Here is a 144,179-nt window from a genome sequence, read left to right on the forward strand (position 1 = left end):
ATGGCCCGACACTACATTTAGCATGGTTGTATAGGTTATCTTGCCTCTGTAATTGATACACGGGTTAGGGAGAAAACACCAGTTTCAGATGTGCTAGTTATCAAGGAGTTTGCTGATGTGTTTTCGAAGGAGTTACTCGGTGTGCCTCCCAAGAGTTAGGTTGAGTTCAGGATTGACCTAGTGCCAGGTGCAGCTCCTATTGCCAAGGTGCCATACTATTTGGCATCGCCTGAGATGCAGGAGATGTCCTCTTAGCTTCAGGAGCTATCGGGCAAGCAGTTTATCCAACCGAGCAGTTCTTTGTCAAGAGCACTGATATTGTTCGTTAAGAAGAAGAATGTTTCACACTGGATGTGCATTTATTACCGTAAGTTGAACAAGTTGACGGTGAAGAACCATTATTAACTTTTGTGGATTGATGCCTCTTTGATCATTTGTAGGGCGTATCTTGGTTCTCTAACCTCTATCTAAGGTTGAAGTATCATCAGGTGAGGGTGAGAGAGGAAGACATGGAGAACACTGTGTTTTAAACTTGTTATGGTCATTATGAGTTCGTGGTGATGCCATTTGGGATCACCAATACGCCTGTAGTGTTTATGGATTTGATGATTCGGGTATGTAGGTCGATGCTCGATTGATTAGTTATTGTTTTTATTAATGATATCTTTGTATATTCCAAGACTAGAGAGCAGGACGAGAAGCGCCTTCGAGAGCTTTTGGGCGTGTTGAGATGGGAACATCTGTATAACAAGTTCTCGAAGTGTGAGTTTCGGTTACAAGAGGTCTTGTTCCTAGGACATCTTGTTAACCAAAACGAGGTTTTGGTCGACGCGATCAAGATTGAGGCCACGATATAGTGGTGTTAGTTAGCTTATGTTCAGATCATATGATGGTATTAGGCTCCTGTCTTGCACTTCTTCCACTATACATAGGCTCCTCTCTTGAACTTCTTCCACAATAGATTCTTTCCCTTTGAGTTTTCATGTTAAGAATGATTACGTGATTATAATTATATATAACACATAAAATTAATTGAAATAAAAAAAAGTGATAATTACTTGCAATCACATGTGATTATATGTTTAAGAAATATCTGGTTACAGTTAAACATATGTGATCATAAGTTTAAAAAACATGAAATATTACATGTGGTGGTCCCATGTCGCTTATGATCGGATTATATGATGGCATTAGGCTCCCCTCTTTGTTTTCTTTATAATCATCCATTATTTTTTCATAAATAGAGTTGACCTCATAATCATAAATAGAGTTGACCTCATCAACATTCTTGACCTCTTCTTTGTTTATTTTTTCTGAAAAAATAACACAAATGAAAAACTACTATATTTTTCTAAAATATATACGGTGTTCATATGTGATTTTATTTAAATCGAATCGTTAATTATATTATCATTTTATCTTAAATGCATGCAATATGGTCATATATAAATATTGATATGTTTTTGAATAATCGTATATGATTATGGAAAAACAAGTCAACATTTATAGACAATATCAAATAAAGAGTTTCATATAATTTAATCATATGTGATTATCTACTAAATCAAAATACTTTAAATTGTACAACTTACATACAACATAATTTAAAATAATTAATACATAAAAAGAAAAATTGTCTTTTAATATAACATTTTTATCAGATAAGTTGTCCTTCAATACAACATTTATCTCAGATAAAAGTATTCAATAATTCTTCTTCACCAACATTTTTAACCATAAATTCTATATATAAGTAAAATCTGTTAATAATCATATATGAATTTACAAATATTATATATATATATATATATATATATATATACACACACACACACACTCACACACACACACATACTCATATTTACCTCCTCCAACACTCTTTGGTTTTTCACCAGTTTTTCCTTATCTAACATTCTTCACTTCCAGATTCTTCCCCTCCACGCCTGAATATAATTAAAAAAAATTATAATCATATTTGATTATAACATAAGTAATCATATCTACTTTAAAAATAATCATATCTAATTTCGATATATATACTCGTATTTACTTCCTCCAACATTATGTGGTTATTGACTAGTTTCTCCTTCTCCAATATTCTTCCCCTCCACACCTGAATATGATTAAAAAAATTACAATCATGTTTGATTATAACATATGTAATCATATCTACTTTATAAATATATATTGTTCTTTACCTGTTCTTCTTCATTATGACAAATGTTTTCATTATTCCCAGCAACTTGATCATTATCACCACTTTCATCTTTCATCTTCCGTATGAACTTCATGTTTCTCACCACCTTCATATAACTAAAATATATAGTTAACTACATATAATTGTCCAAATATATTTAAAATAATCGTATATTATTGATAAAAATGTATATATGTGATTATAAAAAGATATTTGTAATATTCAAATTTTATTTACTAATACAAACTGGTTTTACCTGTTTTTTGAACATTTTGTTTTCCCCTTTTTCCCTTATCATCAACACTTTTTTTACCAAGTCCATGTATATTTCCATCCAAACCTGTATATAAATAAAATCTATAGTTAATCACTTGTGACTCTATAAAGATATTTTATAATAATTATATATCATTCATAAAAATATTATATTCCTGAATTCCTCCTTTAGCATTCTCACCGCCTTCAACATTTTCGTCCTCATTATCATGATGATGATGATGATCATCGTCATCATCATTATCATTATCATCATCTTCTTCATCTCCATCTTCATTATCTTTATCATCATCGCCATCATCATTTTGCTTTTCATCTTCATCATCTTCTTCCACATCACCAAAAAATTGGATCATCATAATTTTCAAATGATTTAATCTTATATTTGTTGGGAAAGCATTGATTCCATTTTCAATCAACAAACTAAACTTCCTACACTTTATCATAATCATTTCTTCATAATTTTAAATCAGAAATAGTTTAATGTTTATATTAGCATATATGATTAAACATTAAGACTATTAGAGAAATAATTAAATATTAAGACTATTAAACAATTGGATTTTTTTTGTATAACTACTATATTTAATTTTATATCCTCATTGATATCTTCTTCTATAAACTCTTTATTTAAATTTCCTGTACCAAATTCCTTCAATATTTCCTTTTTGTATATTTCTCTGAGCTGCATATGCTTTGACGTCCAGTGATAGATAATTGGCCGTGTTCTTTCAACATTCATTACCAGCCAATCGACTCTATCATCATAAAGAAATTGCAATAGAAAAAATAACTATTATTACAATCATATGTTATTAAATTAACTTTCTTTTATATCACATGTGATTTTAATTATTTTAAAACTTAACAGATTCACATGTGATTAAAGTATTTTGTCTTTGTAATCATATGTGATTTAAAGCGTGATTAAATAAAAGTGAAGTTATTAAACATACCAGTAAAAAAGCATATGGTCTAAAATAACTTCTTGTTGAATTTAATGTATAAAAGATCATTTGGTTTTCACCAAACAGTCAAGTAAGTAGGAGCAATCAATGTTGCTTATGTTTTTTCTTTGTTATGTATTTCATGGGATATGTGTTTGTTTTTCCGACTGAGCTTGAATCTATAAGAGAGTTCTTTTTTGAAAGAGAGATTCTATAAGAGAGTTGATTAACAAAGAAATGGAGTTCATTTGGAAGTTCATATTCGCATTGTCGGAGGTCGCAATGTTCATGTTTATATGATGAAGTCTTTTAACTTTTAGTTGTCAAATTCTTCTCTCCATTCTTCATAAGTTTTACCATCTTCTTTTTTAAATGGAAGTTTTGAAAACTTTTTCTTTCCCAACAAAATCCAAGTATTTGATTGAACGATTCTCTTATCACATCAATCACAACCCCATTTTAAAGAACAATTTTCATTGTTATCGGATTAAGCTTCTCCAGAACAAAACAACTTAATGCGCCTGGGATTCAGTTATCTTCATCTTTAATAAAGCCCAAAAACACATATTCCTCACACAATCTTTTTGTGTTTTGTTGAAACCTTGGATAACTGATAGCAAAGCTCCATGTTTACAACTATTATCAAATACATAAATTAAAATAATTAAATCATATTTGATATAAAACAGAATTTAGTGATTGATTTCAAAGAGTTTGTAACAATCGAATTTCAGGTAATTTTTAACATTACAATTGATCTTAGAAAAAATTTCATTTTTGACCCTAAGTATGTTGTCAAATTCCTCTCTCCATAAACCCTAATTTTTAGTGTATGACCCCTATTTAAATGCCATTATGCACCTTAACATTGCCCCATCTCAGCCCCCTTCCCTCTAAGGATGCCCCACAAAACCATAGCCTTTCCTTGTGTGTTCTTGAGCTTTAGAAGAAACTGTTTGTGGTTTTTATGCATTGTGAAGAAGTAGAGCTTGGTTTGAGGGATTCGGGCATACTCTTGAGTGTGTCTGAACTCAAATTGAGGGTTTGGTAGATTATTACCAAAAGAAATATTTTATTAAAGGAATTTTTAATAAAAGAAAGAGGTATGGTACATGCAATCAACCAAGCTCAAGTAATTTTTCCCAAAATACCCATATATGTTCTATGTGATATGTTATGAATTAAGAATTTATGAATCGCATGCTAGATTAGGGATAAGGATCTGCTCAGGATTGCATGACAAAATTCTACGAGAGATGCCTTTATATGCCTATTGGATATGCTTGTAGACTGGCATCCTAGCATTCGATCAGTCGCTTTATAGGATGGTCTGTTTTGGTTATGATTTGATTCGAATCAGTCAATGATCAAATGCAGCTTGCTTTGTTCTTTTAGGAGTTTTCATTAATATCAACTAACTAGTAATAGATTGGTTTAAGTTACGTATTATTGGGATTATATAAATTTAGAAGGATAGGCTTAATCCTATTGTGTAGCTCTTGTTTGAGTCCAACTGTTGTAATGTGAGACATATCAGTAAAATAATTATCTGGTATCAATAATATGTAATTGCATTCATGACCAAGTTAGATGGTGTTGGAGGGAGTTCCTTATGTAGTTGATGGAAGAGAGTGGTAGGATGGTACTCCTAGGAGAACCTAGCAGGTGATTTGGTGTAGTGAGCCTTGCTTTGCTAGAGATTGTTTGGATTGATAGGGTAGTGACTTGGACGATTCGGGGCTATCTTTAAGGAAAGTATGTATTGATATGGAAGGTATTATTAGGCCCGTACTACTGGAAGAAGAGGATCTGTACTTTAGTCAAGGAAAGTCACGATGAAACTAGGGAGCTTGTAGAGTGTGGAGGTTCCTTGGGTGTGTTCATATGATTTGCAAGTTTTTTTCAGCATGTTGATCACTCTAGGAGGTTCTGGTAGTGGTACAGGTGTTGGTGATGGTTCTGGTGCTAGCAGTGGCCAAGGTTCTAGCTTTGGAGCCAAACACATGGACAATCAGATGCAAGAATTCATTTTGCCAGATATTACCTGCATTATTCTTGAACAGATTCATGTGATATTTGGTACGATCAAGAAGGGTATGATGGACGTTCTAGATGAGTACTTAGGCACCATTCATTCTGAGATTCTGGTGATGGTGGGAGCTCGTGCTTTGACTTTCCAAGATTTTTGGTCATGTGGGGTCCGGAGCTCTTCGGGAAGAAGGTCCCTATTGCGAGCAGGCGTTGGTTAGCGGATATCACGAATGCCTTTAATAATAGCTTCTACCCCGAGGGGTCGATGGTCAGATTTGCATAATGTTTGCCGAAAGACAGAGCTCGTGACTCTTAGGAGGAGGTTGAGCATGCCCTAGGAGGTGAGGCTATTGAGAAAATGACTTGGGAGAATTTTCTGACGAGGCTTCGAGCTAACTTCACACCTATGATTGAGGTCCAGCACTTGGCGAGGGAGTTTCAGGACCTTCAGTATACTACTAAGATGGTGGTGGAGATCACCTCCATGTTCTACGAGAGGGCTTTGTTGGTATCGCAATATGTGGAGGACGAGAAGATGAAGAAGGGGATATAACGACCGCAGATTCGGGCTAGTCAGTTTACAGATAATAATTGTTAGAAATGACTTTTTCATAGAATATTATTTATGATAAATAATCTTAACAAAAGTTATAGTATATGTCAAAGGGATTTCATACATGTAAAGAACGCTAAAATCCGACTTATAACGAAGAAGTTATTACCCGTCAAAGTTTTGCGATTAAATAGGCAAGACTATATGTAACGTAAAAAGTGATTTTTTTAATAAATTAATTTGTATCCTTATTATTCTAAAATAAAGGCATAGTATACATTAAACCAAGAGTGTGCATATAGAGAACATCTAAATCTGACTTCGTAATAGGAAATTATGATTTTTCGAAGTTTCAGTGTAGAAGTATACAACTCAAAATCGAATTTTAGATTGGTAAATTTCTAGCCAAAATGGTCTAAATGAGAATTTAAGATCTCACTAATAGGAGTTTAACGAAAAAATACAGTCGAAAACAGAGTCTGTGTGTAGATGTTATGAATTTTACACGGTCATTAAGAGTGTAATCTTCTCAGACTATTAAATTTAAAATCGGTCAAGAACTAGCCAATGGGGTTAAAAGGAAAGTTGTACAACTTGTAATACCTACGCATGGATGAAAAGAACATCAAAAATGGAGATGGTATGCAAAAGTTATGAATTTTTTAAAATTGATTTTTTTTACTTGCGTGCTGCGCCACGTGTCAGCACAGACCAAGACGTGGTGTCTACGCAAGCTCACGATGTGAGAGGCATGTCTCATGATGTGATACGTCCCTGGACAACCTATATATAGAGCCTAATTTCACTCATTTCATCACACATTTCGATTCTATTCTCTCCCAAATAACCCCAAACCCTCTTCCCATTTCCCCAGTACTTCTAAAGTGCTAGATGTGAGTCCCATAGCGCCAAAAGGCCCCACGAAGAAGAGCTTTCGGCTAAGAAGTTCTGCCTGCCTAGAGCCCGGTTCCTCACTAAACCCCCTTGTAAGTGAGTTGTGCTTATCGTAGTTTAAGTATAACTTATGTTTAAGTTCATTATCGTTATTATGAACCTATAAACAAGATTTATTAATGATTCAAAGTCATTATACTAACTAATCTACTTAAGGGAGAGGTGTCTAGAATGGCTACATTGGCTTGGTTGTTGGATTTTAGAAAAATTATATGTTGAAATGGTCATGCCTCCCAACTATACTGCCTGGCTGATCCTTACTTGATAGATATTGAAGTAGACTTTGAGTTAATGATGAATCTTGAATATTAATAAATTTTCATAATAAAAATTTATACCATCATCAACTTTTTAGTTATCATCATACAAATAATGAGAAGGAAAACGGGCAATAAGTTGCGCCGCTAAGCTCTTTTGTATGGTAAAGCCAATTCTTTTGAAGACTACATCCATAGATCTATGGGATATAACATTGCTATGCATGATCTGTTTTAGTCTACTACGAAGCTCCACCATATCTGGCGCAAGGAAACCGAACGTATCAAATGCAAATGGTATGAACGCATGTTGATTTTCCATGCACGGTTTCTCATGTTTGGTGACCTTGCATGTAGCAACTTTTAATGCAGCATGTCCCGCCGTGAAACCCCAGGAAAGAAAATCTAGTGATAACGATACTAGGTTTCATCGAAAGAAAAGAAAATTGTTAGAAGCGAAGCGCTGCCAAAATTTTGAGTCGTCACTTTAGCAAGTGAGTGCATAGTCCCTTTCATGAACATGATTTTAATACAAGTATTAATAAAGGTATTAAATATATGTTGAAAGTTTATATGTGATTTATATGCTTATTATCTAGGAATATGTGTTATATGTATACTTGATGATATACGCTATGCGAACCAGACATGGTTTGTATATGTGTTGAGGTGTATTTACATGATAATAATAATAATAATAGAGGTATTATAAATGAGAAGATAAATATATGTTAGCACTTAATACTTTATATAAAGCATTACGATATTGCCAAAACAGAGTTAGTATTGAAAGTCGATTATAAGCATTGTAGACTTGCTTAGTGATGAAATAAGACTTAAAAGAGATGCTTAGTTCAAATTAAGTTTGGATATTGGGTAGTATCTTATTAAGGGTACGTGTGTGATCGGAATAGAGAGTACAATCTCTGTTCGAGGAGATTGATGATCGGTAGAGTATGTCCTACATATAAAAGTACTCTCTAAGTACCAAGTCTTTTTCAAAGCTCTGTGTCTTATGTGCTGCTTGTGACGGGGTATTATTACTTTCTAGGGTATGACTCCTACTCATACCAGTGTACTATAATGTGCCAGAAGCATTGGCTTGTATAAAGTCCTTCTTTTTGACACTATTGCGTGTTGGGGTACTATAATGTTCCATCGAACTTCCTCTTTTCACCAACTTCTATCCTTTCCAGACCCTTTTCCTTCTGCTGGGCATCCACATTCTTAGCTGCACGAACAACTATTTTCAGAGTAGTTGCCATCTTGACTGTCGGACCAAAGTCAGCAGGCAGTCCATTAGCAAACCTCTCAATCTTGGAGAGTTCTGTTGGCACTAGGTACGGAAATAACTTCATTTTCTCAGTGAATGCAGTAGCATAGTCATCTATGCTCATCCTCCCCTTCTTCAAGTTTTGGAACTCATTGTTCAAATCAATCAGATCTATCTCTGAACAATACTACACCCTTAGTTGTTCCAAGAACTCCTCCCATGACATTTTCAGGGCTTCCCCTCGTAGCATAGTATCTGTCAACAACTTCCACCAACTTAATACTCTAGTCTTCAGTTGTCTAACTGCAAAGACAGTCTTCTGTTTGTTGCTACAGTCGCAAGTTTCAAATACCATCTCCATTTCGGAGATCCAATCCATTATCTCAACAGGCTTTGGGCTCCCAGAAAGACTTGGCGGCTTGGCACCCAAGAAGTTCTTGTACATTCGCCCATCCTTGTTGTTTCTCCTTTTCGGATCGTTCCTTCGTTCTCCTTGAGTCCCAACTTGACTCATAATGCGACTATTGTTCCCTTCCTCCGATTGCTCGGGAATCAATTCAGGTTCCTCAATAGGTATGATAGGTTCATCCCTATTATTATGCAACATCTGTTGCATCTCATCCCTTTGTTCGGCTAACATAGCCCGAATCATGGCTTGCACCCCAGCCATTGTTATTGATTCTCGTGCTGCTGTTACAACATGTATTTGCTCAATCACTGGCGGTTGATTCCTATTTTCATCCGCATTTCCAACGCCACTCCTTGTTCTCACCATTTTTTATCTACACACTGAATAAGGTAAAATTTAGATCTTCATTCACGATAGATTTCAAATCATCCTTATCACTCCGAAACGATTACATGCTAGTTCTAATATCGTATACATACGCTTAGAATCCTAAACACATAAACCTTCAAATCCGGTTGGCAACAAACCGTAGATCCGAACAAATAATATCATATATGGCAACATATAACATTTAGCACATAAAAGCATTTTAGGCAACTTTCCTAAAAATAAACTAGTGCTCGTGTCTAAAATCCAATAGACACACATCTCAAAATTCCACTTAGCATTCTAAGTTTAAGTCTAGAAATCGTACAATTTCCTAGTTCGCTTAAACTAATGCTCTCATACCAACTGTGACATCCGCAAAATCACGGCCAGAAAAGACCGATTTCATTTATGTTTTTTAAAATAATTTCAAAGTAAATCCTTTTTGATTTAAAAGTGTTGCGGAATTTGTTCCCAAAACAAAACATGATAAAATAATATTTATCCAAGCATTTCATATATAATTATGCGTTAGAAGAAAGTAACTACACACTCACTTGATCACAAGATGATCGGACAACACTACGGCTTGCAGAAGTAGTAATCCTCAGCAGATCTAGAAGATCTCCACAAAAATCGAACTTCTTGCGGACAGAGCTTCTGCTCGGGAATCGCACTTCTCGGGATCTTCGGGGCTTCGAAACTTGCTTCGAGGCTCGGGAATATTATCGGGGCTTTGGGGTACTTCTGGTACGCAAATTGAGGTAAAATGGGAGAGAGAAGAGAGAAAAAGAGAAAATGAGTCGGCTGCCCTCGAATCCAATTTATAGGAGGCTGAGCCTCGCACGTACGTTGGGCGTACGCCTATACACGTGGTGTACATGTCCGAATCGTCATGGCATGCGTCATCCGAAGAACTCGAGTGCGAGGGACGTCACGCTTCGTTGTACGCTGGGCGTACAGCAGTACGCTGGGCATACTTCGGATATGCTCGGTGACTCCCCTTCGGATAATGTCGGATTTGATAATTAAATTTAAATATTAATTATTTAATAAACTTTGAAAATTCATATCTTCTTCATACGAACTCCGTTTTAGACGTTCTTTAGATCCACACGTAGGTGAGACTACGCCCTACAACTTTCGTTTAGACTCCGTCGGCTAATTTTGAGTTTATTTTTATTAATTATTTTTAATAGGCCCGGATATAAAATTTTTGTTATAAATTCATAACTTCTTCGTTTGACGTCCGTTCTCGCCTAACTTTTCATCACTTCGATACCAACAACGAGATCTTCGATTCTCGTTTAGATTCGGCTAAAAACCGCTCGATCTCAAATCGAGTATTTTGGGCTGCATACCGGTAAGTCGAAACTTCAATAAATCATAACTTCCTCATACGAAGTCAGATTTGGGGTTCTATATATATATTCAGAAACCTCGTTTCAACTACTACAACATTATCCAAAGATAACAAGTTTATTTTACACTTAATTTTTGACGCTTATTTTTATTCTTAATTAATCAAACCACATAATTAAGCAATTAAGCACAAAACACATAATACTCAAATAATACACTTCTATTATTTCAAAACGGTTTACAAAGGTTAACTTAGACTATTATATCACCATTAATGACATGCCCAGAAACACAGGCGTTACAGAAACCCTTATCGTGTTTGAGCGTTTGTGAGAGAGAAAAAGCCAATATTGGACCTTTGTGGGATTTTTTTGCAAGAAGAAGTTGATTCCAGCTTGGAGGAGGCCAAGGAGGTTGCATATATATGGATTTCAAGCAGAGGGCATCATCTTTGAGGTAGAAAATCGACCCCCTTTCTGTTTTGTTAAAGCATCCATGGATCTAGGGTTTTCTATACCCTTTATTGGGTTGATTTGTTGAGAATAAGATCCCTTATCATATTTAGACTTCAGATTTGGACCCATTGTGGTCCAGAGAAGGTTATCCATCTTGCTTTATATAGGGTTATGGTAGAAATGAACTTAGAGTGTTGTATTTGGGACCAAATCATCAAGTAGTGCCTTTTGGACGTTGCATGTGTATCAAGTTCGAACCTTTACGTGTTTATTGAGCTTGGGGAGGTTAGATCTATGGATTAGAGGAGCATATATGACCTCTGACGATCATTTGAGTTTGAGCATGGCTTGAACTCGCCGTGTCCAAGAACAGACTCGGCGAGTAGGATGAGTTTCCCCCATAAATCACGCAGATAGTAACTCACTGACTTGGGGAAGTGACTTAGTGAGTCATTCGGGGTTTTGAGGACGTGAGTTCATGACTGAACTTGCCGAGCCACAATTGTGCACTCGGCGAGTTTGGTCAAAGGGTTGATTGTTGACTTTTGTTGAGTTTTTAGGGTTTGGTCAACTTTAGAGTATTTGAGCCTTGAGAGGGGTAAAATGGTCTTTTACCCTCCTAAGAGTGCTAAGAGAGGGAATGGTCTAGTCTTGGAAATTGTGTTGATGCCGAGTGTTTAGTTTCATATGATTAGGCGGAGGCTAGATCCTATTTCACATAGACTGAGATTTCCGAGTTACCGAGTTACACGAGGTGAGTCTTCTCACTATACATTACCTAGAGTGGTATTATGAGTTGACCGGAAGGTCTTATGTGCTATGTATGAGATTGTGTGCCATGTATGAGATTATGTGCTATGTGATATATCCATGATATATAATTGTATAGATCGGACCGGAGGGTCCAACGATTCAGACCGGGCCAGAGGGCCCAACGAGCTATGACCGGACCAGAGGGTCCAACGAGCTACGAGACTAGAGGGTTCCACTGAGACACATCGACCGGAGAGTCGTACAGTAGCCTCGAGTGGCGTAGGTGTTGTATGTAGTATTTTGGGGAACTTATTAAGCATTTATGCTTGCAGTTGTTGTGTTATGTGTTTCAGGTACTAGTGAGGACCGTGGGAAGGTGCCGAGATGAACGATACACACCGAGACGAGATTTGATTTATGATCTTGGGGACATGTTTGATTAATAACTATTGTGAAATACTTTTTGAGAATGTTTTATATTTAAAATATGGTTGTTGAAAAATGAAAATTTTGTTTTGAAAATCTTGTCATTACAAGTTGGTATCAGAGCCTTGGTTTGAGGGATTCGGATGCACCTTCGGGCGTATTTGAACTCAAACTGAGGATTTGAGAGATTTTTTTCAAATAAAACAAGTTTTCTAAAGAGTAAAAGGTTTAAAAAGAGAAGAGAAGAGCAGTGTGTACGGTCAACCAGCGCCCGAACGGTGAATCCCCAAAATACCCTTACATTATGTGTTATATGATATATTATGTTATGCCTGCTAGAGTGGGCCAGGTATTCATATTAGGACTAGAGTGGCCTAATTTGTGATGCCTTAGCCTAGTAGATTACTACTGCTATGAGATGCCTTGAGAGTGAGTAGGTAGCGGTTAGGATCTCATGAGAGGTCTATCGGAGGGTAACCATTGCATAGCGAGAGTAGAGTACTTGCGATACGGGATCCAAATAGGAGGACTTGGGGGAATGCTGATGCGGTGTGGTCAGTAGTATAGGGCTCGTAATACTGAACACTCCGGATTAATGAGCAGTGCAAGTGAGAATCCTTTGGATACTGGAGGACGAGTAGGGTTGCGTAATTGAGTGCGAGTATGCTCGATCGAGTCGCTGATATTTTTATGTTGTATTTCAGAGACATCATGGTTGGGACATGACACACACCTGGGCGCAATGGTGTCAGCGATGAGGAGATCCATCGATTGATTCATGAGGAGGTCGCTGCTGCCATCCGGGCTGAGATTACAGAGATGTTCGGGGACATCAACACCACATTGATTGAGACCTTTGACGAGTGGCATGCAGCTGTGACTGAGGCTGCGGCTGCTGCAGCTACTGCAGCTGTTGCTACTGCCAGATCTCATGGAGGTGACTCGCTGTTGTTTCGGGAATTCAGCAACACGAAGCCACCAGAGTTCGATGGGATGTAGGACCCAATTGCTGCGATGAGATGGATTTCTGACATCGAAGGGTGTTTCTATACGTATTCTTGTCTAAAGCACTTAAGGGTACGGTTCGCTCTGAACTAGCTTCACTTGGGAGAGAAGGATTGGTGGAAGTTCGTGACGGCGAGCTTCACTCTGGCAGAGATTTTTGAGGTGACCTGGGAGAGGTTCATCGTCATGTTCAGAGACGAGTATGTTCCCCCAGTGGAGAGGGAACGGTTGATTTAGAAGTTCTTGACCCTCAAGCAGGGTACTAATTCTATCCCAGTTGTTACCAGGAAGTTTCATGACAGGGTGATGTTTTTCCCTGAGCAGGTGTCTACCGCGCAGGCTCGTATGAGCCAGTATCTAAGTGTTCTGAGGAGAGATATTCAGGAGTTCGTGGCAAACTCGACTTACCGGACATCTGCTGAGCTCCAGGAAAATTCCCAAAAGAGGGAGATTGAGTTGGAGACTCAGGCCAGGAAGGAGGCCAAGTCACAGAGGATGGATCGGCGGCCAGCTCAGTCGCAGCCAACAGCCAAGTAGGCTAAGCCCGCTGATTCGAGATTTGGGAGCGGGAAGGGCCGCACTTGTAGGAAGTGCGGCAAGAGTCACGAGGGGTCGTGTAGGGCAGTGGTATGCTACAAGTGCGGGGAGGAGGGGCATATCACGAGGGATTACCCCAAGGGATTCTCTGTTTGCTTCCGTTACAACCAGACCGGCCATCGGAAGGCCGAGTACCCTCAGATACAGCAAGGATCTGCGCCTACAACTAGGGCTACTGAGGTTTGGATAGTGAAGGCCGAGGTGCCAAAGCCACATGGGAGGTCCTTCCAGTTCACTAGGGAGCAAGTCGATCTTTTGTGTCGTTAGATTTTAGTCGTCATATCAGTATTTGTTGAGAGGTTTTGAGTCGACCTCTGCGAGTTTCTATAGCTAACGAGCGAGCAGTGTATGCCACGGAAGTGATACGAGGATGTAGACTTGAGATCTTCGGTGTGGGGTTACCGATCGATCTAGTCCCGATTGCGATGGGGGACGTGTGTGTCATATTGGGTATGGATTAGTTGAGCCAATTTGGAGCTATTATAGAGTGTGAGCGTTAGCTGCTGACGATTCGAGTCCCTATTGGGGGAGTACTTACGGTGTACGGTGAGGGTACCCATCTTGAGTCAGCATTTTGTTCGGCTGCTAGGGCGAGGCAAAGTTTGCAGCAGGGCTGTAGGGGATTTGTGGCTTATGTGATGGACATGCGACTAGCCGCTTGGAGGCCAAGTTCGATTGATGAGGTCCCGATTGTACAGGAGTTCCCTGATGTTTTCCTCGACGAGTTGTCGGGTGTGCCTCCTGAGATGCAGGTGGAGTTTCGTATCGACTTGGTGTCAGGGTCGGCACCTATTGCCAAAGCACCCTATCACCTTGCGCCGTCGGAGATGCTGGAGTTATCCTCACAGCTTTAGGAGCTGGTGGGAAAGGGGTTCATCAGACCGAGTAGCTCATCTTGGGGAGCACCGATCCTTTTTGTCAAGAAGAAGGATGGTTCACACCGGATGTGTATTGATTACCGGGAGTTGAACAAGTTGACGGTCAAGAACTGTTATCTGTTACCGAGGATCGACGATCTGTTCGATCAATTGCAGGGAGCGTCTTGGTTCTCTAAGATAGACTTGAGGTCGGGATATTATCAGTTGAGGGTTCGGGATGAAGATATCCATAAGACAGCTTTCAGGACTCATTATGGGCATTACGAGTTCGTGGTCATGCCCTTCGGGCTCACCAATGCACCAGCAGCGTTCATGGATCTCATGAACAGGGTGTGCAAGCCGATGTTGGATCGTTTGGTGATCGTATTCATCGATGATATCTTGGTGTATTCGAGATCCAGAGAGCAGCATGAGGAGCATTTAAGGGATATCCTTGGAGTTCTGAGATCAGATAGGCTTTACGCCAAATTCTCCAAGTGTGATTTTTCATTATGGGAGGTCCAGTTCCTAGGGCACCTCATTAACCAGAAGGGGATATTGGTCGATCCGGTAAAGATCGAGGCGGTGATAAGTTGGGTGGTGCCGAGGTCACCTACCGAGATCAGGAGTTTCCTTGGGTTGGCTGGTTATTATCGGAGATATATTAGGGATTTCTCTAAGATCGTCGTGCCACTCACCAAGTTGACCCGAAAGGGTGTTGCTTTTTCATGGGGTCCATGAGCAACAGACCTCATTTGAGACACTTCGCCAGAGATTTTGTGAAGCTCCGATGCTTGCACTCCCAGAAGGGATGGAGGATTTTGTGTTGTACTGTGATGCATCGATATCAGGGTTGGGAGCGGTGCTTATGCAGAGGGGGCATGTGATAGCATATGCATCGAGGCAGCTGAAACCTCATGAGTCGAGGTATCCCACCCACAATCTGGAATTGAGGGTAGTGGTGTTCGCCCTCAAGATCTGGTGTCACTATCTGTACGGGGTTCGGTGTACTATATACACTGACCACAAGAGTTTGAAGTACTTGATGGATCAGCCCAACCTGAATATGCGCCAGAGGAGATGGCTGGATGTGGTGAAGGATTACGATTACAATATCCTGTACCACCCGGGCAAGGCTAATGTTGTAGCCGATGCCCTAAGCTGTAGGGCGGAGGGCGCCCCGATACAAGATGTTTGCATGAGATTGATAGTGATGACTCCGGTGTGGGACACCATTAGAGGGGACTAGGCAGAGGACGTGAGACCGGAGAACCGCAAGAGGGAGCGAGTGATCAGGCAGGTATCGGAGTTTGTTATTGATAGTCGAGGACTTATTACCGTCTTGATGGAGGAGGTGCATAGCTCGAAGTTCTTGATCCACCCCGGGGATACTAAGATGTATTTGGACCTAAAGAATGAGTATCGGTGGCACCGTATGAAGAGGGATGTTGCTTGGTTCCTAGAAAGGTGCTTGACCTATCGCAAGGTTAAGGCTGAGCACCAGCATCCGCATGGTAAGTTGCAGCCGTTAGAGATTCCTGAGTGGAGATCACCATGGATTTTATCACCAAATTGCCGAGGACTGCCAGGATGTCTATGCAATTTGGGTGATTGTGGACAGGTTGACGAAGAGCGCTCACTTCCTTGCCATCAGTGAGAGCTCTTCCGCGGAGAGGCTAGCAAATTTGTACGTTAGGGAGGTGGTATCACGGCATGGAGTACCGACCTCTATCGTCTCAGATCAAGATGTGCGATTCACTTCCAGATTCTGGAAGAAATTTCATGAGGAATTGGGTACGACGATGCATTTTAATACCGCATACCACCCACAGACTGATGGACAGAGTGAGCGGACTATTCAGACGCTCGAGGGAATGCTTCGGGCATGTGTGCTAGATTTCGGCGGGAGTTAGGACACATATTTTCCCTTGACCGAGTTTTCTTATAACAACAGCCATCATTCGAGCATTGGTATGCCACCCTTTGAGCTGTTTAATGGAAGGAGGTGTCGGACCCCCATTTGTTGGGGTGAGGTAGGGCAACTTGTGAAGGGTAGTACAGAGATAGTGCTTCAGACGACAAAGCAGATACAACAGGTCTGACAGAGTTTATTGACCGCTCAAAGTCGCCAGAAGAGTTACACGGATAGGCGTCGGTCGGAGCTCGAGTTTCAGGTCAGGGATTTTGTGCTCCTGAAGGTATCTCCTTGGAAAGGAGTGACCCGTTTCAGGAAGAGGGGCAAGCTGGGACCCCGGTATATTGGGCTGTTTAGGGTGATCGCGAGGGTGGGTAGAGTAGCATATCGTTTGGAGTTACCTGCGGAATTGGAACAAATTCATGATACCTTCCACGTATCGCAGCTGAGGAAGTGTCTAGCCGACGAGTTGGCAGTGGTACCATTAGAGGATATCCATATGGATGCGAGTCTAAATTATGCGGAAAAGCCGATCGCAATCTTGGGTCGGAAGATCAAGGTTCTGAGGAACAAAGAAGTGGCCCTGGTGCAAGTCCAGTGGCAACATCGGAGGGGGTCCGTGCTGACTTGGGAACCGGAGCGCGAGATGCGTGAGCAGCATCCCAAGTTGTTTGCAGAATGAGACTTCGAGGACAAAGTCTAATTCTAGTGGGGGATAATTGTAACATCCGGACTCCCAGGTATCTTATTTATGCTTTAATACTGAGTTTTTGGAGAGAGACTCGACGAGTAGGCGCTCACAGTTGTCGAGTAGTAGTGCGGATGGGTCAGACTGATTTAATGGTGGAGTCGGCGAGTCCATTCATGGACTAGGCGAGTCCACGCTGTTTAATGAAACCTTAATCCCCAGGGTTTGAGACCTATTTAAAGGGGCTTATAGCCACCAGTTGCGGCTACCAGACCCTTGAGACAAACCCTTATTGTGTTTAAGCGTTTGTGAGAGAGAATAAGCCATTATTAGACCTTTGTGGGATTGTTTTGCAAGAAGAAGTTGATTCCAGCTTTGAGGAGGCCAACGAGGTTGCATATTTGTGGGTTTCAAGCAGAGGGAATCACCTTTGAGGTAGCAAATCGACCCCCTTTCTGTTTTGTTAAAGCATCCATGGATCTAGGGTTTTGTATGCCCTTTATTGGGTTGATTTGTTGACAATAAGATCCCTTATCATATTTAGACTTCAGATCTAGACCCATAGTGGTCCAGAGAAGGTTATCCATCTTGCTTTATATTGGGTTATGGTAGAAATGAACTTAGAGTGTTGTATTTGGCACCAAATCATCAAGTAGTGCCTTTTGGATGTTGCATGTGTATCAAGTTCGAACCTTTATGTGTTTATTGAGCTTGGGGAGGTTAGATCTATGGATTAGAGGAGCATAAATGACCTCTGAAGGTCATTTGAGTTTGAGCATGGCTTGAACTCGCCGCATCCAAGAACAGACTTGGCGAGTAGGATGAGTTTCCCCCATAAATCATGCAGATGGTAACTAATGAGTTAGGGAAGTGACTCAGTGAGTCATTCGGGGTTTTGACGACGTGAGTTCATGACTGAACTCGCCGAGTTACAATTATGCACTCGGCGAGTTTGGTCAAAGGGTTGACCGTTGACTTTTGTTGACTGTTTAGGGTTTGGTCAACTTTAGAGTATTTGAGCCTTGAGAGGGGTAAAATGGTCTTTTACCCTCCTAAGAGTGCTAAGAGAGGGAATGGTCTAGTCTTGGAAATTATGTTGATGCTGAGTGTTTAGTTTCGTATGACTAGGCGGAGGCTAGATCCTATTTCACGGAGACCGAGATTTTCGAGTTACCGAGTTACACGAGGTGAGTCTTCTCACTATACATTACCTAGAGTGGTATTATGAGTTGACCGGAAGGTCTTATGTGTTATGTATGAGATTGTGTGTCGTGTATGAGATTATGTGCAATGTGATGTATGCATGATATATAATTGTACAGACCGGACCGGATGGTCCAACGATTCAGACCGGGCTGAAGGGCTCAACGAGCTATGACTGGACCAGAGGGTCCAACGAGCTACGGGACTGGAGGGTTCCACTGAGACACATCGACCGGAGGGTCGTACAGTAGCCTCGAGTGGCGTAGGTGTTGTATGTAGTATTTTGGGAAACTCACTAAGCATTTATGCTTTACAGTGGTTGTGTTATGTGTTTCAGGTACTAGCGAGAACCGTGGGAAGGCGCCGGCATGAACCGTACACACCGAGAGGAGATTTGATTTATGATCTTGGGGACATGTTTGATTAATAACTATTATGAAACACTTTTTTAGAATATTTTATATTTAAAATATGGTTGTTGAAAAATGAAAATTTTGGTTTGAAAATCTCATCGTTACACCTTGTCTCTAGGAGAGTTCACTACAGGATTGTATCGTTGTGGAGGTTTCGCGAGCCGTACGCGAGGAGTTAACCGACATTATAGACCATGTTATTGGTAGGCTAACCGCTAGATTTCAGGGGCAGTCAGTGATTGTGCAGGCTGTTAATGGGCTAGACGGAGTAATTCGGGAGCAAGAGTTTGGTTTGGATGTGCAGTTAGGGAAAAGGAAGGTGGAGGTTCCGACTCGATTGAATTGAGCATTAGAAGTCATGGAGATCTTCATGTTTGTGGCAAATGTGGGGGAACCCAAGGGTTTGCTTGTCACAAGTTTAGGTGTTTCAAATGTGGAGAAACAGGGCATGTACATCGGGATTGCAAGAAGGATCATATATGTTTTCATTGTCACCAGCTAGGTCATTTCAAGTATCATTGTCCTATTTTGGAGGTGGATAGAGTTCAAGTTCCAACGCCCATGGTTCCGCAGGTAGTTAAGATCGAGTCGCAATAGATCGCTTGTATGGATTTCAATTCAGCTTCTATTTATGATTTTATTGTTATGGTACTGCATCGATGTTAGTAAGTGTATTTCATAATCTTATGTTTCCTGCTTATGATTAAGTTAGATGCCATCTGCATACCTTGGATGTTAGAGTAGTAGTTTGAAGATGTTTCCCTTTTGAGCACGTTCTCAAGAAGCAGTCACTATAGCAAGTGTGAGAGGGACTCGGGAGGTATTCTGTTAGTCCTTCAGAGTGGTTTAGATTCAATATTGGTTAGTTTTGGAGCACTAGCAATAGTAAGTATTGGTTTTCAGTAGATCGACCATTAGATTGAGAAAAGGATTGAGAATCCTTTTCAAGCTGTAAGCTGTAAGGAGATGGTGGAATCAAAAGTGGGGAGAACCACCCAAGTGGTCAGAAGCAGAAGTAAGTGCGAGACTGGATTGGTTTCGCATCATTGTTGAGGAGGAAAATAACCCTAGTGGTTGTTTGGATGGATGAGCACATGAGCGGGGAGTGGGGAAAACTTCCCAAAGTTGAGTTCGTGTATAAACGATTAGCTGATGACTGGTTGGGAAGCCAAGCTAGAGATTTTTCCATCGGAACGGGAGACGGTCGAGTGGTCGTCTTGATTGAGGATTGGATGAGATGGGAGTTCAAAAAATGTTCCAACATTTGTTTTACGCTTTTCCTTGGCTATGGAAGCAGGTTTCAGGACCTAGGTTAGACCCCCAGTTAAGACTCAAGAGCAGTTGAGTGTTAGGTCAAGTGTGTGTTCGACACAGTGTTGAAGTGTTGTAAGTTTGTGGGTATAGTCATAGCATTCACTAGCAGCAAGATAGTGCTAGAGTGTTGTGAGTCTGCGGGTGTAACCGTAGCATTCACTAGCAACCAGATAGTGTTAGAGTGTTGTAAGTTTGGGGGTGTAGTCGTAGCTTTCACTAGTAGCCAGTTAGTGTGGAAGTGTTGTAAGTCTGCGGGTGTAGCCGTAGCATTCAGTACCAGCCATATAGTGTTAGAAGTGTTGTAAGTCTACGAGTGTAGCCGTAGCATTCACTAGCAGCAATTTAGTGTTAGAATGTTGTAAGTCTACGGTTGCAGCCGTAGCATTCACCAAGTTTTCAGATAGCATTAGAGTGTTGTAAACCTACGATGGTTGGCATGGATTTCACTATGTTGGCAGGTAGTATGGGAGTGATGGTAGATCACAAGGAGAACAGTAGTACCCACCAGTTCGGGTGCAACAGTGAGGGCGTGGCAAATCCACAGATTGGTTACAGATTCTCTAGATGAATTAGACTTGTTTGAGCCAGTGATGAGACCGTGGTATCGCCACTTCAGTTATGAGATTAAGGAAGCAATGTGTCATTTGAGGTCGTTTGAGATATAAAGCTACCATTGTTCACGTAGCAGTCACTTTTAGCTTTGGAATTTTTTAATGTTAGGACTCAACATTTGGACTCAATCAGTAGATCATCAGGTCGTTAAACCCACCGTGGAAAGAGAACTTGTGGCAATTGTTGATAAAAAGGATTACGCTTGGAAGTCGTGTGGGCGACTGTGAGATTACTCTTGACTCAACAATCGGACGGGGTGTCCACATTCCAGATAGGCTGGAACCAGGGAGGTCCCGGTGGACCTTGGGGAAGTAGCCATGTAGCAACATATTGTTCAGGTAGTTCAGTGTTTCATATAGTTCAGTGTTTCAGGTAATTCTGTGTTGCAGGTAGTTTCAGAGTATTGGACAGTATTGGTATCTTAGGATTTCCGGTACAGGCGATGCAACTGAATGATTTGTAAGTGACTTGTCACCTGTGATGGGATTAAATAATCTCAGAGTAGTTGATTTGAACCTATTGCGCAACTTTCGTATGAGTCTAACCTTTACAGTGATGAATCTTCTACTCGAAGGATTATCTGAGCCTTCTATCAAGTACAAGTACTCTATATCTAGTTATGAATATGGATTTTGTTTCGGATGATAGCATTGAGATAATCAGCAATGGAGAATATGCATTGGTCAGTTACTCGATGAGGTTTTGGCATGGTAGTTAGGGAATAGGCGGTGTGTCAGGAAGATATACCATTATGGAACTCAGACCTTGGGAAGGCTATGGTATTTTCGGATTTTGTGGTTGTATTGTTCAGGAAGTCTGGTATATCAGAGATGGTAATGAATGATTTCGAGGACGTAATCTAATTTAAGTGGGGGAGAGTTGTAATGCCCTGTTCTAAATTAACTTCTAGCATGAGGCTGTGGCCCGAATTCCAGTCATCATGAGGATTATGGCCTTTGAAAATTGTAATATCTAGGCCATTTTGGATGCCAACGATGTATTAGAAGCGATCCGGATGTTCGATTTGTGTTTTGAAGCATAGGGGTATTTCAGTAAAGTTTCAGTTTGGGCTTTTGTGGAATATGGACTTTTGTTCAGAAGCTCTTAAGGAAGATATGAGTTGATAGAAGTTTAGGGCTTCTCGTTACCTTTTCGTGGATATAAGGATCGTCGAAAACATATTTATAATGAAGAAGTTATGGCCTTCGGAAGTTTAGTGGGTTTAGGATTAGCTGAGTACGCTGGGCGTACACAAAGAGTACGTTGGGCATACTTTTGAGTACGCTGGACGTACTGACCAGGATGGCCGCGAATGTTCTTCGGAGTACGCTGGGCGTACCATATGTACATTGGGCATACGCCAATCAGACCTGAACCCTATTCTAGGGTCTTGGACCCTATTCAAGTTCATTATCTCATAACATAACCCTAATATCTCCAGCTTCCACCCTCTAAACCCTAGAAATTGACCCTTAGCACTCATTTGAATGATTTTGGAGCTTGGATAGCCATTAGAGGAGTGTTTTCGTGTTTTTGTAGAAGAAGTTGTTTAGAAAAGAAGCAAGAGATTGAAGAGAGCTTGTACGTCCATAGGTTTTACATCATATCCAGCCTATTGAAGGTATAAAGTTCTCATCTTGGTGTTTCTACATCATAGATCTAGGTTCTCATGGATATTGTCCCTTTTTGGTTTCAAGTATGGATTTTTATGCTGCAAATCCATTTCTAGACGTAGGGTTGGCACCCATGAAGATATTTGAGTCCCTTGAGCAGTATAGTTTCAATCTTTAAGGCCAATTTGCATCCATGCAAGAGATCTAGCCATTTCCATGAAGATAGTTGTTATTTTTACAAGTTTGATCTCATTTGGTGAGGTGCAAGCCACCAAGTGATCAACTTTATGGGTTAAGAAGGGTTATGGGGCTTAGATCTGTAGTTTGGACATAGTGTATTAAGGGTTTAAGAGGTTTGAAGAAAATGGCTTAACAGGAGAGTACGTTGGGCGTACACGCCATTATGCGCAGCGTACAAGCAATGCAACTTGTACGCGCAGCATACAGAAGAGTAAGCTCAGCATACAGTCAGATTCTGGACTTTACGTTATTGGGCCTCGGTTTGGGCCAATCTCTGGGCTTAGCAGATGTTGGGCCATGATGGGCCACCAGGAAACAGTTAAGGGACAAGGACTAGTTTGGGCTTTGGTGGAAAGCCCATTTGAAGAGTTGGGCCCAATTTAGAAAATTTGGCTATTGGAGGACTTTAATGGGCATTAGAGAGTCTGGAAAGACTAGAAAGGATTGGGCCTCGGTTGTAGTCTAATTTAGATCAAAGTGGTAAAATAGTGATTTTACCCTTAGATGGATTCTCAGTTTTTGACTAAGTGTTTATTTTAGTCATAATAGTCGGGGAGTCGTTGGAGCAGCTAATAGAGATACCCTCGCCCGAGTTTTCAGCATCAGGTTTGAGAGGTGAGTTTTCCTCCAGTAGGAACGGGTCTATGGCACCAATGTCAGCGTGTTTAAGTAGTTACAGTATGTCGGGGTAAGCCCGATGTCGGGGTTAGCCCGATGCAGTTTATATGTTTAGTTTATTCTAGACTTCGGTCCGATGCCGGGGTGGTCCCAAGAAGTAGTTTTTTATGCTCTATGTCTTTGTGATTCATGCATGTTTATGTTATGTGTTATGTGTTATGGACTCCGGTCTGAAGTTGGGAAAGCCCGATGCAGTTTACGTGAGTATGCTATATGTTTGAGTTATGTTATGATTTAGTTTATTCCGGACATCGGTCCGATGTCGGGAGGGGAACGATGCAGTAGGAAAGGCCCAAGTTATTCCAGACTTCAGTCCAATGCTGGGCGGCGCGCGATACAGTGGGCGCGGCCCAAGTTATTCTGGCCTTTGGTCCAATACCGAGTAGGGCCCGATGCAGTGGGCGGAGCCCAAGTTATTCTGGACTTCGGTCCGATGCCCGGTGGGGCCTGATGCAATGGGCAGGGCCCAATATTTATTATGTGTGCTTTGTATAGTATGTGGTAGTATGGGGGAGCTTACTAAGCTTCATGATTACCGTTTCAGTTTTGGTTTCAGGTACTTCTGGTAGCTGAGGGAAGAGCTTGAGATGACTGTATGACACACACCAAGAAGTTTTAGCCTAGGATGTTTACTTTGATAAAAGGAACATGTTTGAGATGATACTCTGAATTGATATAATGAGTTATGTTTATGATTAAGAATTATGGTTTTACTAATGAGTAAAAATGAAATAGTTGGCTTGTATTTTTGGGATGTTTCACTAGCATTCAATTAGGGAACGCTCTGCATTCGGCCTTTAGACGACCAATTAATAGAAGGCATAAATCAGTCCATTCTTCACACCCATTCTCTGACAAACACCCCCCAACCCTTTAGGCTTTTCCCTAACACCTCCAAGGTGTTTGAAGCGGGTCCCAGAGCACCAGAAATCACCAAGAAGAAGATCTTTTGACTTAGAAGTTCTGCCAACATAGAGCTCGGTTCCTCACTAAACCCCCTTGTAAGTGAGTTATGCTTACCCTACTTTAAGTTCAATATCGCTATTATGAACTTATAAACAATATATATATATATATATATATATATATATATATATATATATATATATATATATATATATATATATATATATATATATTATAAAATACAATATACATAGTGTTATTATAATATTTTTAACTACTTACGGTACGGGGAATTTGGTTTGAAGGGCCGTATAGGGTTGTTGGATTTCAGAAGTACTATAATGCCAAAATGGTCCTACACTCATGCGTTTCATCAGTTGGCCCCTTTCTGTACATAGTATTGAAAAGTATTGTTTAACACTTATAAAACAATAATTACTCGTACATATATACCATAAATATTGGACTAAAATCTAGCGGTAATGAAACTAGGTTTCGTCAAAGGAAAAATAGAATTGTTAGAAGCAAAGCGTTGGTCGAGTTTCGAATCATCACTTTAACAAGTGGGTGCATAGTTACTTTTATCTTACACATAGATATGAAGTATTTAGTATAAGTTATATGCTATGTGTGTATATTGTCTGTCCTTGATATTTATGATGGATGAACAAAAGTATACATGTTTTATTTGATTTAAAATGTATATGTATTTTATACCTATAATTATGATGGTTAAACATAGGTAGATGATATATATGATGAAATAAATGATTGGAAGCCTCGATGTTTATGATGATCCATTAATCTAGCGGAGTATAGATGACGATCGTGAACTATTTTAGACATTTTAGTGGAACGCTAGCAGGCTCACAACCTGTAGGTGTTTTTGAACTAATTGTTCAGCAGGCATACTCTATCCCCTTCATGGTTTCCCTATTTGAGATATATTGTTGAGGAATCCCCTAAGTAGTGTTGTCATCCCGATGAAAATTCTTAGGCTAGGTCCCTTAATTTAGATGCTTTAGGGACAGAAAGTGAGGATAACGGGAACATGTAATCGGGTTGATCCAATTTATGAGATTAATAAACTTAATTTTTGTGTGTCGAAAACCCTATGTGCTCACCAGGCTCCCAAGACTGACCCACTCAGTTTCTTGTATACAAGTAGTGGCAAGGTAGCACATGAGTGATGATCTGATGAGAGATTGATGGATTATAGACCACCAGAATAAATAGATGTTGTAAGGCCTATGTTGTTTCCATTTATGCTTTTGATCTGTATTGAAAATAACATCCTGAGGTTTTTAATATAATGAAAATGCATTTCTTCGGAAATTCTTTGATAAATTATTTATCATATTTTTGGATCAAATTCTGCAACATATTTATTCAAAAAGATACTCTAATTTTTAAATAAAGCATAAACAAATCGGTCTTTTCTGGTTGTGAAAATAGGGATGTCACAGCTGGTATTAGAGCATTAGTTTAAGTAAACTAGGAATTTTTAGGATTTCTATACTTAAAGTTAGAATGCTAAGCGATGATTGTTAGATGAATGTCTACTAAATTTTAGACATGAGCACTAGCTTATTTTAGGAAAGATGCCTAAAATGCTTTTATGTGCTAAATGATTTATGATATAGCTATAAAGATGCCTTATATGCTATTATTTGATCGAATCTATGGTTTGTTGTTGAACGTATAAATATGGTATTAGAACTAGCATGTAACTTTCCGCAGTGACAAAGAGGATTAAACTTCTATCGTAAATAAATATCTAAATTCACCTATTTTGGTGTACAGATCAACATGGAGGGAACCCGAAGAGGACTCAGAAATGCTACTGGAAATGCTAATCAATGGCTTGTGATTAAGCGTGCCCCGGAATTAGCAGTTGCACACGAGCCAATCACAATAGCAGGAGTCCAAGCAATGATTAGGGCTATAATGGCCGAACAAAGAAAGGAGATGAGACAAATGTTGCATGATAAGGATGAACGTACCATGCCTATTGAACTACCTGAACTGAACCTTGAACAATCAAATGAAGGAAACTATAGTCAGAATATCAATCAAGCAGAGCCACGAGTGGGTAGAAAAAACTACCCCAATGGAGGAAATGATGGACGTGGTTGCAAATATAAGGATTTCATGGTATCCACACCAACGAGTCTTTCTGGAAACCCAACGTTGGTGGAAGTCATGGATTGGATCTCCGATATGGAGATGATGTTTGAAAGTTGTGACTGCAGCAAAAAGTAGAGGACCGCTCTATCGGTTACAAAATTAAAGTCAAGAGTATTGGGCTAGTGGAAGCTACTAGTTGATACCATGCCCAAGGAAGATGCTAGCAAGATGTATTGGGAAGACTTTTTTGGTGCAACTGAAAATGTAGTACTGCTCTGAGAAGGATCTGCTGTGGATCAACAACAAATTTTAGAACCTAAAGAAGGGGAGAATGAGCATCACCGAGTATGCTACAAGTTTTATGGAGAAGATGAAGCTTGTTCCTTACCTAGTTCCAACTGAACTCTTCAAGGTCAACAAGTTTGATAATGGATTGCAAGCGGACTGTCATCCGATGATCAAGCAAGCAACCACTTTGAAAGCCGCCATCTGGGCAGCTAAGAATGTTGAGACCTAGATAAGAGAAAAAGGTCTGGAGAGAGATGAGGTTAGCGAGAAAATGAAGTTTGATGGATCTTCAAGGTCCAACAATAAAATAAAAATCACAAAGTCCAGTTCCAAGATGTTGGGAAGAGGAGGAGGAGTTGAAACAAGGTGGTGTAAGAAATACAAAAAGAAGTACTTTGGAAAATGTGATGGGGAAGTGACTTGTTACAATTGTAGGAAGACTAGGCATTACGCCAATGACTGCACATCCAGGAAGAGGGTGTGTTATGGGTGTAACGAAGAAGGGAATATTGCAAAGGACTTCCAGAAGAAGAAAGAGGCAGAAAGGCCTAACATTCCACCGAGGGAAAAGGCGAGAGCATTCTAGATGACCTTAGAAGAAGCAAGGGATGAAGCAGATGTCGCTTCAGTAAATGGATTGCCCGCCAAGATCTTGTTTGACTCTAGAGAAAATTACTACTTTATATCACTTAAATTTGGTGGAAGACTAGCATTTCCTATAGATAAAATTGATAATGCTCTAGTTATAGAAGTTGTTAGTGGAAAATTCATACCTGTTAGCGATTGCATTAAAAACATCATCATCGACTTGAATGGGAATAAATTCCACAAGGAATTGTTGCCCATTGAGTTAAATGGTTTCGACATCGTACTTGGAATGGATTGACTTAGTGCAAACGATGTCAAGATACTATGCAAGAAGAAAATGGTGAATGTAAACCCACCCAAAAGGGAGTCATTTATGGTGTACCGAGACAAACGTAGAGTGAATTCTAGAATCATTTCCTGATGAAAGCCATAAAATGTTTGTCTAAAGGATGCACATCATAATTGGCATTTGTTATTGATGCAAAGAAAGTGAAGAAGGGGATACAAAGAATACCAGTGGTGTATGACTATCCAGAAGTCTTTCCCACAGATCTGTTGGGTTTTAGCCATAAGAACTTTCCTATGTGCGCATGCAAAACCCTATTGCTCGGATCTAGGCTTTCTAATTAAACATGCTTTGAATCCAAGACTTCTAATGGCTAATTAGGTTAAATAACAACATTGAAACAGATCTAGAATCATACCTTTGAGTTCCTTGTTGATCTTGTTGTCTTGGAGCTTCTAGAGTCACAAATGTCACTCCTCTAATGGCTTACAAACACCAATAGCAAGCAAGATGATTTAGGAGAGAGGAGAGGGGAGGAATTCGGCCAGAGTATCTCTACCTTAGATGGTATGTTGTGATTACTCGAATTCCTTCACCCCTAGGGTCTATTTATACTTGTCGACTCCTTAAGGATTACAACTTTAACCCTAATTGGATAACTTAGACTTTAAGTTGATCCATATCCTATCCTTGATAACCCTATGGACGATTTTGGCTTATCCAAGCCCTAGAAATCGTCCATCCTATCTAGGATAAGGATTTATAGTCTAAAGTGTAACTATCAAACAATTGACAGTTTATACCCTCTTATTTAATTAATCTCTTTAAGTTGCTATGGTGAAGGCAACCCAAAAGGACCATGCACAACCGGATCAAATACTTGCCTAATATAGTTGCAGCCTTAGACACTATTCCAACAGTCTCCCACTTGGATAAGTCTAGTAACTATACAAGTACAATTCGGTTTGCAATCGTAGCTCTCAAAGACGTTATCAAACTCTGATCTAATCAATCTTGTCCTTTAGATAAGGGATCGTACAGTCCTTTGTTAGATATCATGCTGACTATCCTATGGAATGGTTAGTCAAGCATTTAGATTTCTCAATCTCTGATTTATTTGACATAGAACTTAATCAAACACATCAATTCAGTTCTGACCGGGCTCGACACATAAGTCAAATCAAATCATCGAGTGGCCAAGATATCTCTTCTACCCTCTTAGGATAAAATTTACAGATAAACTTCGACTTATATGCATTTACTTATTCATTAACCAACTATACACAACAATACGTTTTATAACACCAAGTTACTGATGCGTTTTCGCATTATCAATGTACAATCAATTAACAAATAATAAACCATATATCTAGGTTTTAAGACTATATGATATTATCGTCTTGCGATCACCTTTTATATCGTATTCCATAAAGTGATTCCAGCAAGCGCAGGTTTATTCCAATGCTCAAAACCAGTTCATAAGCACTCATGAACGTTGCAGCAACCCTTGCTATGTCTAACACCATTTAGACAATCTACACACCAATTCATGACAATCTTCATTCATATCTACTTCCAACATATGAACGATTGTGGACCATTTGAACAATTTCTATTAGTCTTAATAACCTTAATTATTCTGGAAGTCAAAACATGCAAAGTGATACAATAGTTAAACAATTAACATATGACAGTAACTTTACTTATAAATAAAACTCCTTTATTTAATCATCAAATGTTAATTACATTTATCTATTATACGTTTCTAATACTATCTAATCTATACTAATATCATCCTTCAGCCCAATACTCCTAGCATGCTGCAAGTGCTTAACCCTACTCAGTCCCTTTGTAAGCGGATCTATTGGGTTATCTTCTGATGATATCCTCTTCACTACGAGTTGTCCTTCTTCTACACGATGTCTAATGAAGTGATATTTTCTGTCGATATGTCGAGATCTACCATGATCCCTCGGTTCCTTGGTCAAGGCAACCGCACCTTCGTTATCACATAAAATCTCCACAGGCTCCTTTATGGCAGGAAAAACTCCAAGATCACCAATGAAGTTCTTCAGCCATATTTCCTCCTTCGACGCTTCGCTCGCTGCAATGTACTCTGATTCGCACGTTGAATCAGCTATGGTCTCCTGCTTGGAACTCTTCCATGTCACTGCTCCTCTATTTAGGGTAAAGACCCAGCCCGACTGCGAACGGTAGTTGTCCCTGTCGGTCTGAAAGCTGGCGTCACTATACCCTTGCACCTTCAAGTCATCACTCCATCCGAGGACTAAGAACCATTCCTTCGTCCTCCGAAGGTACTTAAGGATGTTTTTCACCGCAATCCAATGTGCTTTGCCAGGGTTCCCTTGATATCTGCTAACCATGCTCAAAGCGAAGGCTACATCAGGGCGAGTACAAGTCATAGCGTACATGATTGAGCCAACTGCGGAAGCGTATGGTACTCGGCTCATTTCTGCTATCTCAGCTTCGGTACTCGGACTTTGAGTCTTACTCAACTTGTCATTTCCTTGTATCGGTAGTTCTCCCTTCTTTGAGTTTTCCATACTAAAACGTTTTAGTACCTTCTCTAAGTAAGTATTCTGACTAAGTCCAATTAGTCTCTTACTTCTTTCTCTTACTATCCTTATTCCCAAAATGTAAGAAGCCTCTCCGAGGTCCTTCATAGCGAAACACTTCCCGAGCCAGGACTTAACCTCCTGCAGAGTCGGGATGTCGTTTCCTATGAGTAATATGTCATCGACATATAGAACGAGAAAGCTTACTATACTCCCATTGGCTTTGACATATACACAAGATTTGTGTTCGCTTCGTACAAATCCAAACTCTTTGACTTTCTCATCGAAGCAAAGATTCCATCTGCGAGACGCTTGCTTAAGTCCATAAATGGACTTCTCAAGCTTACACACTCTATTCGGATGCTTCGGATCCACAAACCCCTCTGGCTGAGCCATGTAAACATCCTCAACCAACTTTCCGTTAAGGAAAGCAGTCTTGACATCCATTTGCCAAATCTCATAATCATGAAATGCAGGAATTGCTAGCATTACTCTAATAGATTTAATCTTCGCAACTGGTGAGAAGGTCTCATCATAGTCAATTCCTGGAGTTTGAGTAAAGCCCTTCGCAACCAATCGCGCTTTATACGTGTGTACGTTTCCATCCACGTCGGTCTTCTTCTTGAAGATCCACTTGCACCCAACGGTCTTACGTCCGGGCACATAATCAACCAAATTCCAAACTTGGTTATCGTACATGGATTGGATCTCGCTATCCATTGCCTCTTTCCACTTTGCAGACTCCGGGCCTGCCATGGCTTCCTTATAGTTATTAGGTTCATCAAGGTTTACTAGTGTACCATCACTAATATACGTGTCCCCTTCAGTAGTAATATGAAAACCATAAAACTAGGGATGAACTCTAACTCTATCGGAACGTCTAAGAGGTAAGGACTCGTCAATCGGTTCAACCGGAGTTTCCTCCTCGGGTTGAATGCCAGCGGTAGAGGTTCCTTCATCTATCGACTCTTGAATCTCTTCAAGTTCGATTTGCCTCCCACTGTCTCCTTGGCTTATGAGTTCTCGCTCTCGAAAAACTCCTCTCCTCGCAACAAAGACAACATTGTCTTTCGGTCTATAGAAGAGATATCCAAAGGATGTCTGCGGGTAGCCGATGAAAATACATCGCTCACTTCGAGGTTCAAGCTTTTCGTGAGTATCTCATCTTACGAAAGCCTCGCAACCCCAAACCTTGATATGTGCCAACGAGGGAGTTTTCCCCATCCACATCTCGTGAGGTGTTTTGGCAACCTTCTTAGTAGGGACTCGGTTAAGGATATGGGCGGCAGTCTCTAAGGCATACCCCCAAAAGAAGATAGGTAGTGAAGCACGACTCATCATAGAGTGAACCATATCCAATAAGGTTCGATTACGCCTTTCTGCCACACCATTCAACTGCGGTGTCCTAGGAGGTGTTAATTGCGAAACTATTCCACACTCCTTGAGATAATCGTGGAATTCAAGACTTAGGTACTCTCCTCCTCGATCGGATCGAAGCATCTTGATTTTCCTGCCCAATTGATTCTTCACTTCATTCTTGAACTCTTTGAACTTTTCAAAGGTTTCTGACTTTTGCTCGATTAAATAGATATACCCATATCTACTATAATCATCGGTAAAAGTCACATAGAAGCGGTTCCCATCCTTCGTGGTTGATCTAAAGGGTCCACATACATCGGTATGTATTAGGTCCAATAGCCCCTCACCCCTTTCACAAGTATTCGTGAAGGGTGACTTAGTCATCTTTCCAAGTAAACAAGACTCGCATGTGTCATCTTCCCTAAGGTCGAATGAATCCAACACTCCATCCTTTTGGAGTTGAGCTATGCGTTTCTTGTTGACATGTCCAAGACGGCAATGCCACAAGGATGCTTTATCCAAGCTAGTGGAAGAATCAATATTCAAAACATCATTTCCTAAGTTATCAACAATCATAACAGTTTCATATATTCCATTACATGGTATAGCTTCAAAGTAAAAGACACCATTTAGATAAGCCAAAATAGAACCGTTCTCATTATTAAAAGAAAATCTAAATCCTTGTCTATATAAACCATGAAATGAAATGATGTTTCTAGCCATTTCTGGCGAATAGAAACAATTGTTCAAATCTAAAACCAAACTATTCCTAAGCACTAAAGAATACACTTCAATCTTGGTCACAGGCGACGATCTTATGTTCCCCATGATTAGATTGATCCTTCCTTGCTCTACATCCCTACTTCTTCTTAGTCCCTGCACATTAGAACAAATGTGATAACCACAACCGGTATCAAGAACCCAAGAAATAGCATGATTAGAATCGTTAGATTTGATTGTGTATATACCTGCGAAAGATGGCTTGATCTTTCCTTCTTTGATCGCTTGCAGGTAATCCGGGCAGCTTCTCTTCCAATGTCCTATCTTGTGGCAGTGGTGGCACTCTGCCTCCTTTGGGTTAGAGCAGGGCTTAGCGGGATCAACTTTGGTCCCACTAGAAGAGGCACCATCTCGGGCTTTCACCTTACGATAGTTATTCGATGAAGCTTTCCTCTTCTTTCCCTTCCCTTGACCAATAGCCAAGACAGGAGCAGCGGACGGATTGGGAGTAGGTGCAACAGACTTGTCTTTGAAGTTGCTCTCAGCGACTCTCAAAAGACCTTGGAGTTTGCTTAGGGTGACCTCCTCTTTGTTCATGTGGTAGGTCATCCTAAATTGGTTGTACATTGGAGGCAAAGAGTGAAACACCATGTCGATCGCCAAGTCTTCACCGAAGTCAACATTTAACTTGCGAAGGCGGTCGACATACCTTTGCATCTTTTGCAGGTGCACGGTAAGAGATTCTCCATGACCCATCTTAGCGGAAATCATGTTAGTGAAAATCTCGTAACGCTCTTGTCTCGCGTTTTGGTGGTATCTCTCCAACAAGTCTTGATGCATCTCGTATGGATACATGTCCTCGTAGGACTTTTGGAATTCGGAGTTCATGGTGGCGATCATGATGCAATGTACCTTCGTTGCATCTCGCTCATGAGTTTCAAAGGCAGTGATTTCGGCGGGAGTAGCAACTTCGGGGTTGATTTTCTCGAGCTTCTCATCGAGGACATACTCCTTATCCTCATAGCGAGCAATGGTGCAAATGTATCTTATCCATTCGCTAAAGTTCGTTCCATCGAAGGTGACCTTTTGGCAAAGGCTCATCAACATGAAAGAACTAGCAGCAGCGTTGTTTGCGTTTGACATCTATAGAAAGGAAAAAGATAGATTAGAATAAGAATCCCTAATTATCACCCAATAAGAAAAATTAGGGTTAGGATCCAACAATAACATTTACATATTAGAAAAGGGATGCTGTAATCTAACATGCAAATAAATTGAAGGTAAGTAAATGACGATTCACTAATTTTCCATTACAAAGCTTAAACTATTAGTCCTAAGTGTATTGAGAATTCCTAGGTTCGGATGAGATTCATTGAACTATTCAATGGCATGTTTAAATCTCGATATGCCCCTCTCGTTTGTGACTAGGATGCCGAGGATCACAAAGCGGGTGTGAATTACCATGCAAATTCACATGGTGCCTTCATTGTAACGATCACCTATTCGATGTGCCGGTAAACCACACACGCTCCATCAAACTATGATAAACAATGAATCACCCTTTGCCACCTTTGCTTAGAACCAATTAGTGTGCCGGTAAACCACACACGCTCCACTAACTTCTTAGCAAGGGTGCAAAGTGTAATTTCATGAGATTGCATCAATTCACTTTTCCTAAAGTAACTAAGATTGGGAAATTTTTAAAACATGTAGTTACTTTGTATTTCTTATTATACTTTTAATGAGAGGATGAGGTTGCCCTATCCTACCCGTTCGGCTAACGACCTCCACCAATCAAGCAAGCGGTGGGTGTGAGTGTACACCCATTAAGCGCCATTTTATAGGCCGCAACCTTATACCCACCTTATAGATTGGCTTCGTGAATGAGGCCTACTAACGGTAAGACTAGCATTTAGTTATACATATATATATATATATATTATTCTAGTAATATCATATTAGTATAAGGTTGTATTTTAAACCTTTTAAAACGTAGGGTTTGAAATTTAAGTTGTCTAAATTAAAACTTTTTAATCACAAATATAAATTTCAAAACTTGAGGGAAAGTTTTAAACATTAAACATGGAGGATCAAATAACAAATAATTTCAATTAACAATTAATATCCTAATTATCTATATTTGATTTATCCAAGATTTCTTTTAAGATAATTATCAAAATAATTAATCAATTATCATATAAGGAAATTAAATATTTTATTAGATGATAAATATCTTTAATTAGATCAAGATTATAGTCATATATATCAAAAAAACGGATTAGGGTTGATCTAATATGATTAAGGTAAGTTTCCACAAGATAAACATGAAAAAAAAATCCCGGATTTGCCTAATCCTGACGCCCGGACAAGCCGAGTACACAAAGGGACTCGCCGAGTCAGGCCTACTCGCCGAGTCCACTTTGGAACTCGCCGAGTCCATGACTCCCAAACCCAAAATTCGAATTTTGCAGGTTTGTTTCAGTTAATAAGCAACAATTTAAAGAAAACCAAGCTAGGCTCTGATACCACTGTTGGGTTTTAGCCATAAGAACTTTCCTATGTGCGCATGCAAAACCCTATTGCTCGGATCTAGGCTTTCTAATTAAACATGCTTTGAATCTAAGACTTCTAATGGCTAATTAGGTTAAATAACAACATTGAAACAGATCTAGAGTCATACCTTTGAGTTCCTTGTTGATCTTGTTGTCTTGGAGCTTCTAGAGTCACAAATATCACTCCTCTAATGGCTTACAAACACCAATAGCAAGCAAGATGATTTAGGAGAGAGGAGAGGGGAGGAATTCGGCCAGAGTATCTCTACCTTAGATGGTATGTTGTGATTACTCGAATTCCTTCACCCCTAGGGTCTATTTATACTTGTAGACTCCTTAAGGATTACAACTTTAACCCTAATTGGATAACTTAGACTTTAAGTTGATCCATATCCTATCCTTGATAACCCTATGGACAATTTTGGTTTATCCAAGCCCTAGAAATCGTCCATCCTATCTAGGATAAGGATTTATAGTCTAAAGTGTAACTATCAAACAATTGACAGTTTATACCCTCTTATTTAATTAATCTCTTTAAGTTGCTATGGTGAAGGCAACCCAAAAGGACCATGCACAACCAGATCAAATACTTGCCTAATATAGTTGCAACCTTAGACACTATTCCAACAAGATCTTCTTGGATTGCCCCCTGATTGACAAGTTGAGTTTCAAATAGACTTGTTGCCAGGATCAACACCAATAGCGAAAGCACCATGCCGATTAGCACCAAAGGAGATTAAGGAGCTTATGATGCAACTTTAGGAGTTGTTGGACAATGATTTCATTAGACCAAGTTCATCACCCTGGGGAGATCCAGTGTTATTCGTGAAGAAAAATGATGGAAGCATGAGGATGTGCATAGACTATAGAGAACTGAATAGGTAAACAGTGAAAAACAAGTACCCATTTCCAAGGATTGATGAACTGTTCGATCAACTGCAAGGTTCGAGCTATTTCTCAAAGATCGATCTCAAGTCAGGATATCATCAGTTAAAATTAAGAGAGTGAGATATTGAGAAGACCACATTCAGAACGAGATACAGACACTATGACTTATTGGTTATGTCATTTGGACTAACCAATGCTCTAGCAACACTTATGGATTTGATGAACATGGTTTGTAAACCATTCCTCAATAAATCTGTGATAGTATACATAGATGACATTCTGATTTACTCAAAGAGCCAACAGGAGCATGGCAAGCACCTACGAGAAGTATTAGAAGTTCTGAAGAAGGAGAAGTTGTATGCAAAGTTCGCCAAATGTGGTTTTTGGATTTGAGAAGTCCAATTCTTAGGTCATGTGGTTAACCAAGAAGAAATAATGGTTGACCAAGCAAAGATTGAAGTTGTGATGAAATGGGAATGACCAAAAAGTCTCACGGAGATTCGAAGCTTTTTCGGATTAGCTAGATATTTCCAAAGATTTATCCAAGGTTTTTCTTCGATAGTTGTTCCATTTACAGTTTTGACCCATAAATGAGCTACAAATACATGGAGTGAGAAACATTAAGAAGCATTCAATAAAAAGAAGAAGTTGTATGAAGCACCGATTCTTTCTTTACCTAACGGAGTTGAAGACTTCACAGTCTATAGTGATGCATCTGGAGTTGGGTTAAGTTGTGTTCGACCGAAAGAGATAAGGTGATAGCATATGCATCTCGACAATTGAAAGAACACGAAAAGAACTACCCCACTCATGATTTGGAGTTGGCAGCGGTAATATTAGCATTAAAAATATGGAAGCATTATTTTTATAGCACAAAGTGCAAGCTTTTCGTTGATGATAAAAGTGTCAAGTATCTCTTTGATCAAAAAGAATTGAATATGATGCAACGACCCTGGTTAGAATTGCTCAAGTATTATGATTGTGAGATATTTCACCACACTGGTAAAGCAAATGTCGTAGTTGATACTCTAAATCGAAAAGTAAACATGGAAAGAAAGAGGTCAAAAGCATTAAGAATAGAAGTTGTCTAAAAAATTATTGAATCCTGAAAACCGGCTCTGGTTGCACTTGGTGAAGTGGCGCATTTGGCATGCTATAAACTTTCAAGACTTAATACAACAATTTACGACTGGTGTTGCCTTTTAGATTCATTTTGTTGTACTCCATCAATTTGTTTTACGACAAAGAACGTAGGTGATTGACCCGTCGAAGTATATATTGGACCAAACCTTATTTATTGTATTGTCAAAAAGTGGAACCGTTCGATAAGTACAAGATTTAATATATACTATAAACCATGATGATAAATGGGGGCTTTATGTGCGTTTAGGCTCTATTTAAAATATTTAAACATTACATTTTTCAACAATATGAAGAACAGTATATATTAATTAATAAATATTTTGCAAGCACATGAGGCATCATATTACTAGTATTAAATGTAACACTTTATATTACTAGATACAAGCAAAGAAATTACGTTAACCAGATGTACTAGCACATTTGGTTAATATGTCTTATTTAAGCCGATTCTGCAAATCCAATTCTGAGATTACCATGATCAAATATAGTGTGGTAACGACGCATAAATGCATCACCCAGTATCCTGCATCACATGAATCAAGAAAAGACAGTCAAACGCGATTTTGAATATCTATTATCAGAATTAAAGTACTTTAGTCGGATGATCTTCATTACGAGATACACGTACCAAAGTGGGCCAACCTCAGGAGGATTATCCAGAGGAATGAAGGTACTTATACACTGAGCACTAGCACCCTCGCCAATCTTAGTTATGTACTACAAAACAATTACAAAAAAACATACATAATTATTATATATATTTAAAATGCTTGACTAATAGTGAAAAAATGTCATAAACCAATACCTCATTAGGAGAAAGTTCAAATTCTTTGCCCCCAATGGTAAATGAAATAGTAGGCATAAATGGAAGTCTTGCACAGTCTACAGTTGACACTCCCGCTAAACCTGTCACAGCACATAGCTGCAATGGAGGAGGAGTCATACAAAAATAAACAACAATCTACTACCTATGTATCACTTTTATGTTTTAGTAAAATTATAAGAGATAATTATAATAAAATCGTATGTCAAAAATGTAAAAAAAAAAAAAAAAAAAAAAAAAAAAAGAATAAAGAGAACTCACTTGGCTGCCTAATGTTATGACCGCACCTCGTGACATGTTGTTTGTGAGCACTTTATGCCAGAAGTCTACTACAATCTCACATGCTTTACATATTGGGATTTGTGGAGGTCCAGTTAAACCATCACTAATATCGACCACACTCCTAATGTCACTACTGCGCATCATTCAAATTTTACCACGATATGACATTAACTCGGTGCAAAATTAAGGATCAAATTGTCACTGGACAAAAGAAATTAATGATTCCATATTTGTAGATAAATGCTCACAAAGAAGTAAGGAAAGAGCAAATTATTGAAAGAGAGTCATCATGTAAAATATATAGGCAACCAAAAAAGGGAAGTTCGCTATTAGAATACTGACCCGTCGGTAGCTTTATCACCAGGAATACAGATTGTGATGTGGGAACATAACTTCCCAGGTTCTTTAAACTGTTGAATAAAAGAAAATGATATAGGAACCCAAAACATGCATTTAAGTTCCAACGTAATATATAAAACGAACTGTTTATAATATATTACCATTGCGGCAAACATATCAAAGACTAGGTTTCCCACATTCCCAATAGCTTTCTTACATTGGTCATTAATAATTCCCATAGTCCCGATGGCAAGATTTATCTCTGTGATGGCATTCTGAAAGCCACAAACCACAAAATAAGAAGATCAAACCTACTTACAAGATTTTGAAATTAAAAGGGCTTTAGGAATTGGAATAGTGCCACTCAACCAAAAGGTTGACGGTAGTTTAGAGTAGAATAAAGCATTTTAGAAGACAAAAAAAAAAAAAAACTTACAAGCACTTAAAATACAAAATTATGAGCTTATAAAAAAACACTGCAGTAAAAAAATAAAAGGAAAAGAGGAGCTCATCAACACAACTAGATATCAAGGTGGAGAATGATACAGACCATTGGACCTGCTATCACTGAAATTCCTGAATCTACAATTGCGGAACATCCATCTTTACAAAAGCCTGTAACAAACAAATTAAGAACATCATGGCCAATCCAAGATCCAACATCCGACATAAATATAATAATAATCTTCCTCAACTACATACCAGTAGGTTTCCCACCAATAAGTACATCACCCATTTCGAACTATAAAAAAATAAGTGAAAAAAATTAGAATATATATATATATATATATATATATATATATATATATATATATATATATATATATATATATATATATATATATATATATATATATATATATATATATATATATATATATATATATATATATATAGTCGTATACTTATGGACACACCTGCCAATAACCCTTTTGCGTCACTGGAACGTAAGTATGTGTACCCTTATAGTGCTTCGGATCAACGCCACCAAAAACGATTTCACCCCCTTCACCATCCTCGGATTGTTGGTTCAACCAAAATGAAAATAGATTTTCCTTAACTAGGTGTTGATCGACCATGTTGTCCCTATAAACGACATATTCGAAATAGTATTAGATTAGGCATGATACTATAGCTATGGTCTTGGCAATGAAACCCAAAGAGATTTTGATGTCACAAGGACGCCCTAAAATTGTTTTGTCACTATACCCCACTTAAATACATAATTACATGATTGGTGTCCCTTTTACAAATTTAATAATTCACTTTCTTGCTCTCCTAACTATTATACTTTGAAGTTTACATAAATTTGCTAATAATGCTAACGACATACATTAGATCAGGTGTTTTTGTTATTTAAGAGATTAAGCTTCCAGCAAGGTTATGATATGCATGGATCCGTAAATACTTATGATATATCTTTCAATTACTTTGATCCAAACTCCATAAGAGTTTAAGTTGGATGGGAATAAAGCACATCAAATTTTATTAGTATATCCTTGACATAATTACGTTTAGTAATAGAAATCATACCTTCACTTGGCTTGTTTGAATTTGATTCCCAAAGAGGAATGTAAAAACTACTTGTGAAAAATAAATATTCCACATAAATACATAAAATGAAGATGTGTCTTGTGATTGAATGTAAAGTGTGTGCTTACAAGTTCATTTTTTGAAACAATTGGAAGGAGATATGTGTCTATCCTAATATATATATACTATGCACAAAGTTCTTATTTTATTTGATATAAAGCTTTCTTTAATCTATAAATTTTGTGTTCCTGTCCACTCATTACTTATTTAAGTGATTGATTCGCATACACTTCATCTTTAATAAAATTGTTTACAAATGCTGATTTCACGTACATTTTGGTGGACTTGCCACTCATGTTGTGCAACAAGAGCTATGACTAACCTGATCATTTAAATTAATTTCATTGGAGAAAATATCTTAATATAGTCAACTCTAATTTTTTTCTTCTATCCTTTAGCGACTAAAAGCCTTTTATTTGGCTACAGTTCCCTTTTCATCTAACATAGTTTTATATACCAACTTAACAACAATAAACTAATGGTTTTTTGGTAAATTGACTAAGTCATGTGTAGTTTTTTACTATGGATACAATTTCGTCATATTTACTTTCTTGAATAGCCTTTTCATAATTGATTTAGTCAGTGTCATCAAAGGGAAAAGCCAGCCATAGTATCAAATTCCAATATGTTCCTATTTGTAACATTACTACACATGCTACGAAACTTCGTTGGTGCTGAACTTCGTGATACTGATGAGGACTTTGTTGTGCTTTTGTGAAGATGAAAAAGAGTTTGAATCTGATTCCTTATAATTCTTTATACAAGTGTGTACTTGATTATAATATGGAACAGTATTGTTTGAGTTGTTATGATCAACACACCTTCTTCTCTTTCTAATTCGTCTTTGTCAATGTTATGTTTAGAGTTATTTTTGTTACTTATAGCATCACTCCATCTTTTGTTCTCATAAAAAATGACATCCCTACTAATTATCACATTCTTAATGAGAGGATTATACAATTTATAGGCTTTTGAAGGTTCATTGTAACCGAAAAAAAAAAATTAGTTTTCTCATAATTATCATCAAATTTTGATCTCTTGTGGTTTGAGCAAGGTTATAAAAATCTCAATTAGGTTCCGATTAATCTCCGATTAATCCCTAGGAGCTAATCGACCGATTAAAGAGCGTCTAGCGATTAATCCATTCATACGCAATGACTGAAACAGTAGAACTTGATGAAATTTTAACACTTTGAAAAAATTATATCTTAATAAAAGCTATTTAAGGTATGATTAATATTGTATTTATCATATTAACCTATTTTGTTATGATGTTAGTGGCATTTACGAACTTTTATATGATATTAGTCATATTTAAATTTTTTTTAAATTTAACAAAATAGCAATTAATGATTCCCCATTAATCTTCGTCTAACCAATTAATCTCTTAACTTAAGTCCACCGACTAATTAAAATCGAGCGATTTTTACAACATTGGGTTTGAGATATGAGAGTAAATCACAAACCCAAAAGTCCTAAGGTGTGCTACTCCTGGTTTAAAACCACCCTGAAATTGTTGGGGAGTTTTATATGGTAAACTCTTTTTTAATCATCTTGCAATCCCTTTTCCTTTAAAATGTTTCTAGTCATCTCGAAAATAGTCACGTTTTTGTCAAAGTAGTTTGCATTGGGTTATCTTAATTATCTATTCTTCAAGTTTTCTAGTCATCTCGAAAATAGTCACGTTTTTGTCAAAGTAGTTTGCATTGGGTTATCTTAATTATCTATTCTTGAAGTTTTGGTCTTATAATTCCTTTGATTTTCATCAGACTTCTTGGATGTTTTGAATGACTTGAAGGCTTCTAAAGTTTCTTTTGAGAAATAAAAATCTAAGTTTTACAATTAAATGCATATACAAAGGTGATTATGGTTGTATTTGGTGCATCAAAACTAGTTTATTTTTCGAGTTTTTTTTAAGTTGTTATATTTGGTAAACCAAAAAGTAGTTTAAAAGCTAGCTTTTTAACAACCTACTTAGACTACCTTTAGGAGCTTTTTTTTAAAATTTCAAATATACTCCATAATTAATTATAAAAACCATTCTTTTAAATGTCCTTTTATGTCGTTTTATATATTTTGGTTAACTTTTTATCTAGTTTTACCAAATGTTATTTTTTATCAGCTAGTTTTTCAACTACTAGCTATCTTTTTATTTAACAGCTACTGTTTCAACTAACAAGTAGTTTTTCAGTTAGTACGCCCAAGGTTCTAAATGATATAAGGCGTGATGTGGTGACAAATCCGAGCCATAAGGTTAACAAGCCATGGCGAGACATTGCGTTTTTTAAGGTATGACGTAATGCGACAATTTTGTATTAATTTATAATTATATTACCATATAAATATAAATTTATAATAAGTATAACTATTTTTTAGAAGTGTTACATTAATAACTAATAAGAAAAAGTTAACAAAAACATAACACTTGTACCCATAATTAGAAAATGCATAACAAATAGCAAAAAAAAAACGTGTCTCAAATAAAAAACACACGTCATAACACACCATATTGTCCTATAGCACGCCATATCACACCTTACCACACACCATGCCTAACAGCAACGTTATGAAACTTTTTGAAATGGTAAAGCCACGTCTCATGCAATGACATGCCTTGGCACACACCATGGTGCACCTTTTAGAACATTGAGTACACCAAACATAACCTATATATTTATTTCCTTCAATTGATCTATGTCTGAATGTATAAGATTTGATTGTTGAAAGAATCTCCAAGTTTTATTTATTAGGAAAGCATCTCTTAAATGTTTACCAAGAATGAAACTATCACATATTTCATCTATCTATCTAATTTATGATAATTACACAACAAATTGTTCTTTTTCTCATATAAGTCATGGTACCAAAGTCACATGACCAAATCGATGATGCCATATGTGAGTATAACCTTAACACTAAAAACACTAAAAACGTAGGAAATTTGATAGAAATTATTTCATATGCAATTTTATAACAATTTACCAAACCCATCAAAAAAACTTTTGGTTTTAGTTTTTTAAGTTTGGTTCAGGTATTTTTGTATCCTTATGTGCACATATGGTAATATGTATATAGATATGTATATTTACATATAAACTTTATATACATACATAACAAGAAATGCAAAATAAAATTATTTCTTTTAAATATGTGTATTTATGCAACAGTTCATATACATATCTAACATACTTATTCAAAAACCACAAAAAAAAAAAAAAAAAAAAAAAAAAAAAAAAAAAAAAACTCTCTTTTAAATATGTATATGCACATACGAATTGCATGATTTTGTTGAGCGTTTTTCTTAAGCATTGAGTTCTTATTTGTGTGGTGTGTGTCTATATATATATATATATATATATATATATATATATATATATATATATATATATATATATATATATATATATATATATATATATATATATATATATATATATATATATATATATATATATATATATATCCTAAGGACACATATAAGAAACTTTAGCTAATCATAAATATTACCCTAATCAAACACGAAATGCATTAATAATCTCCATAATAAATGAATTTTGCATTTAATTATGGTAATATTTTTTCATAATTTATATTTCTTTTATATGCCCTGAGGGCACATACTAGAAAATCCTATATATATATATATATATATATATATATATATATATATATATATATATATAACATCTCAATTCCATGTATTTTACATTTTGACCATTGGTACGAGTATTCTTTGCAAATTTGATCTTGCATGGCATATTTGTAGTTTTTGTCACTTGCTTGCGTACGTTGGGTGTATCTAAGCATACGTAGGGTGTACGTGGCTTAGACCTAAAACCATAATATTTAGGGTTTGTTCACTATTTATTCATCCATAACTATCAAGGCTCCCTTTATTCATCAGCCACTAGCCTCATATTCGAACCTTTCAAACCTTAAACCATTTTTAGAGGATCTTTGAGCAATGAGTGTGTATTTTGGTGATCTTGATGGAGGAAGAAGGAGGAAGAGACCATCTTAGAAGAGTGAAGCACCTTGGTTCCAGAAACACATCATCATTTGGCACCACTTGGAGGTAAAAATCTCTTATCTTGATGAAGTTATGCTGAGATCTTGTTAGCCATGGATGTATGTTCATTTTGGTCCTATATTTTCATCTAACCGAGTGTTAGCAACTCTAGACCAAGTGAGTTGTCCTTTTGGAAATTTTGGGAGGTCTAGAGTGATAAGAATGGATTCTTGGATGTTCTTATCCATTCATGAATGCCCTTCAGTGGTTTAGTCCTTGTGTTAAGTTAGGGTTTTGGTATTAAGCACTTAATATCCATGCAAGATCATAACGTTGGAAACTTTATGGTTAAAGACGTCATTTGAGGGCTAAATCTAGATTGTGGATGAATGAACTTAAGGTATTAAGAACTTATTAGAAATAAAGGGTGGTTGGCGGGTATGTTGGGCGTACCAGAAGGTACGTTGCGCGTACGTGATCAACGCCCCTTTTTGATCAAGACCTTAGTATGTCGAGTGTACTCAGCTGAGTCAACTCAGTTGACTTCCTTGACTTTTAGCTTTGACCATGTTTGACATAAGGGTATTTTGGGTATTTTGAGTGGTAATTGAGATTGGTCACTGTTTGATGTATATGAGACTGGTAGAGTTGATATTCAGAGCAGTGTCATGGTCAACTATCTGTTTAGACTAAGAGGTGAGTTTTCCTTATTGCACTTATTGGTATAAGGCACCAATGTCGGCCCACTAGATTATGTATCCTGGTATATTGGATTGATGTTATGTTGAGTATGTGTTAGATTGGTAGATCTATATGGTTACATGTGTTCACTAAGTATGTGTTAGACTGGTAGATATGTATGATTATCTGTATAGCTGGCTATTCACTGTTATTATACATGTCGACATGTTGCGGTTTGTTTGGTTGACGCAGTCCTTCTTATTGTTGAAGGCCAAGACATAAGGCGGTCCAGATAGACTGAAGGCTTGCAAGGTGGTCCAGTCAGGCCGAAGGCCTGTAGAGTGGTCCCGATAGACTGTAGGCCCGGTGCAGCGGACCAGTCATGTTGAAGCCTCCGAGAGTAGTATAGATAGGATGAAGGCCCGGTGCAGTGGTCCAGTCTGGCTGAAGGCTCATGTGTGCATGTTTTTATCTTTATGGTTATGTATTGTACTTTGGGGGACTCACTAAGCTTTGCGTTACAGTTTTAGTTTTATGTTTCAAGTACTTCAGATGACCATGGGAAAGCAAATGCGTGATCATGCACATCCTCTTGGTTTTGATGATAGTGATTTGGGACACTATGATATATGATTTCTAATTTTAGGAAAAATGTTTTATAAACGTTTGGTTTTGATTTGGGTTTTGCCTAAAAATAACATTTCCTCTTGATTTAAAAAATGAAAAAAAAAAAATAATTATCATGATTTTGGGATGTTACAAGTTGGTAGTAGAGCCCTGGTTTGAGAGAATTGGATAAGCATTCTTGTGAATCCAGACTCAAAAGAAGGATTTATAAATGTTTTCAAAATGATTTTTTAAAGTTGTTTTCAAAAGCAACCAAGGAAGGACAATAAGTGTATGATCGGCCAGCGCAAGAAGTATACCTAAGTTACAACACTGTTATTTGTTATTGATGATTATGATAGAACAACATGCAAGTGATTATCTAGGGATCTTTGGGGATTGCATGATAGAATTACCTGATGTATGATGTCTGACGGCGTCAGAGGAGTTCTTGTATGTTAGATGAAATTGACATCATTACTGTAGTTGCTTCATGTGTGCATCATGGTTTTGCATACCTAAGATTCTATAGTCTGAGAATGTTTGATTTTAACCTTGATTCTTGTTCTTGTCTGATTAAGGGCTTAGGGTAGAATCAATTATTAGACTATCTATAGGATCCAACATTATCATAGTTTTGCATACCTAAGATTCTATAGTCTGAGAATGTTTGATTTAACCTTAATTCCTATTCTTGTTTGGTGGAAGTTTCATAAGTAAGTATGTGGGTGTAGTAGGCCAATTGATAAGTGAATTTCCATTCTCGAGAAAGTAACGATAGGATTTATGAGTATTCTGGTTGTGGGTTTGTTCTCGGATAGTTTTTGATGATCCATTAAGAAAATACAGGTACGTGTGGAAGGTAGTATGGACCCGCATTACTGAAAGCACAAGACCGTATACGTAGCAAGGAAGTCACAAACCCTGAGGGTTAGTCTTGTCATGGTGATTATATCAGTATACATTATGGCCTTTTTGATATATATATATATATATATATATATATATATATATATATATATATATATATATATATATGTATATATATATATATATATCTTGGTTTAGTTTTTTGGTATGGCGATTACAAGATGTTGTGGTTCGGGAGTTGGTGGCCATGTGAAGGTTAATTGTCCCTTGTTTGCTACAAAGCCAACACAAGCTCCTGTACCGGATACTTTAAGGATCACCGATAGATGCCATTATAGGGTGAAGCTTCTGAGGGCATAGGGTCGTGCTTTCTTACTCACTGTAGAGGAGGCCAGGATGGCAGCAGATGTTATTACTTGTATGTTCTCATTTACTATCCTATCAATTATTTTATGGTATGGTTACGTTCATGACTCTGCTAGGTACATTCTTAGTGAACTCTTTTCATGTTCTTGTGGTTTTTGACTGGGATGTGAGTCAGTATTTTGTATCTCAGTCTTTCAACAAGAGTTTTGATTTAACTCTAGGAGAGTTGGTGTGTCTATTGTGGGTTTCTACACCAATGAGCATGGGGTTTCTGCATCAAGCATTTATCAAGGTTGTATCTAGGAGATTTTCAAGGTGCCTTATCTAATTGACCTAATCCCTATTCCCATGGGGGATTTATGTGCGATTGTAGGGATAGACTAGAAATGATTGACTATGAGAGGTAGTGGCTGGTAGTTTGAAAGCTAAGTGGGGGATAGTGGCTGGTAGTTTGAAAGCTAAGTGGGGGAGAACTAGTTATTTATTGAGAGGGTACCAAGATTAGATCAGCCTTTTGTTTTGCTGCTAGGGCTTGTCAGTATCTACAAGATGCGTGTATGGTTATCTCATGTATGTGGTTGACAGTCAAGTCGGGAAGGAAATTTCAGTTTCATTGTGCATGTTTTTAGGGAGTTCCCTGATATGTTTCCGAAGGAATTACCCGGTGTTCCTCCTGAGAGGTAGGTGGAGGTCAGGATTGATTTGGTCCCCGGTGCGGCCCCGATTGTTAAGGCGTCGTACCTTTTGGCACCACCTGAGATAGAGTTGTTCTCTCAGCTTTAAGAGTCTTTTGGGAAAGAAGTTTAGAAGACCAAACAGTTCGTTGGGGGGGGAGAACTGATCTTGTTCGTGAAGAAGAAGGATGGGTCTCATCTCATATGTATTGATTACCAGGAGTTGAACAAGTTGACAGTGAAGAACCGTTATCCACTTTTGCGCATTAATGACCTCTTTGATCAGCTGCATGGTGCATCTTGGTTTTCTAAGATTAATTTAAGGTTAGGGTATCATCATATGAGGGTTAGAGAGGAGGGCGTGGAGAAGACTGTGTTTCATACTTGTTATGGCCATTACGAGTTCGTGGTGATGCCGTTTGGGCTCATCAATGCGCCAAAAGCATTCATGGATTTGATGAATCTAGTGTGCAAGTTGATGCTCGATCGTTTAGTTATTTTTTTATTGATGATATCTTTGTCTATTCCAAGAACAGTGACTAGCATGAGGTGCACCTTCAAGAACATTTGGGTGTTTTGAGGCGGGAACGGCTATATGTCAAGCTCTTTAAGTGTGAGTGTTGGTTACAGGAGGTCCAATTCTTAGGAAACATCATTAACTAGAATGAGATTTTGGTCAACCCAGGCAAGATCGAGGCAGTTATGCAGTGGGAGGTTCTGAAGTCTCACTTGTTGATCAGGAGTTTTTTGGGAATAGTCATGTATTATCAGAGACTTAATCAGGATTTCTCCAAGATTATTGTACCCATCATTTGTCTGACAAGGAAGGGCATTCATTTCCATTGGGGCCCTTAGCAGTAGGATGCATTTGATACTTTGAGGCAAAAGTTATGTGAGGCCTCAATGTTGACCTTCATCGAGGGGGATGAGGATTTTGTGGTATTTTTTATGCATCCATCACCGTCCTTGGGACAGTTCTTATGCAGCGAGGGAGGTTATTGATTATGCTTCTCGGCAGCTGAAGTCGTATGAGGTCTGTTATCCAACTCATGATTTGGAGTTAGGAGAAGTAGTGTCTGATCTCAATATTTGGCAAAATTATTTGTATATGGTCCGGTGTACTATCTACACGGATCACATGAGTTTGAGATATCTTATGGATCGGCCGAATTTGAACAAAAGATAGTGTAAGTGGCTTGACGTGGTTAAGGATTATAACTATGAGATTTCGTATCACATGTGAAAAGCGAATGTGATCGCTGATGCTTTAAGCTGCAAGTCAGCTAGTTCCTCGGTTGGGAGTTAATGTATGAGGATTTTGATTGTTTCGCCTCTTCTAGATTTGATTAAGGAGGCGCATGTTAAGGGGGTCAAGAAAGAGCACTAGAAACTAGTGAGGACCAGAGGCGAGAATAACAGGTTTTCCACCGACAGTTATGGATTGTTGACCGGTGTGGTCGGGTGCAGGTACCAAATTTTGGTGGGATCTAACATATTGTGTTGCTGGAGACATATAAGTCCATATTTTTTATACACGCAAGAGCCACCAGCATGTATCGAGATTTGTAATTTAGCAACTAGTGGTCATGTATGAAGAGGGCGATAGCCTGGTATGTTAAGAGGTGCTTGACCTGTTGGATGGTCAAGGCTGAGTTCTAGAGGCCATATGGAAAGTTTCAGCCCTTGTAGGTTCCCATGTGGAAATAGGAATAGATCACCATGGATGTCATCACAAAGTTACATCGAACGGCTAAGGGTTTGATGTGATTTGGGTGATAGTTGATCATTTGACCAAGAGTTCCCGATTCATAGCTATCTATGAGATCTTGTCAGCCGAGAAATTGGTTGATGTTTATGAGTGCGAGATTGTCGCTCGACATGGTGTTTTAGTTTCAATTACATTATATCGGTAGTTTAGCTTAATTCATGGTTTTTGTAGCCATTCCACAAGAAACTTGGTACAAGACTATGCTTTAACACTACTTATCATCTACAGCTTGACGGTCAAAGTGAGCAGATCGTTCAGACACTTGAGGACATGTTGCGAGCCTATGTGATTGATTTCGGTGGGAGTTGGGACTCCTACTTCCCTTACCTGATTTTTCATACAACAACCATCACTCCAGTATCGGTGCACCGTCATTTGAGCTTCTTTATGGGAGGAAGTTTCATACCCCACTCAGTTGGGGAGAGGTCAATCACTGGGTTATGGGAAGGACCGAAGTAGCCTTTTAGCTGATATAGCTTAGTCAATAGATTAGATAGAGGTTGTAGATAGCTCAGATTCGGTAGAAGAGTTATGTTGACAGACGTTGATCGGAGTTGGAGTTCCAGGTCAGCGGTATGTTTCTACTGAAGGTATCACCCTAGAAGGGTGTAATACGCTTCAGTAAGATGGGAAAATTAGGACCCCAGTTTATTGGGTCATTTTGAGTAATTGTCTAAGGAGCTCAGTCAAATCCATAACACCATATATGCTTCCCAGTATTGGAAGTGTGTGACAGATGATTCAATAGTTGTTCCTTTGGATGTTATTCAGGTTGATGATCACCTGAATTAAGTTAAGAGTCCAATGGTGATTTTGGATAGGAAGAGGAAGGCCTTACGCAACAAGGTGCTATTTTTGGTCTAAGGCCGATAGCAACATTAGAATGGTTCCGAATGGACTTGGGAACCTAAGGCAGAGATGCTGGAGCATTACCTTGAGTTGTTCACAACAACGAGGACGAAGTCTGATTCAAGTGGGGAGAATTATAACATCTCGATTCCCAGGTATTTTACACTTTGACCTTGGTATGAGTATTGTTTTGCAAATTTGTTCCTGCATGGAATTTTTGTAATTTTTGGGATTTACTTACATACATTGGTCAAGCATAAGTTGGTTGTACATGGCCTAGACCTAAAACCATAATATTTTGGTTTGTGCATTCATCCTTAACTCTTAAGACTCCTTTCATTCACCAACCTTCAGCCTCATATTCGACCCTTACAAACCCTAATCCATTTTTGGAGCATCTTTGAGAATTGATTGTGTGTTTTGGTTATCTTAAAGGAGGAAGAATGAAGAGGTTAAGAGTGAAGCACCTTGGATCTAGAAATACATCATCATTTAGAACCACTTAGAGGCAACAAGCTCTGATCTTGATCAAGGTTTTCGTAGATCTTGTTATCTATGGATTTTGTGTTCATTTTATTCCCATATTTTCATCTATTTTAGTATTAGCAACTATAGACCAAGTGAGTTGTCCTTCCGGACATTTTGGGAGGTATAAGGCAATAAACTTGGACTCTTGGTTGTTCTTATCCCTCAATTCATTCCCTTCAGTGGTTTAGAGCTCTTATTAAGTTAGGGTTTTGGTATTAAGCACTTAATTGTCATGCAAGATCACAAACTTGGAAACTTTATTATTAAAGATGTCATTTGAGGGCTAGATCTGGATTTTAGATGAAAGAGCTTAAGGTATTAAGCACTTATTAGAAATAGAGGGTGGCAGACACGTAAGTTGGGCGTACCAGAAGGTATTTTGTGCATACATGGTCAGCACCCTGTTTTTTGGTTAAGACCTTAGTACACCGGACGTATAATCTGAGTATGGGCGTACTCAACTAAGTCGACTCAATTGAATTCTTTGACTTTTGACTTTGACCAAGATTTAAGCAAGTTTGACTTAAGGGTATTTTGAAGTTTTGAGTGGTAATTAAGATTGGTCACTATTCGAAATATACTTGACTGGTAGAGCTGATATTCGGAGAAGTGTCCTATTCAACTATGTGTTCAGACTGAGACATGAGTTTTCTTTACTATACTTATGGGACAAAGGCACCAATGCCATCCCACTAGATTATGTATCTTGGTATAGTGGATTGATGTTATGTTGAGTATATGTTAGATTGGTATATCTTTATAATTACCTATGTTCACTTAGTATGTATTAAACTAGTATATCTATATGACTACATGTGTTGCTGGTTATTACAGGTTATTGTATATGTCTACATGCTGTGGTTTGTTGGGATGAAGTGGTCCTACTTAGTGTAGAAGGCCAAGACAGCCAGGGCGGTCTAGATAGACTAAATGCCTGCAAGGTGGTCCAGTCAGACCTAAGGCCCGGAGAACAGTCTAGATATACTGTAGGCCTAGTGCGGCGCACCAAAAATTATTACCGTTAAAACACCATATTTTGTAGGTTTAGTACCTAAGCTTAGGTGTGATGTTATATATATTCTCTATCCCCATATATGTATATATATATATATATATACATATATATATATATATATATATATATATAAATATATATATATATATATAGAGAGAGAGAGAGAGAGAATTTCAATAGCAAACCATAATTATTGGTTCTTCGAGGAATCAAATTTTTTTTTTTTCAGTTTCTACAGTTTATTCTTTATCGAAAAAAAATCTAAAAATATCTAAATTCATATATTAACATTGTGAATGTGAAAAACATTTTTCGGATAAAAAATATCTAAAAATATCTATATATATATATATATATATATATATATATATATATATATATATATATATATATATACTGATAAAAAATAAGTTCTAAAAGTTGAAAAAAAAGATTTGTTTCTTAGTTTCTTGGTTAATTATGATTCTCTATTGAACCTCACCATATATATATATATATATATATATATATATATATATATATATATATATATATATATATATATATATATATATACACACACACACACACGGTGCCAAGCAAATCATTATTTGTTATTACATACAATTTCAAAGTTTCTTCATGACCAATTTTATATATATATATATATATATATATATATATATATATATATATATATATATATATATATATATATATAAAATTGGTCATGAAGAAACTTTGAAATTGTATGTAATAACAAATAATGATTTGCTTGGTACCGTACAACTATAATATTCAATATTTGTTTCTTTACCATCATGATTACTATGATGGTTCCCTGTTACTATCAGAACTACTTGACATCAATTTTTTGTTTCAGTTTGTAACATGTTAACTAGGGTTTTTGGCATAAGTATGATAGTCGTCATTGGTGCTTAGCAATTTCCTCTCTGAGCTATTTTTTTTATATGCAAAATGGAACTCGCAAATAAACTTTTTAAATAGTTGGAAATGATATATATATATATATATATATATATATATATATATATATATATATATATATATATATATATATATATATATATATATATATATATATAAAAGTTCAATTGAAAAAATAAAAAAAAGATTGATAATGGAGGAATCAATACCAGCCAGTCATTTATATTTGCCGAAAAACCTACATCACACCGGCGGAAATGGAAAAGAAATGCACATATGTTTTTCAACAAACCATATTTCCTTAAACTATGTTAATCATTACCTTAATATATATACAATAACATAGTTTTTTTTTTTCATTTTTTAACTTTTAAGGAGCTATTTTTATCGAAAAATGATTTTAAATATATATCAAAATTCATAATTTTTTATTCTGTATAAATAGACATCCATATTGATATAGTTTGAAGATAATTTTTTTTTTTTTTGTATCGTTATTGATAAGTGAATAAAAAACAATTAAATTTTTACTACAGTACATTTTTATTCACTTATGAATAAAAAAATATGATTAATTTTTTTACAGTTTAATTATCATTTATACTAATTATTAATATATGAATAGAAAATTAATTGTAACAAAAATCTGATAAATATTTTATTCACATATGAATATAAAATATACGTTTTAATCATATATAAATATAATATATGATGAAAAATGATGTAAAAAATATATTTTAAGTTAAAATACTTTATTATGTGTTATATTTATATATGAACGATACTCAAACTATAAAAATAAAAAAAATAAAAATTAAGCATACGTTTTACTCATAACTGAATAATGAATGTATTATAATAAAACTCTGATGGATTTTTATTTAGTTATGAATAACGAGAGCTGAAACTCTAAAAAAAATATTTATTTTATTTTATATTAAAAATATATCAATATTGATTTCTATTTATAGAGAATAAAAAATTATGAATTTTGATATATTTAAAATAACTTTTCGATTAAAATAGCTTTCTAAAATTAAAAAAAAAAAACAAAAACAAAAACAAAAAAAAAAACAAAAAAGAATATGTTTTTGTATATATATTAAGGTAATGATTAGCATAGTTTAAGTAAATATGTTTGGTTGGAAAACAGATGTTTATCCGTTATCCATTTCCACCGGTACGCTTAAGTGTTTTGTAGCAAAATAAATGTGTGGCTGAGAATAATTCCCTAATTTCAAAAAAAAAAATTTCTAAATTGAATTCTCCTTTCTCTCTCTTTCTCTCTCTCTCTCTCTATATATATATATATATATATATATATATATATATATATATATATATATATATATATATATATATATATATGTATATATATATATATATGTATATATATATATAGGAGGGTTCAATTGAGAAAAAAGAGGTCAAGAATTGAGGAATCATTCTTAGTGTATATATATATATATATATATATATATATATATATATATATATATATATATATATATATATATATATAAGAGAAACATACCAGAATGGAACAACATTGCCAATAGAGATTTCCTTGAATCCAAGCCCAAGGATACCGTCAAACTTCCCCGCCAAAAATGTGACACCAGACTCTCGTGTTGCCTCAATGAATATCTAATTATGTCATAAAATGATTTTTTTTTAAATTCTATCTTTTTGCTAAGTCGAAGCTAACGAGAACAAGTAGATTGTTGTCAAAATCACCTGATCATCAACAATTAGATTACCAACTTTAACATTGTCTTGGCTAAAATTTCCAGATATTAAATCTGTACCATAGTGGATAGTAACAAGTTTGCCTACAATTTTGGAAACCAATATGTATACAAATATTAGTTAAGAGTTGAAACATGGAAAGTTCAAATGTTTATTACTAATATATGCACAAGCGATTGATCAAAACTGATTTCTAGTATAATGGTACATGATAATGAGTTGGCATGTATAAACAATTTCAATACACCTAATGTGTATAAACAATATGAATCTAAAATAAAGCCATATCAAGTGCATAACTTTTAAAAGAATTCAATACTCTCATATATTTTTTTCTCAGTCTATTTTCCTACTCATATAAGATTATAATATGTGTATATCATTAATTATCTCCCTTAATTTTGATACTTATCTTGATCTAGTGAGTAGGAAGAAAAATAAAAGGATATTTGATTTCTCCAAGTTTTATGTAGTTATGCAACTATAAACAATGTCCCTGTACCTAATGCGCAAGCAAGATGGTGACTTCATATTAGTAAAGAATTTCCCAACTAAGTGCATTTTCATCTCATTTGTATGTTTGTATTTGCTTTTGCCAACTAACATAGCTTCGTTTACGCATAAGAAAGCGGTTAGAGACTGAAAGTAGAAGTAGTGTGTATGGACAGGCATTCATGATCTTGGTTCTTGATTGAAAATAAAATATCTTAAAAAAATATCGCTAGAGAGATCAAATTCTAGTTTTGCGTTATTCTTTTAAAAGAAATTTAAATGCAATTATAGATTAAGTTTTTATCGCTTGAAAGCAAGATAGCTAGTAGTTCATGATTGTAGAGTAAAGGAACTATGAAAGTGATATCAGCAACCAGATAAATGTTCAGGTGATGTCTCTAATACCAAAATAATAGAGTGCAAGATTTGTGGGTGAATCGAGTTCTTGACTTATGAGTCCCCTGACGATGCACCATAATAGTTCATCGGTTTCAAGACAAATAGTTGTCGATTCTAGTTTTGAGTTATTCATTTAAAGGAAATAGTTGTCGATTCTAAGTTCTCCATGGAAATATGTTAACATGATTTTTGTTCTTAGGTTGCATCGTATGCAAAGAAACAAAGATTCTATCATGGTGATTGTTGTACGATTCTCTAATTAGCTCACCTTGCTCCTTGTAATGATATAAACAAGTTGAACGTTCATGGAATGAACTGTTCATGAAGCATTCAACTTGAAGCTCATTTATATTCTTTTATTTAATAAATGAACAAACATGAGCACAAATTCTTATTCATTTATTCAAACAAACAAACATGAACAATGATCATGTACGTCCAATTATGTTTGTGAATGTTCTTTTAATTATCTTTTATGTTCATATATGCTCAAATGTGTCTGATTAAAATTAAATGTTAATGTTTGTTTTTGTATGTTCATTTATGTTTGTTCATCTCTGTTCGTTTATGTCCATTTAACATGTCTACGAACATAACCAAATGAACTTGAACAATGTAATTTGTTAAACGAACAAACATGCACAAGAAAACTTGTTTGTTTATCTATTCTTGTTCATTTATTAGTTCAAATAACTTAAATAAACGAGCACGAACTAGCCCTCGTTTGGTTTGTTTACGACCTAATTTCTTATAATAAATACATATATACTTCTCATGTTGCACACCTTTATTCCAGAGAAATTTCAAGGCTTCATGGAGTTCTGAAGGCCACTACCACAAATTGTGATCTAAAGTTCCTGAGTCACTTTTGGAAAACAATTTGGATAAAAATGGACCTGATGTTAGAGTTAAACACTACGTTATGTCTATATATTAATAATTAGGATGAAGTAATCAATAAACAATTAAGGAATATTTTGAGAGCTACGATGAAGCTGAATACAAAATAGTGAGTTGGTCTTGGAACCTGCTGAATTTGCTTACCACACACCTACTTGAACCTCAAGTTGAATTCATTTTGAAGTTATATACGATATGAATCCAATCACTCTCATTGTCTTAACTCCTTTTAAATATGACAACCACATGTAACACTTGTTTCCCATGTTGGATCAGTGGATGATTTAAAGGAGTCAAAGGCTGAGTTTTTGATGAAAACCATATGCCACCACGTGATATGAAGGGTGTGACAATGTGTATGACAATTGAATATTGTGTATCCAGAATGGTTGTCACAATATGACATCAGCTGCAGCCTAAGCCCATGATTTCTTAGGGTTTTCTCCATATTTAAACACCTTACCTTCATGTTAGGGTAACCTTTTTAGCCACCAACCTCTCCATTTTGAAAACCCTAGCCTCTTCGAGTATCCTTGGCATTCTTTGCCATATGAAGGCTTATTTCTCATATTATTGTGTGGAGCTTCAAGACCACGTTCTTTCAAAGTGTTTTGGTGAAGAGCTCAAGTGTTGATCTTGCAAAGGGACTTCATTTCTGGTCAATTATGAGTAAAAATATTCCATCTTGATCTTTAGTTTGCGAGATCTTGCAGTTTGATCATATATGTCCCTTTCAGTCCATGTGATCTTGTCTCATGGAGTTGAGTGAACTCCAGTACCTCTTGAGCTTCTTTTATCCCCTAATAATCTTGCCCGACTATGAAAGTTTGCATCTTAACCATGTTCTTGAAGCCATGCATGTTTTGGAAAGATTTTATGCTATTAAGGATCTAGGGTTTAGGATCTTTCTTGAAGTGAGCTCCTAATGTATAAAATTGGAAACTTTATCCATTAAGTCATTGTGAAAGAGTAGATTTGAAGTTAGTGCCATTGCTCTAAAGGAATTAAGAAATTAATGAGATTTTGGAATTTTTCCAGAAGTCACGATGTGGCCTAGGTTTTCCATGACATGATAGTGCTCATAATCACGAATTTTTTGTCCTTTCTTTTTCACGACATGAAACATAGAGTGCCACGACGTGATGTTGACTTTGGCTAAGTTAACCACTGACTTTGTGGACCTTTGACTATTGACATTTGACCAGTTTGACATGGGGTCAAACTTGGAGTATTTAGGTTGTTTATTGAGGAATCATCTCTTTTAGTGATTCGTTGTTTCGTGGGATTGACCAGTGCATAAGGTTAGAGTGTGGTTATGCTTCTCTAGTTGTGCGGTTTAGGTGACTTTCTCACTCTGACACATATCTCATTGTATATTCTTTGCATGTTAGGATAAAGGTGTTGTTACCCGCACAAGTATGTTAGTAACTAAGATAAATCCTTTTGGTAAGGTCTTTCCAGTTTATTGTATGGTACTGTTAGGGTTTATGTTTGGTTAGAGTAACTAGGGTTGACCAATTATCAAGACTATGTATGAATAACCAACGAAGCACTTAATTGAGAAGTGATCAATGGTAGGGTAACTAGGGAAGGCTAGTTACTAAGGGTATGGACATACTCGTATTTTACAATGTGTTATGTTACATGATTATGTAATAGAAATAGCTTGGGGTCTATGTAGTTTAAGTTGGATAACTTGAGAAATATTGTCCTAATACCTGATTATGATGTTCTTCTCTGATTGTTCACTCTAGGGTGGGTCATCTGTTCGACGGTCTTTCTGATCCGTGACTACATATGAATTTATGAAGTGTATGGAAAGACTATGGTTGGATCATAGCATTTATAGGAAAGATTGTAGTTGGATCACATCACCTATAGGAAAGACCATGGTTGAAACACAACACTAATAGAAAAGATTGTGGTTGGATTATAACATTGATAAGAAAGACTTTGGTTGGATCACAACACTGGTAGTAAAAATTGTGATTAGATCACATCGCTGATGGGAAGGATTATAGATAGATCACAACACCGATAGGAAAGATTATGCTTGGATCACAACACTGATAGGAAAGATTGTGGTCAGATCACAATACCGATAGGAAAGACAATGGCTAGATCACAACAACTGTATGAAAGACCAAGGCTCTGACCTTGTCAATGTAGTCAGGGTTGGGCCTATACACTCCTTAGGGTTGGGCCTAGTATGCGTGATATACGTATATGGATAAGAAATTTTCTTGCTCGGTGCTAGAGTCGAGATCTTGGGTGCATGTATTGTATTTATGTTGGAATATGTTATATACTAGGGAAATCAATAATCTTTATGCTTACACTTGTGGATTAAACAATTTGCAGGTTGTTTGTAAGAAGAGCTCAATGAAACTGTACACACACATCAAAAATGTTTGTTTCTGCAGTTTTGTAAATATAACTTTGATATTGTATGGTTTTTATCAAATGAATGTTACTTAATGGTTTTAAAATAAAGGGTTTAATTGGTTATTATATTTTAAAATTGAAAAATATATTTGTAATTTTCAAGATGTTACAAGTCAGTATTTGAGCCTTCGTTTAAAGGATTTGGGTATGCCTTATGGTATGTCTGAACTCAAACTGAGGACAAATAGATATTTCTAAATCAAATTTTGAAAAGAGAATTCTTTTATCCAATAAAACAATTTTCTAAAAATATTTCATAATAAATGGAGGATGTGATGCGTACAGTCAGCTAGAGCTCAAGAACTAAGTAATTCCGAATATAGCCATATGATCTTGTAATTATGCTATTAATTCCTATACATGCTCGAACGTAGGTCATAGATCCATTCGAGAATTTCATGATAGAATTGCCTGAAATTTTTGATGACTTATAGCCTAGAGAATTGTTGTTATGTACTGCTTGATATGTTGATTGGTAACGTTATATGTTAAGTATATGGTTTAGATTTGTATACGATCATGATTGTATAGCCTGAGAATGATTGATTTAGCCTTATTCCTTAATTTTTGTCTTATTGTGGGATTAGGGTAGAATAACTTCTTTGAAAATCTATTTGATCCTGTATTATGTACAACTTGCATGCACAATGCAACCAACAGTGTTGATAGGGGTTCTAGTAGTGCGAAAGTAAGTGCGGAGAGTCCTAGCGAGAGAGTCTAGGAAGTGTAGAATTATGCATATGGTTTTATGTATGCATGCATGTGAATGGGGGTTAGCATAGGGTTGTGAAGTGGCATGAGAGTCTTAGAATATTCCTTGGAACATGTATGGATAGGTGTTGATTGGTAACGTTATATGTTAAGTATATGGTTTAGAGTTGTATACGATCATGATTGTATAGCCTGAGAATGATTGATTTAGCCTTATTCCTTAATTTTTGTCTTATTGTGGGATTAGGGTAGAATAACTTCTTTGAAAATCTATTTTATCTTGTATTATGTACAACATGCATGCACAATGCAACCAACAGTGTTGATAGGGGTTCTAGTAGTGTGGAAGTAAGTGTGGAGAGTCCTAGCGAGAGAGTTTAGGAAGTGTAGAATTATGCATATGGTTTTATGTATGCATGCATGTGAATGGGGGCTAGCATAGGGTTGTGAAGTGGCATGAGAGTCTTAGAATAGTCCTTGGAACATGTATGGATAGGTGTGGAGGGTAGTATTAGACCCATATTACTGAAAGAACAAAATTAATGCTTTGGTCAGAGAATGTTTCAGGATTACTGTGGAACATGTAAGTGGGTATGCATAGTATGGGTTTACACTATGCATTGTTTTGATGTACTTCCATTATGTTTCAAATTTGGGATGACAATCATCTCTTTTAGTGATTCAAAGTTGAGTGATGAGGTTGTTCGCAACATCATAGATGCAGAGATTTCGAGATTCATGAGAGAAGATTTTCCTAGTTTTATTAGCTCGCTCAAGGATGCGTTGATTTCAGTGATGGATAAGCAACTTAGGGTTCTTCAGGATGATTTGGAGGTCAATCATCCTAGGGATCATGAAGCTTCCTTCACATAGATTGATGCTTTTGGGGCCCTTTATTTTATTGGGGGATGGGGGGGGGGGGGGGAGGGCCCTTTATTTTATTGGTGTTGTAAGGTTATCCAGGGCTTCGAACCACATGCGGTCGAGTCTATGTCATGGGAGGATTTTCTCATGAAATTCAAGAGAAAGTTTGTGTTAGTAGTTGAAGTTCAACGATTTCCTAGAGAATATCTAGCACTTGAGCAGACTACAGAGATGATGGATCAGATCACCGCCCAGTTTAAAGAGACAAATGATGTTTTGTACTCTTTATGTAGCTTCGGAGGAGATGAGGATGACTGGCTACCATGACATTTTGAGGATGGAGATCCAATATTACGTGAGTATCTCGAGTCATAAGACTCGTCCAATTTTAGTGGAGGCAATCAGGGAGAAAGAGTTGGAGCTTTAGACCCAACAATGAAATATAAGGAACGATTAGGTTCATGCATCTACAGCAATAGCAAAGAAGGATCGGGTAATGGGAATTCAGTCAGGAGACCGAGAGACACACAAACTTTATGGAAGGTGTGGTCGGACTTATTGAGGTATTTTTTCCATGCTTGTTTCTAGATATTTTAGGTATGGTCAGGACGGTCACTAAATTATGGACTATAGTTAGACAGAGTCACCAAGGGTGTGTTTCTTTTTCTATCAACCAGACCATGTTAAGGACGATTTCCCTCTAAGAGCTTATGGTCTGGTTTTGGATGCGACATCTTTAGCTTGGCAGCTAGCGAACAGGCGACGTGGGACAATTGGAGTCCTAAGGGCTAGGTTTGAGTTAGTGGTTTACTTAAATTGAGTTAAAAGAATTGGGATTCCTTTATGTTTGGTAATATCAGGTGTGGTTATGAAAAACCATGTGTTGGAGTTATTGGATAGGCTTGGGAATTCGAATGATTAAGAACTTGTTAGAACATTATCCAAATCCAAGATATGGAGAATTCCTTCGACAGATGGAAATATTTTCCGAGTGCAGGTCATCCCAAAACTTCATATTGAAGGGTAGGAGGATAGATGGTTTTGGTTATTGTATGAGTTAAAGCTTATGCAATGAATGATGTTTTGCAATTAGATGTAATAAGGGAAGTAGATATTGAGGATTCCAGGTTATCTCGTCCGAAGGTTAGAAGCACTAGTAGTGGCGCTAATTTTTGGTTAGTTCTTTTCTGGTTTAGGTCGAGGCTTGTGAGAGGGCCTTTCTATGTTTTCTTGTCTGATGAAGGCTTTGGGTTTAAAGCATGAACCGAACACCTAATTGGGTCTACTAGACTAGGGGAATGTCTCGTGTCAGGTTTGCTTGTTGTCTTTTTAGTTTTGTATGGAAGATAATGGTTGGATCATGAAAGAAAGGATATGGTTGGGCTATAGTATTGAAGTGATTATAATAGCCTTCACAACGGAAGACTATAGTTGGATCATGGCAGGAAAGACCACATTTCGATTGTAGCAACGAAAGTGATCGTAAGACTATGGTTGGATCATAGATTTCACATATGGAAGACCATGGTTGGATCATTGAAGGAAAGACTGCAGTTGGGATGTACCAATGGAAGTGCTTGTCAGACTATGGTTGGATCATATCATTTACATATGGAAGACCATGGTAGGAAAAATTGCAATTAGGTTGTAGCAGTGACAGTGACTATAAGTCTATGGTTAAATCATACCATTCACATAGATTGAATATGGCATGTCATTGTTGGTTCAATCATTCCTCGATTTAGACTTAAGTTTGTAGGGTTGTGTTGAGATATAGGCTAGGTTAGCCTTTTCCCATTGGGATTTTGTTTGGAGTTCGATGTGCTTCCGTGAGTGCGGGTTTTGTACCGACAGTTAGTGATGTAATTCATCCTTCAGTACATCTGTTAGAGGACACAATGTTGGTAAGAGTTATATTCCTAGAAGTTTGGTTAGATGGAATTCATGGGCCCTCATATCATCGTTGAATTAGATCTGTGAGTCTTGGCCAAAATGATTTAGTTCGGGTGGCTTTGTATGTCTGGAATTCAGACATGGTTTCAAAGTCTTCAAATTATGGATAAAGAAGTTAGTTCTTCTTGATGTGATTTAATTATGAGGCTTTACTATTTTCTCTTCGTTGAGTCGCGATTTTCTCATTAAGGAATGAATTAGATTTTGGGATTGTAAGGGAGTGTCTGTTTTGAGCATTGTTCTGGTCTTACAATGATCACGAATTCAACTTGTTGGAAGATTCTACTCCAATTCGGTTATGCACTTGGTTTAGGGAATCTCTTTGATGACAATTCCATATTTTGTCACTCAGAGTGGCTTTGTCTTATGGAAGGAAGTAGACTAGGAGGAATCCACAAGGGGATTCGGAGGGTATAAGGATATATCAGGAAGGATTGATTTCAAGGATAAAATCTGATTTAAGTGGGGGAGAGTTGTAACACCCATTTCCTGGATTAGATCAATGTATGGTATAAAGGAGTCAAAGACTTCTTTTTTCTGGAAAACCATACGCCACGATGCAACATGAAGGGTGTCACAATGTGGCATGAAAATTAAGGATTACACATTTGGAATGGTTGTCACAACGTGATAAAAGCTACAGCCCAAGCCCATGATTTCATAGAGTTTTCTCCATATTTAAGCACCTTAACGTCAAGTTAGGGCATCCTTTTCAGCCTCCAACCTCTACATTTTGAAAACCCTATCCCCTTTTAGTATTCTTGGTGCTCTTGTCCATTTTAAATGCAACACTCAGTTTCAAGAATGGATCGATTTAGGGTTTTAAGGAGTCAAAAGCTTGTTTTTTTTGGAGAAAATTGTGTGTCACAAAGTGAAGCTTATTGTTCAAGAGCGATCAAATGTGATCGATCGCAATCGGTTGCAACCGGTGAGAGTTCACGACGAAAGTGGCTTCTGATGCAAATGGGGTGTTTCGATGCGAATGGGATGTTCCAATGAAAATGGGTTTGTTTCGATGCAAATGGAGCGTTACGATCTGATATTCTTTCGCATCCTTTCTCATTTTCACAACTATCTACTATCCTAATCCTTTCTTGCTTTCGTAACAACTAATATTCAGTGTTTCAGGGCAAGTGTGAAATGTTTATCAAACTAGTGCTCATGACTTGAAATATAGAGGGTCATGACATGAGAAAGGTTGTATCCCAAGCGCATGATCTTTTAGGGATTCCTTCCTATTTAAGCCCCAATATTATTTTGAATTTAAGGTTTGTTATCAGTCTCCATCACCCTCAAACCTTAGAAAAACACTAACCTTAATTTCCTTGTTAGTTCTTGGCCTTTCGGGTGCATTTGGTAGCTTGAGGAAATAGGATAATAAGTAGAAGGAGGTGCTCTAAATGTGGATCTACGAAGGGAACCTCATCAGCATCATCATCTTGTGCTCATTCTGGACTCTTGCAAGTGTTCAAGCCTCATGCTTTTTGGTTTCATGTTGCTAGATCTAGATTTTTGTACATTATTGTCCATGGTTGGATGAGTTAGAGTGTTGGGATTCCATAAAGTTGGCAACTTTATGTGTCCTTAGATTCCCTTCATGTTTATATGTAGTGGATCTAAAGTTTGGGTGATGTTTGAGCTCATGATTGGGGTGTTAGGAACCTTCTGGAGGAAGTGGATTAATGGCTAAATGGATTAAGAGGTTTTAATCATTAAAAAGTCATTTAGACAGTTCTCATGAAGTGAGGCTATGCTTGTCACATTGTGAGGTTCGAAAGATGCAAATATGATGTCTTTTAGTGGCTCATAATGTAACCACTAGAGTGTTATGTCGTGAAAAGCTATTGACCATTGAATTTTGCTGACTGTTGATCGTTGACTTTTTGATCATTTTGACTTTGAGTCAAAATTAAAGGATTTGGGTTGTTGATTATGATTTTTCCATGTCTTGGTGTTAGAGGGCTCACGGGAGAAAGCAGTGCAAAAAGCGAAGCATGTTACATTGTTTATGAGTTCTTCATTTCAGGTGAGTTTTCGTCACTATACCCGGGGGTCGAAGGCACTAATGTCGACCCACTAGTTTTGATTATTATTTAGTAGAGAGATGTCATATGGACTGTATATAGTCATGTAGGATAGCCTGAAAACTCTTGATATAGGCTTTTTTGCATGTTCCTTGTTTGATTGTGGCTCTAGGGTAGGATCATCTATCTGGGTGGCTATCTTACCTCTATTTAGTTATGTTTATGCATTCCATGGAGATTAGTTGGTAGTGGAGCATTGTGCTATGAGGGGTCGAGTAGTTGGTAGTGAGTTGTATGATTGATAATTGTATGTATTATGTGCCTACTTAATCATTGCTTGTTTTTATGTCGACATATGGTGACAGATGCGGTTTTGGTGGCCATGTTGTGTGTTGTAGACCAAGACACTTGGTGTGGGACGGCTACAAGTCATAGGCATGGAGGCTTGGTAGGAGCGGTTAGGTTGAGGCTACAGGCCAACCAACTCGGGGCAGTCCAGTGGGGAGGCTGTGGGCTGGGGGTATTCCATTATGTGACTGAGAACCTGATATGCATGAGTTTTTGTTTGTTGTGTGGGGTATTTTGCGGGAACTCTCTAAGCTTTGTGCTTACCCATATTTTATTGTTTTCATCTATCATTGGTAATCATAGGAAGGGGAAGGTGTGAATATACACATTCATCAACAATAATGAAGATTCCGAGTTATGATATTACTCTGATTATCAAAAATGTAATTTGGAACAAATGGTTTTCTAAATATGGATTTTAATATTGTGGTTTCTTACCTTAATTAAATGAAAATTTTCTGTTGTAAAATTAGGACGTTACAAGAAGTCTTATTTATCATATTTTCTTGTGGAACTTGAAGAATAAGTTCTTGCAAAGTGTTTTGGAGAAGAACTCAAGTCTAGATCTAGAAAAAGGACTTCATTTCTGGTCCATTGTGAGTAAAAAACTTTCATCTTGATCTTTGGTTTTCTAGATCATGTAGTTTGATCATATACATCCCTTTTGGTCCATGTGAGCTTGTGCTTTGGAGTAGAGTAAACTCCAACATCGTTTGAGCTTATTTTATCCCCTTATAATCTCATTGGACCAGGAAAGTTTTCATCTTGATGTTGTTCTTGAAGCCATTTATGTTTTGTAGTTTAATCTTGTAATATAATAACATATCAAAATACCAGTTTGTAACATAATAACATATCTGATAGCCTGAGAACTCTTGGCCAAATACCATGATTAAGTTAGATAGTATGATAACTCTTGGCCAAATACATGATTGTGATGTTCTTATCTGATTGTTTGCTTTTAGGTGGGTCATTTGTTCAACTATCTACCCGATCCATGACTACATATGACTTTATGAATTATATGGAAAGACTATGGTTATATCACATCAGTGATAGCAAAGACTGTGTTTGGATCACATCCCTAATAGGAAAGACTATGGCTGGATCAGAACACTGATATAAAAGACTGTGGTTAGATCATAACACTGATAGGAAAAATTGTGGTTGGATCATAGCACTGATAGGAAAGATTGTGGTTGGGTCACAAGACTAATATGAAAGATTGTGGTTGGATCACAACACTAATAGGAAACACTGTGGTTAGCTCACGACACCAATATGAAAGATTATGGTTAGATTAAAGCAATGATATGAAAGATTGTAGTTGGATCACAACAACCGTATGAAAGACCAAGGTTCTGCCCCTTGCAATGTAGTAAGGGTTGGGCCCATATACTCCCTAGGGTTGGGCCCGATACATATGATATATTTATGTGGATAGGAGATTTGATTGCTCAGCATTAAAGTCGAGATCTTGTATGGATGAATTGTATGTATGATGGAATATATGGTATATTATGGAACTCACTAAGATTTATGCTTAAATTTGTGGATTAAATATTTTGCAAGTTGTTCTTGAAACGAGCTTGGCGGGACTGTATACAAGCATCAAATATGTTCGTATCCGTAGTTTTGTATACGTAACTATGATATTGTATGGTTTTAATCAAATGAATGTTACTTGATGATTTTATAAACAAAATGTTTAATTGGTTATTATATTTTAAAATTAAAAATTCTGTTTGTAATTTTTGGGACATTACAAACCATTTTAATGATGATACTAAAAAAATAGCTAATGAAGCCAAGAAGTAATATGACCAAATTCGTAAAGAAAATTGTGAAAGGAAATAAAAATTAGAAGTAAAATCTGAAAACATATGAATGGGTTCGGTTTAATAAAAATATGTTTTCCTCCAGGAAAATATGTAAAACATAAACAAATAATTGTTGGTCTGTTAAAAGTAGTGAAGTGAAATGGTGAGAGTACTTATAAGCTTGAGTTATGTGATAAGTAAGAAGTTTCTTGTTGGATATTTTAGTGTCATCAGATATTTTAGGTAATTAGAACACACATATGAACAAGTGGCTTTGAATTTGTACTCTATATTATATGTGTGATGAATGTGGAGTGCATGCATATATACGATCAAATTATATGACAATATGACAGAATGATGGGGGTCAAGGGGCTCGCGCCTCTTTTTAGTTTATCAACATTTTTAATCTCTTTTGGGTCATGTCAGACATCAATGAATGTATTGAATAATCTTAATCTTCCATGCATGGATTGTATCATTCGTAAACTAATTTTCTTAGTTAACATAAATGAATTATTTCATTAATGTGATATAAATATAGGTCAATTTGTGAAGGAAAAATGGTTTTGGACACCTCTTTTAGAGTAAATTCATAAACATATAGGATACAAAGATCATATAAAATATAAGAATGCTCATTATGTGACCATGTTATCCCACATACAAGGTATTAAATGAACTTTTCTAATGAGGAAATAAAATGGTTTTATGTTGTCAAAGATGAGAAAGCACATTATATGACCATGTTAGTCATCATAGTCTTTTCTCTCAAAATTTGGAGGAATTATTTATATGCTGCACAATGTAAACTATACATTGACCACTAGAGTCTTCAATATGTTTTAAACAGAAAGAGCTAATACGAGAAAAACGAGATGGACTTAACTTATCAATGATTATGACTGAGGGGGTCATATATCATACAAGAAAATCAAATGTGCTAGTCAACACCTTGAGATGAAAACCATATAAAAGGCCTATCAAATAAATATCAATGAGAACAAAAGTGATTTCAAGTTTAATGGAAAAGATCAAATTTGCACAATTGAAAGCCTTCAAGAAAAAAAAAAACATCAATGAAGAAAAACTAGGAAAGAAATGTGAGTTTGAAGAAACCAATAATGATTAAAGACTTTCAAGGGACGAATTTGGATCATTTAACATGGTATGAATCAGAATTTATTTTTGGATGATTCTCATAAATCCAAGTACATTATTCTACTTAGGACTATTAAGACTTACCAAGAGTTTAGAAGACACTACTTGTAATGGCTGGTTCCCATATATGTTTAATAATTTATTTTATTTGGTTATAAGAAAGTTGATTTTAGGTGTAGGTGACTTATACAACACATTATTTTCATGGATGTGGAGTGTGGATGTCAACTAGACGCGACACGTCAAGTAAAGAGAATGGTGTGTCACCGCTAAAAACCATTATTTTTGTGTTTTTGACCATGTTTAACATAACTAACTTCTAGGATTTTTCTCTCATCAATTTTCATTCCCCTTGAGATCTAGAGCAAGAAACCCTAATCTTTTTTCCTTCCATCCATTATGTATTTTGGTGTGATTCTTAACGAGGAAGCTATTTCCTTGGTGCGAAATGAAGTTGGATCTAGAGAGCAACTACCATTTTAGTATCTCAAAGTGTTCTATAAGTTATAAAAATTTTCACCTTTCACTATTACATGTTTCTAGATATAGGTTTTAAGCATCATTGGTCCCTATTTGAAATGATTTCCATGGAGTTTAGAAAACTCCATGTTAGTGATTATATTGGGACGGTTTTGTGGGCCAAATATGGTGAAATGAGTTCATGATTTAGCCCTCATGGAACCATGCAAGAAAGTCATTACCTTTCTGGCTTATTTTAGATCTATGTTTTGTGTTAATGATGTTAGAGCCTTACATGTGGATAAAGTTAGGATTTTTATCAATTAGGAACCTCTCTAGGAGGTTTTTGGAAAGTAGTAGCCTCTAATTAAAGGATTAAGTACTTAATGGAAGAAGTGATTCTGCCTAGAAAACACGACTGTATACCACTTGGGATATGACATGTTGGTTGTTGATTGCTAATTGTTGACTTTAACTATTTCATGTTGACTATTTCCCCAGTTTCACTTTTGGTGAAACTTTGATGGATATGTGTTTTGGACTGAGGTTTGACCTCTTTTTGGTATTAGGTGGTTCATACTAGCGATTATTATTATTATTATTTTTTGCAGATATTTTTGGGGTGAAAAGTTATGCATGTATGACTTTGTAATGGTTTGACTCTTGTAGACCCACTTACATGTGGTAGTGATCCCTTGTAACATGAGAGATAGATAGATAGAGAGAAAGAGAGACAGATACATAGAAATTTAAACACCTCTATATAAAGTGGGTTGCATACCACTTGTAGATGTGTGATTGAGAGATGTAGTTCATAGTGACTAGTAAGTGAGATATTTATGAAGTTCTAGTTTACTTCCCTTTTGTACTCATTTAGTATGATCAAATACATATTTTAGCACCCAAATCACCGTGTTCTTTATGTTCATTTTAATTATGCATGCCAAATCAATGATCTTAATTCACATTAATTGGTATCAGAGCAGGTCTTCGATAATCAAAGTGAGTTTTTGAAGAAACGGTTCTCGGCTTGGCTACATTCAACGCAATTCGAACATTTATGGAGATTAGGTGTTGAAATGAATAAATTTTGACATCGAAGGTCAATTTTAAGTTGGAATCAGTTTTTTAGTTTTGAATGATTTTGACTGTATATGTGATTTTAAGAACAACGGTTTGAGGCAAACTAGAAGGTAGATGACGAAATCGAAGACTTAGTTTCAATTGTGAAAAATTTGGCTTTGATGGTTCAGGACCGACTTGAGATTGGGCATCGAAAATTGAAATGGATTTGTTATGAGTATCTACTAAATAGTGATAGGATGAGAAGTCAATGATCGATGGGAAGGGGCTGATAACGAACACGAATGGGAAGGATCACATATTGGATTGATCGAATAACTATTTTTGGATCGCTAGTTGAGGTCTCATTTTGAGCCTAAGTGTTGATGTCAAAGGGTGCTTTACTATGCGTTTATAGACTCTATTTGTCAATGAAAGTTGTGGCTTGAGGTTTGAAGGTTCAAAATTGGAGTAATGACTGGGAAGGTTTGTTGTGGGTATCAACATGCGAGGTTTGAAGGTCCCTGATTGCATCTGACCTTCGAAGTGAAGTGAAGTGAAGAAGAAACAAAGCTTGTCGATTCAAATCCATTGATTTTCCATGAAATAACATTTTTCACCTACCTTCGAAGTGGGGACAAAAACTGAGAAAAATGGTGTTAATTGCTGAATTTCCATATCGAATACTTGTAGTTTTCGTATGTTGGCAAAATTTACCCAATTTCGAAATTGGGATGAAAATTTTGAGAAATAGGAATATTTTTGAAACAAGCCCCTACCGTTAATGTGAATTATCACTTTATACCATGGGTTACGCAATTGGGGTAAAGTTTTGCATCTGAGGCTGTTTTGGGTGTACCAGGTTACTATAGAATTTCGAAATTGACAGTTTCTATCCAAATTTTTGAAAATTCGTCAAAGATGGTTTATGTATAAATCATGTTAAAAAATTAAAGTATTTTTGGATTTTCTGGATTTATGTAAAACGTTTATGCCATGTCTTAAGGGGGAGTTTCAAATAGAAAATTTCTAAATTTGAGTGTTTTCTCATTCCTTTTTGGTTTTATAATTAATTTTTATTATAAAGGGGGGGGGGGGGATTACATTTGAGAGTTCAAAAGTTGAATTTTTCATATTACATGGACTTGAAGACCGTAGTGACCTTGATCTTTTGAAGTTTACGAAGTGATTCGATTGGAGATACGGAAGTGATTGGCTTATGATGGGTTTGGTGTTATTGAAGATTTTTTGGGTGTGCTTTTATGCTTAAATTTGGGTAATTTTGTGGAGGTTTGGATACTCCTAATTGCCTTTTGATGCTTGGTTTGGAAGGTTTCACACTCTAGAACACAAATTGGAAGGTCATTGAAGAATTGAAGATTTGAAGTTCATCACTACATGTGTCACGCTTGAGGCTTGATTCGTAGAGTTGCTCGATTTTGGAAGATTGAAGTTGGTCATCTATTCCTATCTTTGAGGGGGAGGATGTTGGGGTGCAAAGTTATGTATGTATAACTTTGTAATGGTTTGACTCTTGTAGACCCACTTGCACGTGGTAGTGAAGCCTTGTAACATGGTATATATATGTATATATATATATATATATATATATATATATATATATATATATATAGAGAGAGAGAGAGAGAGATAAACACCTTTATATAAAGTGGGTTGCATACCACTTATGGAGGTGTGCTTGAGAGATGTAGTTCATAGTGACTAGTGAGTGAGATATTTATGAAGTTCTAGTCTAGTTCCCTTTTTGTACTCATTTACTATGATCGAATACATCTTTTAGCATCCAAATCATTGTGTTCTTTGTGTACATTTTAATTCCGCATGCCAAATCAACGCTCTTAATTCATATCAAATAGTGCTTTTGAAATTATGGTTGCCAGATTAATGTGATTTTTCTCATTATATTATGTGTCAAATTAGATGTGCTTACATAGTAGGTTGTATGTGAGACTATAGTTGGATTTTATTAATTTTATGTAAGACTATAGCATTGTAAGACTATAGTTGGACTAGGATATTGATAAGTATATGAATTTTATGTGTGATGGAATATGTGGTATACTGGAGAACTGACTATGTTATGTGCTTTCGTTTTAAATTTAAATGCTTTTCAGGTTGTTATCGAGAGAAAAAGAAGGATGTGATGTGATTATACACTAAGAACAGTGTCATGATTTTTTTGAGGCTTCCATTGGTTTTATGATATGACTATGTTCTGAAAATATGTTTAATGACTTTTGAAACAGTTGGATGATATGTTATTTTACATGATGATATTTGGTTATTTAATCTTAATTTTGAAATCAATTTTTGGTTGAAAAATTGGGTTGTTATATTATACAGGGATGGTAATGAAATAAATGTTGTAAATATATCTTGAAATATTTAAATTCGACTCAAATAAAACCGGAACATCAAGTATCATATGGAAATGTACAATCTCTTCAAGTTCCAATCATAAAGTGGGATTATGTTACTATCTATTTTCTCATGGGATTTCAAAAAACAACCAAAGGAAATGATGCTATTTCGGTGATTGTAAATGATTGAAAAAAAATCTCGATTTACTGATATCAAGGAAACAACACCCTTAGAAACACTTGCAAAGATTTATGTAGATGAGGTTGTGAGACTTCATGGTGTGCCTTTAATCATTTTGTCTAATAGGATGCTAGATTCACCTCTAGCTTTTGGAAATCATTACAAGTTATGGAGAAAGCTTCATCTATGTATAACTTACTATCCCCAAGTAAATGGAGAAAGTGAAAGAACCATAAAAACTTTCAAAGACATACTAAGAGGATGTGTAATTGACTTTGAGATTAAATTGAATGATCATCTACCTTTGGTAGAATTATCTTACAATAATAGCAATCACTTCAGAATTGGAATGCTACCCCTTGAAGAACTATATGGAGGGAAATGTAGAACTCCCTATGTGTTGGCTTGTAGCCGAGAAGAAAAATCTTATGGGTCCCAAAATTGTAAAAATCATGAACAAGAAGATAGAAGTGATCCAAGGTAATATAAAAAGGTCACAATATTAACAAAGAAGTTATGAGACATTTAAGCAAAGACCTTTTCACATAAAGGAAGGAGACTTATTGATGTTAAAATTCTCTCCTTGGAAAGGAGTTACCATATTTGGAAAGAAAGGGAAATTGAGTCCTAAACACACTGGCCCCTTCAATATTTTAAAGCTAATTGGTTCACAAGATTTGAAGTTCAAATTACTAGCGAAACTTCAAGGAACTCATGACACCTTCCATTCAAGTTGAAAAATACATTGGAAAAGATGATTTAATTATTCATTTAGATGAATTGAAGATACATGCAACTAAAAACCTAGTATGTACAGGATCAGGAGGCTATGTTGGAGATCAGAATAAACAAGTTTGGTAGCAATGATATTAAATCATTATCTAGGAAATGGAAGCATTCGCTTGTGTCAAATCTAACATTGGAAACATAAAAAGATATGATGAAATGGTACCCTGACATATTAGAGTATGGCGTGATTTTAAGGATAGAATCCTCTTAAGGGTATGTAACTATAATACAACGTTTTTTTGTGTATTTAAGATAAATAGGTTACAAGTTGTAAAATAAACGTGTAATGGAAAAGAAATATAAAAATTATTTATGTATTACGGATTTTTTGGTCTTTAATGCTAAATATATGTAAATTTATCTATTAAGGTATTTTATATGTTATTATGATCTTATAAAAGTTATATTGATGTACTAAATACACAAGGTAAATTGTAAATGAAGGAAAGGAAATATTGATTTTCTACATGAAATGTTATGAATAAGCATCTTTGGAATTTAATGATTTAAGATCTAGAGACCTTAAGAAGATGCACTATAAATGAACGTTGGAGTTTACATAAAGAAATATTGGAAAGTATTTAGATTAACTTGAGTTGAAATGAAGTAGTTATTGTTTTGAAATTACCTTGTTCAAGGATTAAATTTGGAAAACTGGGAATGGACCCATGTTCATGACTTAATAATTCAAAATCGGGATACAATTAGCCAATGCGCAATAAAGAGAAGTTTTAGAGCTTGTGACAAGCTTTAATGAGGCATGGAAAAGGCTCAAGAAAAGGTTTTAAGTTTTTTGAAATGTGCATACAAGAGTTCCAAAACACGCGGCATTTGTCAGGTTGTTGACTAGCACATGGAAGGTCGACTATCCCTCACTCTAGGGGTATATGGAAATGCCTTAGCCTCTGAAATTTAGAAAACATCTAGCTTACCCTATTACCTATGATTTGACATGTGAAACACACTCTGACATCATATGATCCCTCGATACACCACTTACAGACCAATTAATGACATTTTCTCCTAAAAACCTCTCTAGAGATATATGTGTATTCTTTGTGTTTTGAGTGTATGGAGATATTTCAAGAAAAAAAAATAGAAGATAGTTAAATAGGATTTCATTATCAAAACACTAAAAACAAAGGTATGATGCAATTATCTTATATGTGTATGGTTTTAATTCATGTATAGTTGATTTTGTAAGAACCCTAATTCTCAGTGTTTGGTAAAGTGATGAAATTATTTATATTAATCACTATGGAGTAATCTATCATTAAATGAGAATAGTGGTTAACTGAAGTTATCACATGAATTATGTTAAGGTACAAGTTATCAATGCATAACATATAAAGTAGAACTTGTGTGATGTTGTATTATAGGACATAAAGTTATAACCATGATGTGATTAGTGTATTTTTAGTGATGATTAGCAAGTTTCATGATAAATTAAAAAGAGATTGGCATTATACCAATGATGTATTTTTAACACAAAAGTCTTACATCTTTTGCCAAGCTTAATTTTAATTATTAATGTCATATCATGAGATACGTTCAAATTAGCATAATTGTAATCAAACAATTTAAGTCTGTGACAATGTGTTGAACATTGTGTAAGTTTTAAGAATGGTAATTAATCATATATATGCATATAAATGGAAATTCCTATAGATACATAGTAATACTAAATTAAATAACATGACTGCATGCATGGAATAGATCCTTAAGTGTTAAAGGAGCAAAGGATCAAGTGAAGGGAAAAGGAATTATGAAATCGTAATTAGTCTCCCTAACTATCAAAGGATATCTAAGGTAAGTAGATGTGAAATTTTTATTGGGTACATCGCACCTAATACTTTCTCTTACAACTAAGTTTTATAACAAATTTATTGAGTTTTTGAACATTGTTTTGATACACAGTTGATATTGTTTTAGCACATTTCTATGAGTTATTATTATAAAGTACATAACATGTTAGTTAAGCTTTATTTTTGTTTGTTGAAGTTGTGATTTGATTGAGTTTTGTGTTCGGGTCATGAGTCATTCATTATTCTAGGTCATGAGTCATTCATTGTTCTAATGCACGTCTAGACAAGATACCTCATAAATGAGGGAAGCCACAAACTCTACTTAGATAGTACCTCCCATCGTGGAGTAGATATCGAGACCATACACCTTAATAGGTTGATTCGTTTCTTCCTTTGGGAGTTATTTATGAACCTTGATATGTTTGATTTATTCCTTTTATTATGGAAGTTTATCAAGATACCTTTATAAAGCGAAATTTCCTTTATATTATGGGAGTTGCATTTAGGTGGATCATAAGTGAAGGATCTTATATATAAGCTTTTGAATGCATAATAAAACACTTAGTGTTTGTAAGACTTCATGCTAAACTATGGTTGTGATGTAGTATTGTACAAGTTGAAAAATCTTATAGATTTTCTTTTAACATATTCTGTACACGTTACTATATATCGTGACTTTTATATCAACAATGGTTTTTAAATGCTTTAAAAATATTAGGGTGTAACAATAAACAACATTACAACAAACCTTCTCAATTGACTTACTACTAAAATTTGAACTTTTTAAAATGTTATTTTCATCCTACTTAACTTTTAACTTTTTCAAAAATCATTTTCACCCCTCCATTTTCTAAAATTTCATATGTATACCTTATAGTATAAATATTCAGATTATCCTACGTTTACAATCCCAAACTTTGTAAAATATCAATTTCACCCTCTCAACTTTTAACATTGTAAAATCCATTAAGTAAATAAACCTAATTTGTTATGTTTTCTATTTTTATGTATGTGTTGGTTTAGAATCAAGATGGTAAACATTTCGACTTATATTTAGAACTTTTGTTCATTAATATAAAAATAAAACATAATTCTTTTTACGTACGTCTCAGTATAAAATCAATTTTGTCAACGTTTCGACGTAATTTTTTTTTTTTGATTTTCAAGCTTACTTTTAATAATTTTTCTTTGCGTGCCTTTGGTCCATGACTTTCATGCTTTGCCAACGTAAATTATCCTATGTTTCTATGCATAGATTTGGTCTATGATGCCTGTGATTTAACAACTTACATCCTTCTAACTTTCTAGAGCTACTTAAAAAGTTTTCCTTTTTAAATCAATTATTGTCGTATCAATACACGGGGATAAAATTCTAGTTAAAACTAAGTAACATTTTTTATAAACAGTAGTGTCGTTTTTAAATTAATTGATCTTTAACATCTTGTAAGCTTCATTGGTTATATAGATTGATTATCTACAAGGTAATATAGGAACAAAAGTTTTAAGAATGTGGTAACAAAATATACGACTATATAAGCATTTTCTACGTATGGATATTTTGTAGTGTTGGTAGATATATAAGCTTCAATGCGATAGTTGTACGTGCAACCTCATACCAGAAGAAAATAAAATAAAATAAAATAAAATAAAATAAAATAAAATAAAAAAGAAATTTAGCCGATAAGACTAATTAACTAACCATTTGCTTTGTAAGTGCTTGATTTACTTGACTCGTATTTCCTGTGACTAGAGCAAGATGCCTGCATGAGTAGCATAAGCCTTGTGCATTAATTTACTGGTCATATCATGTATGCATCAGTGTATATATATATATATATATATATATATATATATATATATATATATATATATATATATATATATATATATATATATATATATATATATATATATATATATATATATATATGTATATATATATATATATATATATATATATATATATATATATATATATATACATATATATATATACATATATATATATATATATATATATATATATATATATATATATATATATATATATATATATATATATATATATATATATATGAGAAAAGTGAATATACCCTTAACGGTATATAAGGTTAGGTACCCAAACCCATTATAATACGTCATTTTGTTTAATATATTCATTATAATATTCGTATACTTCAACACTTGACTTGATTTACTTTCAAAATTTTCGAAATTTCATTATTATCTTCCTCTTATATCACATGTTTTTGCCGAACACCTACTAGACTATATATATTATAGTTGAAAATGAAAATTACGTACGATGAATATAAATGTGAAATTGATAAAAATATTAGAAGTAAATCAAGTTAGAAGTTCAATTATAAGAACATTGGATAATTAAAATGTATATATATGATACAAAACGATGTAGTATAGTGAGTTTGGGTACCTAAGCTTAAATACCCTTAAGGGTATATTCACTTTTCTCTCTCTCTCTCTCTCTCTATATATATATATATATATATATATATATATATATATATATATATATATATATATATATATATATATATATATAGAGAGAGAGAGAGAGAGAGAGAAAGAGATAAAGTAAATTGTGAAAATAAAAAAGATTGAGAATGAAATAATGATTCTTAGTGAATAATTTATTTTTGCCACAAAACCTGCAATCGTAACGGCGAAAATCGGAATGTAATAAATATGTTTTCAAACAAAATATATTTTCTTAAATTGTGAGAGTAATTACCATAATATATAAAAATAATATTATATATCGCTTTTTTAAGTAATTATTTTTATCGAAAAATAATTTTAAATATATCAAATTTTATAATTTTTTATTTTCTATAAATAGACATACATATTAAAATAGTTTTAAGATAAAAAAATTTATATAGTTTACCTCTCGTTATTAATAAGTGAATAAAGGTGTGTCAGAATTTTGTTACACTACATTTGTTATACACATATAATTAAAATGTGTACTTAATTTTTTTTATAGTTTAAGTATTTGTGATATATGAATGTAACATATAATAAATTATAATAGTTTATATGAGCTTTCGTTACATGTTATGTTCACATATAAATAAAATATGTATTACTTATTTTCATAAGTTTTATTCATATATAATTAACACATTTATTACAATTTTGTTATAGTATATTTGTTATACATATATATATATATATATATATATATATATATATATATATATATATATATATATATATATATATATATATATATATATATAAGTAACTTGAATTTTAAAAATATTTGTCTTTTATTAACATACTATTTATTCATATATAAACAACAAATAAACTGTAACAAAAACCTGATAAATTTTTTATTCATATATAAATATAAGATGTGACGAGAGCCAATGCATGTTCTATTTATATATGCATATAACATGTGATGAAAGATGATGTAAAATATATATTTTATGTGAAAACCTTTATTTTGTGTTGTATCAATATATGAATAATACTTAAACTGTAGAAAAATTAATGCATACATTTTATTAATAAGTGAACAACGAATGTAGTGTAATAGAAATCTAATTTATTTTTATTCACTTATCAATAACGGGAGCTGACACTATAAAAATATATTTTATCTTAAAAATATATATCAATATGGATATGTGTTTATCGAGAATAAAATATTATGAATATCAAATATATAATTTTTTTTGATAAAAATAGATTCTTAAAAAAAACAATAAAAGCCTATATATATATATATATATATATATATATATATATATATATATATATAATGATTATGATACTTTAAGGAAACATGTTTGCTTTTAAAACACCTGTGTATCCTTCCCAATTTCTGTCGGAATGTCTAAGTGTTTTGCAATAAAATAAATGTGTGACTAAGATTGAGTCCACATACTTAATCTTATTTTTCTCAAGTGAACCGTCATATATATATATATATATATATATATATATATATATATATATATATATATATATATATATATATATATATATATATATATATATATATTCATGTGTTTTTTATATTTATTGTGTGTTAGAATACACCAGTAGGATTAGGGGTGTCAATTTATGACATAACACGAAAAAAATACACGAAACGAAACGAAATTAAGACGAAATCAAAATTGAATTCGTGTTTCGTGTCGTGTTCGTATCAAGATTAAAAAACACGATGTCGTGTCGTATCGTGTCCATGTTTATAAATCGACATGAAATTGACATGATTAAGCATTTGGTTGTTAGGTTTTTCGTGTTTATCGTTTTTATCATGTTATATATATATATATATATATATATATATATATATATATATATATATATATATATATATATATATATATATATATATATATATATATATATGTATGAATAAAATACACTAATAGTTATGTAATATTATCTTTGTCATGTTCTGTCGTATTGTCGTGTTTTAATGGATTCGCTTTTGTATTGATGAAAAAAAAACCCGACATCGTGTAGTGTCCTGTTAATGTTATACAAAACCTTGTCATGTCGTGTCGTGTCATGCAAAAACACGACACGACTGCTCGATTTGATAGCTGTAAGTAGGATTAGTAAAATTAAATAGTTATTTAATTAAATAAAGATAGATAATAAATAATTTCCATAATTAAATGTATATTAAATGATATCCATAATTATAATATTTTACGCAAACTAATTAAATTCGTCATTGATGTTGACAATAACATGCTTTCAGAATGAATTCATATATACGATTCAATGTATGAGTTATTGTTTTGTTTATGGACTCATTACTTAAAATACAACAAAGTTTGATGGAATACGAAGAACGAGATTGCATTCTACTATAATATATTCCCATTCTGTTAAACAATTTATTTCAAAATTTAAATTTATATTTTCTAAATATATGTTAAATTTGAGGTTATAATAACTTTAAAATTTTGATATATATCTCTTAATTAATAACTTATTTAAAATAATTGATTAATAATTATAAATTTTTATTACGAAAGTTCAATTAATTTTATAACTATATTCCCATAGAAAGGTTCTCGACCACATCATTTTTAGTATTTTGTTATAGCCAAAATAAGAATAGAATATATAGCAAATTTATTAACATTTTATATAAGTATTCTCATCGTTTGAATTATTTACAAATGAATATAATAAGGATTTGATTTTATTTTGTGCTAATTTTTTATTCTCATATGAATAAATTATGTATAAATTACATATGAATAACACAGTTTATCCATATGTTATTCAAATGTTTAATAACATGTAAATGATACATACGTCGAGAGATTTTATAAACAAAAATTGTAAACTTATATTTTTTAATAATATATATTAACAAAAAAATCCCTTTTATAGAGTAAAAAAATAATAATATATATATATATATATATATATATATATATATATATATATATATATATATATATATATATATATATATATATATATATATATATATTTTTAAATGAGTGATTGACATTCGTTCTCTATTTTGAAATGTATGAAACAGAGAACAAAAACAAAAGTAAAGAACGCAAGAATGAATATCGTCAATATAACTTTCAATATTTTGTTATAACGAAAAACGAATCGAATCTATGAAAATTTATTATTTTTTTATTCTATACACTTAATATGCTTTTTGATATAATATAATTTTAATATAATTTTTAATAAAACTCTCTTTATGTGTATTATTCATGTATCTAAAGTATTTTTTATATTCACATTGAGTAAACTATGTATCAAATTTTAATTTGAATTATTTCAATAATCACATGAATAAAACGGCTATTCTTTTTTATTTACATATGAACACCACATGAATAAAAAAATATAATAAAAATCTATTCCAAATGTCGGCCTTTATTCTCATATGTGTTGAAGTTACTCTAGTATTATTAGAAGTATTCGTATATTCACATACGAATAGATTATGTATTTAATATATATATATATATATATATATATATATATATATATATATATATATATATATATATATATAATTCAATACAAAGTAATTATTAACCATAAACCAAAAAACCAATCTTCAGCATCATAAATCATAACTATCAACGGTTAAAGGAAAATTTGTAGACTTTTACATTGGACACGCATACATATGATTATACTAAAAAACTTAGTTTGTTATTTAGTATAAATTTTGTTATGCTAAGTTTGTTTTATTGAAAAATAAGTTGAATATACAAATAGTAATAATTTTTCGTTTCCTTTATTAGAGATCAATATTGATATATAAACACGAATTTTAAAAAAAAAATTCACTTTGTTTTCTTTGTTTTTTGAAAAATTTAATGTTTATTTTTTATCAATAATAATAATAATAATAATAATAATAATAATCTAAATTCAAATGTTTTGTTACTTTTTAAATATAAATTCATATTGCTAGAAAAATGTACTTTTTTTTTTCAAAATTTAAGATTAGATTTTAATATGAATATGATTTATATCGTATTTTATAAAAAAATAGAAGTAAATGCTTATTATATCTGATTTTTCTAGTAATTATTAATCATTTACTTGTGAATTTAAATAAATTCAACTATGATTATCAGTAAAATGATTTATGTATGATTGAAATGTCAAAATCGAAGAAAAATAAGTGAATTTTCGTAGATTCACATTTGATTTACTTAGATTCAGATGTGGAAGTGAATTTTTGTTTGAATTCACATCTAAATTTTATATATCTATTTTAATCGGTATTCACAGACATATTTTAATTCATATATATGATCAAAATGTGAATGTGGACTAAGAAATCTATATATTTTAACAATTTTTATACATATGGTCATGCGAATCTTGTAGATTTTAACACGTTGATTATATACAAATAAATTTACTGATAATCAAGTGTGAATATACTCACATGTAAATGATCAATAATTATTGGAATACGTACTATATATATATATATATATATATATATATATATATATATATATATATATATATATATATATATATATATATATATATATATATATATATATATATATATATTATTAAAAGAACTATATTTATCATTTTGCCGATTAAATCAAACAAATTTAGTTTGGTTAAATAAATCACTTATTTTGCATAAAAGTTCTATCGTGTACGTTGTGATTTGGTTTTGCCCCTTTTGGTTCTAAAAAACTTAATATATCGAAATTTACAACCTTTTGTCCTGGTTTTGTTTGGAATTCTTTTTAATTTCAAAAATGTTTTTGGTAAAAGTGATTATTTGCTTATCATTTTTTGAAAAGGAGTTTTTAAAAAAAATGTTTTTGATTAGTTTTTTGTGGTAAGAAAAAAATTAAAAGTCAATAAATTGGTTTTAAAAGTATTTGACCTAGTCTTTTAAAGGTAAAAAGTGATAGGAAAAAACTAAAAACTAAAAAGCCATAAAAAAGACTAAAGTGTTTTTGAAACTTCTTTATTTTGTCAATATAAAAAGTCCTTTGCAAAACCTTTTTGACCAATGCAAACACTTTTTTAACTTATTAGAATGTCTCGTTACGCCGAAATGTTAGAACGACAGATATGAACTATTTGATTGAGGTTGAATATTAGGATATTTATTTTATTTTGAATATATATAAACTTACCGAAAATAAGCATTCTGACGAAGGTACCCACAAGTTAGCACTAGCAGTATCGAAGATCACATTAAATTTTTGAGGTGGGGTGCCAATGCCGATCTCACCAAAGTATTGAGCATTCATATAGTTGTTTAGTGCTATGATATCAGATTTCGTGGAATCACCAAGGTTATTTAAACTCTTTGTGTACTTCCTAACAGATGCTTTTAAAGTGACGTCTGAATTGGTTTCACTAAATTTCACTTTTTTTAGTTTTATCCTAACAAGCTCATCCACTGATGTGGAAGATACCGGAGTATAGACAAGAGTTGACAAGGATAGGAAAATTGCTAGAGTTTTCAACATACTTCCCATGTTGACCTACATTTTAATTCACCATTAAGATCTAGTTAGTCATATGTTAGCAAGTATATACAAAAGTAGTTTAATTTTAGCCACTAAGATACCATAAATCTATATTAGGCAAACTAAACTTTAGGAATATAAGAGTGGATAAACTTGATCGTTACAAAATCTAGATTCTAGATGTCATACAACATAAACTTATTAGACATTGACAAATGATGTCAAAATCTGTGTTATCATGTGTAAGATCATTTTTTTTTTGCTTGGATGTTATTTATATTAACATTAGCTAACCATGTAAGATCATAGAAATCATTAATAGGAGCCACCTAGTTGGAACTCAAAACACATCTACCCAACATCTATTTCTTGATATTACTCAACTAAGTCAACTCTTGAAAGGTAAGAAAAATAGAACAAAAAATAACGATATTTGTGCCTAATCATGAGAGCAATCAAAACCATAAAATACATAATGTTTGGAAAAGCATGTTGAATTGACTAAAGTCAGGAAAAGATGATTGAATTTTGGAATCTTACTCGGCTCTTGAACATTACTATATCTAAACTCAAAATCATTGCATGCAACCTCAACGACTTTTATCATATATGGAGAAAAACACAAATATTAATAAAGTTTAAAGAGTTAACTAATTCTCAGAAGCTACGAAACATGAAAACAGCATGAAATTATGGGGTCATACGTATGACATGATTATCAATACGAAATATATGATAACACATGAAAAATACAAAATGAATGTTTATAAGGTTGACAATACACAATCCCTTTTAATCAGACAAAACTGGAAAAACTGGTCCTTCTTTGGATGGGTGGAAAAAGTTTGCTTATAAAGAAAATGGTAATTATTAACTATTTTTTTGTGATTTAATTCCAAATCCAATTTTGTTCACGATTTATAAACCAAAAGCACTAACTGAATTTGAACGCGAAAATAGAAAAATTAAGGTGAGGCCACAAATCAAAATAAAGAAGAGTTCGAGTCCAAAATTTAGAATCCAAAGCTGGTCGGTTACAAAGAAGATGAATAGTCTTCGCACATTAAGTTATAAAAGCAGGATAATAATAGAGTAAATTTCACAAATTGTCACTGTTTCGACTGCCATTTGGTTCTAATTGTTTTTTTAGATAAAACTGTAAAATTGATAAAAAAAATTATGAATAAGATTTAAAAAGTTATCAACTAAAAAAAAAAAAAACCTATCGTTTTAATCATTAAAAGATTTCAAATAATTGTTTTACCTTTTCCCTTCCTTCTATTATTTATTATTTCATATTTATTTTCATATTTTATTAATTAAATAATTAAAAAGAAAAACATTAGGGGCATATTCTCTCTCTCTCTCTCTCTCTCTCTCTCTCTCTCTCTCTCTCTAACCTAAGACCTCTTCATCTTCAAGATTTTATCTCCTCCCCATCCCCCAATCCATTACCAGCATCCCCTATTCTTCTCAGCGATCCAACCCCGATGTCGATCTCATAAACATAACTCCAATGAAACCTCATCCCCACTATCGTTTATGACAACCAACACCATTGCACCATTACTTGATAGCCAAAATACCAACATATCATCGTTTATAATCTTGTTTTGATTAACATGAATTGTGAGGAATTCAATAGAAGTTCAAAGATGATTTTGATATTTTCACCACTACGAAATCCACTGTCGTATGTGGGTTTAGTCCCAAAAAAAAAACTCCCTATTGTTTTAGTCCTTAAACGATTTGAAATGATTGTTTTGTCTTTTCCCTTCATTTTTTTATTTATTATTTCATATTTTATTAATTAAATAATTAAAAAGAAAAACATTAGACGCACTTATTCCATCCAGTTATCATATTCTCTCTCTCTCTCTCTCTCTCTCTCTAACCTAAGACCTCTTCATCTTCAAGATTTTATCCCCTCCCCATCCCCCAATCCATTATCAACATCCCCTATTCTTCTCAGCGATCCAACCTCGTTGTCGATCTCATAAACATAACTCCAATGAAACCTCCTCCCCACTATCGTTTATGACAACCAACACCATTGCACCATTACTTGATAGCCAAAACACCAACATATCATCGTTTATAATCTTGTTTTGATTAACAGGAATTGTGAGGAATTCAATAGAAGTTCAAAGATGATTTTGATACTTTCACCACTACGAAATCCACTGCCGTAGTGCAACCTTTGAAGTGCTACCAATTAGTATGTCCGATCAATCGATTGTATTTAACACATACACACAGTAGATTAAAACACGAACATACATACTCATATGATGTCCTTCATTTTTTTCTTTCTGATAAGCTTTATTCTTTCGATTGTTATAAATCTGATTCAGAAAGAAAATGAGATCATTGTTGCTAGTGTTGCTTAATAGGAAGAAGAGGGGATAAAAAGAAAGTCAAGAGAAAGAAGGGTGTTACTCAACATGAAGGAGAAGGGAGAGAAAAGGAGTCAAAGAGAAAGAAGGACGTGTTTCTGATCTACTAGCTTGCGTCCAATTATCATTCCTCTCAACCTTAGTCCATATCACTCTCTTAGAGGGTCATTGTACCTCTCAATTTCTTCTGATTCTCATGAGCCTAAGCTTTCAACAAGATTTAGTTGTTAATTGATATTAAATCCCTGAAAAAGTGAGAAAATCAAAACCATTTGTATATATTTATTTGATTGATATATTGTATGATTCCATCTGGTTAAAAATATTCATGGGTGACTCTTTGTGAGAAGACAAAAGAGGTTTTTAGAGAATGTGTGTGAGAGAGTTTGCATGGGTGTATCTTGACATGGAGAGAAGAACATATCAAATAGATGCTGTAGATTTTGTTTTGTTAATCTATGGTGGTGTTAGAATAAATAAAAGAGTTGATCGATAGATTCGAGAATAGGAATAAGAATCAAACACAAGAATGAAGATCAAAGTAGTGTTGAATGATTAAAAAGTACTGCCTCGGAAGAGCTCGATAAAGAACTGCTACTGTAGAGTCAGCGTAGCGTTACAAGATATTGTCTAGTTTGTTAGAAAACATGGTGCATGCATGCACTATAAATGCTTAAACCCTAGCACAAAATAGAACTTGGTGGACAAGCCTAGTACATAAAAAAAGAACTATTTACAATACAAAACAATATTGACACAACACTTAAATACCCAACAATCTACCCATTTGTGTTAATAAGGGAAGAGACTCTTCATGGTTGTAGATGCTTTTGAACTTCAAAATTTTTAGGCATTGTTCTTAGCAAGGTCTTGTAAACCGAATGTACCAGTTAATCATATCCAAGAAACACTTTTTGTCCCTATCAGAGTTTGCTTTGCATTGACCCATAAACTCCAAGTTATATTGCAGGCAGCGAGTCGAGTAAAGATGTTTATCCGAAAGGTAGAGGCAGACTCTGTGATAATCAGCATCAAACCTTTCTTTGATTGGAAATGTCATACACCAACCATCTTTCCGAATCGTCCCCAACTTCATCTTCTCAAAGTCTTTCGGAGCTTCCGTTGGCAACGCAAATGGCTTCTTTCGGAGCATTGTTGCTATATCTATATCTATCTTTCCTATCTCTTGGATAGACGACATCAACATCCTCTTGAGATATGCCACTAATGGTTCATATTTCTGTTCATCTTTGAGTAAGAGACGAGGAAGAGATATCCAGTCATAGGGATTCAGGCACAAAATTTTTACGAGTGTGAATTCAAAGAGAGAACTCGGAACACCCGAGCGACCTTGAAACGAGCGTTTGCAAACCTCTCAATTTCAATCGGCCCCGAAACCTTCATAACAATTATCTTCTTTGAGCTTCAGGTTTCATATTGAGGATTAATATGCTTTGGATAGAATGAAAAGAGCATTTAATCAGTACGGTTTTCAAAAAAAGGCAAATTCGCAACAATTTCAAACCAATGAAACTGGAAGGCTTTTGGAGTAATTGGCAGATTGAGTTGTGAATCAGAAGAGTTATCCACATCAAAATATGTAAAGGTTCTAGCCAATACTTGCTCGGATTGTCAATTGCTTCACTTATTATACACTCCAAAGTCCACAGAGGAAAGATAAGCTTATGGGATTCCAAAGTGATTTGAGCTTCTCAAATAGCCTTTTCTTATTCTCCAGCCTCTCTAGCGATATACAAATTGTTGTCAACTTCTGCATCACGATTCTTGCGCTTAGGCTCTGTAGTTTCGTCTTCTTCTTCCTCATCATCATCATCATCATTCACAACTTTTTTTTACCCTTCGAACCCGAAGCTACATTACCCTTTGGTTCATTTGTCTTGGGCTTTTGTTCAGTTTTTGCATTAGAACCAGTGGACTGTTCAGCACCAGAAGATTTACCTTTGTTCTCTCCCTTGTTTTGGAGGTATGTTCGAATCCAAAACACCCTCAAGCCTATTGAGCATCGCGAAAACATGCCTAAGTTTAGCAGCCAGGTGCTTCCTGACAGTGATAAGGATCAGAGAATCATGAGTTTTAATGATACTAGAGAGCAAGGCATTCACGTCGACAATCCAACTCTTCATCACAAAATTTTCCGATAAGAGCTCATCAATTTGCTTATTAGCATGAGTAGCTTGACGAATAAGACTTTAACCTTATCTATTTTTTATGGTGAGCTCATTCATTATTTTGTTTTCAAGAGCCAATTCTTCATGTAGTTTTTCAATCTTGGAAGAGATGGAGGTTTGATGCTCTGTATGAGCAGTTTGAATATTGGTACGAACCTTCTTAAGAGCAGCTTTCTCGGTTTTGAGTGTGGCACAAAGGCTGGTAATCACTTGGTTGACATTGGTTGTGTTAGTCTCAAAGGACGTTCGAAAGTCACCCATGAAGGTTTTGACAACATAAAGTAGTTTATTGACATTTTTGGTCACCTCTTTGCAAATTGTGGCTGAATCTTCAACTGCTTTGTTGGTTTTGTCTACATTCGCAGTGTGCTCCTTGGTTAGGGTGTTAATAAAAGCTTTGATTGTCTCCTAGGAATAATCGTTGTTGGTTGAGGCTTTGGAGGGCTCAAACAGTGAATCTAGCTTCTCGTTGATTGCTTTCAGTTGCCCTTTAGTGAGTGGAGCGTCATCATCCCTTTCAGCTTGATCATGGAAAGGACTGTAGTGGAAGTCTGCAAAATCATCCTGATTGTCACCAGATATAGTGTCTGGATCATCTTCGCGTAGAGGTGAGATGGGATGCAAATCATGACCAAGAGTAAAACCTGAAGCATCTTCCCCCGTATCAGATACGTTGGCATAAACTGGAGGTGTGCTCGTAATGGCTGTTGTTGATTCTGTAAACAGGGGAGTATAGTGTGCGAAAGTAGCTTGAGTTTGTGAAACACCGATAGAGATAGGTGGGCAAGGAGCTATTGTGATTGGAGTGGAGATAGTAGAGGTGGGTGAAGGAACATAGAAATCCTAGAAAAAATCATATGTGATTGGAACAAAAGTAGGCATTGGGAATGTTACCTCAGGATTGGTAGTAATAGGCTTTGAAACCATTGGATGTGAAGTCTCATAAGTTTCATCGGTTTCATGTTGAACTTGCTCCGGAATATCTGAGATGATGTTTGACTCCGAATCTTCATGATCATTTGGCGTTCGAGTTCGTGGCTTGCAAGCAACTCGCTTCACCTTCTTCTTCGGAGTCTGGGCAGGTTCGAAGTGTCCTGCTTTAGTTCTTTTCTATTCCGCCCTTCTTTTGTTTATTAGCCTTGTCGTGAACCTTTCGTATTTCATAGGTATTTGATCGAGGACCAGAAGGCGGTAGACTGCGATAAGATTGGATAAGTTCACTTGCAGCTGGTACATTACGAAGCATTGACTCCGGGATAGATCCGATGAACGAAAACTGTGAAGTGTCTGACAAAATTATGTTGGTGGTGTGAAAAACTTGAAGACTCACTATGCTCGAACCCTCAATCACTGGAATGTTGTAGCGATTGATAGTCTTATAAACCATAATAGTAAAAAACGCACATAAGAGATCTCATTGTGCCTTGCTATAGACAGCGTGCTCTAAACAAGTTGAACCCATATAAAGATCCATAATCGAGATTGACGCCTGAGTAAACGCCATACATGAGTTTGAGAAACAACTTACTTGCAGAATCTAATCATGTTACCCTCTCAAAAAAGCTTTTGAAGATTAGGCTAAACACCACGTTCCACATAGGCGAGAGGTTAGGTTTCTTGAATTTTGAGATGACAGCCAAAGACTCCTTATACCCCATTTGATAAAGCATCTCCAAAATACCAAAGTTGGAGATGGATTCTGGATCGAATAGGTCATGAACTTAAGGAAGACCCAGTAGGCTAATAAACCATGACTTAGTGATGTGGGTTTTCTTGGTCCCAATTTCAAAGTTAATGCTCTCTTCCCCTAATTGGTAGCTTGCAGTTGAGTATGCCTTAGACAGATGAACCAAGGGAACGATCTCAGTCTTGGTTAGAGCAATAACCAATGGAGAATAGCATAAACATTCGATTATAGGTTGAATAAAGGTGTCGTACTTGGTAGGTTCAAGGTCCAGAATGGGATTCTGCTTATTCTTGATGTTAAGCAGTGCTGATTGTGCCATTTGCTCTCTGTTTGAAGGGGTTTCAGAAGAAGCTGTCGTTTTTGCTTGGTAAAGAAGAAGATAAACAGTAGAGAGAGAAATCATTGGCTAAATTTTGAATGCTTTTGAGAGTGGTAATGAATAATGAAGCGTCAAAATCCTTTTATATGGTATTCCAGGAGAGAGAAAAACCAACGTTTGGCGCTTCAATTTCCTGAAAAAGCGCCTGAAAAAGCATGACAGGTTGGCGTGTTTCAGGCATATTTCAAATGTCGTCACTAACAACGTGATATCATGAATAGTTTGAATTTTTCATGCATCATGATCACAATCTTATCCCTTAAGTTTTGTCGTTTCGTATGTACCCTTTTGCAGCGGATCAACATTTCCTATACTTTGAATGTGAAAGTAAGTACTACGAACCGGACTTTTTGAAAATCACAAGGATCTTCATGGGAGAGTGTGCCAAAGATAAAGAAATAAAGAAAGTTATCTAAGGGATTCTAGCGATGTTAATAAAGACTTGAAACAGTTAGATCCAGGGAAACGATCTCTTCCTTCAGAGTCAAGAGAGACTTGGAAGTGTCTGTGTGGAGTCCTGTTGAATTACGAACATCTGTTTAATGAGAAATAGTGAAAGGCATCTTTTCATTAGGGCTTAAGGGTGGCTTCATCTTCAAACGAGCTCCAAAACTTGACATAAGTACGAATGTTCAGATGAAATACTTGTTTGAACAATGTAGTCATAAGAACAAGTATGCTTTAGTGTAATTTGACTGGTTGAATAATATGGAAATATCAAGAAAAATCAAAACTGGATCTTTTCTGAAAAATGTCTTAGGTTTAGAACATTTCATTAAGATATCGCAAAAATGAAAAAGAGATTCCAAGGTACTAACCACAAATGTGGTTTTTCATCAATTCGAGGGTGATTAATCTAGAACATGTTACCTGTTCACCGTTAATTCCTAAATTGGTGTTGGATTTTGGGATTCATTCAATTTGTAGTGATAATGAATTTAAGATCATTAACATAGAATTTGTGTAACCATAAACCTCAGTGGTAAAATCCGAGAGACTCAAGGGTTACATTCATGAATGCAAAAGTGATGGAGAAACATTACAGATGGTTCCGCACATAAATATACCTCTGCTATACGAAAGTGACCAAGTAGTCAACTCTTAACTCAATATGAGAAGAGTAAGGTAGCTCAACATATTATGCAAATAAACAGCCTAATTGGGAGGAATCGATTAGTATTATCGATTCATTAAGACTTCAATATAGAGTCTTAGAGGCTTCAGACTACATGCAACAACATGCTTCTAGGGACACTTAACTAGTGCATAGATTTGGAATTGATACCTGTCCCATCATTTAGAACTGAGAGTATTGATGAATATGTCCCTTCAGCCTTGCTCAATTATCTAATATTTTTGGTATTTTATAATTTGATGAAAAGTAATAAGAAATAAAAACAAAGAAAATATTTTTGTATTTTGAGTTTTCTGAAAAAAGAAATAAAAACAGAAACAATGAAAATATTTTTTGAAATTTTGATTTTTTGAAAAAGAAATAAAAATAGAAAAATAAGAATATAATATGCAAAAGGTGTTCGGTTTTGAGCAATGTAACACTTCCTAAGTGTGCATGCAACCCTAATAAACCTTGGATCTATGTTTGTCTAAATACATGCAAAATAATAATTTTCCACGGTTCATAACCTACCTAACATGGCATGGGGTACTTTTAAACATAAAAGAATTAGATGAGATTACATACCTTTTTGATGAGTTTGATTCTTAAGGAGTTTGAGGGCCAAGCACCAATAGTGTGAATGCCTCAAATGGAATCACAAATCACCACAAACTCTTGGAAAACTTTGAGAGAGTGTATACACACTATAATTTCGGCCATACACAAACACACACACTAGTGACTATTTCATGCAACAAAAGCATGCTTATATAGTGTACATGATTAGGGTGAAACCCTAATAACCCATGACCTTTCTTTTTCCAAGGATCCATGGGTTAAAAGCTCCATGGATCATCCATGGACTTCCATACAAGCCTAGCCCATTAACAAATGAGTGTTAGCCCACACCATATAAAACCAATAGCCCACAATCTAATTAGTCTTCCTTTTAATCTCTAAATTAATTCGTAATTAATTTAAGACTAAGACTAATTATATAATATGACTTCATATTAATATATTATAACTTATAATATATTAATAATCATATGTGTATTACTCTCATAAAATTATCCATAAATAGTTCGGGTGAAGTGCAACCCAAATGGACCATACCGAGTCGGGTCAAGTATATACCAAATAAGTTATGGACTTAGACACCTTATCCAACAGACTCCCACTTGGATAAGTCTAATAACTGTATTTGCCTATATTACGTCAGGAACCAACCAACAATCGTAGCTCTCGAAAACTCTGTTGAACTATGAAGCGTCATTTTAAGATAAGTGATCATACAATCCTCTGTTCTCATGATTTCAGCCGGACAAACACATGGAACTATGTCTTGCTTATTGTCTGGCAGTTGTTTCTCAATTTCCGATTTGTTTGACAAAGAACTCAACTGAACACATCAATTTAATTTTGACCGGGCCCGATACATGGGTCAACACAAAATCATCGAGGGGCCCAGATATCGCTTCTATTTCTAGAAGGAACAGATAAACTTCGACTCATATGCTTGTTCTACTACTTGTTGAATTGTACACAAAGGCACGTTTTATAACATCAAGTTACTGATGCGTTTACGTGCAATCAATGTCATATGTAACAACTCATATCTCTAGGTTTCAAGACTTATATGATATTACCGTCTCACGATCACTCGAGATAAATTCCATGAAGTGATACAAGTGAGCGTGGGTTTATTCCAATACTCATAACTTATGAGTACTCATGAACATTGTAGCAACCATTGCCATGTCTAAACACTTTTATCCATCTACAAACCCAATTCATGACAATCTTGATTCATACCTACTTCCGACGTACGACCGATTGTGGAGGTTTGAATAAATTAATTATTCTGGAAGTCAAAACATGCAAAGCTGAAACAATTGTAAATAATTGACAATGATAGCAACTCGTTACTCATAAATAAATCACAATTTTATTCATCATCAAATGTCGATTACATTTTACAAGTTTCAGAGAATCTATCTAATTTGTAAAACTAAGAACGTCCCTCAGCCTGATGCGCCTCTCATGCTGAAAATGCTTAGCCCTCGTCAGTCCCTTTGTAAGGGGATCCGCAGGGTTCTCATCTGACGATATCCTCTTTGCCACGAGGAGTCCTTCTTCTATCTTGTGTCGTATGAAGTGATATTTTCTGTCAATGTGTCGAGATCTTCCATGATCTCTTGGTTCTTTAGCTAAAGCAACCGCACTATTGTTGTTACAGAAAATTTCCATAGGCTCCTTAATAGCTGGCACAAATCCAAGGTCTCCGATGAAGTTCTTCAGCCATATCACCTCGTTTGCTGCTTCACTCGCTGCTTTATACTCTGTTTCACAAGTCGAATCAGCGACTGTCTCCTGATTGGAACTCTTCCAAGAGATTGCCCCTCCGTTTAAGGTAAAGACCCAGCCCGACTGAGAGCGAAAGTTATCCCTATCAGTCTGAAAACTAGCATCACTATACCCTAATACTCTCAAGTCATCACTCCCACCAAGGGTAAGGATCCAATCCTTAGTCCTCCGTAGGTACTTGAGAATGTTCTTTACCGTAGTCCAATGAGCCTTGCCAGGGTTCCCCTGATACCTGCTGACCATGCTCAAAGCAAAGGCCACATCAGGGCGGGTACAAGTCATAGCATACATGATCGATCCAACAGCGGAAGCATATGGTAATTGGCTCATCTCAGCTATCTCTGCCTCTGTACTCGGACTCTGAGTCTTACTCAGCTTGGTATTGCTTTGGATTGGTAAATCTCCTTTCTTGGAATTCTGCATGTTGAACCTTTTCAACACCTTATCCAAGTAGGTACTCTGACTAAGTCCAATTAGTCTTTTACTCCTTTCTCTTAATATCCTTATCCCTAGGATATAGGCAACTTCCCCTAGGTCCTTCATAGCAAAGCACTTCCCAAGCCAGGACTTAACCTCCTGCAAGGTTGGGATGTCGTTTCCTATAAGTAGTATGTCATCCACATACAGTACCAAGAAGCTAACTATACTCCTATTAGCTCTAACATACACGCAAGACTCATCTTCACTTCCCAAGAAGCCAAACTCTTTGACCTTCTCATCGAAACAAAGATTCCAGCTACGAGATGCTTGTTTTAATCCATAAATGAATTTCTCAAGCATGTGTACTCTATTAGGGTACTCTGCACTGACAAAACCCTCTGGCTGATTCATGTACACATCCTCAACCAACTTTCCATTAAGAAAAGCGGTTTTGATATCCATTTGCCATATTTCATAATCATGAAATGCAACAATGGCTAGCATAACCCTAATAGACTTAATCTTTGCTACCGGCGAGAAGGTTTCATCATAATCAATACCCTGAGTTTGAGTAAAACCCTTCGCAACCAGTCTAGCCTTATAAGTATGCACTTTTCCTTCCATTTCGGTCTTCTTCTTGAAGATCCATTTGCACCCGACTGTTTTACGGCCTGGTACATTCTCAACCAAGTTCCAAACTTGATTGTCATACACGGATTGTATCTCGCTGTCCATAGCCTCCTTCCACTTAGCAGACTCCGGGCCTGCCATGGCTTCCTTAACACTTCTAGGTTCATCCAAATTTACCAGTGTACTATCACTGATAAATGTATCACCTTCTGTAGTAATATGAAGCCATAAGTTCCTAACCTGTGTGGAACGCCTTGGTGTTATAGACTCATCAGCTGGCACAACAAGAGTTTCCTCCTCAGGTTGATTGCTAGTGTTTGAGGTTCCTTCACCAATTAATTATTGGATTTCTTCAAGATCAATTTGCCTCCCACTGTCTCCTTGTCTTATAAATTCTCTCTCACGAAATACCCCTCTTCTTGCTACAAAGACCACATTCTCACCGGGTCTGTAAAAGAGGTAGCCGCAGGATTTCTGTGGGTAGCCGATGAAAATACACCTTTCACTTCAGGGTTCGAGCTTATCATGAGTTTCACGCCTCACGAAAGCTTCGCAACCCTAAATTTTGATGTGGTCCAAATTGGGAACCTTCCCAGTCCACATCTCATGAAGTGTTTTGGTAACCTTCTTTGTAGGGACTAGATTAAGGATATGGGCGGCAGTCTCTAAGGCATACCCCCAAAAAGAGATTGGTAGCGAAGCTCGACTCATCATAGAGCGAAACATGTCTAACAAGGTTCGATTACGCCTCTCAGCTACAACATTTAGCTGTGGTGTCCTGGGAGGAGTCAATTGTGAGACAATCCCACACTCCTTAAGATAGTCAAGGAACTCGATACTAAGATACTCACCACCTCGATCGGATCGAAGCATCTTAATGTTCCTGCCCAATTGATTTTCTACTTCCTGTTTGAATTCCTTAAACCTTTCAAATGTTTCTGACTTATGTTTGATTAAGTAGACATACCCATATCTACTAAAATCATCAATAAAAGTCACATAATAGCGATTAACATCCCTTGTGGCGGTTTTGAATGGTCCACGTACATCAGTATGTATTAGGTCCAACAAACCCTCACCCCTTTCACAAGTTCCAGTGAAGGGTGATTTTGTCATCTTTCCAAGTAGACAAGACTCACAACTATCATTCGATTTAAGGTCGAATGACTCCAAGACTCCACTCTTTTGGAGTTGGCCTATGCGTTTCTTGTTTACATGTCCAAGACGACAATGCCACAATGATGCTTTATCTAGGCTAGTAGAAGAATCAATATACAACACATTATTTCCTAAGTTGTCTACAATCGACACAGTTTCATACACACCATCACAAGGTAATGCTTTAAAATAAAACACGTTATTAAAGAAAGCATTAATACCACCACATTCATTATCAAACGAAAAGGTAAAACCTTGTTTGTACAAAGCATGAAAGGAAATAATATTCCTCGCCATTTCAGACGAGTACACACATTTATTCAAGTCTAATTTTAACCCATTATTTAGCAACAAAGTATAAACTCCAATCTTGGAAAAAGGTGAAGCCTTCCTATTCCCCATGATCAAGTTTATTTTCCTGTGCTCCACATCCTCACTTCTTCTTAGGCCCTACAAATTAGAACATATGTGAATACCACATCCTGTATCAAGCACCCAAGAGTTAGAATATGGTGAGTTATTAGACAATATTGTGTAAATACCTGCGTGGGTGGGTTTCACTTTCCCATCCTTCAGTTCCTGCAAGTATTTAGGGCAGTTTCGCTTCCAGTGCCCCTTGTCCTGGCAATAGTAGCAATTAGCATCCTTGGGAATGGCAGAAGGAGTGAGATAACCGCTCTTGGTCCTTGATGAGGAGCCTTCAAGATACTTTCCCTTGGTACCCTTCGAAGGGTGCTTCCTCTTTTTCCCTTTGCCTTGCCCGATAGCTAAAATAGGGGTAGATGTTGGAGTAGGAGTAGTTGAGGCAACAACCGCCTTGCCCTTAAGACCGGTTTCAGCGGTCTTCAAGAGTCCTTGAAGTTTGCTAAGGGTAACTTCCTCCTTGTTCATATGATATGTCATACGAAAATGGTCATAACAAGAAGGTAAGGATTGCAAAATGATGTCAATTGCCAACTCCTCAGGGAAGTTCACATTCAGCTTCAGCAAATGGTCCACATACCTTTGCATCTTTTGAATGTGGGCCATGACGGATTCACTGTCCTTTATGCGGGTTGTTATTATGGAGGAGATTATTTCATACCGCTCCTGACGAGCACTCTGATGGTACCTTTCCATTAGGTCTTGGTGCATCTCAAAAGGGTAGAAGTCCTCATAGGACTTTTGGAGCTCGGCTGTCATCGTGGCCATCATGATGCATGCCACCTTAGTAGCATCTCTCTCATGTGTCCTGAATTCAGCGATCTCCTCAGGAGTAGCAGTAGACTCATCAAGCTCTTTTAACTCCTTATCGAGGACATATTCCTTGTCCTCATAGCGAGTTACCATCCTGATGTTCCTGATCCAGTCCATAAAGTTGGAACCATCAATGATGACTCTCCCACAAAGATTCATGAGAGAGAAAGAACCAGTTGGGTTAGTGCCCGAAGCATTAGTGTTGGAAGACATCTGAAAGAAGAAAGCAAGTTTAGATTAGATATATAGAGTCCTTAATAAGACACCCAAATGTAATATTAAGGCTAGGATCCAATCACAATATATTATACTTAGAAGAGGGATGTCGTAATCTAAGTAATAATATATATGAAAGGTAGGTGAATGACAATTCACCAATTTCCGCCATGAAAAACAAAATGAATTATTAGGTTTTACTTGGATTTGAAATTCCTAGATTCTTTTGAGATTCATTGAACTTTTCAATGGCATGTTTCAATCTCGATTGTGCCCTTCAAGTTTTGTGACTGGGATGTCGAGGATCACAAAACAAGGTGTGAATAACCATGCTAATTCACTTGGTACCCTTAATATTATCACCTAATCAATGTGCTGGTTAACCACACACGCTCTATTGATCTATAACAAACATTAAGTCACCCTTCATGATCCTTACTAGTCCAAGTTAGTGTGCCGGTTAACCACACAAGCTCCACCAACGACTTGGTAAGGTACAAAGTGTGAATTCCATGGACTAGCACCATGTTCACATTTTTCCTAAAGTAACTAAGATTGGGAATAAATTAAAAGATTTAGTTAAGTCCTTATCTTACCCATTCGGCTAACAACCCTCCACCAGTCAAGCAAGCAGTGGGTGAGAGTGGACACCCATTAAGTTGTCATTTTATAGTCAACAACCTTATACCCACCTTATAGACCGGCTTCGTGAATGAGGCCTACTAACGGTAAAACGACTTGTTCTTATACATATATATAATAATTAACCATTAATGTTATAAATAGTATAAGTGTTGAATTTTAACTTTTAAAACTCTAAGTGTTGGAATTAAAGTTTATTAAAGTGTGTGAAACTTTTCCAAATTCCAAAACTTGAGGGCAAGTTTTGTAACTCTTCAAAACTTTTCATTTCATAACTTATGAATTAAAGGTTCATAAAATGAAGACTCTTCATTTTATGTAACTTATGTGTTTTTAATGTGTGTTAAAGAAAAGTGACCTTTGGATATCCATAACTTGAGGACAAATTATGGACTCCATTAAAACACATAAATGATCAAGAATTAATCCTAAACAATTCTATAAATTATTCCTATCATCTTCTAAATTCATAAGAACATGAACATCAAAATTTCAAGAAACATAAACACATATAAGACATGAAATTTTTATATGAGCCATTGTAAATGGATTAGAACAACCATTACACTAACTAAAATAAGTTTTAAAACATCAAAATAGTTTAGGGTAAAGTTTCTAGTCCATTTCCAGTAGAAAAAGTCGAAAATTTGCATTCTGAACCTTCTACTCGCCGAGTGCACGAACCTACTCGGCGAGTAGGATGAATTTTGCCTTGGACTCGGCGAGTCCCCCCATGGACTCGGCGAGTCCATCATGCAGACAACAAAAATTTCGACTTTTTTCACTATTTTGCATCAAGTATCAAACAAGCAAGCCTAGTCTCTGATACCACTGTTGGGTTTTGAGCAATCTAACACTTCCTAAGTGTGCATGCAACCCTAATAAACCTTGGATCTATGTTTGTCTAAATACATGCAAAATAATAATTTTCCAAGGTTCATAACCTATCTAACATGGCATGGGGTACTTTTAAACATAAAAGAATTAGATGAGATTACATACCTTTTTGATGAGTTTGATTCTTAAGGAGTTTGAGGGCCAAACACCAATAGTGTGAATGCCTCAAATGGAATCACAAATCACCACAAACTCTTGGAACACTTTGAGAGAGTATATACACACTATAATTTCAGCCACACACAAACACACACACTAGTGACTATTTCATGCAACAAAAGCATGCTTATATAGTGTACATGATTAGGGTGAAACCCTAATAACCCATGACCTTTCCTTTTCCAAGGATCCATGGGTTAAAAGCTCCATGGATCATCCATGGACTTCCATACAAGACTAGCCCATTAACAAATGATTGTTAGCCCACACCATATAAAACCAATAGCCCACAATCTAATTAGTCTTCCTTTTAATCTCTAAATTAATTCGTAATTAATTTAAGACTAAGACTAATTAAATAACATGACTTCATATTAATATATTATAACTTATAATATATTAATAATCATATGTGTATTACTCTCATAAAATTATCCATAAATAGTTCGGGTGAAGTGCAACCCAAATGGACCATGCCGGGTCGGGTCAAGTATATACCAAATAAGTTATGGACTTAGACACTTTATCCAACAAAAGGATACACAAAGCTCCGAACCTCCGAATAAATAGTGAATTGCGAGTCACTGCGAGCATTCACAACAATTCACAGGATGATCAACTGACTGCGAGTCACTGCGAGCATTATCACCAATTCGCAGGTGAACCAAAACTATATGAGTGCGAAGGTGGTTTCTGAACTGATTCAGCCTCTATCATTCCTAAGCCTTGAAGAATGTGATTGAAGGTTCTTTCAGATAAGGCATTCATAAAGATGTCGGTCAGTTGATCAGCGGATCTAACAAAGTGTATCTCCACATTTCAATCTCCCACGTGATGTTTGATAAAGTGATACCTTAGTGCAATGTGATTCATCTTTGAGTGTTGCACTGGGTTGTGAAATATGCGAATGGCACTTTCTGAGTCACAATACAAGGGGTTTCGTTTCATATTAATACTATAGTCATGAGGCTGACTTTGAATCCAAATTACTTAGGAAGTGCAAGAGGTAGCGACTATGTACTCAGCTTTAGCAGTTGATAAGGAGATGCAAGTTTGCTTCTTGGATTGGCAACTTACGAGTTTTCCATCAAGAAATTGACATCCTCTCATAGTAATTTTTCGATCCAAACCGCATCATCCAAGATCAAAGTCAGAGAATGCTTGCACAAAGATACCTGAGCTTGAAAGGTACCATATTCCTAACGAAGAAGTTTGTTTAAGACACCTGAATATGTTCTTAACAGTAGTGATGTGGGGTTCACAAGGATTCACTTGAAACCTAACACAATAGCAAACAAAAAACATGATGTCTAGACAACTAATAGTTAGATACATCAATGAACCTATCATTTGACGATAGAGTGTCATATCAGCAGTTGGTTTGTCCAAAGACAATGTTAGTTTCGTTCTGAATGCCATTGTAACCTTCACCTTCGAATCTCCCACCATTCCAAACTTAGCAAGTAAGGTCTTCATATAAGCCTCCTGATTGATAAAGATTTCCCCTGACTCCGTCTTATATTTAAACCAAGGAAAAAGTTAATCGGACCCATGGAGCTCATATCAAACTTAGTTTCTTTCAACTTTCGGAACTCAACAGTTAAGCTGGGGTTAGTGGATCAGAATATGATGTCATCAATGTAAATTTGGACGGTTATCAAGTGGTCACATCTTTCTTTCGAAAGAAGGTTGGGTCGACCGATCATTGTTTAAATTTAGCGAATTCTAAAAAACAATTAAGAGTTTCGTACCAGGCTCTTGGAGCTTGCTTTAGACCATAAACTGCTTTGTCCAGAATGTAACAGTGATTGGGATACTTTTCGTTTATGAACCCTGGTGGTTGTTCCACATATACTATATCTTCTACTTCCCCGTTCACAAAGGCACACTTGACATCCATCTGATATACTTCAAAGTTCTTATGTGCAACATATGCCAAGAAGATGCAAGCTTATTCCAGTCTTGCAACTAGTGCAAATGTTTCCTCGTAATCTATACCTTCTTCTTTGCAATATCCTTTACCTACTAACGGAGCCTTGTTTCACATCCCATTCCGCGCTTTGTCAAGCTTGTTACGAAACACCCATTTTAGACCTGCGACATATGAATCCTTCAGAGTAGGTATAAGTCTCTAGACCTTGTTGTGTTCGAATTGATTGAGCTCCTCATCCATTGCTTGCACCCAATCAAAATGATCAAGAGCAATATACACATTTTTAGGTTCAATTTTGGAGATAAAACGAATTAAACATGCAATACTCCACTTTAGAGAATAATGCAATCTACTTCGCCTTTTATTGTGCAATCGTAAGAACTCCTGAAGACGACTCTCCTACTACTTATGTTTTTGGATGATTTCTGGTCCATTTAGACAACAGTGGGTAATTTGGATCATAAGTTGGATCTAGTTCAACATTTACTTCTTAAAATTCTGACTGCATATCTGAATCTACATTCGTATTTTCATTCTCCGTTTGAAATGATGGATGTTGCTCGTTGTCAGGAATTGAATTCTCCACCTGGGTTTGACTTTCATGGGTCATCTGAGGAATTGAATGTTCCCCCTGAAAAGGTGAATCCAATATGGAGGTTGAAGTTGAACCCTCCCCCTGAAATGATGTGTTCGTAGCTTGTGGCTCTTTCGTAGTCTAAGGCTCGCTTTCAAGATTCTTTGCAGCCTCATCAATAATATTCTTTAACTCATTCTCTTTGTTATCAGCTTCTTTGGACTCCAAAGATACCGCCTTCTCTGGCTCATCAAATAGATTCATGAATTCGTCATAAAGATTGGAGAGTGGAATTATTGTTGGATTCGGCTGGGAAAAGATCTCCTTCGATTGACTTTCAATCTTCTGATAGTTATTTAAATAATTGTCATCGGACATGACATAGTAGGCTTCTTCTATCTTTTTTGACTTTTAATAGAGAACCCTATATGCCTTAGAAGTCAGAGAATACCCCAAGAAAATACATTCGTCGGTCTTCAGATCGAATTTGTTTCTTTACTCTATAAATTTGAAAATAAAGCACCTGGAACCAAATGCATGAAAGAACTAGACATTAGGTTTCTGATTATTTAATATATCATAGGGAGTAACAAAAAGTCTCTTATTAAGGATTAAACAATTTTGAGTGAAGCATGTTGTTCCAATAGCACCCGCCCAGAAGTAGAGTGACAAATTCGCAAATGATAGCATACTTCTCGCAGCTTCGTACAAAGACCGATTTCTTCATTCAACGACCCCGTTTTGTTGAGGAGTATATTGAGCGGAAAAGTTATGATTTACTCATTTTTGATCAGGAATTTTTCAAACGCTTGGTTTTTGAACTCCGAACTGTTGTCGCTGCGAATGTTACGAACCAACTTTCGTAGTTGAATCTCGATCTTCTTTATAAAATCCTTGAGCTTGGGAGTGGCTTCTGATTTCTGCTTAAGAAAGTGCACCCGGGTAAATCTTGAAAAGTCATCAACAATAAGAATGTATTTTTTTACCACCAATGCTTTCAATTGCAGAAGGACCGTAAAGGTCTATATGCAAAATTTCAAGTGGTTCTATCACTTTGGTGTTCACAACTGTTAGATAACTCTTCCTTCTGTAGTTTCCTAATTCGCAAGTTTTACAAATATGTTCATTATTATACTTCAAGAGTGGAAGCCCTGGCACATTATCACCTAGAACTAGTTTATTGATGTCTTTGAAGTTTAGCTGCGAGAGCCTTCGGTGCTAAAGCCTGCTATCATATGAAGAAGCTATTATAAGTAGGCAGATGACAGGCTTCCCTTTGATGGGATTCAGATTTAGTGGATACATCTCTCATTTTCATTTTGACTTTAGGATCACAATTTTGGTCTCCTTTTAAACAATCTCAGATCCTTCATCATCAAATGTCACATGCAATTCGGTACTGACAACCAATTGCAAAAAACTGATTAGGTTGTCTTGCATGCCTTCCATATATTCTACCTTGCAAACTAAAAATTCCCCATTCATGATCATGCCATATCCTTTTATTTCTCCACGTGAATTATTACTGAATTTCAATTTTCCTCCATCTTTTAATGCTTTATACTCTTGCGGTTCTTCCTTCCTTCTTGTCATGTGACACGAGCATCCACTGTCTATGTACCACTTGGAGTCAAAATGCTCGTCAACTATTACCTACAAAAATCAAATAGATCTAGGAACCCAAATTTGTTTGGGTCCTCGTGAGGCTTTCATAGAAATAGGAAAAGTAATAGCAACATTAACCAAATAAGATCATTTAATTATGGTGGAATTATCTTTCTTTGTAATTTGAAAAACAGTGATCCTATTATGTTTTGAGTTCTTATCTTTTGAAGATAATTTTGTTTGTTTGTCTTTGATTTGTTAGTTGATACACTTCTTCTCAACCTCCTTTGAGTTAGTTTCAGATCTCTTGAAAAGAATTTTTAACTCTGAAATTATGTTTCCTTTGCCTTTAACATCTTTTGATGTGTTTGCAGATTGGGATACATTAGTTTTAGGAGAGAAGTGAGACTTTGTCTTCTCTAATGGTTTTACATGATTTGAAAAATAAGGTTTTTGAAAAACTTTTGTTTATGAAACCCGTGGAGACGAAGACTAGGTTTTTGGAAAACTTTTAGGTTTCGCATGTGAAGAGACTTTTGCACTTGGATTTGCTGAATTTTCTTTATAAACGAAGTTAGGATTTTTGGATTTCTAGAACTACTTTATTACTTTAAAATTTTTATTGTATCTAGCATTTCTTTGGTGTTTCTTAGCACTAAATTCCTCAGGTAACTTATGAAAACTAGGCCTATGTTTTGGCTTCCTATTGGGAGTTTCGGTCTGTATGGATGATGTATCACTTGGAACATTTTTTGTTCCACTTGGACTCCCTTTCTTGTAGCTTGAGTTAACCTTGTTCAACAGTTCTAATACGTATCTTCCCTTCATTTTCCCAGAGGTCATCTCTGAGAGACCTTTGGTTTCATCTGCGTTGTCAATGGGAGCAGACCAAAAGTATTCATGTAATATATATATATATATATATATATATATATATATATATATATATATATATATATATATATATATATATATTATGAGTTGATTGAGCAACTGGATGAGTTGGATGCCCCAATTCGCCGAGTAGAGATGAATTGGCCATGTGGGTTTTAAGACCAACTCGACGAGTCGGAGGGACCAACTCGACGAGTTGGCGCTGTAAGAGGAAACCCTAAATCTCTAGGGTCGGGTTGTATTTAAATGAGCTTAAGCCCTCATTTCCGCCTCACCAGCCACCTTACACCCCCTGTGTGAAACCCTAATCGTCCATATTGAGCTAAGAAAGGAAGAGAGCTAATATTTAGGCATTTTAGTGCATTATTGGAAGAGAAGAGTTGAGTATCAAAGAAAGGAACGAGAAGGGACTGTTGGATATGGTGTTATTTCATCTATAGCTTCTGTTGAAGGTAAGAAGTCTCCACCTTGCTCATTATTTTGATTAGATCTTGTTTTTATGGAGTTTTATGGCTTTTTCCATCTTTCCTTGGGACCTTGAGTGTGTTGAGCTTATCAAGAGATTTAGACTTCAGATCTGGACCTAGTGAGGTCCCTAGAGTCTAAAGGTCCCAACTTTATCCAACTATAGAAGAGCTTTTATGCTTAAGACCCTAAATGGAACTTGTTTTGGCATTTCAAGCCCTAAGTGCCATGCATGGACATAAAGATCATAGCTTTACATGGTATCTCAGCCTTGGGAGGTTAGATCTAGAGCTTGGGGTTGTAAATATGCCTTAAAACATTTTGATGAGAACATAGACGGAAGGGACTTTGCTGATTCAGTGAGCTAACTCGACGAGTCACATAGATGCACTCGGCAAGTCGGGTCAACATGCACTGTTGACTCGAGGTGTTGACTGCTATTGACATTAGGGTTTGGTCAAGATAAGGATTATGAGTACCATGTAGGGGTAAAATGGTCTTTTACCCATCCTAAGATTTAGAAAAAGAAAATAGTATTTGGTTTATTTAGAGTTGTGTTAGGAGTGTTAATTAATGATAATTATCATATGTGTTAGGCGAAGGCTAGATTGGTGATTCATGTATGAGGTTTATTTTATTGCTTGCTTACGAGGTGAGTCATTTCACTATACTTACCTAGAGTGGTAATCTTTGTGTGACCGAAGGGTCTTATGTGCTTATATTGAGTATTGTGATATCCTGAATTATGACTTTGTGATTTATGCTATGTATTATTCTCAGCTTACTGAGTTAGGACCGGAGGGTTCACTCGAGTTGTGGGACGAGAGGGTTCCACTGAGACACATTGACCAGAGGGTCTTATTCGAATATATCCATGAGAGGCTACTGAGATATGTATGGTATTTTGCGGAACTCACTAAGCTTCGTGCTTACCGGGTTATGTGTTATTTGTTTCAGGTACTTCTTAGGATCACGGGAAGGGGCCAGCTTGATTATATACACGAGACAAAGTTATGATTTGAGGATCCTGGATTTTGTTTAAACAATTTATGAATATGTGTTTTTGATAAATTGTCATTTTGGGAGTTTGTGTATTGTGTTTATGAGAATATGTGATTTCTAAAACGAAAAATTTGTTTGAAAATTTACGGTGTTACATTTTGTCGCATCCATCGGCATTGCCTTCTTCTACCAGGGACATTAGTTCAATTGTTTGAATTTTTTTTAGTCCCTTAGTTGCGAAAACCTGGTTAGGAACAGTTTGAACCTTTAGGAAAACAGTTGCTTGTTCTTTCAAAACCTTTGAACCATTTACAGAAATACGAGCAAACTAAACTAAATTTTCAGAAATTAAAACTTTCACAGGTTCAGGTTCGTTTTTAACAAATTATGAACAATCAATCTCATCCTCCACAGAGATTTCACTCATATCACCATCATCGTCGAATTCAGATACGTTTTCAACATCAAGTTTATTTTGTGCACTCAACTTATCGCTTATTGAGTCAAACTTTTTTGTACAGTTCAGATTACATTTTCTATTTATCTTTTTTCATTCAAAATCTTCTTTAACATGTTTTTATGGTCTTTTGACCGTATGTAGGATTCAAATTTGTCCAGTCCAATCCTATAAGCATCTGAGACTTCGTCAGATGAGATGATGGATTCGCACCTGTAACATTCATCATCTATTTCATACTCTTTAAATTCTAGAAAGTGAAAAATCATTTTATGGATTTTCTTCCTTATTTCACAATCAAGATGCAACTGGGTGATATTGAAATAAAGACGTTTAGCAATTAAAAAAAATGTTTCATCTTTTCAACAATCCCAAATTGTCTCATTGCGAATATATTAAATCATCCCTAGACCTAGACAAATGTGACTCTAACTTATCAATCCACATGCGCCTCTTTTCACTTTTTGATGTTACCCTTCCACGTTTATCGGTTAAGTTAGAATTATTCAAACGGGTTCTTTTTAAACTTTCACTTAAACTAGAGACTATAAAATTTAAATCATCCAATTCCGATTCATACCGAGAGATAGAAATATTTAGAGAATTAAGAATACAGTGTACCTTGCTGATCTTCCTCTCACATTCACTTATCTACTCTAGAACCAGTTTCGCAGAAAAGTAGAAATCCGAGACTCGGTCACCATCAGTAGCGCAAGCCCTTTTCTATGAGATGTTATTTCTGACCATCAAGCATTTTCCACCAAATTGGGAAACATCAGCCTTTGCACCGAAGCCTCTCCCGTGAGTTAGCCTCCGAACCTCTTTGTCCTCAGAGTCATTCGACCATACTTCAACTCTTCGAAACTCATCTTCGTCCTCCTGTACAATTAAGCAGGCATAACATTATCAACATTTTTCTACTTCTTGATCTCCTCCAACTTTCTGAGATAGTAGGTCTCATCCTCCTCCTCCTCTTTCTTCTCCTTCATTCTCCTTAACATGCACTCCTTAGCTAAATGGTTTTTACCATGATAATAATTGCAGTCATAGCCAAGGTCTCCCATTAGCTTCATTTCCTTCTTTACTTCTTCCTTTTGAGAGTTGTTAGAACTCTCACCCTTCATCTTCTCATAACACTAACTTACCTGCTAGTTTCGGTTCTTGTTGCATCCAAAAATCTTCTTTGCAAGCCTTTTAGGATTAGACACCATCATATCATACTCTTCCTTTGAGAGTTCATAATCGGAGAGATCAAACTCTAAAGCTTCTTCCTCTATATCCTTCTTTCCCTTCGCAACTAGGGCCATCGATCCCATCCAAGACACTGCCTTTCCTTCCTTTGTCACTTCATCCTTGTGTGAATTAAGAATACCAACAAGCTTTGCTAAAGAGTAGTTTTTGAATTGGTCATGCGCTTTAACTGTTGACGCCACAACTTTCTATTCAGATCTCAAGCCGTTCATGAATGTTACGTTTTGTATCACCTCCAATTTTGTGTTTCATCATCCTACTTAAAATATGATTGTAACGGTTAAAAATTTGATCGAGAGTCTCATCTAGCTTTTGAATGAGCGCTCCAAACTCTGAAAGTATGATTGTTTGAATAGAGTTCTCAAGATCTGTATCACTTGAGTAGTGTTTTTTGAGCCTGTCCCAAATTGCTTTAGCTGTATCACAAGAACTCACCAGACAAAACGTGTCCGGAGGCAAAGCAAACCTAATAATCCTCATCGCCTTGACATTACTGATTAGCTTGTCTTTCTCATCCTGTGGAGTGTATTTGACTTGAAGATGAAGATTATTATAATCAGCTTGAGTTTTTATTTTCTCCTTGTTGTAGTATGAGAGAACGTCCGCACAGTCATGTACTCCCATATCAAAGAGCCATTATCTTCAAGACCAAGGATAGAATCTTGAATGTCCAACGCCAACACTTCATAATCATTCAGAAAGAGTATAAGGATCCTTGTTTTTGATCCAATGCTACTTCAGGGATTGATGGAGTTAATGTGAGAATCGTCAGGCTACATGTTTGTTGATTCTATAAAACCTGTAAGTACCAGATGTGTAAACCTAAGATCGAGTTTAGGGTAAAATAAAGATCAAGATTCAGCATCTCTAATCGATGAAATCAAAGAAGATGACAAATACCAGTTCCTATTAAAGCGGAAACCATAATAGCTCTTTAACAAAAGAGATGCATATGGATACTGTCCTGCTATGATACCAATTGTTAGATTAAATAAAAGATTTGATCAATAGATTCGAGAACATGAATAAGAATTAAGCACAATATTGGAGATCAAAGTCGTGTTAAATGATTAAAAAGAATTGCCTCAGAAGAGCTCCATAAAGAACTGTTACTCTAGAGGCATCGTAGGATTACAAGCTATCGACTAGTTCGTTACAAAACACGATGCATGCATGCATTATAAATACTCAAACCCTAGCACAAAATAGAACTGGATGGACAAACCCATCCTATTAAAAAGATGAACTATTTACAATACAAAATAATATTGACATAACACTTAAATACCCAATAGGTGGAAGGTGTGGGTCAGTGTTTGTGGTGGGGGATATACAATGGTGGTTTGAGATTGAAGGAAGAACACGGTGTGGAGAGAGAGAGACAGAGAGATATAGAGAGAGAGAGAGAGAGGGAGAGAAGGGGTAGGGTGGGCCTAATATTTTTATTTTTATTTTTAATTAATAAAGTGTTAAAAGAAATATATGAAATATAAAAAAGAAATTAAAAGGGAGAAATAGTTATTTCAAGTAGTCCAGGGATCAAAATTATAGAAAATTATTGATTTTAGACCTTCCATGCAAATTGGAAACTTTTTGAAATCTGTCCACAACTTTTGCAAAACCATAGGGATTAATTTTGAAAATTTGGCGTTATTTTTTTCTAGTTAATTAATTTATTTATTTCATATTTCAAATGATATAAACTAATAAAAATAGAAGTTAGTCATCTTCTCACATTTACCCCAAACTTAGCCTTCCATTTAAACCTAATAATCTGGAAATATCTATCTTCTCCCCACTCTATTATCTAATACTAGATGAAGAAAACCTTAATATATTACAATCGGACCACCACCGGACGACGCCACAAACAGTCAGACAACACGAGAAACATCCAACACCGTTGTTTCCACTCTAAAGTCCACGTCATCCCTATCTTCACCCATCTCTTCTTCACTCGAACTCATCTCGCCCATTTAACCCTCCACATCTTAAGGGAAATAACATGTGCCCGCGTTACCATACTCAATTATTGATCTGTTGATTCGGACACCGAAAAGGTTACACCGTCGTTATTGTTGTTCTTTCAAACAAAGAGACTTGGTCCTACAAAATCCAACACAGATTGCATATCCGACCACCACAAGCTCCTCCACCATTGATTTGGAGATATACCCATGAATTTATGCCTTGATACTATCAATTGCTTCAATGAAGCGTTTTGGGAATCACTTCTGAATATATATTTCCTTTATGATGTCTATTTATAGTGAAGTTTGGTAGGTGAGAAAGATGGAATGGTGGGAGTATGGAACAAAATAGGAGGATGAGTTCACTAGAGAATGTTTTAGGGGAGCTGGGAGGTGGCGATGAGATTTTCGGACAAGATATGAGGTTCTTGGAGAAGGTTCCAAATTGTATGGTGACATAGCTCTAACAATTGAAGATAGGAAGAAGAGTTTTAGGTAGAAAATAGATGGTGATGATTCTATTTTTCTAATATTTTAAAATTATAAATAAATCAGATAAAATTTAAATAGAAAAAGCATAAGGGTGTAGTAGTTTTTTAATGCCTTGAAAGGACCAAATGAGTAACAAAAATCTATTATATGGACCATCCTAGTTAGAAAAAAAAAATTATGGACAAAACGCATATAGTACCCCAAACCATATGGACCATTCATGTAATTTAATCATAATAATAACAAGAATAAATCTTAATAAATCAAGATCTATTTTTGTCACTTGTCATATTCTCATGCATTAATTTAATCAAGATCTATTTTTGCCACTTGTCATTTTTTGATAATTTAATATTAATTAATATTCATATGTCATCCTAGATTTTTTTTTTTAATTTTTATTCAAATATAACCTAAGAAAATACCACCTATTAATAATTATTAATATATTAATTATCGTTTGTCTCCAAAGTAATTTTCTTAACATCTCCCCAAATGTATATTATATAATTTTTACCAAATGTATTATAAATAACAATACTAATTTTCTTTTTGATAGAGCTAAAGATATTATATCATTTTTACCAAATGTATCATAAATGGAAATATATTATATCATTTTTACCGAATGTATCAGAAATGACAACATATTATCTAGTTTTACCAAATGTATCATAAACGGCAATCTTAATTTCCATTTTGATAGAGCTAAAGACAATTCAATCTTTAATTTTATATTAAAATTAAAAAAAAATTTAAAAAAAAAAAAAAAAAAACTCAAATATCCTCCTACATTTTCTTATTGCTTATGTTCCTATCCATAGAATATGATGACAAGTATCATATTTAGAGAAAAATGGGTATGAGATAACTAGAAAGAAAAATAGAAGGATATTTATTATCTCTTTGAAAAAGAGAAATCAGATATCCTCCTACACTTTATTCGTACTTATCTTCAAACCAACATTAAATGGTGACTATCGCAATCCATAATTTCATTTGCTTGGCTTTATATTGTATTCTTAAATAACAACCCATTTTACATAATAAACTTTACAAATGCTTTTTCACTTTTATTTTTTAATTTAAAATGACAGTCTCTAACCCAAAATAATAATGTGTATAATAAAACTAAACTACAATGTATATCATTGACTAATCTTATTATAGAATATCTAAATGTAATATTAGAAACATACCCTAATTACAAAAATACATTTGACACCTTCATACAAAAGAATTACTTTTAAATTTCAACAACAAAAAAAACTAATACAATTTTCACTTTTTATATTATGAAAATAAGCATGAATGACAATCATTATCCAATGTTGGTTTTTTTCAGAGACATATAGTTTTAACTCATAGCCAGTTATATGTTTTCTTAACGAGAGTAATAAATACAAAAATGATTAAAAGTATTAATTTTAGATAATGATGATAAACTTCCAAATAGAACATACAATGATGTATACAAATAGCTATTTGCAAATTTTTGATTAATGACTACATTTTTGTTATTATCTATGTTATTTTAATTTGTGAATCGTGTAATACATGAGTTAATAACATATAACTAAAATCAATAACTTGTATACAAATTAATTATGTTATTATCTATGCCATTTTAATTTATCAACTGTGCTGTGTATTGAAAATATGATATTTCAGGACGAGATATTTTCTCTTCTTTTATGTTACTTTTTGAGATTAAAGTAGGATGCTATAATAAATGAAACTTAGAAAGTGAGATGTTTTTGAAAAGGAGTTTCAAGATATGATTCATAGTTACTAGAGCATGGCTCTAAAACATGATTTGGAACTAAGTATGAGTCATATATGATTGAGCTATTTCCAACAATATCTGATTCCTCTTCTTAGTCATACAATTGCACAAAGATGCTCATCGAGGATCAATTGCGATATAAATCCACAATCACTAAGGTGATCATAAAACTTGATACTACAACATTCTCCTTTCTTCTCATATTGGAGAATCTTTTATAATTATGCCTAATAGATTCTTCTTATTTGTTCTGCTACTCTTTGATTATTTTCAAAGTACCAAAATTATTTTAATCTTAGAAGCATATTTACCGAAACATTAGAAAATCTTGAAAAATAGAGTTAACGTCCTTTATGGTGGATATAAATATTCCATACCAATATATACTAGATCCATTAGTCCTTCACTTGACTCACATAAACATGTGATCTTGAGATTTCTATACTTATCCTAGTCACTTAAAATAATTGCAATGCAAACATCTTCTTATGAATACACTGCTTAAATAAGTACATCATACAAATGTTCGGACTTATGTCACCTTTTTTTTGCCTTACTAAAAGAAGCCTTTCAGTGTTTCTCCACAAAGAGATTATCGTAATTCAACGGGACACCACACAAGCACTTCAAAGTCTTTCTTGACTGCGAAGGAAGAAATCGTTTCTCGGGATCCATCTAATTTATGTCTTCAATGACATCACTAGAATCCCTAAGAAAACTTGATTTATTTCATTATCTTTGGCACACTCTTGAACGAATATCTTTAAGATCTTCAAAAATCTGGTTCGTTCTCCTAATGGTTACTTTTAGGTTCGGAGTACTGTAAATGGTGATCAATTGTAAATGTATAAAGCTGCAAAAGTCAGGATTTGCAATGACGATTCTAAGGGATATAATTTGAAATTAGGTGTGTTTTTGGGTCAAAATTATGGTTTATACTTTGCTTTTCTAAGCAGTAGTATTTTTTTGTAATGTTATATGTGTTTGCAGTTTGTGTGTACGACTACGACCCATATCTCATATATATAGGGTGAGGAGTGATGTGAGTGTACATCTAGAAGAAAGAGAGAAGAGAGCATATTGTAGAGAGAGAAAATTAGAGAGAATATAATAACTTAAGTGTGTGGAATCAAAGGTGTTCTACAGAGAGAGAGAGAGAGAGAGAGAGAGAAAAGAGTGTGTGGTGTGTGTGAATCTTCTATTTGGATCTACATTCGAATCATCAAATAATACAAGATTCATCATCTTTTTCTTATCATTCTCTTCTTATTTTGATCTGACATCATCCAATTGATTGGGATTCTGCACCATCAATTGGATCTGATTGATACTCAAGCATTTTGGGGACTTACAATTGGTATCAGAGCTTGGATTGTATCAGTCAATTTTGTCAGATCTGTAGCTCATTCACGAACTGTTTTGAACACCTTAAACTTTTTAGTTTTCAAAATTGTATTAGGTGCAAATAGTTCAGGTTTTTACCTTTAAAATAACTACTTGCATATGTCCATACGATTTTTCTACAATTTATGGTGATTTTTACAAAACTGCATATCACTGTAGCTACGAATTTGGACTAGTATGTGAATATGAACATTTTTACACCAGTTAAGGAATTTTAAAAATCATAATAAAAATTGTGAATAAACCAGACACATTTTCTAAGCTCTCAGAGCTTACAGACCTAGTTTTTGATCTCATGTGAATTTTCTGTGATTTTTTCTAAATTAGTGCAGAAATGGTAAAAACAAGTTCACAGATTACAACTTTATTAATACTTCGTAACTTGTTGAGCAAAGTGTAAAACCTTAATATTTCCATATTTTGCATAAGTTTTCTGTTTGGATACATTTATGTTATAGAAAAATGTTCACCAAATTGTAAGAATTCTTTATCATTACAATTAATGCGTTATGAAGCATGGAAAACATAGAATCATTTTGCTATATATACTCTACTTACATAGAAAGTGAATACCACACACAACAGACATTTGGCTAAACTATAAATAGGTATAGTTTATGTTACATATACAATACAAAATAATACATTACTACAAAAAGGGGTTTTTACTACTACACTACGTAAATCTATTAATGAATAAATTTGTGAGACATTCGCTTCACGTTACTTCCAAGTAGCGCAACACAAGTCCTTTAATTATAACTAGAATCTCTTGTAGGGAGAACGTGATAGTTGTATATAGATCTATATTGGGTTTGACAAACCCACACACCTTAGCTGCATGCAACAGCTAGACTGGCAGGTCTGGGGTGACAAATATCATTAACATTTACGACGCTCGAAGATTGTCGTATATAAGGCCAACAAAGTTATAGTATGGTTATAATAACTCACACGGGGTATTAAAAAACATAAGATTTATGGGATTTTCATTTAAACTAACAAGTTTATGCCGATTTAAACTTGCATGATTTCAAATTTTAATGGAAACATACTAGTACACTATTAGTCTTGGCATTTTAGACCACAATACATTTTAGAAAGAAAATATGGGATTTTCTGGAACAAGCACTACTTTTACAAGAAAGGATTTCAACACTTCATTCTAAAAGCTTATGAAATCACTAACTTAATTGTTGACACTTTTTCAAAACTACTTGTATTCTTAGGAAATCCGTAAAACAAGAAAACCATGTCTTCTGAGGATGAAATGCTAAGGCATTAAACATTGTTTTTTTGTGAACATAATGTAATTGATTTGGAAACATGTAAACTCATACTATGATGTAACTTTTTCATTTATATTTATGTTGGTTGTTTGTACTTTGAGTACTATTATACTTGTTGTGATGCTATACATGAAGTCCTCCACCCTCGGACGTTTCCGCCATCCTAGGTTTTGGGGTGTGACACAATCGATGCTCAAAGGTCAAAGAAGATTGAAAGATTTTGATGATAGGGAAATTATGTTGAAACTATTGGGGGCGGTGTTCGTCAGGAAGAATAAGAAAACCAATATGACTAAATTTCTTGTCTATTTTTGTGATGTCGAGAAGTATACGAATTCCCAGTAGACTAATCTCCTAGTACGGATTAATAATTCCAAGAAGAATAATCAAGTGGATATAGTAGAGGTTCGAAAGATCATTACATGGTATACTGAGGATTGACAGGTACTTCATCAAGATACAAATTTTTTGAAGACTTAATTTCAACACTGCTCACAAAGGGGGAGAATGTTGGGTTCGAATATTGGTTGTGAGGTGTCAAAGTCTTTTGTAGCTTGATAGGATTTGAAGTTTGTATGTTAGATTCGAATATATGTATTTCATAAGGGTAGCTTAGATTTGAAGATTTCATGTATACGCCCTTATTAACTTTTTTTCCACTTCATTGGTTCCTATAAATAGGGATAGGTACTAGGGTAACGGTAACAACTATATCTACTGTGAACTTTACTCTCTCATGCCTATAATCTTTGAAGTGACAATATATCTCAAAAAATATTATTTACCTTCTATGTTATTGATTAAGATTTGTACTCTGATTTTGTTCACTCTACTCGATTTATTCAAACTACCTTATGACATATCGAAGTTTATGGCAAAACCGGTACGACACCGGGAATCCTAAAAAGTGAGTTTACGATAATAAATTGTTTAGCCTTAGTGATCTAAATGAAAGTCATATTATACATTAAACCAAGAGTGTGCATAAAAAGAACGTCCAAATCTGACTTCGTATGAGGAAGTTATGATTTTTCTAAGATTTAGCATACCAGTGCACAACCCAAAATTTGAATTTTAGATCGATCGATTTTTAGCTGAAAGAACCTAAATAAGAATTGAAGATCTCATTAGTAGGAGCTCAACGATATAAAGACAGTTGAAAACAGAGTCCGTATGTAGATGTTATGGATTTTACACGGTCGTTATCAGTGTAATCTTCTCAGACTATTAAATTTGAAATCGGTCGGGAACTAGGCAATAGGGTCAAAAGGAAAGTTGTAGATCCCGTCGATACCTACTCTTGGATATAAAGAACATAAAACCCAGAGCTTGTATGCAAAAGTTACGGATTTTAAAAGATAATATTTTTTGTAATAACTAGGAATCAACACGTGGCACGATCAAAACCACTACTTCCTTAACATGACTTGGCACCAAAAGCTGACACCTGGCCACGAATGCCCAACGTTTAACAAGGGAATGCCTCATGTTCTAACCATACTCAGCCTATAAATAGAGGTGAGGATAACCCAAAAAATTCAAACATTTCCCATTTTTCTTTCTCAAACATCCTTCTTAACCCTTCCCATTGCCAAGAACTTCCCAAGCGTTAGAGATGAGTCCCAGATCGCTAGAAGGCTCAGAGAAGAAGAGCTTTATGCTCAAAAGTTCTGCCCCCGCAGAGCTTGGCTCCTAGCCAAACCTCCTAGTAAGTGAGTTATGTTTACCCTACTTTAACTATAGGTTATGTTTAAGTTCAATACCGTTATTCTGAACATATAACCAATATATATATATATATATATATATATATATATATATATATATATATATATATTAATACATAATATACAAAGTGTTAGTATAATATCTTTTTGATGGTTTTTACACAAAAGAACAATCCTATGTGCTCATGCAAAAACCCTAATGCTCGGATCTAGGTTTCTCTATTGTACATGCAACTCATCTAAGACTTGAAGAACCTAATATAGCATACTACAAAACTTTAGATCTACATAAATAACGAAGTATGAATGTTACCTTCAAGTAGTTGCAAGAATCTTAAGTCTTCAAAGATTATGAGATCAAACATCTCAAATGTGATGCCTCTAATGGCTTACAAACACCACAAGCAAGAGGATGAATATTATGAGAGAGGTTGAGGGGCACAATTTCGGTTCTAAGACTCTAAAGGATCAAGTGCCCGAAAATTGATGCTCTCGCGGTCCTTTTATACTTGAGTTGCTAGGGTTTTTAGTCAAAACCCTAATTCGATAGCTTAGGCCTTAAGCAGTCCACAGAACCTTCCAGAATAAAGGCCCTTGGATGAAAATAAGATGGGTTACACCTCCTTATTTTTGTCTCCCTTATTCCTTAGGGTTTCACAGCCCAAAATCCAAATATCTTATAATTTCAATTCTAATCCCCTTTATTTAATTAATCTCTTTTAGCTACAATAATTAATTCCTAATTAATTATTTAACTAATATTAATAAAAAAAATATGATTTCTCTTTTAATATATTATTCTGATAACATATTAATAAACCATAGTATCCTCTTTCTTAATAAATCATCATCTCAAGTTGCTTTAGTGAAGGCAACCCAAAAGCACCATGCTTAACTGGGTCAATTAATACCAAATATAGATATGGACTTAGACACTAATCAACACTTCTAATTACTCGCAGTACGGGGAATCTAGTTTGAAGGGCCGCATGATATCAGAACAACTTAAATGCCAAAATGGTCCTACCCTCTGGTGTTTTATGTCTCGCCCCTGTTTATACATAGTAGTTGAAAAGTATTGTTTAACACATATAAAAGAAATTACTCGTAAATCTAGACTAATAATTAGTTGCAATAAATATTAGACTAAAATATAGTTGTAAAGATATTATGTTTCGTCAAAGGAAAATAAAATTGTTAAAAGCGAAGTGCTGCCCGAGTTTGGAGTCACCACTTTAACAAGTGAGTGCATAGTCCCTTTTATGAACATGATCATAATACAAGTATTAATTAAAGTATTAAATATCTATTAAAGAGTTTATGTGAGAGTGCATAGTCCCTTTCAAGAACATGATTTTAATACAAGTATTAATTTAAGTAAATATTTCTTAAAAAGGTAATATATGTTAAAGAGTTAAATATATGTTAAATAATTTATGTGTGAGTGCATAGTCCCTTTCATGAACATAATTTTAATACAAGTATTGATTAAAGTATTAAATATATGTTTATGTGTGAAATATTTGTTATTGCCTTAAATACATGTTAAGAGCATCTATGATTATATATGATTATTTAGGAAACAGAGTAAACCAAAATTAATTTAAAGGAATATTGTGTAGTATCTCCTTATAAATACGAGTGGGTTATACATGGAGGGTAGAATTTTAAAACTTGCCATTGACCCGAGAGCATGGATTAGACTTAGTCATTTGTCCTTAGACCGAGAGTATGAAGTGGACATAGTTATTTGGCATTAATCTATGAGCATGTATTGGACATACCCAATCCGAGAGTATGGATTAGGTAAAGTGGATAATTTTAGATCTGAGAGTATAGATCGTGCCGTCATGATGATCGACGGGGTGGGGTAAAATTGCTTATATGTGGTGAAATTATATATATTGTGAGTTCCAATATGTGTATGTATATGTGTGTGTGTGTGTGTGTATATATATATATATATGTATATATATATATATGTATATATATATAACATTGAGGGGTTAAAATCCCTATTTACTCACCCTGTTTTCCAACCTGACCCACTCAATTTATTTGTATCATAGGTGTCGATATGAAGCTACATTACACTGAGAGATTAAAGGAGATGTAAATCACTAGCATAATGAATATAAGGTCTATTTATGCTTATGTTTTTATATTTACAATGACATCCCAAAAATTTTTTATAAACAAAATACATATCTTCGGAAATGTTTTGATAATATGTTTATCATGTTTTTCTGGGAGAAAATTCTGCAATATTATTCTTTAAAATGAATACTCTGATTTTCAAATAAGCATAAATAAAAATTTAAAAAATGACCGTGAATTTGAAGATGTCACGATGTCTCTTAAGAAAAGTGATCTTTCTTGAAATCTATTTGTTATAACTCATATTAAGAATATGAATTTTTAGTAAATAATATAATTGTTGATCTAGTCAGAACTACTTGTGAAAAGGTTTGATCATAGTCAATGTGATGAGTATGTTAAGGACCATAGTTAATGACACAAGTATAATAAAATCCTTTCTGCAAGCTTTGCTAAATCTACATGATACCCATGTATATATTCTTTCTAAAGGAATCTCTTACTCCTTCTATCATTGCTACAAAGAGGAAGACTAATCAAGCATATACTTGATTATTATACATGAATTACATCTCAATGTTCATGACTCTAAGTCATTCGTCAAATTCAATATTTTTGATATGGCATCATGGTAGTTGATGGATTTGCTAGAAACCTTTAAGAACTCGTCAATGAGAGATTCCACATTTCTAAAGTCAAAGATGCTTTCCACCATTAATGCACACAATTTGTGTTTGTGAATAGCTATTATTCGAGTTCAAAAATTCATTTTTGAAACTACTGCCAACAATTGCTACATTAGGATATGGTTCTTGAGCTACTTCGAGTTCCAAATGAATCCCACTTGCTTTATCACTATAAGCTTGCTTTCTGCTGACTCAATATTCATAAGAATTAGATAAATTATTCTGTGTGTTTATATTAATAATCTAAATACTCTTTTAGAATATTATACATATATGTAATTTATTGGTGTTTGTATTCAAGATACAATTAATAGTGATTAATGTATGATCCCAAGAGCATTAATGAAGATAATTTCTATTGATTAGAAAGTAAACATTGTCCGGTAAGGCCTTATTCATCCTTTATTATCACTTAAAGCTTTAGGTGGTGCTATTGGATTTATTTGTATCTTCTGTTTAATCTTAGATATTCATTAGAAAGGAAATCATACACCATAGTGTGTAATTCCTTAATCTTAATTTTCTCTAAATTTTAGTGAAAATATTATTAAGAATTTTTTATATATAAAAAAGATTCCCATATATCAAATAAACTATGTTATTTTCCTTCAAGGATCCCTTTTTTGAAGTTAGAATATGTGGATATCATTTATACAAAAAAAAAATAATAATAATAATAAAAAAAAGATAACAATGTCACAGATAAGTTTGATTTAAAACATGTTTAAGTCAAAGTTGTTTGCATAAAGAACTTAATTTTATTTATTAAATATTGATATTTACTTTATAATCCTATTAATAGATGTAGTCTCATAAATAGAAGTTAAGCATTTCAGAGAATGAGTATTATCATTATGAAAAACGATCAAGTAAATAATCAAACATTTAAATAAAATAATTGAGACATAAATATTTAGACATGCTAAATTTAAAACATACATTGTTCCAAAACAAACATTGTTTTATATTACAAGTAATTTATGCTCTAAGCATAAATAATGAACTAAAATCTGAGAGTGTAGTTCGAACTTGATTGTGCTCAGTTGGTTACTCTTCTATAAATATATGCAAACAAGTTACAAATATTAGCTTATCATTTAAGTACCAAATACTTGAATGTTATATGAAAAAGTATAAGTTCTATATAGTAGATACCTAAAGTACTAGTCTTTTCCAGACTTTCCTTGTCAGGTAAGAGAAGGAGTTTCTCTTCCAGTATCGATTTCCTCCTTACGATCCATCTATGTGGGCCTTCTTGGATTTCTTAGCTTTAAAGATGTTCATTCCATAAAACATGGGCTTCTTAGATCAAAAACCAGACTCTTTGTAGCCTTACAATATTGCTTAACCTGTTACATCATAAGATATATTTCTAAATTATTCAAGACTTCCTGGAAGTCAAGAATAACTATTCCTAGTATGATGTTAAAAGCATCTTTAGCATCATAGTAATGCCTTTACTAGGTATCATATTCAGTTCTATTGCTCAAAGCAAGTTGTTTAGGACTAGGACCTTTAACTGTATACAATTGCACATCTCTCACGAGATTGTCTCTCAATACATGAACCCATTCATTGAAATTCTATCCATTGAGTGTTAGTCTTTTATCAATTCATTCAAAGAAAATCGCTATTCATGGTTATGCTGATCTATTATATATCTACAAAAATTTAACAAAATTCATTTAGTATTTTCAATATTTAATCTTTAATAATTAATACACCTTTAAGTTTCCAAAAACATTAATTCTCAAAGTCTGGTAACCAAGTTACAAAACAAATAAATGGTTAAGTATCATTTATCTCATCCATTTTAATTCAACCTGGTAGATATCGATTATCAATTATATGTTACTGTACACTTCCTAGATTTATGGGATCACTAATAACAAATTTAATTGGACATGTTTGATCACATCTATGCCTCGGAACTCTCTTGTTTAGGTGACCTTTATCACAAAAAATTTCTGTTCAAATCATCTAATTTGAGAAACTTGTGTAATCGTACTATAAATTGGTTAAAGAAATCGTGAAAACAACACGACCATGAAAAGATAACACTAGCAGTTAAGTGACCTTTATCCCACTAGTGCATACAAGAGATGTGCAAGTGTTCCTCAAAATAGATTGCATAGACTTGAGGTTTATAAGGGGTCTTTGATTTTTTTTATAATTATAGTTTAAAAAACTTATTATATCATGGTTATTGCTTGCATTCAATAAACCTTGGTATACTTTAGATATCTTATTTTATGAAAAATCACACTTTAACAATGTTCATTTATAAAACTCGGTTTTATTAAATTGATGCGGTCAAATTTTAATAGCTAGTATTAAGTCGATATTTGAGCGCTTTAAAACATTTTTAAACCTTTTAACAAAACTTTTTTTATAAATTAAACTTTGGAGTTTGATAAGTTTATAAATCTCTATTTTAAAACTATACGATTTTAATCCCGAAATTTTACCGAATACTAGTTTTAACAATAAAACTTGTTTTTTTTAAAACTATTTTTATCATCTTATGTTAAAAGGTAAATTTCATTAAAACAAACTCCTTTGTGATGTTTATTTATGTACAAATATTATTTTACATTTGAAAAATTAATTTATCAACCATAACATAATAATTATAACATAAACATAAAACAACACAACCATGCATAACAATTATAACTTATATGCATAAACCAGACCTTAAACTAGTAATATTTTTGTAAATCATCACAAAAAATATTAAGTTCTTTCTTAAAGGGGCATAAGAGACATTCATCTAATGTAATTTTCATGTGCTCCCACTTGTTTCAACACATTGTAGCAAGTTTATAAAAATAATTTTATAAAGTTTAATAAACTTTAATAAAATCAAGTTTGTAAACTTTTGATCTTCAAAATGGTCACCATCTATAAAAATAAACTATTTCTAAAACTAATATATTACTTATAAAAATTAACAAATAAAAACTATCTATTTAATTATTATATACCATATGAATAAATAAACCATTACAACCATTTTAATTAAATCAGCACATTAAACAACATAAAAGTCTGTGGCTAGTTTATGCACATCATACACATTTTTATACCCAAAATTATATAAAACAACCTTTTGTTTTTCTATGATAACTTTTATAACTAGAAAGATGCATGCAAACTTTTAGCAAAACAAACTATAAACATTTTAAAGTTGTTATAGAAAATATGTATGATTATTATTATTATTATTATTATTATTATTATTATTATTATTATTATTATTATTATTATTATTATTATTATTTGCAAAGTGAAAGCCATCAATGTTTTCCAAAAACAAAGATTTCATAAAATTAACAAATAATCTAAATAATCTTGCAAAAATATCTCTGGTACCAATTGTTGAGATTTTATTCAAAATTTGTTTCAAAAAGATAAACAATGCAACGAAAGACTTATGATTTGACCAAAAATAAAACTAGTTTTATTCCTACCAAAAGATTATTTTGCAAGACTCAAAAAGATTAAAAATATACAACCATAGAAGAGAAAACATAACAACCTTTAAAGACTTTGATCTTCATGGGAGGTTGAAAGTTGATGAAGATGACATTAAGCTCTAAATTAAGAGCTCTCTAGAAGTATCCACCAAGCAAGAGTAGAACCATCAAAACGTGCTAGTATACACTTGTGTTAGTTGTTCATAAGCCTTAGAAATATGTACCAAATATATATTCTAAGGTGAAGCAACTAAAGGATTTTATCTAACATCAAGATACAAGAAGGAAAGAGGGAATAAGGGCTTGTTAAATCAGAAATTTGGGAGCCATATGTCTTGCAAGAGCTATTTCTTAACACTATCTTAAGGCTTTTTTTTCTCATGTGCCCAAAAGCATGGACCAAAAAGCATAAAGTTGAAAACAAGACCATATCTAACAAACAACCTGTAATTCATTAAAATACTCAAAAGCAATATTACACCATCACGTTAATAATTCGGCCATAGGGAGACAAGAACAAAAGTATGGAGTGTTTAACACATAAAGTCATGTCTAGATGCTATATATAAGTATATACCAACTTTATATAAAAGCATTATCTTTTATAAAGTGATTCCTAGTATATATATATATATATATATATATATATATATATATATATATATATATATATATATATATATATATATATATATATATATATATATATATAACATGTAACTACTCACACGTATATCTCTTTTATATAAAACTACATTTTATCTAAATAAACTCTAAGTGGTTTATTAAGATATAAATATAACTTCTAAATAATCATACTTTATGATATATTTCATAATATGTTATTTCTCCAATAAATATTATTTCTATAAATAACAAATTCTCAATTAGAAAAATATTATTTCCATGAAATAATAATTTTCCAATTAAATACAAGTTTTGGTATATTTGTTAATAATCAAATTATACTAATAAATAATCAATTGATGATAACTTTCTGTAAGGTGTGACATAAAGGATCATATATTATTAGCAATATCATTCTATAATTACAATTGGATATACTAGATCTTTAAGTTTAAAATATAAACAATACATATCAAATACCTCATTTAACAAAAAATAATTGAAAATGAGTATTCTACATAACTAGTCCAATAAAAGTATTAGTTTATAAAAAATCATACATCATACAATCCGGTCCTACGATCTTACCAAAAAAACAGTGGCGGACGCAGAACATTTTAGTAGGGGTGACACTAAAAAAAATTTCCGAAAAAATATAAATTAGTAGTGGCCTTTCGTATATTAAGCCAATGTACCAAATAGAAAAAACATAAAAAATAAAGAATTTTACACTATGTGCCGGAATCGAAGTAGTGGCTAGGAACACCCGGGCTCCACTAAGATCCGCAATGCAAAAAACGATCCAAGTTAGATTGAGATCGACTTACCTAGGTTGGTTCATAGGAACACACAATCTTACAAACATGATCATTATTTTAATATATATGCAACAAATGATTAGCTTGGGATATAACAAAAAAAAATTAAACCATTACCCGAAAGATAGTATAGTAAGGGTCGAATCCTATGATCTCACCTAGCATATAAAAATATTGGTTTAAATAAGCACTCTAACAAAACCCAATTTTACTAATCCAATCCAAACAAGTTAGATTAATTTTGATTGAAAACTTGCAATAATTTCAATACAAATTTCCAAAAATACTATTTAATACTTCTCGTGAGCTCGAAAACATGAAAACATATGATTTCTATTTTACAATGCGAATTAATCGATGAACTAATTCATATATTGTTACTTATATTAATTTATAAAACAATTAATAATTCTATGAATCAACTACAAATGATAGATCTAAACCAGTTCAAGTGGTCAATTTCTAAAAATGCTTATTCAAACGCTTTGATTAAAATAAAACTAAAATTATTACATTAGCGAGAAGATCCAAATGTTAAATCCACAAAATTAAGCACACATAGTGGAATGTTGAATAAAAATTTGGAAAAGTAAGGTTTTAGCCATTTATACCTGAAAACACGAATTCAATAGTGCATCTGACAAATTATTTGTTGTTAATAATATCACATTAATTCTCCAAATTCAAGTGGTCAGTTTTGTTACTTGTATTAATTTATAAAACAATTAATAATTCTATGAATCAACTACAAATGATAGATCTAAACCAGTTCAAGTGGTCAATTTCTGAAAATGCTTATTCAAACGCTTTGATTAAAATAAAACTAAAATTATTACATTAGCGAGAAGATCCAAACGTTAAATCCACAAAATTAAGCACACATAGTGGAATGTTGAATAAAAATCCGGAAAAGTAAGGTTTTAGCCATTTAGACCTGAAAACACGAATTCAATAGTGCAACTAACAAATTATTTGTTGTTAATAATATCACATTAATTCTCCAAATTCAAGTGGTCAATTTTGAAAAAGGCTTATTCAAGTGCTTTGATTAAAACTAAACTAAAATTATTAGATTAGTGAAAAGATCCAAATGTCAAATTCACAAAATCAATCACACATAGTGGCATGTTGAAAAAAAATCGGCAAAAGTAAAGTTTTAGCCACTCATGACGGAAAACACGAATTCAATAGTGTAATTGATAAATTATTTGTTGTTAATAATATCAAATTAATTCTTCAAATGAGCTCTTCCAAAACCTTGTGCTCGAACTTGTGTCTCTTTATGAGAAAATGTTGATATCTTATCACTAATAGAAAACTAGGTATCAGCGACGGACATTTCTGTCGGAAATCCGTCGCTAAAGGCCATCCGCGACGGATTAGCAACGGAAACTGGCCGCCGAAAAAACCTTGCTCGCTAATGGTCAACGAAGGATTTAACGACGAACTTAGTGACGGATCACTGACGGATTCGGTTGTCAAAAAATGATCCAAAATTTTGTGAATATTATCGCAAATCCATCACTAATGATGGGTAAATGAGTAGTTTTTATGTTTCTAATATTACTGCTGAATAGGTTGATAGTCTATAACCAAAATTCACAAATGAAATTCAAATTTATACCCCAAAACATTATATTGACATGAACTACCAAAATAAAGATTAAACTCAACTTACAAAATAATCATTCATATTCAATTTATTATTTCTTAAACCTATTAACATAAAGCAAAAGTTCCAAAGTGTAGTTAAGTGGGTAAGTTGTTTCCTTGATCTTTAGGAGTAAGTTACACATCTTGGTGATTTCACTACTAGAAACTGGGACCTCGCATTCTTCAAATAGTTCCTCTCACTTCCTAACAAACATGATTGAGATAACCTACAAATATGAAACCCAATCCATAAATAAATAAATGGAAGCATAATTCTATAATACTTATGGTTATTTTTGCTTTTTCTCATTTATACAACATTACTGAAATTAATTTCCATTAAGAAAGTTTAAAAGCATGCAACTGTCTACCTGCATTAACTGCATTAACTTCATAGAAAGGTTTGTTTTAGTTGTTTCACTATTTGCAAAGAACATGCGTGCAAATGGAATGGAATGGATTATACATTATGATTTGATCTATGGAATATATGTCATCTACAACCACATATTTTGCCAAGTTTTCTATGTCCAACACAGGAATAAGACTTACTACATTATAATTTTACAAAAAGTAATGCAAACTTACAATATGTGTAAATCTTAATTACTCTATAAAGGTAAGAATTACCATGTACCTTACTACATCCAACCATTTCCTAGAAAGTATCAAGTATTTGTGAACATGAAATTTAATTACCTCAGCTAAAGACTCAAACACTAATTCACCACTAGAAAGATCTACAATAGTGGAGTTTGTACACACACAAATTCCGGCGTTAGAGTATACACACATAGAGATATATAAATCAACTAATTTAGTTAAGAACCTTCCACTCCCATTCTTGAACCTTCCTCACAAACATCAAACAAAACATGCACCAGCCAAAACGAACCAAAAACTATCGAAATTACAAATATCATAAATATTTATTTAGTGTAATCAAACCAATTTAGAAAGAAAAAAACAGAACAACTTTTGTTTATACGAAATAAGAACACACAGTTAGATAGATAGAGAGGAAAACCTGTGTGAGGAATTAAGATTTTTGTGAGAAAGGTTGAGACGGTGGTTCATGGGATTTCAGTCTCGGCGGTGATCAAGTGGTCAAAAGGAATCAGATGCGGTGGTCCTACTCTCGTCTTCATGTTTCTCTCTGTCCTTTGCTTCTTCTCGTATATAAAAGTCGGAATAGAAGAAAAGAAGCCACATACAAACTGAAGACGATGAGCCATTAAATCAACAACACATTAGCTACAAGAAAGAAGCCAAAGACATAGAAACTTACTGCGGTTAAATTTCATTCACAGGAAGTGTCGTCGTGATATCGAGAATCTTGGCTAGGGTTTCCTTCTGTTGGAATCGAGTTTTAGGAACATAAAGAAGATGACTATTAGTATCGATTTGGGATGAGTGCCGATTTGCAAGACGAGTGTCGATTTGGGCTATGGATTTCAGAAACAAGCATGAGAGATAATTGGTAAATGTCGATTTTGGAGGGAGAATAGGGGGAAATGAAAATAATTGGGATGAGGAGCGGGGGAAATGAAATATGTGGGAGGGGCTTAACAAAAATTAGCGACTAAAATATTTGTGAGTTTCTGATTCCGTCAGTAATCCCTTTCTAATGATCTAATCCCTCGCTAACATGCTAAAGTTTACACCTTATCTACAAAAATGATTTCCATCGCAGATCCCTGTAAATCCGTCACTAATTAGCTAGGGATTTATTATGTTGATGCCTAGTTTTCTAGTAGTGATATGCATGCAAGACCTCAGGCAATCCCAGTAAGGTCTTTGGAAGAGTTAAATGGAATAAAATAAATGATGATGTTGCATTGAATGAAATAAACATACATTGTTGGTATATAATCCCCATTGTAATGGGATATATATATATATATATATATATATATATATATATATATATATATATATATATATATATATATATATATATATATATATATATATATATATATATATATATATATATATATATATATATATATAGAAGGTGACATTCCTTTTTTTTTTTTTGTCATAAACAACTTCTAGATTATTATCTTTTGTGTTTTAATTTATTTTTATTTTATATTCAATACATCAATTTATTAATTTAAACTTATATTTTTTATTATAAAAAATAAAAAATATATGTAAATCTTAAAAATATAATAAAATTTTGATACATCAATTCATCAAATTCTTAAGGGTTTAATGAACAGTAGAGTTTAATATGTAAAATAATATAGTTATAACTCACTTCGATTTTTCCAAAAAAATGATGTAAAAAATATATTAAATAGTGTTTCATCTTAAAATTTACTTCATTTTTTCCCCATTTCTACCTCCAAAATATATATTCGATTCTTCTAAGTTATATAAATTGTCAAACACATCCCATCTATTAATATGGTTTTAACAAATATATAATATATATATTTTTCATTAGAATAATATTAAATAAATAATATTATATTTATAATACTTAATTATAAGTTTTTGTAAAATATGTTATCGTGTTTTAAAATTTCAATATGTATTTAAACTTTAATATAAATTTCATAAACAAAAACAAACTTTATATTTATAATTAATTAATATAATTTAATATATAACTCAATATTATAAGTATTAAATATACAAAACTTCAAAAAATGCCCTTGTGGTTTTCAAAAATATCAAGTTTAGTCCTTAAGTTTAAAAAACCTCACAGAAGGTCCCTATGGTTTCAGAACTTTTAACATTTGGTCCTTCCGGCTCAGTCTGTTACCATTTAGCCGTTAAGTAAGGGGTATTTTGGTCATTTCACTACCAAGGGACCATTTATAAGGTTTTATATTACTTTTTTTTAAATAAATAATAAATAAATAAAATTTAGTATGCAAGGGGTCCCGCCTCTCTCTTTCTCTCTCTCTCTCTCTCTCTCTCTATATATATATATATATATATATATATATATATATATATATATATATATATATATATATATATATATAAAACACATCACAATTCTTCAAGAACAGTGTCTTGATCGACGCTATGGAGGGAATCAATCAGATGCACTCTCAGTGACGCCGGACCTTTTGCCAAGAAGGCCCTCAACCTGCCACCAGATCTCGATTGGTCTGATCTGAATCCATGCCAATGGACCTGTGTCATTTGCTTAGATGAGAAGCGGGTAACCCATATTCTAATCGGGCATCAAAATCTTCAAGGAACACTTCCTGCAAGCCTCTCAAATCCTACTCAACTTGAGCATTTGGAGCTCCAATGTAACAATATCTCGGGTCCTTTACCTAGCTTAAACGGGTTAAGCTCATTACAAGTGTTAATGCTTAGCAAAAACTTGTTTACTTCGATTCCCGTTGATTTCTTCACTGGTATGTCTTCTCTACAATCTGTTGAAATCGGTAACAACCCGTTTCGAGTTGGGTCATACCCAAAGCCTCAAAAGTGCTTTAGCTCTTCAGAACTTTTCCGACATTTCTGCTAACAGCGCGACTCTCCTTCTTCTTACTGATCTTATCATCGTAACGTGATTATTATAATGATCACGATTCTTCAATGATTAAGACCCAAAAAATGCGTGAAAGAATGTGAATCGTGTAAGGAATAATTGAAAGACCTAACCACATGTTTGAAACCGATGCAACCCATTGGAGTTCATAAGAAATCCATCAAAGGAATTGGTAAATTTAGGAGAAATAAGGCAAAAAAAATTAGGGAACAATTGAGAGAAGAAGCCCTAAAAAACAAAAATGGGAGTTCTCCATGACTCTCCACTCATTATAAAAATGGAAATGATTGAGATGGAACTCAATGGTGGAGTACGGTGGTTCATTGGCAGGCAATGGAGGAAACAATTGAGTTTTCTGGTGGGGCTTCATAACTGGAAAGATGAAGGGAAAGGCATAGTTTCTACCACTATGGTGGTGATTGTTTATGGTGTATCCCGATGATAGGAGGTGGGTTGCTATGGCAAACATACAAGAGAGAGAGAGAGAGAGAATATTAAATAATTATTAATTTTCTTTTTAAAAAAAAATAAAAAATAAGACAAAACTTCATAAATCGTCCCTGTGAAAGTGAAAAGACAGAAATGTCCTTCACTTAATGGTCAAAATCTAACGGTGTTAGCGAAAAGGACATTTGTTAATAGTTTTGAAACCATAGGGACCATCTGTGAGGTTTTTGAACTTAGGGACTAAAGTTGATATTTTCGAAAACCATAGGGACCATTTTTGAAGTTTTGTCTATTAAATATTATATTTAAATTATAATTAGTAGATGACAAAAAACCAGAAATGTATAAATATATAAAAAATAGACTAAAATCGACAATTCAAAGTTCAACCCTATTTTGGGGGGAAATGAATAGTATAAAACCAAATATGGTGTCACACTATTCATTTCCCTCAAAATGGGGGAATAAATAAAATTGGGTTGGAGAAGAATGGGAGAAGATAGAAAATGAGAGTAGGTTGGAGATATTCTTTTTGGAATGTTGATGTCGATGTTAAGATGTCACAATCTATTGAACTTTGAAGAGTTCAATGCATTGAAGATGACCTAAGAATGTATTTATAAGCCTTAAAACTCAAGATACCACTTGATCGAGTGGATTTGCCTATAATTCCACTTGTTAGTACGGATTTCAAAAACACAGAATCGTTTTTCTTGATCGACTCGGTCAAATGGAGTCTAAATGGATAGTGGACTTGGCTAATCGAGTAGCTTTCTATTAGGTATGTAAATGATGTATAAAATGCATCTATTAGTGTGTTATTGTGAGTCGGTATACTTGGCTTAATAAAAAGTCTGATGGTCCATCAAAAGGGTTCTTTGACTGTCACACAGAAGTTGGATGCCTCAAAATTGGTGAAGACTGGCAGCTTTGAGGTGGTACCAAATAATGAAAAGAAATATTAATTACTAAAATTGATACAGTTATACAGAGGAAATGGCCAAACGAAACTAGTTGTGGGATTCCTTAACATAGAATTAGGTCATGTATGACGTTGTTCCTCTGAGGAAGAGCCAAAGTGTGTCTCCTTTAATTGATAGGGATAGATCCAATAAGAATATCAGCTAGATATGTGTCACACCCCAAAACCAAGAACGATGGAATACGTTCTGGGGTGGAGGACGTCATGTACAGTATTATTACAATTGCATAATAGTAAAAACAAGAAACAACAACCATTTCACATATATATACATATATATATATATATATATATATATATATATATATATATATATATATATATAGTGATAATAATTACAATTGTGTTATGTAAAGTTTAATAGACACCAAAAGTATAACAAAAGTAAAAGATGAGTCTTGTATGTGCTCCATCTTCTCCAAAAGTTGCCCTGTACCTGTCTATCTTTGACCTGAGGACACAAGTTATTTTGAAAACGAGTATCAGCATAAAGCTGGTGAGTTCATACGAATTTAGTGTCGTTGTAGTATAAAAGAGTTTGCAAACTTATAGTATAAGAGTTAAAATATGTATTTATGAGTAGTAGAAATCCCTAGAAAATCCTATATTTTGTAGAAAAGTACATTTTTAAGTCAATCCTTTGAGTATGTAAAAGTATTATTTTTGAAACCATCAATTGTATAAGTGTACTAATAGTCCTCAAGTGAGTAATATGGCTGAAGTAATGTTATTCCTACTAACAGTAGTATTGTAACTTTAGTTAGTAATAGATCTTTATTTACTTCGGGATATTAGTTTAGACTTTAAGTCTTAGTGTATTTATTTGGATATAAGTGTAACTTCTCATGTGACCAACTATAAAGTAGTAGAGTGTTCGATGACCTTCCCAGTCATGCGTAGTGAAGTAATGTAGTGCCACCCGTGGGCCTAGTCGGCTCGGACTGGAGTTAACAGTCGGGATGTAATAGTGTCAGTTTTGTATAGATCTATACATATAGTGTTGCTTTCCTTTCGGGAAGCCCTGGTCACATGGTGTAAGTGCAGTAAAGTACCTTATAGAGAGATAGTATAATATACTTTGAATTAGTGAATTCTCTTATGCTTTAGTATGGTAGACTGTTAGTATAGTAAGTAGAGTGTTCTCTTATACTCGCAATAGCTTATAGTATTAACAGATATAGTGAGTATAGTAGTAGTAGAGGTAACGAGCAGTAGCCTTAACTATAACTATTATAGTTAACTAGAGTATGTGAATTCCTGCCTCTGATCAACAATGGTAATGAATAAAATGAAACTTTCATATCTAACACAAATATATATGATATATAACTAAGAATTCAACGACAGTCGGACGGACAACCAATACCCTAAGACCACATCAAACATGAATAGGAAATAAGACGAGTTATCGGTCCTAAGTCCTTCAAGTCTTACTTATATAAATATATTAGTGTAGATATATATATTTTTTATAAAGGAAAGTAGTATAAACATAGTTTTGAAAGTAGTTTAACAACAATTTAACCTTAAAAAACGCATTTGATAATTAGTTAAAACAATTTTATAGATAAGTATCTAAAAGTGTAGAGAAATCTCTTTTTGATGAAATATTGTAAATCACATATGATTTGATAATAAAACATGTAGTATTGTACTTTTATCCTCCCCCTAAAACATGTAAAAACATTTAGAAAGGTTCATTAAGGGGTATGAACTCACCGGACGAGGAATGTGTAAACTAGGTTGTTAAATGTCCGATCGAGGCTTGAAAACGTGCGAGGTTCCTATGTAATATTAAATGATACACAATTGTATCTATTTAGATTTAAATCACTAATTAATAGATGATATACACTTCTAGTCGCTAAAACACTTCAATTCAAGTGTTTGGAGTGACCCGGGTGACATTTATGGACATGTATGGCTTGGATAAGGAGTTTACTCTTCAAGAGTAAACTCTTAGAAGAGTTTTCGGCCCTAAACACCTCATCGCCATGAGTTTACGGCCCTAAACTCATGGATGGTGTTCTTAAGTGTTAAGTGGTCTTTTATCAATTGAGGGATGATGCTAGGTTTTGTTCTAGGGCATTAGAAAGGGACTAAATCAAATATATGGACCATTTGATGAGTTTACGGCAGTAAAATATGAGTTTACGGTCGTAAACTCTCACCGACTCATTCCTTAAGTGTTTTGAAGGTCATAGGTTAGTCACAAGTGATTCTACTCATTTTTACAAGTCAAGGGGTGAGTTTAGGGCACCATTTAACCCATTTATAAGAGTTTACGGCCTAGGAACCCATTCATGAGGGGTTTATCTCACACCCCGAAACCGAAGGTGGAAACGTCCCGGGGCGGAGGTGACTTCATGTGAATATCATAACCAATGTACATAGTAAGCGAAGTAAAACACAAAACATTACATTACATATATTTCATTACATCGGTTGAAAAGTAAAGTAGTACAAGTTTCATAGATACATAAGTTTAAACAAAAGAAAGACGTAACTTCCATTTTCCCCGTCTTCTGCAAAAGGACATGGAATACCTGCCTAAGTAGAACCTGAGAATACAAGAATTTTAAAAATCAACATAAAGCTGGTGAGTTCATAAGCGGTTTGTTTTTATGAAAATGTACAAGATTCCTTTTGGTTTCTGAAAATGTTACGAGCCAAGAAAATCCCATATTTTTGTTAAAAGTAAAGTTTACTTGTTTTGTTATGTTACACTGTTCTGGTTACGAATTGTGATTACCCCAGGAAAATCCTATATTTTCCTTATGTGAAAGATGTGTACTGAAAACCTGATTAACCTTGTGAAGTGTGTGTTAGTTTACCAACCCAAAAATGTAATGTAAAAGATGTATACTGAAAACCTAATTATCATAGTAAACTAATTCTTATGGTTATTAATTTACTATATCCACTATTACTAAAAAGTAAATTTCTGTTATCCAAATTGTGAGTTCTATAACCATACTGCAGACTAGATATGACTCTAGACGAGGCCAATATCTTTTATGACTTTTGTCACCCTTGAACCTTTTGGTTCGACTGTAGCTAGCAGCCAGGTGCGGGATAGTCAGTCCCGTATAGATCTATACACTCAAGTTACGCTCCCTATCTAAGAGATTCTGGTTACATGGGCGGTCCTCCACTCGCGTATCTCTCTGAAGTGTTCTCCGAGGACGTGTCTCCAATTTATAGGAATAACAAATCTACAAGTAATAATGCGGGAGGTCCTGTTTAAGTTCTACCTACAAAGACGATGCTCCACTCGCGTATCACTGTAGAGTGTTACCGAGTACAAAACAATATACTAAGTTTCTTGTTCAAAGTTCAAAGATTATGTTTTTAACTATTTCTAATGTGGAAAACCATTTGTGAAAAATATAAAGTACAACAATTTATAGCGTTTTTCACAAATACTATGATAATGAAATCCTCAAGTTCAAACGGTTACCTGTTATGATTATCAGTGTTAAAAACATATGTAATATGAAACACAACACATATAAAATAAGTTTTGAGTACAAGTATTAATTGTACTTTGCTTGTATCCCCCCCTGAAAACAGTGAAAAACATTGAAAAGGGTAGGGGTATGAACTCACCGGACGAGGAAATGTGTCGAATGGGATGCTAATCGTCGGATTAAGGCTTGAAAATGTGCGAGGTTCCTATGTAATGTTAAATGATACACAAATGTATCTAATTAGACTTTAAAACACTAATCGGATACGATTATACACTCCAAGACGCGAAAACACTTCAAATTAAGTGTTTGGAGTGACCCGGGTGACGTTTATGTACTTGAATGGCTTGGATATGGAGTTTACTCTTCAAGAGTAAACTCTTAGAAGATTTCATGGCAATAATGACCCACTCCCCATGAGTTTACGGCCATAAACTCATGGTGGGGTGTTCTAGAGTGCTTAATGGCCTTATATCATTTTAGGGGTGATACTAGATTTGGTTCTAGGGCATTATCAAGGAATTAATTCAACCATGTGGACCAATTGATGAGTTTACGGCAGTAAACTAAGTGTTTAAGTCCATAAACTATCACCCACTCCAATCTTAAGTGCTTTGAAGGTCATAGATTAATCACAAGTGATTCTACTCAATTTTACAAGCCAAGGGGTGAGTTTCGGGCATCATACAACCCATTTATAGGAGTTTACGGCCCAGGAACCCATTCTTGGGGGGTTTACGACCGTGAACTCCTTATGGAGTTGTTTTCTTCAAGTTTATGGTCCCTAACTTGTTTGTGGTTGTTTCTAGACTTTATTCCAGGGCTTATGAGGTGTGTAAGTGGCATTTTAACACCCAAAAAGGAGTTTACAACCCATGAAAGGGTGTTTACGGCCCAAGCATGTTCTTGGGCAGTAAACTCATGTTTACTCCCCAAAAGTTGAGTTTAAGGTGTTCTAAGTCCAATCCAATAAGTCCTTAAGCTATATCTAAGCTCCAATGGTGATTTAGAAGGGTTTTGAGGCTCAAAAACACCATTTATATGTGTTCACAGCCCAAGACTGTTCCAGGGCTGTAAACACATGTTTGAGGTCCTAAATCATGATTTCAACTCAAAATTGTAGGCTAGGTATGTTGTACAAGAAGCTAGGATGGTTACCTTGGTGTTTTGAAGCTTGAAATGAGTGATTTTTGGATCAAATTCTTGAATTGAGGAGAGAGGTTAGAGAGAGAGTGAAAAGGCTCCAAATGAGTCTTAATTCACATTAAATATGGTTTGGATTTGATACACGGTGGAATTCTACCCGATACTGATGTTAACCGAGGCTTTTGGTCGCACTCGATTAAGTTGTCGTCACCCAATATGGTCGAAACTAAATTTTTTCTAATTAATAGATTGGGACGCTTTCACATGTTTCCAACATGTTTGGATACTTACATGGTCAAAATAAAAGTCTTAAGTTAATTGACCTAATCCAAAAACGAAATCGGAATAATTCGATTAAGATGAGTTTTGACGGACAGAACGGTTGCGGCGATGGAACAACTTCGGGTTGTCACATTATCCCCCCGTTAGAGGGAGTTTCATCTCGAAATTCAAAGATTAAGATACAAGTTATGAAAAAGGATGTGGATATTTCTGCTGTATCTGGTCTTCGCACTCCCAAGTGAATTCAGGTTCTCTCTCGGAATTCCAGCGAACCTTCACTATCGGGATGTGGCTTTGTTTCGTACGTTTGATCTCTCGATCTATGGTCTCAATTTGTTCCAGAGGGATTACTAGGGTTTCATCGGATAGGCACTTCTAGAGATTCGGGACGTGGAAGACAACATAGATGTTTCTAAGTTCTGAAGGTACTCGGAGTTTGAAGGTTACAGGATCGATCCTAACGAGGATCTCAAAGGGTCCAATTTACCTCGAGTTAAGCTTTCCGTGCTTTCCATAGTGTATCCTGTCTTTCCAGGGTGAGACCATTAACAGGACACGATCTCCAACCTAGAATTCCAGAGGTTTCCATTGTACATTGATGTAACTCTTATGTCGATCTCGTGAAGCTTTCAATCGTTCTCGGGTCTGGATGATCTTCTCGACGGTTTCGCGGATGATTTCAGAACCAGTGTGGGTACTACTGGGGAATCGACTCTTGGCTAGCTGCGTGTCTTCTGCCTTGACCTAACACAAGGAAATATGCACTTTTGACTGTAGAGGGTTCCAAATGGTGTAGTCTTGATACTGGTGGGATAACTGTTATTATACGAGGGCTTGATCAAAGGTAAAGGGGTATCCCAAGTCGCTCAGTAATTTATGACACATGCTCCCAGCATGTATTCCATGACCTGAATACTCTCTCACTCTGTCCAATTGTGTGAGGATGATAAGTTGTACTCATGTCTAGCTTGGTTCCGTGAGTTTTTTGAAGGAATCTGCCTAAATTTTGAGGTAAACCTGTTATCTCTACCAAAGATAATGGATGCGGTATACTATGCAATCAGACTACTTCTTGGATGTGGGTTCGCGCGAGTCTTTCTATCTTGAATGATTCTTTGATCGGAAGGAAGGGAACAGATTTTATCGAAGGATCGACCATTTCCAAATGGTATCGTAATCACTGGGGAAAACTGGGTAACTTGATGATGAAATCCATGTTGGTCATCTTTTATTTCCATTTGGGTATCTCGGGCTGCTGGAGTAATCCCGAGGGTTTCTAACTAGGCTTCTCAGGTCTGAGCGAGTAAACGAGTCTAGATGGTCATTGTCAATGTCTTAGTCTTGCTGTCTAATCTTTTCTTTCGGCTAAGGGCGCCTCATGTTCATGTCTTTATCATCGAAGCTATGTTGTAGTCTCTTAAGATCAGTGAAATTCGCGTGCTTGGTTCCATTGAGATCACGTCTCTCATTCGTCAGTGTAGGAACTGCTGCTCCAAATTCTAAGTCGTGAGTTGTGTAGTTAACTTCGTGTGCCTTTTGTTTGTCTCAAAGCGTGAATGACAACTTTTCCTTCTTGCCTAAGCACATGATCTAAACTCTGATTGGACGTACTTCAAAGGACAACGAAGTCCTCTGTTTCTTCTGGCAGGGGCAGGTTAGGTGTGATGTAGAAGTCTTACTTCAATGCTTGGAATGATGTATCTCAGTTTATACTCCAACAAAAAGGGTACTCCTTTCTGTGTCGGAGTTGTTAGGGGTTTGATGATTTTGGAAGAAATGTCTGAATGGGTCTACAATAATAGTCGGCGAAACCCAAGAATTGACAAGTTTTCTATTGGTGCCTTCGATGGCGACCAATTCTCTATTGCTTCGTCCTTATGAGAATCCACGTGTATGTCTTCATCACTCACTACATGACCAAGGGAAAATGGTTTGACCGAAGGGTATCAATACGAACTCTTAGTGATCATATTCAGTCCTGAATACTGTCTTGGAAACATTATCATCATGAACTCGTAGTTGATGATGTCTTGACCTAAGGTCTATCTTCGAGGAGTATCTAGCTCCCTGAATGTTATCGAAGAAGTCATCTAATTAAGGAAAGAGGATATTGGTTTTGACGGTCAACTTATTAAGCCGACTAGAATACTCCTACATTTTTGCTGGAGAAAAACGGTACGGGGATTTGGCTACGGGGGTAGTTCCAGGGATTAGATTGTTACGAGACTCGACCTAACGTTCGGAAGGAGTTCTCGGGAGCTCTTCGGGAAGATATCAGGAATACTACAATTTTTGAGGACACTCTAGAGGTCTTTAACTTCTTGTTTCTCGCTGATTGCATGGACTAGGAAAACCTAACACTCCTTTTTCAGAAGTTTTCGAGCTTTCATACAGGAAATGATGCGAAGATTTGAGAAAAGCTTGACACCATATATCATGAGGGTTTGGTCAGAGGGGAGATTGAGACGATTAGCTTTTTCGTAACAAAGTGTATCAGTATGATCAGGACTCAACTGATACATGCCAAAGATAACATCAAAGCTCTTTATTGAAACTGACATCAGGTCAATGAGAAAAGAATGATAACTCAATATAAGGATATAGCTTGGGGATAAGTCGTTAGTGCACTCATTCTCACTGGTAACCATCTTGACAGTAAATTTTTCGGTTATTGGGCGAGAACTATGTTTACGAAGATATTTGAATGAATGACTAATAAAACTTTCTTGACACTAGATTCAAAAAGAATGCGGGCATAAGAATTGTCGAGAAGAAATATACCCGCGACGGTGGTGGGATCAGCGGCTGCCTCCTCTTGCTTCATAGCTAAAACTATTTCGGCGTTGTTGACGTTGTTGGTGGTTGCTGCCTTTGGGCAGTTTCGCTTGAAATGCTTGATTTCTCCACAACCATAGCAGGCTTGTCCGGTACTTGATCTGGAAGCTTGATTGATTAGATGAACTGGTGTTTTGCAGGTTCGAGTAAGGTGGCCATTCTTTCCACAGTTGTTACAGAGTTTTTCGCGACATGGTCCTAAAGTATAATGATGGTAGCTGCACTTGTCACACAAAGGGAGATTACCCGCATACCTAGTGGTAGGTGCTTGAATTGTAGACACAACAACAGGAGTAGCGGCAGCTTGAACTGCCACAGTTTCACGCCTCTTGGAGGGTCCTTGTGAACTCTGACCCTTTCGCTTTTTCCAGAAAACTTTCTTACTCTTATTACGCTCGTTCTGATGCTCTCGAATATTTTCATGGTTTGGGGGTTGGTGTTACTTCTTGGTACACCGAACCTATCAGGGTGCAGATATACCATTATGACAATCACTGCGGCAGAAACAACCAACTGAATCATCACTGGGTCGAATCAAGAAGGAGGTGGCGATGGAGGGCTGTTGTTACTTGAACTGGATCCTTTCTTTGAAGACATTTCGATCTAAAGTGATTAGGAAAAAGAGGATGGTAAGTCCTCTGCATTAGATCAAGAGATATGAAACAAGGGATATCTCTGTATGACAGATAAATAATTCTATTAAGCGATAAAGCAGGAATGAATTATCAAGGCAGATATACTATCGCTAAAGGAATGATCGAGGGGAAATGCTTGAATGAGAATTTTCTACAACAAAGTTGGATCTAGAAATACTCCCATTATTTCATGATTTGCTGCGACGATGGTTCGTTGTTTGGGGTATTTGGGTAAGTTTTAGGCATGCTGAACACCACAGTCACTCCCAGGCACATGTTGGTCGTGTCTCGAATGAATATAGTTGATCAGACTATATTGACCCTAGACACGACTACATAACTGCCCAGGTTTAACCGCAGCATACAACACCCATCTACTTATGTTTTGTTCTACTTGTAGTTACAGATCTCGTCGGTTAGGTATACTTGTATGTTTTTGAAAATACTTATATTTTGAAGTATACTTTTAGTTCAGAGCACTTAGGCCCCTTAATGTTTATAGTCGTATACCATGTAAGGTTTGGTATACTCAGTTCACTATAAACAAGGGCTCTGATACCAATCTGTCACACCCCGAAACCGAAGGCGGAAACGTCCCGGGGCGGAGGTGACTTCATGTGAATATCATAACCAATGTACATAGTAAGCGAAGCAAAACACAAAACATTACATTACATATATTTCATTACATCAGTTGAAAAGTAAAGTAGTACAAGTTTCATAGATACATAAGTTTAAACAAAAGAAAGACGTGACTTCCATTCGCTCCGTCTTCTGCAGAAGGACGCGGGGTACCTGTCTAAGTAGAACCTCAGAATACAAGCATTTTAAAAATCAGCATAAAGCTGGTGAGTTCATAAGCGTTTTGTTTTTATGAAAATGTACAAGATTCCTTTTGGTTTCTGAAAATGTTACCACCCAAGAAAATAGTTTTGGTTAAGAATTGTGATTACCCCAGGAAAATCCTATATTATCCTAATGTGAAAGATGTGTACTGAAAACCTGATTAACCTTGTGAAGTGTGTGTTAGTTTACCAACACAAAAATGTAATGTAAAAGATATATACTGAAAACCTAATTATCATAGTAAACTAATTCTTATTGTTATTAATTTATTGTATCCATTATTACTAAAAAGTCAATTTCTGTTATCCAAATTGGGAGTTCTATAACCATACTACAGACTAGATATGACTCTAGACGAGCCTAATATCGTTTATGACTATTGTCACCCTTCAACGTTTCGGTTCAGCTGTAGCTAGCAGCCACGTGTGGGATAGTCAGTCCCGTATAGATCTATACACTCAAGTCACGCTCCCTATCTAAGAGATTCTGGTTACAAGGGCGGTCCTCCACTTGCGTATCTCTGTGGAGTGTTCTCCGAGTACGTATCTCCAATTTATAGGAATAACAAATCTAAAAAGTAATAATGCGGAAGATCTACCTACAAAGACGATCCTCCACTCACGTATCTTTGTGGAGTGTTACCAAGGACAAAACAATATACTAATTTTCTTGTTCAAAGTTCAAAGAGTATGTTTTTAACTATTTATAATGTGGAAAACCATTTGTGAAAAATATAAAGTACAACAATTTATAACGTTTTTCACAAATACTATGATAATGAAATCTGCAAGTTCAAACGGTTACCTGTTATGATTATCAGTGTTAAAAACATATGAAATATGAAACACAACACATATAAACTAAGTTTTGAGTACAACCATTACTTGTACTTTTCTTTTATTCCCCTCCTGAAAACAGTGAAAAACATTGAAAAGGGTAGGGGTATGAACTCACCGGACGAGGAAATGTGTCGACTGGGATGCTAATCGTCGGATTAAGGCTTGAAAACGTGCGAGGTTCCTATGTAATGTCAAATGATACACAAATGTATCTAATTAGACTTTAAAAAACTAATCAGAGATGATTATACACTCCAAGACGCGAAAACACTTCAAATTAAGTGTTTGGAGTGACCCGGGTGACGTTTACGGACATGAATGGCTTGGATATGGAGTTTACTCTTCAAGATTAATCTCTTAGAAGATTTCATGGCCATAATGACCCACTCCCCATGAGTTTACGACCGTAAACTCATGGTGGGGTGTTCTAGAGTGCTTAATGGCCTTATCTCATTTTATGGGTGATGCTAGGTTTGGTTCTAGGGCATTATCAAGGAGTTAATTCAACCATGTGGACCAATTGATGAGTTTACGGCATTAAACTAAGTGTTTAAGGCCGTAAACTCTCACCCACTCCAATCTTAAGTGCTTTGAAGGTCATAGATTAATCATAAGTGATTCTACTTAATTTTACAAGCTAAGGGGTGAGTTTAGGGCGTCATACAACCCATTTATAGGAGTTTACGACCCAGGAACCCATTCTTGGGGGTTTTACGGCCATGAACTCCTTATGGAGTTGTTTTCATCAAGTTTATGGTCCCTAACTTGTTTGTGGTTGTTTCTAGACTTTATTTCAGGGCTTATGAGGTGTGTAAGTGGCATTTTAACACCCAAAAAGGAGTTTACTACCCATGAAAGGGTGTTTACGGCCCAAGCATGTTCTTGGGCAGTAAAATCATGTATACTCCCCAAAAGTTGAGTTTAAGGTGTTCTAAGTCCAATCCAATAAGTCCTTAGGCCATATCTAAGCTCCAATGGTGATTTGGAAGGGTTTTGAGGCTCAAAAACACCATTTATATGTGTTCACAGCCCAAGAGTGTTCTAGGGCCAAAACACATGTTTGAGGTCCTAAATCACGATTTGAACTCGAAATTGTAGGCTAGAGATGTTGTACAAGAAGCTAGGATGGTTACCTTGGTGTTTTGAAGCTTGAAATGAGTGATTTTTGGATCAAATTCTTGAATTGAGGAGAGAGGTTAGAGAGAGAGAGTGTGTGTGTGTGTGTGTGTGTGAAAAGGATCCAAATGAGTCTTAATTCACTTTAAATATGGTTTGGATTTGATACACGATGGAATTCTACCCAATACTGTTGTTAACCGAGGCTTTTGGTCGCACCCAATTAAGTTGTCGTCACCCGATATGGTCGAAACTAAAATTTTTCTAATTAATAGATTGGGATGTTTTCACATGTTTCCAACATGTTTGGATACTTATAAGGTCAAAATAAAAGTCTTAACTTAGTTGACCTAATCCAAAAACGAAATCGGAATAATTCGATTAAGACGAGTTTTACGGACGGAACGGTTGCGACGATGGAACAACTTCGGGTTGTCACAGTTTACAGCCGTGAACTCCTTATGGAGTTGTTTTAATCAGGTTTAAGGACCCTAACTTGTTGGTGGTTGCTTCTAGAATTTATTCCATGGCTTATGAGGTGTGTAAGTGGCATTTTAACAACCAAATATGAGTTTACTCTCCATGAAAGTGAGTTTACGGCCCAAGCATGTTCTTGGGCAGTAAAATCATGTTTACTCCCCAAAAACTCATTTTAAGGTGTTCTAAGTCCAGTTCATAAAGTCATATAGCCATATCTAAGCTCCAAAGGTCGATTGGAAGGGTTTAAAGGCTCAAAAACCCCTTTTATGTTTTTTACAGCCCAAGCATGTTCCAGGGCCGTAAACACATGAAAATGGTCATAAATGATTGTTTAACCACGAATTTGAAGGTCTAAGATGCTAATATATGAGTTAGCGAAGTCACCTAGGTGATTTGAAGCTTGAAAAGAGTGATTTTTGGACCTAGACCTTGGATTGAAGAGAGAGGTTAGAGAGAGAGTAAAAAGTGTTCAAATGAGGCTTAAACCACTTTAAATATAGTTTGGATTTGAGACACGGTGGGATTCTACCCGATACTGATGTTAACCGAGGCTTTTGGTCGCACCCGATATGGTCAAAACTAATGTTTTTCAAATTATTAGTTTGAGATGTTTTCTTGTCTTTCTAACATGTTTGGATACTTGCAAGGTCAAAACAAAAGTCTTAATTTAATTGACCTAATCCAAAAACGAAAACGGAAATAATTTGCTTAAGAGGAGTTTTTCGGACGGAACGGGTTGTAGCGATGGAACAACTTCGGGTTGTCACATTATCCCCCCGTTAGAGGGAATTTCATCCCAAAATTAGAGTTCAAATAATAATGTTATTACAAGATAACTAAGCAAAAAGATGGGGATACTTGAGCTTCATTTGATCCTTGTGTTCCCAAGTGAATCTGGCCCTCGCTTGGCGTTCCATCGAACTTTCACAATCGGAATACGGCTTAGTTTCGTTCGCTTGACCTCTCGATCCATGATTTCCACAGGTTCTTCCACAAAGTTGAGGCTTTCGTTGATTTCGATCTCGTCTAGTGGGATCACCAGGGCTTCGTAAGATAAGCACTGTTTCAGGTTCGAGACGTGGAAGGTAGGGTGTATGTTACTTAGCTCGTGGGGTAGGTTGAGTTTGTAAGCTACGGGGCCGATTCTAGCGAGAATCTCGAAAGGCCCTATATACCTTGGGTTCAGCTTTCCACGCTTTCCAGAGCGTATCGTGCCCTTCTAGGGTGAGACTTTCAATAGGACTCGATCTCCCACCTGGAATTCCAAAGGTTTTCGTCGTTTGTCTGCGTAGCTTTTCTATCGGTCCCTAGCGTCTTTTAATCGTTTGCGAATCTGTACAATCTTCTCGGTCGTTTCTCAGATGATTTCCGGACCTGTGAGAGCGCTGTTAGGAAATTTTCCTTTAGCTAACTAAGTGTCACTCACCTCAGCCGAGCACAGAGGGGATCTGCGCTTCCGACCGTAGAGGGCTTCGAATGGGGCTGCCTTGATGCTCGTATGATAACTGTTGTTGTAGGAAAACTCCACAAGGGGTAAGTGTGTATCCCACGCCTTACCAAAGTCAATCACACAAGCTCGCAGCATATCCTCTAAGGTTTGGATCGTCCTCTCACTTTGTCCTTCAGTCTGCGGATGGTAGGCTGTACTCATGTCCAACCTTGTCCCTAAGGCGCTTTGTAGTGATTGCCAAAATCTCAAAGTAAACCTACTATCTCTATCTGAGATAATAGATATAGGGACACCATGCAGTCAAACGATCTCCTTAATGTATGTTCTTGTGAGTTTATCCATCTTGTCTGTTTCTTTGATGGGTAAGAAGTGTGCGGACTTGGTCAATCTGTCGACCATGACCCATATGTTATCCAACCCGCCCGTTGTCTTGGGTAGCTTGGTTATGAAATCCATAGTGATCCGCTGCCACTTCCACTCTGGTATCACTGGTTGCTGCAGAAGACCTGATGGCTTCTGATATTCAACCTTGACTTTCGCGCAGGTAAGACATTTACTCACGAAGGTAGCAATCTGTGCTTTCATATTAGGCCACCAGTATAGCTTTTTGAGATCCAGATACATTTTATCTGAACCTGGGTGAATCGAGTATCGAGTGTGGTGTGCTTCCTTCATGACGAAGTCTCTGAAACCACCGTGGAAAGGGGTCCATATGTGGTCCGTGAGATAACAGGCTCCATCAGCCTTGACCTCCAAGTTCTTATCCATTCCACGTAGGGATTCTCCTGCCACATTCTCAGGCTTTAAGGCTTCAAGTTGAGCCTCCTTAATCTGTGCGGATAGATGTGAACGAATAGTCATTATTAGTGACTTGACTCTTCGGCCAGAATACTATTTTCTAATCAGCGCGTCTGCTACTACATTAGTTTTTCCCGGATGATAGCGAATCTCACAGTCGTAATCAGTAAGTAGTTTGACCCACCGTCGTTGCCTCATATTGAGCTCCTTTTGGTTCAGTATGTGTTGGAGGCTTTTGTGGCCAGTGTATATTGTGCTCTTTGTTCCATACAGGTAATGTCACCAGATCTTCAGAGCGAATACAACCGCCCCTAACTCGAGGTCGTGCGTGGTGTAGTTAATCTCGTGTGTCTTCAGCTGTCTTGAGGCATAGGCGATAACCTTACCTCGTTGCATCAAGACACAACTGAGCCCTTGGTTCGATGCATCGCAGTATACCACAAAATCTTCTGTTCCTTCGGGAAGGGATAACACCGGTGCGGTGCATAGGGCTCGCTTCAGGGTCTGGAATGCGTTCTCCTGTTTCTCTTCCCAAACAAGTGGTACGCCTTTCTGTGTTAACGTAGTGAGAGGTTTCGCAATCCGAGAGAAGTTCTGAATGAATCTGTGGTAGTAGCCAGCGAGGCCTAGAAATTGACGAATTTCTGTAGGCGTCTTTGGTGCTGATCATTTCTCGATAGCTTTAATCTTGGATGGGTCCACGTGGATTCCTTCCTCACTAACCACGTGTCCTAGGAATTCAATCCTTCGGATCCAAAATTCGCACTTAGAGAACTTTGAGTATAACTTCTCCGATCGTAAGGTTTCCAAGACTCGTCGTAGATGATTCTTGTGCTCTTCCTCACTCCTAGAGTAGACGAGTATATCATCAATAAAGATGATGACGAACTGATCTAAGTATGGACGACACACCCTATTCATCAAGTCCATGAACACCGTAGGTGCGTTAGTCAACCCGAAGGGCATCACTACGAACTCGTAGTGCCCATAAGGAGTTCGGAAGGCTGTCTTCGGAACATCCTCCTCAAGGACTCGTAACTGGTGATACCCGGACCTAAGATCAATCTTGGAAAAGTAACTCGCCCCTTGTAGTTGGTCGAATAGATCGTCTAAACGAGGAAGAGGGTAGTGGTTCTTGATCGTGAGTTTGTTGAGCTCCCTATAATCGATGCACATAAGGAACAATCCATCTTTCTTCTTCACGAACAAGAACGGAGCTCTCCAAGCTGAGAGGCTCGGTCTTATAAAGCCCTTGCTGAGCAGCTCGTTAAGTTGGCCAGATAGTTCTTTCATCTCGGTAGGCGCTAAATGATAGGGCGACTTAGCTATGGGGGTAGCTCCTGGGACTAGGTCGATTCTGAACTCAACCTGATGTTTGGGAGGTAAACCTGGAAGTTCTTCTGGATAGACATCAGGGAAATCGCATACAATAGGGATTTCTTTTGGATCTCTCACCTTCTAGATGATATTGACGATGTGTGCAAGGAAGGCGCGATATTCCTTGCGCAAGTACTTCTAGGCTTGAATACTTGAGATGATACGAAGACTCGTACCGGGTTTGTCTCCGTAGATTAACAGAGTTCCGCGATTCGGTGGATTTAGGCGGATGGCTTTGTCGAAGTGTAGAATATCAGCGTGATGAAGACTCAACCAGTCCATGCCAACAATTACATCAAAACTCTTGATCGAGACCTGTATGAGATCGATTGGGAATGAATGATCGTCTAACGTGAGGGTACAACCTATGTAAATTTCGTTAGAGCTTTCGGTCTTTCCGTTATCCATTTCTACGATGAATGTTTCTTTTACTGGTTGCGGGGATTGTTTAAGTAAGTGTTTAAAGTTTTAGTTTATGAAGCTTCTTTTTGCACCACTATCGAATAAGACACAAGGATAAGAGTTGTTGAGAAGGAACGTACCCATGACTA

At 35.2% G+C, this 144,179-nt stretch overlaps 1 protein-coding gene and 1 long non-coding RNA gene across 2 annotated transcripts; both read right to left on the reverse strand.

Annotated features, from left to right (window-relative positions):
- Window positions 1–37,102: 37,102 nt before the first annotated feature.
- On the reverse strand, window positions 37,103–82,325 carry LOC145042169 (aspartic proteinase oryzasin-1-like). The gene is made up of 14 exons (XM_078990555.1): window positions 82,241–82,325; window positions 81,362–81,715; window positions 75,403–75,463; window positions 53,898–53,992; window positions 53,695–53,807; window positions 39,189–39,357; window positions 38,974–39,013; window positions 38,822–38,886; window positions 38,433–38,546; window positions 38,275–38,342; window positions 37,912–38,065; window positions 37,633–37,749; window positions 37,456–37,544; window positions 37,103–37,350 (listed from the first exon to the last, which is right to left on the reverse strand). Exons 1-14 carry the CDS (start codon window positions 82,277–82,279, stop codon window positions 37,266–37,268), a joined length of 1,563 nt encoding a protein of 520 aa, XP_078846681.1. The 5' UTR covers window positions 82,280–82,325; the 3' UTR covers window positions 37,103–37,265.
- A 41,030-nt stretch (window positions 82,326–123,355) lies between these two features.
- On the reverse strand, window positions 123,356–125,248 carry LOC145038626 (uncharacterized). Its single transcript, XR_013679465.1, has 3 exons — window positions 124,691–125,248; window positions 124,430–124,619; window positions 123,356–123,629 (listed from the first exon to the last, which is right to left on the reverse strand). It is a non-coding gene; the product is annotated as an uncharacterized LOC145038626 (long non-coding RNA).
- Window positions 125,249–144,179: the final 18,931 nt, after the last annotated feature.

This window comes from Lactuca saligna, chromosome 4 (genome assembly GCF_052625555.1).
Source record: "Lactuca saligna cultivar CGN05327 chromosome 4, ASM5262555v1, whole genome shotgun sequence".
In the NCBI taxonomy this organism is placed as follows: Eukaryota; Viridiplantae; Streptophyta; class Magnoliopsida; order Asterales; family Asteraceae; genus Lactuca; species Lactuca saligna.

Excerpts from the sequence above, each read along its gene's own strand:
- LOC145042169 (XM_078990555.1), bottom strand. The coding sequence starts at position 82,279 with ATGATTTTGAGTTTAGATATAGTAATGTTCAAGAGCCGA. Across the intron at positions 38,066-38,274 it reads GGTGATAAAGCTACCGACGG|TAGTGACATTAGGAGTGTGG; the intron begins GTCAGTATTCTA and ends AATGATGCGCAG. Across the intron at positions 37,545-37,632 it reads TTGAACTTTCTCCTAATGAG|TACATAACTAAGATTGGCGA; the intron begins GTATTGGTTTAT and ends ATTGTTTTGTAG.